This window comes from Cynocephalus volans, chromosome 13 (genome assembly GCF_027409185.1).
Source record: "Cynocephalus volans isolate mCynVol1 chromosome 13, mCynVol1.pri, whole genome shotgun sequence".
Taxonomy (NCBI): Eukaryota; Metazoa; Chordata; class Mammalia; order Dermoptera; family Cynocephalidae; genus Cynocephalus; species Cynocephalus volans.
In genome coordinates, this window is record NC_084472.1 from 81,599,535 (window position 1) to 81,726,740 (window position 127,206).

Genomic DNA, 127,206 nt, shown 5'->3' on the forward strand with positions numbered 1-127,206 from the left:
TTTTAGTATGACATAATCACAATTTCTTATTTTTCCTTGGGTTGCCTATACTTTTGGAGTTATATTCATAAAGTCTGTACCCAATCCTACTTCCTGAAGTGTTTCTCCTATTTTTTAGGAGGTTTTTTTTTTTTTTGTTTCAGGACATATATTTAATTCTTTAATCTATTTTGATTTGATTTTGGTGTATGGTGAGAGGTACGGGTCTAGTTTCATTCTCCTATGTATGAATGTCCAATTTGCACAGCACCATATACTGAAGAAGCAGTCTCTTACCCAGTGTGTACTCTTTGTTGAAGGTCAGATAAATGTAGGTGTATGGGTTGATTTCTGGATTCTCTATTCTGTTCCATTGGTCTGTGTGTCTGTTTTTATGCCAGTACCATGTTATTTTGGTTAATATAGCTTTGTAGTATAGGTTAAAGTCAGATAGTGTTATGCCTCCAGCTTAATTTTTTTCTTTTTTTTTTTTTTTTTTGGCTCAGGATTGCTTTGGTTATTCATGGTCTTTTGTTATTCCATATGAATGTTAGAATTTTTTTTTTCCATTTCTGAGAAGAATTCGATTGGAATTTTGATGAGGATTGCATTGAATCTATAGATCACTTTGGGTAGTATGGACATTTTCACAATGTTAATTATTCCAATCCAAGAGCATGGGATATCTTTCTGTCTTCTTGTCTTCTCTTTAATTTCTTTCAACTGTCATTTATAGTCCTTGTCATAGAGATTTTTCACATCCTTGATTAACTTTATTCCTAGGTATTTTATTTTTTTGGTGACTATTGTAAATGGGCTAGCTTTCTTGATTTTTTTTTTTCCTGCTAGTTCATTGTTGGAGTATGGAGATGCTACTGATTTTTGTGTGTTGATTATGTATCCTATAACTTTTGAGAAATCATTTATAAACTTTAAGAATATTTTTTGTAGAGTCTTTAGGCTGTTCTGTGTATAGGATCATATCATCTACAAACAGGGACAGTTTGACTTCATCTTTTCCAGTCTGAATGGCCTTTATTTCCTTCTCTTCTCTGATTGTTCTGGCTAGTACTTCCAACACTATGTTGAATAGGAGTGGTGAGAGTGGGCATCCTTGTCTAGTTCCTGTTCTTAAAGGAAAAACTTACAGTTTTTCTCCATTCAGAATGATATTGGCAGTGGGTTTGTCATATATGGCTTTAATTGCGTCTTTATCATGAATGAGTGTTGAATTTTGTCAAATGGTTTTTCAGTGTCTAGAGAGATGATTATATAGCTTTTGTGTTTGATTTTGTTGATCACATTTATTGATTTGAGTATGTTGAACCAAACTTGCATCCCTGGGATGAATCCCACTTGATCATGGTGTATAATTTTAAATAAGTGTTGCTGTATTCTATTACTAGAATTTTATTGAGAATTTTTGCATCTATATCTATATCAAAGATATTGGCCTATAGTTTTATTTTTTTGTTGTAGCTTTGACTGGTTTTGGTATCAGGGTGATGTTTGCCTCATAGAATGAGTTTGGGAACCTCTGTTTCAATGTTTTGGAGTAGTTTGTAGATAATTGGTATTAATTCTTCTTTAAGGTTTGGTAGAATTCTGCAGTGAAGCCATCCAGTCCTGGGCTTTTCTTTGTTGGAAGACTGCTGATTATAGCTTCAATTGCTTTGACTGTTATTGGTCTCTTCAGATTTTCTATGTCTTCTTGGCTCAGTCTTGGTGGTTTTTGTGTGCCCAGAAATTTATCCATTTCCTCCAGATTTTCAAATTTGTTGGCATATAGTTGTTTATAGTAGTCTCTAATGATTCCTCGTATTTCTGAGGTATCAGTTGTAATACTACCTTTTTCATTTCTAGTTTATGTTTTTTGTGCCTTCTCTCTTCTTTTTTTATTTAGCCTTGCTAATGGCATGTCAATTTATTTATCTTCTCAAAAAAACAACTTTTTTTTGTTGCATTGATCTTCTGTATCATTTTTGGGGTTTCTATTTCATTTAGTTCTGCTCTGATCTTAATTATTTATTGCCATCTATTAACTTTGGGTTTGTATTGTTCTTGTTTTTCTAGTTCTTTAAGTGTTAGGTTGTTTACTTGTCATCTTTCCATTCTTCTGAAGTAAGCATTTAATGAGATAAATTTCTCCCTTAGTACTACTTTTGCAGTATTCAAACAACATTCTACTTAATGACATATGTGTCTAAGAAGACATTAAACAGGAAATCAAAAAATTTATTGAAAGTAATGAGAATAGAGACAAGGGCCTTTTGAAGAGACCTTTTAAAAGGTAGTTTGGTCAGACTTGGTGACCAAATGTCGTAGTAGGGAGAGACAATGTTGATGAAAGAAAGAATCAAAGATGACTTGATGTTTTTATCTCAGGTTACTGTCTAGAGTATGATTGTCATCGAAATGGAGAATGCAAGAGAAAGAATGTTTGAGGAAGGTAGAAAGGGTAACCTCACTTGAAAGAGAAGAGTAGGTTTTAAACATACTGATATTGAGCTTACCAGATAAAAGACTGAGGGATCTAAGCTTAGTGGGTAGCTTGAAATGGATTTTAAGAGTATAGCATGGATAGAGGTACTTTAAGGGTACTAGGAGGAAAACTGGAACCACTGAAGTAGTGACAAGATAGAGTGGTTGGACTAGTACTCGATAAAGGTCCAAGGTAGGATAAAAAAAGCTATGGCAGGACTTAGATAAAGAATTGCAACTTAAATAGGATAAGCAATAGACAGGAGTGACAACAGTGAGGAGGGGACTAATCCAGAGGGTAGGATAAGGCAGGAAATTCAAATTCAGAGCAGAGAGGAACAAAGGGCTCTGTAAGAACTAAAAGGGAAGGGCAGAATATCATGTCCAGATTCAATGAAGTCATCAAAATGTAAACAAATTAAACAAGAGATCTTGCCAGTCCTGGAGCTTCCTGTAGAAACAAGAGTCTATTTCCAAGCATTTTCACCTGACGCTTCAAGCAGATATTGAAACTATTTCCAGAGAATAAGTAATCACGAGACAATGCTGTTCTCAAGTAGATACAGTGATATTTCTATTTCATACAAGTGTATCTTTCTGTGCCAGAACAAAAGCTGTACTTTTTGGATACCAAAGATGAAACACTCAAATGACTCAAATTGTGCTTGCTTGCTTCCTTCCTTCCTTTTTTTCTCTATCTCTCTTTCTCCTTCCTTCCTTCTTTACTTCTTTCCTTCATCCCTCCCTCCCTCCTTTTCTCCCTCCCACCAACCCTATTTTTTTTCTTCTCTCCTTTCTTTTGTCTCGAAGCATAAAGGTTTTTGAATTTGGTCAGGAAAAGATCACTTGGAAGCTGTTTTATGTTTGGTTAAGTATCTAAACTTTATAGAAGATATTTTCAAGTCCACATATTCTCCAGCGTAGTAAGAAATCTCTCATTTACCATGGCTAGTAAATAATTTCTTCCAGAAGTGAGTAAAATCAAAATGAAATCAAATTAATGTGATTTTGACTCTCTGTTGAACATATTAGCACTGTCTTAAGCAATATAGTGTTTCAAGTTTTTTGAGGCAGTTAGGTGATCAGCCATCAGCTAACTGTAAACTGATTTAACTCTCAAGTATGGAGCTGGAAGCAAACACATATGGGATTGGCTTTGTCATTGTACACCTTTTAACCTAGAAGCTTTCTATATCCAGCTTTATGTCCAACTCCTGAGGTTGTGAAAATAGAACTCTACTTCCTGTTTTGTGATTTTCTTGCATTCCTTATCTTTAATTTGGTAAACTTTAGAAATCATTTGCCTATTTCTTACAAGTTAAATCTAACATGATTTTTAGAATGTAAATTGAAAGCCTGATAAAATATTTGATATAGCATTCTGTGGTACTATACAACAACATAATTATAATCTGATTTATTTTTTATTTGAATGTAGGCTTTTAGTTCTGACTTAGCATTCTTTTAACAGATACTGTTGTTTGTTAAAACTATTTCAACTGAAATGTTTGTTCATTTCTAGCTTCTTGTACTGAACATTATTTCAAAATGGAGATTTTGGTAAAGCTTGTTTGGTTGAAACACATTGTTGTTACCTTAGGTGCTGAGTATTCTGATGCCGAGTTTCCAATTGCCTTGATTAAAGTAGAAATATTCTATGGCTTGGATGACTTACATTTCACATTGGTTTGAGCAAGATGATTGGTATGAAGGACTTCAAAGAGTAAGATATATTTATGTTGTACTTATAATTCTCTGTGATTATTTTCTGCTTTGCTGCTATCTGTATTGCTGTGTCATTTATATTGCGGACATTTTTGTATTGCAAAATTCTGAGGGTAAATAAAACACTTTGATAGGTTTTAAAGCAGAGGTAAGAATATAATATGTAAAGATAGTTATAATAATATGTTAATGAAGAGACTTTTTTTCCTATCCTAATTTCAGATGAATTCTTAATGTTTTTAGATTGTCTTTAGTCTTTAAATGTAAAATAGCATATTATATAATGAGATTAATCTTGAAAATAGCAATAATTTCAAAAAAGTCAATTCACACATAGAAAAATATTTAATGTAATAGAAGATAAACGTATGATAATACCATGATTATAAGAATATTAAAAGAAGATACAAAAAATTCTGAAGAAGAGTGCCATATTGTATCTGATAGATTTTTAGGCAATTAATTATGTTTCAAAAGGAATTGCATTGTTCCTGTGACAACTTTTGCTCATATTCTGATCTATTATTGCAATAGTAGAAAAAAATGCTCTTTAAAAATTCACCTTGCTAAAATGGATTAGTTTAGAATAATATATTATTTCTCTTTGATTATCTCCTTTTTAATGGAGGATTTCTTAATTCTGTAAATAAAGACATTTTGTAGATTTTTCTTTTTATTAATTAGAGGAACAAAAAAGCGAAAATATCTTTATGCAATAAGACCAGATTTTTTCCCGTTGTTATTCAAGAGCCTATGCTGATAAAAATATATAGTACTTTATTTTTCTTCCTTCTTTCTTCTCTGCATTCCCATTCTAATTCAGTCACAGATATTTCTAGTATTTTACTTCTTTTTAATTATAAATCCTCAGTAGTATAAAACCTCTTGGGCTTTTTTCAGATTTTTTTTTTTTTTTTTTTTTAGCTGTGAAACAATGTTGGTAAACATCTCTAGACCCAGTAAATATTTAACTCTGGAGAATAACAGTCTTACTGTGAATCCTAAAGCATTCTTCAGAAAAGACGTTGAAAATTAGTGAGTAGCTTTTCATCCTGGATTCCAACCTTATCCATAAATGATGGAAATATTTCAACTTATGAGTTTAATATAGTAGCACTTCAAGTCCCACTGAACACACACACGCATGCACGCACACATGCACACACCACTACAATACCAGTATCTTTTGTTTATATGTGTGAGTACATTTTAAATAACAAGTGCATTTCTGATGTTTTGAATAAGATTTTTTTCAAGTGCAGTCCATATGTTTCTCCATAAGAGGGGATAGGGATGATAGTCTAATTTGACAGGCATGGGGACTGATTTTGAGAAAAATGCTTTTTACTAAAATAGGTGTTTTTACAGGTGGCTTTGGAGCAGCTCATGGAGATTAAGAGGATTCAAAATCTTTCCTCCTTGCCCTGTAATACTACTATGGGCCTTTGTAAATGGATTCCTCGTTCTGAGACACATTGAAAGAGTAGCTGTTCTTAAACATGGAAATTGATTGAACCTAAAATTACCATGTCATCTTCATGAGTTTGAGTGCTTTCTGGCTCAAGTTTTGACCAATGCTTACGCAGATGTAGATGAGAATGAAAGGTCCTATTCTAAATGGAGAAAATTGAAACGTGAATATTGACTTTAATTTCTTCCAAAACCCCAGCTTACTATTTTTCAGGTTATGTATGTATGCATACATATCCTATATAATCAGTATTCAGCATAGCAGATTTTTCAATATAGTTATTTTTTTTAATGTTCACAAGAAAAGATAAGCTGTATTTTTGAGTTAAAAATTGTGAATTAGATATGTAGTGTTTCCTGTCTACTCAGTGCAGCCTGAAAATAATCATTTTCTGTGGACCACTGATCTTTGAAAAATCTTTCCAGATAGTTTAGAAAAAGACAGTGCAAATTAACAAACATATGAATATCAAACATGTGCTCTCATTGAAAATTAAAGAACAACAAATTAAAGCAAAATTAAGATTTTTCATGTGTGTGACATAGAGGTAGACATTCTGTAAAGTAATTTAGCAGTACTGTGTATATCAAGATACCTAAAAGTGTCCAAACACTTTGATATAGTAATTCCACTTCTAGGAACACAGCACATGGAAAGTGTACCTAAATGCACATAAAGCTTTACATGCAAAGAGGTTCACTGTAACACTCATAACAAAAGAGAGAGAGAAACAAAGAGAGAGAGGGAGGGACAGAGGAAGGGAGAGAAGGAAGGAAGGAAAAAAGGAAGAAATGAAATGTAGAATTTAATCTTTAGAGCACTAAATTGACATTTATGTTTTGACATAATTAGTATTTATGGCAAATGTATGTATTTATACAAATACATCTAAGTGAATTTGATTTTAATTTAGTTTTATAATTTTGTTTTTGGCAGTATTATAACTATATAATCTGTGTTTTAAATTTTATTACGATTCTTTCATATCATAATAATCTTGCATAATCAAAAATGAGCTTCATTACCTATGAAAAACTTATAAAAAAGGTATACTCTTATCTTTCTTTTATATTTCACTCACTCTCTGTGTAAAGCATCCTCACCATATATTCTCTATTGAACTTAATAGCACACTTAGTGTAATTATTGAGTGTCTGTGTATTTCATATGGTATGAAATTGAAACTAAAAACAGAATTTAATTTTAAAAAATGGAAATAATATCCCCAGAAGGGCTGTAGTTGCCAGGCTACTGACACTTCAGTTGCATGTGGGGTGACAAAATGCTCAAGCTTTCTTTCTGAATCCATGATAAAGCTGCAGTATTCAGTGAACTGCAAAGTTTAGTACTTCATTGGTAAAGTGTGTGTTGTTTCCAGGCCAAAAGATTACATTTTCTGCAGCAAAAAGTCTTTGGACTAGACATGACAATTCTTAAGTGGCTTACAGAAAAATGAAACGTATTCTAAAGCAAGGATAATAAAGTGTTTATAATATTTATCTGAAATATTTTACCTGTCACAAGGAAATATGTTTATTTACTTTTTAATATGTGAAATAGTTTGTCTCATTTAGAATATAAATTTTGAAATGGACCTTCAGTTGAATATTTTCTATTTGCAGTAATGCAGAATCATTAATTTTGTAACTATTCATGCTGACTACCAAAATAACAAAAGCTTCTGGACATTTTGTTCCATCTCCTGGCAACTGTTGATATCATTTAATAAAGGTTACATAAGTATTATATAACTTTTATAATCCTTTTGAAAAATAATCTAGAAATTTTAAATATTAGTGTTGTCTGAGTACATAATTTAGATTTTTAAATGAAGTGGTATTTATATATTTGATGGTAATTTTTTTTTACATTTTAATCAAATCATAGATTTTTAAAAATAAAATGCCATTTTTTGTCTTGTCCTATTTTTTAATGACTTGCTTGGAAAAGTTGTTTAACTTTGAATTTTAAAAGTATTTAAGTTGTTGGACTGTACCCATAAAAGCTACTTAAGAACAAAGGCATACCAAATTTTGTGTCAACATAGAAATACTATGTTACCTAATTTTGGAAACTAAAAAATAATAAATCAAGATATACTGGTAGTTACAGTAAAGATGTATTGGCATAGATTTAGAAGTACTTTATTTGTTTTTAATAAATAAGTAGTTAGCAGACGGACTCTGGTTTCCAGTTCGATATGTAAGGAGCCTAGAAATTACCACTCCATTCTAACGACGAGTTAAAAGCCAAACAAATTGAAAAATAAACACCTCTTTTTATATCCATCAGAGAATTGATATTCCATGGCAAAGTACTGCCCCCCAAATTAGAGAGACAGGCAGATTGCCATAGTAAGAAAACCTAAACTGCTTTTTAACATCGGACTGGAAGTCCTAGCTAATACAGTAAGACAAAAAAAAGGAAACAAAATGTATACAGATTTGAAAGGAAGAAATAACCCTGTCTTTGCAGATGACATGCTCATCTATGCAGAAAATCTGAAAGAACTGACCAAAAATATGGGACTAAAGTGATTGTAACAAGGTTGAGGATACAAGTTAATATACAAAAGTCAATTGCTTTCCTATATACCAATAATGAATAAGCGGAATCTGAGATTAAAAATGCATTACCATTTATAATAGCACTCGAAAAAATGAAATAATTAGGTATAAGTATAACAAAATATGTATAAAATTTACATGAGGAAAACACAAAATTCTGATGAATGAAATTAGGGGAGAACAAATAAATAGAAAGGAATTCCTTTTTAATGGATAGGAAGACTCAATATTTTCAAGATGCCAGTTCTTCCCAACTTGGTTTACAGATTCAATGCAATCTCAATCCAAATTCCAGCTAGTTATTTTGTGGATATCAGTAAACTGATTCTAAAGGTTATATGGAGAGGCAAAAGACCTAGAATTGCTAACTCAATATTGAAGGAGAACGGAGTTGGAGGACTAACACTCACCACCTTTAAGACTTACCATAAAGCTACAGTAATACAGTGTGGTATTTGCAAAAGGTTAGAGAAATAGACCAATGGAAAAAAATAGAGAGCCCAGAAATAGACCCACATAAATATACTCAACTGATCTTTGACATAGGAGCAAAGTCAATACAGTAGAGCAGGATGGCCTTTATAACAAATGATGCTGGAACAACTGGCTATACAGGCACAAAACAATGAATCTAGAAACAGGCCTTAACACCTTTCACAAAAATTAACTCAAAACAGATCCCAGAACTACTTATGAAATGCAAAACTATAACACTCCTAGAAGTTAACATAGAATATCTAGGTGAACATGGGTTTAGCTATGACTTTTTAGGTACTACTCAAAAGTTGACTTCTGTGAAAGAAATAATTGATAAGCTGTACTTCATTAAAATGAAAAACTTATGCTCTGTGAAAGGCAGTATCAAGAGAATAAGGAGACAAGCCACAGACTGGGAGAAAATATTTCTAAAAGACACATCTGATGAAGGGCTGTTATCTGAAATATACAAATAACTCATAAAACTCAACAAGAAAATGAATAATCTGATTAAAAAAATGGGCAAAAGAGCTGAACAGACACCTCACCAAAGAAGATATATAGATGGCAAGTGAGCATATGCAAAGATGTTCAATATCATATGTCATTAGGGAATTGAAAATTAAAATAACAGTGAGGTACCACTACACACCTGTCATAATAGCCAGAATCCAAACAACAAATGCTGGCAAGAGTGTGGAACAATATGAACTCTCATTCATCACTGGTATAAATACAAGATGGTATAGACACTATGGAAGATAGTTTGGCAGTTTCTTACAAAACTAAACCTATTCTTACCATACAATCCAGTAGTCACACTCCTTTTTATTTACCTAGATAAACTGAAAACTTATGTTCACACAGAAATCTGCACTCAGATGTTTTTAGCAGCTTTAAGCATAATTGCCCAAACTGGAAGCAACCAGTAGATTGGTAGATAAATAAACTGTGCTATATCCAGACAAAGGAATATTATTCTGTGCTAAAAAACAATGAGCCATTAAGCCATGAAGAGCACTAGGAATCTCTCTCCTCACCTAAACAGCAAGTGTACAGGCAGAATCTGACTGATGTAATTATTTTGGAATACTGGTGTCTATAAAGGCTGGCAACTTTCAGCGGAAGGTGTGGATGATAAATCATGATTAATTTCAGTCAGTTTCAGCTCTTGCTAGTACAGTAGTAGCTACCTGTGCCCTACCCCAAACCTCCTGGCAGGCCGCTATGCATATGTTCCAGAGGCAGCTTGCATGCAGCTTGCATAAGTCAGGGTTAACAAAAAGGATGCTGTCCTTAAATGTCAGGTATCTGTGTTCCAATTGCCGCTTCTGAACATAGAGGTTCAGGTAAACAGGCAGGCAGAGACATTGATACACTTGCCCATTGTTACAAGCTCCTTTCCCTCCAGCTGAAGCGATTCAAAGGTATTTAAAGACATGATGTCTTTTAAAACTCCCTTTATTTTTTTATTTTTACCTTTTCAGGAGCCAGTCATTAAAGACTAGAGAATTCAAAAGCAACTGCATATACGGAGAATATTAGAAAGTGATTGTGCATGCCCAGGGAAAGGCACAAGCTCAGACTAAGGATGAGAATTCCTTAAGTTTATACCTGAGGCAAAGAGACAGCCTACAGCAATAAAAAACAAAAACAAAAATAATAAATTAACACACTGTAATAAAAACAGCAAACCCTGGGGTAGGGAGAGAATCTGATTTCCAGAGTTAACACATTACTAGATTCAAATGTTCAGCTTTCAACAAAAAGTCACAAGGCCTATAAGGAAACAGGAACATTTAGACTTTTGAATGGAAAAAAATAAATAAATCAACAGAAGCTTTTCCTGAAAAAAACCTGATGGCAGATCAACTAGATGAAGGCTTTAAAACAGCTGCTTAAAGATGTTTAAAGACCTGAAGGAAAATATGGCGAAAGTCAAGAAAACAATGTATGAACAAAATGTAAATATTAACAAAGAAATAGAAAATCTTAAATGAAACCAAAAGGAAATTGTAGGGTTGATAAGTACAATAACTGAAATGAAAAATTTATTAGAGAGATTCAAAGACAAATTTGAGCAGGCAGAGGAAAATATCAGCAAATTTGAAGATGGGACAATGGAAATTATTGAATCTGAGGAACGGAAAGAAATAAGATCGAAGAAAAGTGAACAGAGGCTAAAGGACATAAGGGACATTATCAGGTAGACCAGCCTATGTTCATGTGGGAGTTCAAGGAGAAGAGAAACAGAGAAAGAACATACTTGAAAAAATAATGGCTGAAAACTTCAAAAATTTGATGAAAGACATAAATGTAAGTTTCCAAGAATTTGAGCAAACACCATATACGTTGAACTCAACTAGACCCACACAAAACACATTATATAAGCAAAGTATTGAAAGACAGAGACAGAGAATTTTGAAATTAGTAAGAGAGAAGCAACTCATCACATACAAGGAATTCTCAGTAAAATAATTAGTAGATTTCTCATCGGAAACTTTGGAGGCCAGAAGACAGAGGGCTAATATATACAAAGTGGTAAATGAAAAAAACTGTCAACCAAGAATCCTATATTTTGCTAAACTGTCCTTAAAAATGAGGGAGAAATTAAGACATTTCCTGATAAACAAAAGCTGAGGGAGTTCATTACTACTAGACCTGCCCTGGAAGAAATGCCCAAAGGAGTACTGCAAGATGAAATGAAAGGACACAAGAGAGTAATTCAAAGCCATGTGAAAAAATAGAGATCTTTATAAAGGTAAACACCGAGACAGTTATAAAAGCTAGTATTTAGATTGGTTTGCAACTCTTTGTTTTCTTTGTGACTTAACAGAACAAAATATTTCAGAATTTGTCCGCAAGTAGGATTATTGTAGCTTTATTTTGTGATTCCATATTGTGTTTTCTATAATTGAAATGACTAAGGTATTAAAAAGAATTACTAGCTTATATTTTGGGGCACACAATTTATAAAGATATAATTTTGTGGCATCAACAACCAAAAGGTATGGGGATGGAGTTGTAAAGGAGCAATGATTTTGTATGTTATTGAAGTTAAGCTGGTAAAATCAGGGTCTTATAACTTTAGAATGTTAAATGTAATCCCTATGGTAGACACAAGCAAAATAGCTACATAATATACACAAAAGGAAATGAGAAAGGAATTTAAAGTTTCACTGCAAAAAGTAACTAAACACAGAAGACAATAATGCAGGAAATGAGGGACAAAAAAGCTATAAAACATTGAAAACAAATAGCAAAATTACAGAAGTCCCTCCTTATCAGTAATTACTTTAAATGTAAATGGGTTAAACTCTCTAAGCAAAAGACTGAGATTGGCAGGTTGGGTAAAGGAAAAACAGCAACAGCAACAACAACAACAACATGATCTCACTATGTGCTGTCTACATTTGATCTGTTTTGGATCCAAAGATAAAGATAGATTAAAAGTAAAAGGACAAAAAAGATTTTCCATTCAAATAGTAACCAAAAAAAAAAAAAAAAGAAGAAGCAAGAATGACTATACAAATACCAAACAAAATTGACTTTAAATCAAAAGAGGTTAGAAGAAACAAAGAACATTATATATTAATAAGAGTTTCAATACAGTAAGAAGATATAATAATTATAAACGTTTATTTACCTAATAAAAACACATCAAAATATATAGCACAAAAACTGAATTGAAGGGATAAGCAGACACTTCTATAATAATAGATAGAGACTTTAATAACCCACTCTCAGTGATGGTACAACAACCAGACAGATGATAGGTAAAATAATAGATGGACTCAAACAACACATTAATCCAACTAGATACAATGGACATATACAGAATACCATTCTTAACAACAACTGCCTACATGTTCTTCCCAAGTGCACAAGAGAAATTTTCCAGCATAGACAATATGTTAGGCCATAAATGAAGTCTCAATAGACTTAAAAAGTATATTTTATACATTGTATCTTCTCTGACCTTAGTGGAATGAAATTAGAAACCAATATGCAGCAACCATAGGAGACAGGTGATGTTAAGAGATGTAACTTGGAACAACAAAATATTGAAAAGTGAGGGGAATAATGCCAAAACATAAAGTTGGCTTTGTTTTGTTTTTTTTCTTAGATATCAAAGTTAAATTATTAGCTTAAAGTAATTTATTAAAACTATAACACATTTTTTTTTGTAAGCCTCATGGTAACCTATAACACAAATATTTTTGAGAAATACTAAAAATAAACTGTGAGAAACCAAAATGTAAAGCCACTCCACCACAAAGGAAGACAGTAAGACCAGCAAAACAACCAGAGAAAAATAACAAAAGACCATGAATAGCCAAAGCAATCCTGAACAAAAAAATAAAATCAGAGGCATAACACTACCTACCTTAAACTATACTACAAAGCTATAGTAACCAAAGCAGCATGGTACTGGCATAAAAACAGACACATGGACCAATGGAACAGAATAGGGAATCTGGAAATCAACCCATACATATACAGCCATCTGATCTTTGACAAAGATACCAGGAATACACACTGGGGAAGAGAGTACCTCTTCAGTAAATGGTGCTGAGAAAATTGGACATCCATATGCAGAAGAATGAAACTAGACTCATACTTCTTGCCATATACCAAAATCAAATCAAAATGGATTAAAGAATTAAATATATGTCCTGAAACAATAAAACTCCTTAAAAAATTAAGAGAAGCACGAGGAAGTAGGATTGGGCACAGACTTTATGAATATGACTCCAAAAGTACGAGCAACCAAAGGAAAAATAAATGATTGTGATTATATCAAACTAAAAAGCTTCTGCACTGCAAAAGAAATAATTAACAGAGCAAAAAGACAACCAACAGGGTAGGAGAAAATATTTTCAAAATATACATCTGACAAAGGATTAATATCTCAGAAGATACAAGGAACTCAAACAACTTAACAGCAAAAAAAAAAAAAAAAAAAAGAATAACCCAATTAAAACATGAGCAAAAGAGCTGAATAGGCATTTCTCAAAGGAAAATATATGAATGGCTAACAGGCATATGAAAACATCCTCAACATTACTGAGCATTTGGGAAACGCAAATCAAAACCGCTTTAAGGTACCATCTCACTCCAGTTAGGATGGCTAATATCCAAAAAACTGAGAATGATAAATGCTGACAAGGATACAGAGAAAAGCCCTCCTACACTGTTGGTCGGACTGGAAATTGGTGCAGCCTTTATGGAAAAAGGGTATGGAGGTTCCTCTAGCAATTACAGATATATCTACCATACGACCCAGCTATTCCACTGCTGGATATATACCCAGAGGAATGGAAATCATCATGTTGAAAGGATAACTGTACTCCCATGTTTATTGCAGCTCTATTTACAGTAGCCAAGCATTGGAACCAGCCTAAATGCCCATCATCAGATGAGTGGATATGGAAAATGTGATATGTTTGTACAATGGAATGTAAAAAAGAATCAGATGTAAAAAAGAATGAAATACTACCATTCGCAGCAACATGGATGGACTTAGAGAAAATTATATTAAGTGAAATAAGCCTGGCACAGAAAGAGAGAGAGAAATACTGCATGTTCTCACTTTTATGTGTGAGCTCATAAAAATAAGTTAATAAATAAACATAGAAACAAACAAACTGGCGGTGGGGGGGAAGAAGGCACAACAATCATGATAATTCCTTGAACTTGTTAAGATAAGTGAACAGATACGATGTTGATAGGGGGTGAGGGGAAAAGAGGACTTGGTAAAGGGATACAAATCAACTGCATTGTATATTGATAAATTAAAATAAAAAATATATAATAACTCTAAATGTAAACAGATGATTAAATGCCCAAATTAAAAGATATGGAGTGTCTCAATGTATTATAGAACAAGAACCAACAATGTTCTGTCTACAAGAAACTCTCTTCACCTATAAAGACACACACTATCTGAAAGAAAGTGTTGTGGGGTTAGGGGATGATACTAGGGGTATATGTGAACTTTCTGTACTTTCTGCTGTTTTTCCGTGAACCTAAAACTGTTCTAAAAAATAGTTTATTAATTTTTAAAATGTGAAAGAAACAGCAGAAAGTGAAAATTTAAGAATTACTCAGTTTTACATGTGTTTAAAAATTTTTCTATAATTATGTTTCTTTCCCAAATGGGTTATACAGAAATTCGAAAACATTTTGTTTATACACAAATGTTATAAATAGTAATCATATCACCAGCATAACTTACAGAAGCCTATTTAAGTCTTGTTTAGGTTGAAATAATATATATTTTCAATGAAGAAGGACTCTGTACTATATTGATACTAATTGTGGGGGTGGGGGGAGAGCTTTTATTTATCCTGAATGCTAGTGCCTGAGGAAATATAGGTGAAATTAGAGGAGGAATAAAGAAGATTTCTGTATAAGTTTGTGCATATTTGTAAGCACTCAAAGATTGATAGCACTATTTCTTTATCATGCCAATTTGCGCTTGAAATTATTTATCTATTTTTGTAAATCTATCACCAGTTTTGGTCAGTAATGGAATTTATTGAGGTGAAGACACAAAGAATTGGGAAAAAAAGAGGAGGGAAAAAAGGAGAGAAAGCAAATCCTTTCTAGAAGTGGAAATATGAAATATAAAAAATAAAAAGAAGAAATTTTATAAATATGTGTCAGTTGTCCATTGGAGAAAACATAACTGATTAGAATTTACTAATTGTTAATGATTAAAAGAAAGAAGAAAAATGTAGTTATGGTCAGTTCACGATTCCACCTACTACTGAAAAAGGAGCAGATAATAATAAGAGACACTGGTTTATTTTTCCATGACAACACCAGATATCAATGGTTCAGGATAGGTTGCTTTAAACTACTAGGTCGCAGGGTAGAAAGAGAAGAGGGTAGCTAAGTTGAGTTTGGAGGGATTCAGAGGATACACAGAGCAAGCAACTATGAGACTTGTGCCATAGATGAGATCTATATATATTTATCTGTGTATGTTTTGTATGTGTGATACTTTACGTATTATGGTTTTGACATTTACTTTACACTCTCAAAGTGATGTAAAGCTTTTGAACAGTATAAACTAAATATTGACTATTGAATATGTTAGTTGTGTAAAACCAAATTTATGTCTCCCAGTTGTCTACTGAATTTTCCAAAACAAAATATTTTAATATTATAATTGCTATTTACATTTTTTCCTTAATTGAAAATCAGATATAAAAATTGACTAATAAAAAATGGGTATATTCATGGTATAACTTTGTAGTGCAAGTGGAAGATTGTATCTAATATGAGGAGCTCCTGTCTTTATTTTTAGACTGGTATTTTAGACCATATTGTAAAAGATAGACAGTGATGGTGTAGATTCTACCTTTAAAAAGTTTTTTTTTGTCAATAACATTCTTGAATGTCATTCATAGTTTAATACTCTGCACATTTATTGCCTTAGTATGATTTTCTTGAATGATGAGTTTTCAGTATGATTATAGACATATAAATAGCTCTACTCTTTGCTTTGTTTTCTCCAGTATCTGAGAAGAATTTAGAGTTTACACATAGATTCATAGAATTTCTTGAGCTATGAATAATCTAATAGACAATCTATTTCAGAAGTTTTATTTTAGATACAAGAAATAGGGTCCTAAGGTTAAATGCCTGATTCCGGCTCACAATGTGCTTGATGCAGAGCTGGATCTCATTTCTTATTTACTAAGACTCAACTCTGGGCTGCTTTTGTTGCTCTACATTGTCTGTGTTTCTGCACTTGTTTCCTCCAACATCCTCTGTCCTGTCACATAAACAATTTTTATTCAGATGTATAATAGTTTCCAGCTTTTTCTGTCCCCTCTTAGCAATGAACAATGTTGTTAACTCAGCCTGTCTTGTGTACCTCAAGTAGTTTTTTGTGAAGATAAAGAATCAATATAAAAACTGTGAAGTTCTGTGGCAGAGGTCACAATCCTCCCAGTATTGGCCCATACAGTTTAAATTTGAATTTGCTGCCTTGGGTGTATTGCTAATATTTAAAAATTGGTACATTTCACATAAAAATATGGATATTTCAGTTTCTGTAGCACGTTCCATAAATCTGGCCACATGGATGGCCTTGTCCACTAGTACTAAAACCCTTTAGATAGGACATGCGCTTTCTATTTTACCAGAGTTCCCATCATTCTTTATGTATTTCCCAGCCCTTGGCCAAATGTCAGTTGTCATTCATCATTTTATGACCTTTTGCTTCCCTAATTTAAATTACCAACCTTGATGTCCATAGACATTTGGATATTTCAACTCCTGTTCTCTGAAAATATAAGTTGAAATTAATAGTAGTAAATTTTTTTTCAGGGCATAAAGGGAGGTTTTGGGAATATAGATATAAAACAATGAAGAGGAAGTTTGTCAGACAATGACTAATATTTTTTCTAATTTGCTTTTCAAGGCAAACATGTCCCAAGTAAGGCAAGTGGGACTGCTGGCTGCTGGATGTCAACCATGGAACAAGGATGTATGTGCCGCCTATGGAGACAGGTTTGCATATTGTGCGACCCTTGCTATCTATATTTATCAGGTAAAAAATACTAAATCTTTTCAATTTTTAATTTTATCGGGTAAAATTCATACTTAATACTTATTTTTAAATGCCTGTCACGTGAAAAGCATAATGCTATCATTTCATTATATTTTTATGGTTTTTTGCAATTTATAGTGTATTGGATTTACAAATTAAACTTAGAAAATGCTCATATCATATTATTAAATTTTAGTAAATTTGATGTGAGAAAATTCTCTTAGTTGAAGAATGTGCATAATCCATTAGAGATCATTTTAAAATTAGTTCACATATATTTTGAATATTCTTGGCAGAAAAACCTTTAGAACTACTTTTTTATGTGTTCTAACTCCATTCTGACTTCTTTTATCAGTTCCCAATTTATAGAGCCAATGGCCTCTTGAATTTTTTCATATAGAGATGCCATAAGTCCAGTCTTTCTTCTCAGACCGAGAGTAAATAACTCTACATCACCAGCCAACCATTCATCTAAACCAGAAATGTGAGAGTTATCTTTATTTCCCTCTTGTACTCATATCATACACCCTTGGCAACCAAGAGTAGTTCTAGTTTTCATATCTTTTAGTATCTTCTTTATGTCCTTCTCACCAAAACAATTATAGTAGCCTCTTAATAGTCTCTCTACCTCTTGTTTGACTCCCTTTAATTTGTCCTTCAGTGTAATCAATCATCTGTAATGCAAATCTAAATTTTAAAATCTTCAACTGCTCCTTATTCACTAATACTAACATCCAGACTTCACAGTATGACATTCAAGGTCTCTCATGATCTTCGTGACTCTGTTTCTCACTCTGTGTTCCAGACATACCAAACTAATTGCATTTTTAAAAACATCTCAGACTCTTTTGTATCTTGCCTTTGGTTACACTAATTTTTCAGTGTGCCTGCATTGCCTGTCTGAAGAACACTTTCTCATCTTTCATATCTCAGCGCAAGTGTATAAACTTTTTTTCCATCTTTTTTCTCTTTATTATTAGTGAAGGGCATCATAAAATGGACTGCCTTTCTACATGTTTACATTTACTAGAAGTTAGTCTTCCTCATCTTTGAATTCTCAAATTTTTGCACACTCTGGCACTTAGTAGATATTCATTAAATGTCTTGAACGAGTATTTTGGGTTTTTTTAAAAGTCTTGAAAGACCTAAAAGTAAAAATATTATTTTATTATGGAGTAAAAATCTTTTTTATTACTACATATTATTTCATTCCTAATAGCTCTGTAGTTTATTGAAAATTTAAGAAATAATAGCATGAATTTATAAAACAATTCATTTTCCACAAGTTAGAGTAAGATTTTATATAATTCCTTCCTCAAGCCTTTAGAAATATCTAGCAATCACAATGTAATTTCAGTATAAGTCATGTTCTTTCACTTCTCATCCTTCCTATGTGTGACAGCAGCAAGCCTTCTAAATGCTTCCTTTTTTTCTCCTATCTGTCTCCTTTACACTCTGCATGTACTCCCAAGCTTCTCACTCCCAAATTCCTCCTACAAAATTCCTCTTAAATAAGAAGAATTTATCAGGAATTTATTCCTCTCAGAGGTAAAGATGGTAGCCAACTGCATGGATGAAGGCAGAATTTAAGTTTTTTCAAATTTGTATGTGTCTTACATTTTGTGACATTTAGGAATATTAAGCTAAAATTATTAATATAAAAACATGTGAAGAAAGTTTGCCTGTCATTAAACACTGAAACAAAATTAAAATTACCCTAATTTAGAAGTTAATGTAAATAAACTCAGGTAACAGTTCACTACAGTGTCTGCTGTAAAACCTTTTTACAAAGTATGCCAATAGAAAAGTACATTATTAAATGGTGACATTAATATTAAGTAAGCATATTAACAAGTATTGCTTTAAATGTGATCATCTAAATTAAAGCGCTTTGAAAATTATGCTACATAAAATATAAAATGTTATAGTTATTTTTAGAGGAAATATTTATTAAATAACACCTAATGCCAATGTACAGTCTAAGTCCGATAATCCTGTCATACACTGGATGATGACACTGATGTATTATCAGATTTTTCTGAACTTTTAAATGCTATTTATAAATGGCGTTAGAATTTTTCTGTAACCATTGAATTGTAATTCACTGATATATTGTATTCAAATACTCTAAAATTAGAGCAATATGTGGTTCATCTCAATGTAACAGTAGTCTGATAATACTGAATTGTGAATATAAATAGGAATGCATCAATTAATCACTACAAATAGTTTAGTATTCTATAGGTGCTTACAGATACTATATGGATAATTTGTATGATAAAGTCAGTGAAGATCACTGATTTGCAACGTAGCTTCTTCATACGTTTATTATATTTATAGATTCTTTTACTGAATTTCTAACTTATATAGCGAGGTTTTAAAATAGATACATTCAGAACATCTACCATAAGTAACTTAAGTTGCTGAATAATTTAAAACTTAAAACACTATTTATTCCTAAATGTACGGGTAGCACAATTGTGTATTTAAATAGGCCAACCTAAAATTATTATTGCGGTAGTGGTAATTGGATGACAACTCCATTGGTACTAGGTTATCTTTAATAATGTTTTCATCCAAAGTTGTCTGAGAATAACTAAAGTTAGAGAAAGAAATTATAGAAGAGAAAAAAACCTTAGGAAATAATTAGATTATTAAGCAGAAATTTATATACAAACATGTTCACTGCAGCATTATTTGTGATAGTGAAAATTATATTACTTAAATGCTAAACAATAGCATAATGGTTTAAATGCTAAACAATAGCATTTTTTCTTTCAATAATATTAACTGAATCTTTTCTATTGACTAAGCATTACTCTGCACTAGGAATGCAACTATGAACAAACTAGGCAAATTCTTCTTGTGGAGCTTATATTCTTAGTAAAGGCAGGGAGAGTTCATAATGCACATAAGTAAACAAATGAGTAAATGTTTCAGGAAGAAGTGTGTTTTACAAAGGCTATAAAAACAGGTAATAAGATAGTCATGGTATAGATTCTGGGGAGAGTTATAAATTTAGGTAGATAGCATGGTTAGAAAATATCTTTCTGAAGAGATGCTTTTGAACTGAGACCTGAACAGAAGAATGAATAACCATAAGCAAATCAGTGGGGAGAGCATTAGAGGCCAAGGGAATAAAAAAGCAGAAGGGTGTAAATCGGAAATGATTTTGCCGTATTAAAGAAACAAGAAGTTCAGTGTGAACAAGGAAGAAACTGATATCAATTTGGCAAGGTAGAGGTTTGATGATGTAGGTCATTGAAGGCCATATTAGCAGTGAGGATTTTACTGCAAGTGTATGGTTAATGAAAGATTGGCATAATAAATCTTTAATATAATAATGATTTTTTTAGTAAATGAAAGAGGTTTACTTGGCTCATGATTCTGTGGCAGCTGCAACCAGCCGCAGGCCTAAGGCTGTTTCCACTCATGGCAGAAAGTTTTGCCAACATGTTCAAGGAGACCAGACAGTGAGAGAGGAAGGAAGAGCTATAATAATGATTTTTAAAACTTCCAGTAACACTGTAAAATGTTCATTATATGTTAAAGGAAAAAGATTAACTACAACAAAATGACATACACTCATACAATGTAATCCAAAATATGCTGAAAATAATAGAGATTAATGAATCCTCTAATAGCAGAGTCATACTTACAAATAAAATAGGAAGAATTAGGCTATTTATTTTGTCCACTTACATTATAAAAACCCAGCATAATGCCTCATCTGAAAAAGAGTAACATAAAAAGAGTCCATGATACCATTGCTCTGCAAGCTTTGGACATCTTAATAATGTAGTAATGAATATTTGGTTTATTTAACCTAACTGTTTTAATACAAATAATGAAAAATTGCAGAAAAATAATTTATAAACAAGGGATTTCCCCCCCTTGTAAATAGATATAGTTATGGAAAATATAATAAAGCTCTGAATTATTATGCATATTTGAATGTAAAACATTTTTACTTATTTTTAAAATTGATATGTTTTATTTCAGTTCCCTAATTTTTTTGTTTCAAATGGTTTCTTTTAATTGATTGACTACACTCAAATACACTTGAACATAGACCAAGGCTTGAAATGTGTTCATATCTATATTATTGGGTGAACTGATTTTCATGTATGTAGCTTTTATTTTGTATAATGGATAAAATGTTTTCTCTATATATTTTGTTTTAGTTGGATCACCGTTATAATGAATTCAAACTTCATGCAATTATGTCTGAACATAAAAAAACAATCACAGCAATCTCTTGGTGTCCGCATAACCCTGATCTGTTTGCAAGTGGCAGTACCGATAACTTAGTGATTATTTGGAATGTTGCAGAACAAAAAGCCATTGCTAAACTCAACAACACAAAAGGTATATTTATAACTCGGATTTATTTTATTGATTAAAATATTTTCATTTCAACAAGCACTATTAGTATTATTAGTTCAGGTTTTAAAGTAGTGTTTTCTAGTGGTGACCTATGTAAGAAACATTTTGTGTCATAACTCGTGTGTGCTTGTATACAAACCTGAAACAAAATTTCATGAAATAATTATAGAGATGGTCAAATAAAAACATAATCAAAACATTTCAGATCATGACTTGTGTGTGTGCTTGTATACAAAACTGAAACAAAATTTCATGAAATAAATATACAGATGGTCAACTAAAAACATAATCAATACCAAGTAATTTCATTAGTGTTAAAATATAACAAAAAATTTCCAAAATATACATAGAAATAAATAATTAGAAAAGATTTTATCAATAACAAGAGTAACAGGCCTTGCCTGTTCATGACTCTATTCCAATCTTTAACATACAAGCACAATATTATGCATATATTCAATGCCCTGTTGAGCTGGTTTTGTGCCTTTATTATTAATTTGATCAAGGTAGAATGTTTTAATTTACACAAATAGGTCTTTGTGAAATTGATTATCATTATACTTTTTCTGCTTGGCATTAGGAGCTCTTATTTAATCTTACCCTAAAATAATGATAAACAATCATTTTCTGTGTCACAATAATTCACTTTCTTTTTGAGCACCAAGTGTACCTCAATTATTGGTTATGATTTTGAGAACTAATGGTGGATATATTTTCCATATTCAGCTTCTCTAAAAAATGATTATAACTTTGAGATAGAAAACTTGGACTTCTTGGTCTCACTAACTTATTTTTGTTCAAAATTTCTTTGTAATATTCTTATAAGTATGTAGTAACAATATTGGGAATTCATAGGCAATTATCTTTAAATTTTGTTTCCATAATAATAATGTCTTTGGAACCTTTAGATATATTCATCATATTTAGTACATTGCTTTTTTCTAGGTCTTTAAACTTGCTGAAAATATCAGTAAAATACCTCAATTTTGTTATTCAACTATCATCTTAAGGATGTTTGCCAAAGGAGGTTAATTTTCAACTAAAAAATGTAAATCTCATTCTGAAGTTCATATACCCTGTTTTTTATTTTCGCTTGCAACAATGATGTATTAGATAGTGAGTAAAGTTTGCTCCAGTCTCTCAGCAAAATATTATTAAAAGTCAGCTCTTCACTGAGTTTCCATTAATCCAATTCACAGTTTTCCTTAAGGTTTTCAGTACATCAATGAAGAAAAGCCCAATTACTTTTAGTACAAAGCTTTGTGATATATAACAGTGATTGGTAGCCTCAGTCAAGATTTTCATATCTCCTCATGTTTTCTGTCATATCTGTTCCTCGACCAATCATTGATTCTATAGGTTATCATAGTACTGTTTATATTGATCAGCAATGCATTTTCCCAATACTTTAAATCCAGATTTGTGTAAGATTGATTTTTAATAATACAACAAATTCTCCTTAAAATTCTTTCCTCATTTAATGTGACATAAACCAAAATTTGTGCATGATATCATTGTCCTCATAAAGTTGTAACACAAAATCTATACCAGGCTATAACTGCATAATAAACATATTTTCTAAATGTTATGCAAAAGTACAGATTAGACAACATATTATTGTATTATCACCTACTTTATCCATGGATTTATCATCAAACACCATATATGTTACATCTGTTCATGGTGAAAGACTTTTATTCATCAGCTGTGTACACCATAGTTTTCTCTGCTCCTGGATGTACAATTAAATAAGACTTTCTCATTAACAGTTGTAGAATGATTAAATAATTGTAGTAAAAATTTTTGGTCAATTTTATATCTTTTTTTTTTCCTCGAAAATTTTCAAAGTCACCAATATCTTCCTTGTGCTGTTTCCAAACATCTTCTTAATTTGAAAATTGAAACCTTTGATATTTTATTTGAAAAAAATTATGAATATTTTTGGGAATTTTCATTTTAAATAACCTCTTTTGAAATGTCTTAGAGTCCATTTTTCTTTTCAGAATTCAGTGTAAGCAAAGTAGAAATGTGCATTAAGTGAACTTATTTTTAACTTCCACATACAGTCGTTGAACTTGAACTTGCCATTGTATTTTTAACTTCATTCTTTTTTTTCTAATAATCAAACAATCCATTTAAAGGAAAATGAGTATCAGTTTGTTTAAATGTAAAATGTTAAAATTGTCACCAACTTGAAAAATGTCACAGTTTGTGTAACAGTGGATAATAATGCTACTTACCTGTCTCAGAATATTGTTGGGAGAATTAAATGAGTTGATATTTACAGAGCTCTTAAAGTACTTATACATAATTTGCCACTATAGAAATGTTTTCTAATATTATTATATGGCATTGTTTCTGGTCTTTTCAGTTTCTTTGCTGTCTTTCTCTAAATATGCTTTCAGACAGCCAGCATTCTGTTGTCCTTCAATTGTGTGATGGTGGTTTGGTCTATACTGAGTATCTTATCCCTTTTTGGGGAAATTCTACTTCTGTTAATATATCCTAAAACCACATCCGATTTTTTTATTCGCCTTATTCATGATTCATTTATTCTTTCATTCAGCAAACATTTATGGAGTTCCCATTATGTGTCAAGCCCTGGACTAGGCATTAGGCTTCCAGTTTCTGCTTGAAGCACATAGACTGTTGACACAAACTGAACCAATGCCTTTCAACTTTGAGTCTTTGTTCATATCATTTTCTTTTCCTGGGAAATACTGCTCAATCCATGGATTTAAACTCTACCCTTCCTTCAAGGTATAATTCAAATCCAATTTCTTTCCCAGTGGTTCCCAAACCTTTCTGTACATCAAAATCATTTGGAGAAGCTTGTTAAAAATAGATTCCTGGGCCCTAACTGCACATGATCTGATGTGTTATATTCAGTCTGATGATTCTGATGCAGACAATTAACATGTTTGTGTTGGGATATTCTTAATCTCTCTCTTGAATCATAAATTTCCCGTAACACTTATTTTATGTATGCTTTATTTGATCACAACAATAGCAAGTACATTAACAATTAACTTTTATTTTCTGTCTTTTAGTTTAAAAGGTGCTTTCACATATATTGTTATATTTCCTTTTCTTAACATTCATGTGGTCAGCTGTTTTTATTATCTCCATTTTATAGATGAAGAAAAAGGAGGTTTAGAGAGAGAAAATCACTTGTTTAGTTTATGTGAGGTAAATGTAAGATTTGCATCTAAACTCCTAATAAGACATAGATTGTAACATTAAATTTATTGTTATTAAATCCTTACAGTAGCATTTATCTTTTCATGTACTTGAATCTTAGCTCCCCAATTTATATTTAAGGTGCTTTAAAGCAAGAACTGTATCCCATATTACCTTGTATACCTAGAATCCCTACAGAAGGTCTCACAGACAAGTACACAATAAGTATTTATTGCTATAATATATAGTCTACCAAAATAAAGAACTCTATAAATTTCTTTGACTGTACGAAGCATTTAATCATATTAGTAGTGTTTGAATCTACCTAAATATTTTTCTTTTCATCACGGAAGTTCCCTATGTTCTCTATATGTTCCCTATATGTTCTCTATATGTTCTCTATAGCTTTTGGGATTACTTTTAAATCCAATTCCCAAGTAAGAAAGTTATGGTTTTTTTTTTAAAGATGAACATATTCTTGTGTTTAAATTTGTTTTAGAAATGAACAATGCAAACAATATTTAATGGTACAAACTTATGCCGCATCTCTTTGTGATTTATCAATGTTTAATTTATTCCAGGGATTCCTGCCTCTCTTAGCTGGTGCTGGAATGCAGATGATGCTGTGGCATTTGTTTCCCACAGAGGCCCACTGTTCATTTGGACTATCTCAGGACCAGATAGTGGAGTGACTGTACACAAAGAAGCTCATAGCTTCTTGTCTGACATCTGTATATTCAGATGGCATACCCAGAAAAAGGGGAAAGTTGTGTTTGGTCACATGGATGGAAGTCTATCAATTTTCCAGCCAGGTAAGAATTTAATTAGTCTGGTCTCTTATGTTATGATTTTCTTAGCATATGTAATTTCTTATTTACATAGCATAAAGCCAAATGTAACAAAATTTCAGTATAATAATTGTGAAAATAATACCCAGCAATGGTCATTTCAAATATTTATTTGAAGTAGATTTTGTTTATAGGCATTGTAGTATATTCAACTTAGCTGTGCAGATTTTACTTTGAATTAACCCAAATCAGTAATTTGTCCCATATTTGTACTTTTTAAGTAAATTCTGTATTTCTGCACATTTATTAAGAAAGTAACCTGAGTGAACAAGGACATACAGCTGGAAGATATGATGACTTATTTATACCACTCCAAATTATTTTTCCACTGGCTTATAAAAATACCATTCTGATGCCATAGCTCCTTAGAAAAAGCTTTGGACATGGCATAAAAAGGAACGATACAACCCTTTGAACTCTTATTAGTCAATTAATTTGGCTGAATGAAAGGGTCTGAAAAATTAGTTTAAATTTTAAAAATTTAAGCAATAACAAAAGGTGTAATTAAAAAAATACCTGAATTGCTCTCCCCTCATAAATAAGTATCGTTAACATTTGAGAAACATGCTTTTAGCCATTTGGCATCTCTGTTGATGTATGTGATTATTGTTGAAAAGATGGATGGATGAAAGTGCATTTTTAGGAACAGGATAACTACTTTTACAAAACATTACATTCAATTTATTTGAAAATAATAGAAGGAAAGGAAATTGAACAGAGGAAGTTATGAAAATTTAAATCTTTCTTCAGGGAATGACCTTTCTAGAGTTAAATAAAAAGATTATGTAAAGCACTGATGCATTGAAGCCATTATATCTTAAATACATATTAAGCAGGATCTATGACTTATCTTTTAAAGGAAGATAAAAGTAAATATACATATACATCTTTACCACCTCCCCTTTATGCTCTTTGTACATGTCCTCTGTTGTTCCTTCTCATGTTGCTAATTTAACATGGGGGCAGTTTCATCTATTTGCTGAAAATTAGTATGATGAGGGATCAATGACTGTTGTTTTGTTTGGATTTGTTGTCTCAAACACCTGCACTGTTACTTTCTCTGTTACATCCTCTGCAGTGGAAGCAGATTCTGTTTTATAGTTGGTCATTAGTCTCATAGTTAAGCAACATAATTCACAGGCTTTCTCTTTTTTGATCTGATGAATACCATTTCTGTATCCTGTATTCTTCATCTCCCGCAATCATCCTTAGTTTCAGGGAGGTAATTTATAGACAATTACAGTTATAATTATAGCTGCATGCTCTGAGGTTCATCCTTTTGCCTCTATTCTCTGGGTTATATAACCAGATGTCATTAGGGGTAGTCGCCTAGTTCTCCCCTGGCTGGCCTACAACCAGAGATGTAATCAGGATTGTGACACCTGCTTTTCAAGGAATCTGTGTGCTGCTTAAAATCTGAAGAGGATTATGAGAATCATGCTTTTATTTTTATTTAACTTGCATTCTAGATATTTTTCATAGTTTGTGATTTATCATTGTGGCCATCTCCTTTTTCATTAACTAGGGCTTCCTTTTTTCTTGGCTTATTATTGTTATTAGGCATCATTGACGGTTTTAAGCCATAAGACCTTGAGACATCATACTATGTACGTAAGATGTAAATCACTGAGACTGTGTGCTTTTTTTTTTTTTTTTTTGGCATATTAAAGATAAGAAGGAATAAAGACCGTATCCTAGGTTTTGCTTTTCTCTATCCTAGGTTTACATCAGGATAAGAAAGTATAGTAATTGAACAATCTGAGCTGTGTGGCTTCCAGAAGAGGCCGTTGTTTTCCAGTAACTCAATCTTCCAGTTGTTAACCAAAGTAATTTGTACATGTGTACCCAAGTCATCAAGTGTTGTTTTTCTGCATACACCCGTGTGTTAGTTTACTAGGGCTGGTATTAAAAAGCACCACAAACTGGATGGCTTAGAACAACAGAAATTTACTATCTCACAATTCCAGAGTATGAAATAAAGTGTGGAAGGGCCATGCTCCCTATAAAGGCAATAGGAAAAGATCTGTTCCAGTCCTTTCTCCTAGCTTCTGGTAGTTCCTCGGCTTGTTGCACCATAATTCCAATCTTCACGTGGCATTCCCTCAGCGTGCATGCATGTCTGTGTGTCCAAATTTACCCTTTTTATAAGGACACGGTCATATTAAATTAGGGTTCGCCCTAAGGATTTCATCTTAACTTGATTATCCACAAAGACCCTACCTCAAAATAAGATCTCCTTCACAGGTACTGGTGGTTAGGACTTCAGCACTTTTTGAGGAGGCATACCATTCAACCTATAAGAACCTGATACAGACTTCTTAACCTCATTTATATCATAGGATTTACTTAGCAATTAATATGCACAAAGCATTATGAAAGATCCAGTCCTGCTGGGTATTTTCCTTTTGCACATACACAAGCAAATGGATCAGGAAGGAAACACTGCCTTTTAATTCTCGCACTAGACTCTGGATTGTGAGTTTGAAACTTTGAGACTGTTAGCATTAGTATTAGTATTCTTAGTCTTCTTAACTTTCATGAGGAGTTGTCAACCTTACGTTCTATCCCTATGTTACAACATAGATATATATCCTTCAGGTTCTTGGAGGAAATTCTGACCTCAAGCTCTCTGTTGTCTAGCCTTTCTCTCTCTTAGAAGAAAAAATAAATAGTCATGGAGGACTACTCACAGTAGTGCAGTACGTTCATCATTTAAATCAGTCATATTTAAATGGTGCTTTGTATATTTGTATATTTATGTGTGTGAATTGAGGGTAGGATTTGATAGGTGATCCAGCTGGACTTTAAACCATTTGTTCTCTTTCAGCCTGAACAGCACCATTTTATTCTGCATTATGTATTGGATGTTCACGTAAAAATTATCATATGAACAGAGGATTTTAGGGTATAAAAATTGGAAAACTCTTAGCTATTTCAAGTTATGTTCCTAGACCAAGTTTATCATAGAACTTTTAAAAAATATTCATTAGAGAAATGTTTAAACTGAATTACGTGATTTGATATTATCCCATGAATGTGTGTTAATCAAATTTGCATTGTTTTATTTAAGAAATGTTGTTGACGACATAGTCCCTATGTAACACTGCGTCTCCCTTTTATTTTTTTAATTTTTATTTATTTTATTTCATTTTTTATTGAAACATAATTGATTGTATGTATCTGTGGGGTACAGAGTTGAATATCAGTACCTGTGTGCAACATGTGATCTCAAATCAGGATAATTAGTATACTCACATTATACGATGTAATCGCTTTTCATGGCCCTTTACCAAATAATTCCTCCCTTACCTCCCCCTCCTCTCTCCATCCCCCTTTCCCACCTCTTGTACCTCAGTTTTGTTCTCTCCTTTTGAAAGTTCAACATATTATTGTAATTGTTGTATCTTTATTTCTTACTTTCTTTTTTTAGCTCCCACATATGAGTGAGGACGTGGTATTTCTCTTTCTGTGTCTGGCTTGTTTCACTTAATTTTCTCTAAGTTCATCCACGTTGCTGCAAATAGCATGATTTCATTCTTTTTTTATGGCAGAGTAGTGTCCCAGAATGTAAATATACTATATTTCCTTATCTAGTCATCCGTGGACGGATATTTAAGTTGGTTCCAACTCTCGACTATTGTAAATAGATCTGTGATAAAAATGGGAATGCAGGTATCACTTTGACATGATGATTTCCATTCCCTTGGGTATATATACCCAGCAGTAGAATTGCTGAATTGTGTGGAAGTTCTAAATGTAGTTGTTTGAGGAACCTCCGTTTTATTTTTCATAATGGCTGCACCAACCTACAGTCCCACAAACAGTGTAGGAGGATTCCCCTCCCTCTGCATCCTTGCCAGCATTTGTTATTCTCTTTTTGATAATGGCCGGTCTAACTGGGGTGAGATGGTATCTCAGTGTGATTTTGATTTGTATTTCCCTGATGTTGAGTAATGTTGAGCGTTTTTTTCATGTGTCTGTTGGCTATTTTCATGTCTGTTGGCCATTTGAGATGCCTATTCAGTTCCTTTGCCAATTTTTTAATTGGCTTGTGTTTTTTTACTGATAAGTTGTTGGAGTTCCTTGTATATTCTGGATATTAATCCTTTGTTGGATGCATAGTTTGTAGATATTTTCTTCCACTCTGTAGATTGTCTTTTAGCTCTCTTAATTGTTTCTTTTGCTGTGCAGAAGTTTTTTAGTTTGATATAATCCCATATGTTTGTTTTTCCTTTTGTTTCCTGTGCTTTTGGGGTCATATTCATAAAGTCTTCACCCAGTCCAACTTCCTGAAGTGTTTCCCTTATGTTTTCTTTTAGGAGTGTTAAGTTTCAGGTCTTATATTTAAGTCTTTAATCTATTTTGAGTTGATTTTGATATATGGTGAGAGGTATGGCTCTAGTTACATTTTTCTACATATGGATGTCCAGTTTTCCCAGCACCATTTATTGAAGAGACAATCCTTTTCTCAGTGTATGTTCTTGGTGCCTTTGTTGAAGATCAGTTGGCTGTAAGTATGTGGGTTGATTTCTCGGTCCTCTATTCTGTTCTCTTGGTCCAACTGTCTGTTTTTATGCCAGTGCCATGCTGTTTTGGTTACTATAGGTTTGTAGTATAATTTGAACTCAGGTAGTGTTATGCCTCCAGCTTTATTTATTTATTTTTTTTGCCCAGGATTGCTTTGGATATTCAGGGTTTTTTGTTGTTCCATATGAATGTTTGGATTGCTTTATCTATTTCTGTGAAAGTGTCATTGGTATTTTGATGGGGATTGTTGCATATGTAGATCACTTTGGGTAGTATGGACATTTTCATATTGTTAATTCTTCCATTCCAAAAGTATGGAATTATTTTCCATCTTTTTGTGTCCTTTAATTTCTTTCAACAGTGATTTGTAGTTCTTGTTATAGGGATCTTTCACCTCCTTGGTTCAATTGATTCCGAGATATTTTATTTTTTTGGTGACTATCATAAATGAGCTAGTTTTCTTGATTTCTTTTTCTGCTAGTTTGTTCTGGGAGTATAAAAACGCTGACTTTTGCATGTTGATTTTATATCCTGAAACTATACTGAAATCGTTTATCAGCTGTAAGTTTTTCTGTAGAGTCTTTAAGCTTTTCTGTATGTAGGATTATGTCATCTGCAAACAGAGACAATTTGATCTCATCTTTTCTGATCTGGATGCCTTAATTTCTTTCTCTTGACTGATTGCTCTGGCTAGTACTTCCAGTACTATGCTAAATAGGAGTGGTGAGAGTGGGCATCCTTGTATTGTTCCAATTCTTAAGAGAAAAGCTGCTTTCAGGGTAATATTGGCAGTGGGTTTGTCATATATGGCTTTTATTGTGTTGAGATACTTTCCTTTTTTTAAAAGCATGCAGGAGAGAGATTTATTTCCAGTCTCAGTTGTAGGAAATGTTCTGCTTCTCCTGAGCACATTTTTTGTTTGTTTTGTTTTTAACCTATGGACAATGTGAATTGTGTAACCTTTCATGATTTCTTTTTTCTTTGTTTTAGCCACCTAATCTCAAAATTAAAATTTTGACGACTATGTGATTATATGTTCCCCCTTTCTTAACCCCGATTTTTTTCTGTTTTTTTTTATATGTAGAAGTTGTCGACCTTATCTTATGATTTCTTTATTCATGTCATATGCTTTTTTCTTATTTGACAACACGTTGTCTGATATTTGTATAATAAAATAGAACATAAATAATGTTAGTAACACGTATAAAAAGAATCAGCTATTCTAATGACTGGCTGTAAAATTTTATAGACTCATTTTTATATCTTTGTAATAAAATTATCAGATACAAAAGAAAATGGTGAATATAATTTGTTATCATTTTGACTATAAGCTTGGGGCTTTGAAATAATGTGATTTAGATATTATAGCATTGCAAACCTCCCCATTTCATGTTACTATTATTTTGATTTTTTCCACATCCTGGAATATTTTTAATAAGCCAAAGATACTAACTGAAATATGCAAATGTCTAAAAACCACTTACAGAATAGCTAGTAAAGCTTTAAGAAGTCATTTTTCTACTTCTTTCAACCTTATAATGATTAGCTATGTTAATATACCTCACTGTTTATTATATAAAACAGCGGTTTAGTAAATGCTTATTTAGGGAAAGAAAAAGAAAACAAACTTTTCTTGATGATTATATGCAAGAATTTGGTACAGCCAAATAAAGGCAATCTCACATCCATCTTCTATGACTATATATACAAAAATTTAAAATAAAATGCTACCTGCTTGAGATCAACATTACATTTAAAGGATGACATATCCTGATGCATTTAATCCCAAACCAGAAATTACCAAGATTTTCAGTTTGCTTTAGAAATATCTTATATATCCAAATAAACCCTTTTTTCCCCCTGCTTTTATGATCTTATATGTTGAAAAACAATATGTAATTGTAGGATTGCAGTAAGAACTGTGGTATCTTTCAATTGTGTGTGCGTGTGTGTGTGTGTGTGTGTGTGTGTGTGTGTGTATGTTTTTAAATAAAGACTTTCCTTAAAGTTTATAATACTTAGGACTAATTGGTACTTTCTGTTAAGGTTGTAGTCGCTAATTTAGTTTTCTCACTGCCTTTCTTTTGAGAATGAGAGAACTGACTTATTGGAGTTCCCATGTGGTCCATCACCAGAAGCATTTTTTTCTGTATTGCCTGTTGTGTATACATCTTTCAAGGAACAAGAGGATTGTTTGATGATTCTTTGCTTCACTTAATTACTCTTATTTCATCTCCCTATTTTTCTGACTTCCCTTTTTGTTCTGGTGGTCAGGTGCGAATTATGATTATGATGTGATATGATTAATGAGAAAAAGAAATAATAGTAAATATCGATATGCCATTTATATTGTGCTCCACAGTTCTAAACCCTTTAATCAACTAATTTATTTAATCTTTTTAGGAACTCTGTGAGGTAAGTATTATTATATTCTCCATTATAAAAATAAACAAACATACACACAGAGGTTAAGTATCTTGTCCAAGACCACAAAGCCAGTAAATGATGGAACTAGGATTTGGATCCAGTCAGCCAGCCAGTTCCAAAGTCAATGCTTTTTAATCACTACATGATGTTCATCATTTCAATAAGCATTTTCCCTACTCTTATGGTGCTGTAACTCAGTGAAATTTGTAGTTGTTGACATGATCCTGGGTATTATTTATCTGTGTCTTTTCCATACAGCTTCTAGTACAAATAGGAAAAACATTCAAGGCACTAGAGATTGCCACAGCCGAGCAGTTGAGTCTGACTTTCATCATTAGAACAAACAACTTCCTCTGCATTCATATGTCAGTTATGCCTTTTGTATAGAAATGCCAGATTTGTATTCTTAGTACTCTGAGATCGGTGGTATACAGGAGAAAATTAATAGGATCTAAATTATTGATTTCATTGTGAAATTTTCTGAAATAATTTTCTTTATATTTTAATAGGTAATAAAAATCAGAAACATGTTCTGAGGCCTGAATCTCTTGAAGGGACAGATGAAGAGGATCCAGTTACAGCTCTGGAATGGGACCCACTGTCTATTGATTATCTTCTTGTGGCTAATTTGCATTATGGAATTCGCCTACTAGATTCTGAATCACTTTATTGCATAACAACATTTAATTTTCCCAGTGCAGCAGCTTCTGTACAGTGCTTAGCCTGGGTTCCCAGTGCTCCTGGGATGTTTATAACTGGAGGTAAGCATACTCCAATTCCCTGAAGTTTTCATTATATGTACATTCTTTAATCAAATCAGGTAAATTGTAATCTTCCATTGGTTAATTTTGTGTAAAACACACTACTATCTCAAATGTAATCATTTATTATGTTAAATACTTAGTTTCTTTTTATTTATGTTATATGTCATTAACATAATGACAAATAAAAATGAAATCAATGCCCCGTCTTCCAGGTTTCTGGAAATACATTGGAATATATTCTCCTCATATACATGTCTGTTTGTGTGTGTGCAGAAGATATAGTTAAATTTCAGGCATGGCAGGCTGACAGTGAAGGTACTGACCAGAAAAACTATTTACCTGGATAGGAACTTTATTAGCCTCACTGATAATTTTGACAACCCATTACCCGATATGCCTAGGGAGACCCAGATAGAGGAATTTATCTCCATCGTTTGAAATGATGTTTCTTTATGGTTTCCTAATCATGAGAGAAGTAGCAAAGCTAAGTAGTGATAGGGGATGGGAAGATGGGGGAATTAGGAATAGTGGTAGAAATTGAATGACTCTTTACTTTTACCATTTACTTAGGTCCAGAGAGAGAGAGGTCTGTGAAGAGATAGAATACTTTCAGCTACTGTGTAAATAATTCCCTTATTCACTTATTGTAAAATAATAGACAATGATTCTTTATCCTCTCAGCATTTTTAAAGAAATTCTTATTTCTTTAGTACTTACATTACACATGCAAGGAGATGGATTCTTAATTACCTTTAATTTCACAGGATAGAACAGGATAGAACTAAAAATAGGCATAGAGATTTTTTAATATATCTATTATTACTATTAGTAAAATATACTTCACAACCATAAAATTCACCATTTTAGAAGAGTACAGTTTAGTACTTTCTAGTATATTCACAAAGTTATACAACTATCACCATTATTTAATTCTAGATTATTTCATCATTTCCCCCAAATACCCCGTACCTATTAGCAGTCACTTTCCATTACTCCCTCCCGAGTGGCGCACACATGTGCATACATAAACCACTAATCTACTTTCTATCTCTCTGGGTTTGCCTGTTCTGAAAATTTTGTGTAAGTGGAATCATCCAATATGTGGCCTTTTATGTCTGGCTTCTTTCACTTACCATGAAGTTTTCAAGGTTCATCCATGTTGTAGCATGTATCAATATTTTATTACTTTCTATGGTTGAATGATGTTCCATTATATGCATGTGCCAGATTTTGTTTATCCATTCATCAGTGAATAGACATTTATACTTTCCACTATTTTGCTACTATGAATAATGCTACTATGAACATTTATGAACAAGCGAACAAGTTTTTGTGTGGACATGCTTATAATTCTGTTGTGTATTCCACTCATAGGAATTGGGATTCCACTCATAGGTTTATACAAAACAGAATTAATAATTTTGTGTGTCATAATTTCAGAGCTTCCAGACTGTCCTCAAAGCAGCTACTAAGGTGGGATTTTTGGTAGGAAAGGGACTTTCTAATTGGCCTTCAGCTTTATTTGATAGTCCTGATATGGCTGAAAGTGGACAGGTGGAGTAAGTTACAAACATTTCAAAAGAGGAAGTATTATTTAATATTAGAGATGGAAATTTTTCCATGGTTGGTCATTTCCTAGAAAAAGTGTGTTTCAGTGGGGTATTTTTTTTGTGGTCAAATCATTATAATGGTCTTTTTGGTGTGAGGCTGCCAAGGCAGGCAGTTTCTAACCATATAACGGGGTTGAGAAGAGGAAAAAAAAAAAAAAACATAATAAAATAAAAAATCATAAAATAATGTGAAAAATTTAAAGGTTGAATAACATGTCAGCTTTTTCTTTGATTGCATTACTACATCATACTATTCAAAGGATATCAACAGTTAGTGCTAAAAGTCTTGCAAAGTGAAGTGTTTGTTCCTTTTATTTCTAGGCATTTTTGTTTCAAAAAGAAAGTTGTTATCATGTGCCTTTTTCCTGATCTGACTAGATTCTCAAGTGGGTGTTTTACGCTTTTGGAATGTTTCAAGAACAACACCTATTGATAATTTTAAATTAAAGAAAACAGGATTTCACTGCTTACATGTACTGAATTCTCCTCCAAGGAAAAGATGTAAGTAAAAATATCATCAGAATCTTAATATTTTAAAATACTGTGTTTTCTGTAAAATAAAATGATTGATATAGTGATATAAGCATATCAAATACCATATACTACTGAAAAGCAGTTTTTAAAAAATACCCTTTGACAATATATTTGCTAAAGGAACCTTGAAAACCATATAATATCTAATGTTACTAAATTAAAAATATCCAGAGCCAAGTTATATTTGTAAAATACTGTTAAATGAGAACATTCACATCATCTCAAATTATCTATATGGGGAAGATGAAACAATGGTATTGGTGAAAATAAACTAGAAATATCAAGAATAATGGGATTAAATAAGATTGGTCTGAACTGGGAGAATTTATGTTTTAAACACGGCTCATTTACAATCTGTACAGTTTATACGAAAGTTAAAATAACAAATATTCAAATTATAGGATTTTAGAACATATATTTCATGTTTAATATCAGTTCTTACTGGATTATTAATATTATAGATGTTCTGTATCTTCTTTATTTATTCTTATGGGTTTTTTTCAGATTATTGTTCATTGCTTCTGTAATTAAGACAAAATAGTAAAATATAATTCGTCCATAAAAGAAGAAATCTGGAAGTTTGGGGAAGGTTTAGAGTTAGAATTTTTCCTAAATATAGGAGATAAGAAATCAACTTGCTGTTAAGTCTGTAATGATTGCTAGTGTTCCCATTTTGTGTGATTCACAAAAAAAGTGGGGTAGGAAATTTAGTGATTGAAAAATCTACAGTAATTGATTTCTTCTTACTGCTGTCTACCTTTATAATAAGCAATTAGCAGTGGCTATTTAAAATAATGTTATTTTGGTATCTAATCTAGTGGGTAATGGCAAGTAGTAGATAATCTCTGTATTTGAACCTCCAATGTTTCCACAAATTTAAGCTTCTCTGTGTAGTCCGAGTACTTCTAGAGCCTGGAAACTAGAGGGTCTAGAAATATTAGGATTGGAGAGATAATATGCTGGCATATTACTTATGTATCCTGCAGATTTTTTAGTCATTGTTAGTTTCTTTGTTTAGAGGCTTTGAACTTCCATATCATGGAATGACTGAGATGTCTCAGGTTCTTTTCTTTTTGTATATATTTTTTTCTTCCAAAAGTAGTCCATGTCCATTTGACAAAAATCAGAAAATATAAAAAAGCTCATACCAATTTCATTTGTGAGTAATTCCTTTTAGGTTACCTATTGTTAGACTTCCAGGGCGCCCACCCCTCCAATTTTTTAATATAACAGAAAGTATGGAATAAGAAGAATTGTGAAAATGGAATTTTTAAAATGTAGACATACTCACTGAGTTCTAAAAAACATGAATAACAAATAAATTGGTGCATAAAGGTTGTCAAAACAACCCATGATGTCAACTAATTAAAATATTAGAAAAAACAGTCATGGATTATATTAATTTTTAAACTGTTGACAACATTTCGTTAAACCAAATTGATTGCTACCAAATGTCTCTTTTGTTATTTGTAGTTTTGTTATTCTAGTTTGGACTTTCCTTCATTCTCAGATTCTAAGAAATGAATATTATCCACAAGGAATACAAGAAGAAAAGCTTTATTATATTGTAACCAAAAATGAAAATGCTGGGAAATGTTTATTTATATTCTAGTAGGTAATTAATAATCGATTGGACTAATAATTTCCAATGTTATATTTTGGATTATCTTTGCAAGAAAATATTCACATTGTAAGGAAAAGCTTCTTGAATGAAGAAAAAATGTGGGATAAAGATATACAAAAAATAACTAAACAAGGGGACATTTATGTAATTGAAAGTAGGAGAAATGGAAGTCTGAACAGTAAAAAAAAAAAAAAAAAAAAACTGAGGAAGGAGGAAGAAAAATTGAGATTTAGATTTATGTCCATGTTGTTATTCTTAATTTGGGTGCTCAATTAAAGTGAATTAAAAATAATCTCAAAAATAATTATTTTCATTGGTTTGGAAATTAGTGGCAGATTGTTATTTGTCTTACAAGAAAAATATTACTTGCATATATACTTTCATATGTGGAATAAGCTATTATTAGTATTTTGGAGGAGATAAGAAAACCGAGTATTTACAACAGATTGTGATTTCTCACATACTAATTTTCATCCATTTTGCTTCATCTGCACTTTTATACACTTCCTCAGAATAACATCCAATTTTGTGTTTATATTTTCACATTTTTTGGCAGTGACACAAAAGTGCTCATGAGGCAGAAAATGTGATTATTGCCTAAAAGTTTACTGATACAGATTCTGGATTTAAAAAACAAAACAAAACAGTGAAGTATCTTTATAAATTAAGCCCTGTGGTTTCATTCCAATGGGAAGCTGTTGGCATAAATGTTTACTTTTTTTTTTTCTTGTTTTTTAGTTTCAGTCCAATCTCCAATCAAAAATCATTATACGTCATCAACAAGTGAAGCAGTTCCACCCCCAACTTTGACACAGAATCAAGCATTTTCTCTTCCTCCTGGTCATGCGGTGTGTTGTTTCTTGGATGGTGGAGTTGGACTTTATGATATGGGAGCCAGAAAGTGGGATTTTCTTAGGGACTTGGTATGTCTGTGTTCATTCTTTTTATTACCCACAACATTTATTTTCTGTAAACCCATGATATTTACTTTTACCTGTGTATTAATATTATTAAAAATTAGTTTTGTAGGTAATGATATATTAGAACTTTATCTTAGTTGGTTGAGACATTTTAGAAAAATATATAGAATAAAACTATTAAACTCTTAAAGATATTAAAATTCTTTCAACATTATACTTTTAAAAATATTAACATCTACTTAGCTTATGTTTTGTGTAATGGAAACTTACATAGCTGCACTATATTTTGGAAGCAAAATGACAAATTCTTGTAGGAGGAAAGCTAAGTCAGTCTCTGCCAATTATTCCAAGACTTATTGTTCTCATTTGTGAATTGAGTAAGGTTGCTTAGGTGTTTTCTAAAATTTATTTCTATTATTAAATCATTATAATAATTCTATGATTCTATGAATTCTGTTCTTACGATCATTAAGCCTCCATGTAAGGTAAAATACAGCCAGCTATATCCCCACTACCTAATGTAGTGCTTGGCACATAGCAGGACTTTATTAAGTTTTGTTGAATATATAATAATGTATATGTGTTATACTTAGTATTTGCCAAGAGTCATCCTCCTTGATTCTCCCTAGTTCAGAGCTAATAGATATGTCTCTGATTTTTTCCACAAGTTTGCATTATACTAATCTAAGAGATTTCTAAGAAACTTTTAAATATTAATTGTTTTCCTGTGATCTCAGAAAAAGAATCTAGAGCTATAATTGTCCTTGTAAAAGAAGGGAGTGTAAGAATCAGTATTATTGTATCATTTCAAGACTGCTCATTGAATTTTGTCCTTAAATAAAAAAAATGATTTAAAGCAAGAATATTTTTGAAAGAGTATGTAGCCTAATTATTTTTCTGTGTTCCTTTTGTAGATATTCGTTAAAAGATGATTTTATTTTCTTTCCATTTAAACTTTTATTTCCATGTAAACTATCCCAAGGTGGTAAACTTTTTCAGTACTTCAAATTATCATTTATCTTCAAACAGATTTATGAAAGAAAAAAGAGAAAAATATAAGAATATATTTAAATATGTAGAAAGTTATATTAGTAAAAGAGAAGTCATGCAATCTGAATTCAATAAACTTTATATTGTGTATCACTTAATATTAAAATGTTTTATTTAAAATCTATATTAAATTTATAATTTTAATAAATACTAAATGTACTTGATTATAAATTATTTCAGTGGCTTTTCTCATTTTAAAAATGTCTGCCAGGGCCGGCCCCGTGGCACACTCGGGAGAGTGCAGCGCTTGGGAACGCAGCAGCGCTCCTGCCACAGATTCGGATCCTATATAGGGATGGCCGGTGCGCTCACTGGCTGAGCGCGGTGCGCGCGGTTGCGATCCCCTTACCAGTCACAAAAAAAAAAAAAAAAAAAAATGTCTGCCAGTTAAAAGGAGGCAGTCATTTATTTTCCTATATGTCTCTGGTCTTTTTTTTTTTTTTTTTTGTCTTTTTCGTGACCGGCACTCACGGCCATTCCTATATAGGATCCGAACCCGCGGTGGGAGCATCGCCACGCTGCCAGCGCCGCACTCTCCCGAGTGCGCCACAGGCTCGGCCCATATATGTCTCTGGTCTTAACACAGCCCCAAACTTGAAATTGCTAGAAGTATTACTAGAAGAAACATCCATCCGTGATCTGCTTTATATATAAAACACCTCCAAAGATTACAAATTATGTAGGCTAAGAAAAATCTTATTAATGTGCATTCTAAAACGTGTACTTCCATATGAATGTTTGCTTGCTTAAAATTAAGAAAAATGCTGCAGGATTTTGTTCTTCATCCTCACCTTTCCTTTGTAAGAAAACAGAGAAGAAACATTTAAAATTTTGTTCTTGCTATGTGAATTTCCAAATTTCCAAAAGTAAAATTTGAAGGCATAACAGTGAAATGACATTTAAAAATGTGCATACAGATAGTCCTTGCCACCTGGAACAACTCCAGCTGGGTGAACCAGTGATTATAACAACCTCTCTTCCTTCCTTCTTGCTAACCCTTGAGATTTTGACTCCTCTGCTTTGTACTTAAAGGAGAGACCTTTACAGCACTTCTGCAGGTTTCTAAGGGTTGTGATTTCTGTTATTAATGAAAGTACATAGAGTTTAAAGGGCTTCCTTCTCTACGTTTATTATATTTGTTAAGGAATAGAAGGCCTTGTTCCTGTGCTTTAATTCCCTCTCTAGATCACAGCATGTTAGAGTTTTTGCTGCTTAATGGGAGGTTCAATTCCCGTTCCTCAATATTTGGAAGAAGACAAATTGTAATTCTGGCTGTTTAAGTTGGACTCCTAACAGGCACATAGTGATTAAACACCATTTGACAAGTGTATGTTTACATGTATCTTTATATACCACTTAAGTAATGGAAACATCATATCTAAGGGATACCTGCACTCCCATGTTCATCACAGCTCTATTTACAATAGCCAAGATATGGAACCAACCTAAATGTCCATCAACAGATGACTGGATAAGGAAAATGTGGTATACATATACAATGGAATACTACAAATCCATAGAAAAGAATGAAATTCTGCCATTCACAGCAACATGAATGAGCTTGGAGAAAATTGTGTTAAGTGAAATAAGCCAGGCACAGAAAGAGAAATATCTCATGTCCTCACTCATAAGTGGGAGCAAAAAAAGGAAGGAAGGAAGGAAAGAAGGAAGGAATGACAACCACAGTAATACACTGAACTTTCAGAAAGAGGGAGCAGAACTATGATTACTAAAGGTGGGAAAGGGGGAGGCGCAGAGGGAGTAGGGAGAAATTGGTTAATGGACACAAAGAATAATTGTGTTTTGTAATGATAAATATGCTAATAATACTGATTTTATCATCACATATTGTACACAAATACTGTTTGTCAACTCCATACACAATAAATATGTATAATCAATTATGTTCAATAAAAATAAATAGATAAATTTTTAGCATAGTATCCTGTACGTGAAACAAGTCTGAAAACTATGTTTTGCATTGAATTGAAATTGAAAATGAGATTTTGAACATATGAATTTGCTGATTTAAGGACCTGTGGTTGAGTAAAATCCAGGTCTGTACAAAAATATAATAATATGACAAAGAACTTTCAATCACAGCGATGATTCCAATTTTCTGTGTTTTTTGATTGCCAATGTATTTTGTATTAATATTTGAAAAACCATAATACATATGTCAATTTGATTATACATTATGGTTTGTTTGTTAATGTGAATTTTCCTCAGTTGTTGTGACTTTTTGTGCTACATATGTTTCTAGGGACATGTGGAAACTATTTTTGACTGCAAATTCAAACCTGATGATCCGAATCTTTTAGCAACAGCTTCATTTGATGGCACTATAAAAGTTTGGGATATAAACACATTAACAGCAGTGTACACTTCCCCGGGTAATGAAGGGGTTATTTATTCACTTTCATGGGCTCCAGGTAAGAAGTATTTTGTTAAAATCGGAATGCAGTTAAATGGCTTTTTTAAATTTTATTTTCATTTGAATTATCTTCTTCCTATTGATGTCTTCTTGTTCCAAATGATTATAGAGGCAAATCATTGCCAGTATATTGGTTGATATATTTTTTGTTAGGTTTTAGAATAGACTACCTGAGGAGGTACTTTGAGTTCTGGACCCTTCTATCTGACCACAGTAAATCAGGATGATTTTCACCCATCTAATTTTAGTGTATTTGTACTCATATAGCTATGCCTTTAAAGGTATAACACATCTCACATGACAGATGTTTTCCTGAAATTTTTCATGTGAATCAAATTTATGAAAATAAGCTTAATTTTCTAAAATTATAATAAATGACTTTCTCTGATACACCTGTTTTGCAAATATGATTATATATCAAATAAGAGTTCAATAATAACCATGTAATTCTATGTAAATTCCACCTATGTAATACTGAAGAACTTTTATGCTATTATAGGGTCTTTTCTTTGATCTCAGAAAGATGCTACCTCATACCTTACTACACATAAAGAAGAGAAGAGACATCCTATGACACCTCTGACATTTTCTCCCAAAACATTATTTCCCTATAACAAATAATTTTACACACTTAAATGGATATTTTTAACTTAATGAAGTATATGTAATGCTTTACGTATTTGTCCTAAATGTAAATACTAGTTTAATAACCACATATAACCAGGTATAGCTTATCATTATTTTTTAACTTATTTCTTCATACACTGGGATTCTTAACTTTGAATGTATGGGCCTTTGGGGATTTTAGATTTCTTCAGAGAGTCTGGGAATCTCTTGGAATTTTATGAATAAGGTTTAATATATATGTGTATATGCCTATGTCTGTCAAAGACTATCATTAAAATTAGATTTTCAGAGAGGTCGATGACACAAAAAAATTAAAAGACCACTCCTTCGTATATCTCTCATCTCCTACAATGAGAAGTCCAAAAAAATGATCTTATTTACAGCTCGTAAGCATAGTATTTGTTCCTTTAAGCAGAGCATACCTAAACCTGCTCTTAGTTATGGAAATATGCATCATCATAGCTGTTTCCCTTGGCTAGTTATGTAAGAGTTGGGTCAGCCAATGCTGTAACATAGCACTATAGCTGTTACTAGTTGAACACTCTTTCTCCTACAAAAATATATGTCTCAAACCTAAAACTTAAATAAAAATTGTGACTATAAAAACCATTGTTTCAAATCATAGCACAGAAAGTTTAATCTTACTTAAAGCATATTTTTACTCTACATTGAGAATTTACATTAAGAAAGTAAAAATGTTGGAAAATAGAGATTCTATCATTTTTTGCTATGTGATTACTGATAAATCAAGATTTTTAGGTAAGTGGGGATGAAATATAAGAAATTTATGAAGGTTGACAAGAATGGAAATAGAATAGGATATAGATGATTGTATAATTTCTATATTTTAGAGTAAATACCACAGGGAATAAAGGTGCAAATAAATTTGGAAACATGTCCCCATATTTGAAAAACTTCAAAAAGGGAGCAGGATGAAAATACTAGAAATATGGTGAGAACTTTTCTTTTTTAGTGTTTATAATCATTTGTCACAAAACAATTCCTCATATTCTTACTCCTAAATAGCAAATGACAGCTGTTCTTTATTTCTAAAGGAGAAAATCTTTTTTCTCTGTCTTGCAGAAAGTTCTTGTTTAAGTTCTTGGCCATCTACTAACTTAGCAGTTGTTTCATTTTCACAGATATCTTTTATTTTTAAAAAATAGAAAGCATTATTTCTGTTTTTGAGAGAGAAACTGAATATGTATGTGATCTTCTTATAAAAATACTTTAACTTAAAATATTACTAGATAGTCATGGAAATATGAATACTGTGTATGTGATAATATTGGAATTATTGATAGTTTGGTCTTGATAATAAAAGAATCCCTGTCTTTGAGATATCTGTACTAAATTATATATTGATGAAATAATATGATGTCAGAGATTTGCTCAAATGAAATCCAGTGGGGATTATAGACAAAACAAAATTGGTCATATTTTGATAATTATTGAATCTATATGATAGATACATTCGTTGCATTATTCTCTCTATATTTGTGTATACTTGATACTTTCCATTACAAAAAAAATTTTAAAATAACTACTGTGCAAGTCTCAAGTTTTAAATTTTCAAAAATTACATTTGTGGCAAATATTTAATATAATATCTAACAAATTGTTTCCTAAGGTGATTTAAGTTGTATTGCTGGAGCAACTTCACAAAATGGTGCTTTTATTTGGGATGTTCTGAAAGGCAAAATGGTACAACGATTTAATGAGGTAAGATGTATTTATTGCTACTGATGGTATAATGTCTATGCTACTTCATATTTTGCAAATGTTTTTCTCTCTGAATTTAACAGTTAATAACCATGTGGTATATATGCTCTTAATTAGAAGAAAATCCAAGGTGATATTCACATGTCAAAATGAATTCTGAAAATTGTAGCTAAGTCTAAGATATTAAAGTTCACCTAAAGTTGTATTAGAGATTTAAAGGAATTTTTAGTCATCCTCCACAAATGACTAAGTAAATATTAAATAATGGGAAGACTAAACTCAGAAAAGGTTCCAAATATAGTCCTGATTTTGATATTAATTATCTCTGGACCTAGGGAAAATTATATTATTGACTTGAACATGTTTCTTTACCTATAAAATGATTAATTTAGACTATAGGAGTATAATGTCTTAGCTTTCCCTCCGGTTCTCAAACTCTGTTGTTTTATGACATACCCTAAAATCTGCCCTCTTCCCATGTATAGTGTCACAGATTGTATTTATCATTTAGCCTGGAGATAAATTATCATCCCATATTTTACTGACTTCCATTAATGTTTGAAAAATACATATGATCTAATTACAGTATGTTAGGTATGAATTGGGAGAAATGTGAATAGGATCTTGGCTTGTCTCTCACTTGAAATTTTATTTATTTTAAACAATTACTGTTGAAGCTTTTTAAATATATAATTTCTTTGAAAATTATTTCTATATTTGTGGCTTTAAAACCATTTACACAAAAGACTGTTAACCCTTGACGATTCCCTATCTCCCAGAGAGTACTTCAGTATTGTAGCAAACGCAGAGTATTAGGGAAACTTTATCAATCACGAGTAAGCAATTTTGCACTCAAAAGAGAAACACTGACAAAGAATTATAAAAGTTACATCCTTCCCTTTCTCTGCATACAATACAAAAATACTCTTTCAGTTCAGCAGTGTCCGAAGCTGCTCTCTGCCCTCCCATCCACAGAACTTATCCCATAATAAACAGTAGGATGTAAGAGAAAATGAGCCTGAAATGAAACTTTTGGCCTAGATTCAAAAATTTTATTCTTATTTATCAGATATGTTAATTTTTTGCTAGAGCATCTTGGCATCTTATGATATAAAATATCTGCCCATTAACACTTAAAGAGTTCCATCCTAAGTCTAGCAAAACAAGAACATCCCTTATATCCATTCATGTTTTTTTCTGTCATTCAATAGCACAGTTAAGATAATATCAAAATTTCTAAAATTCTATATAATATGGGAAAAATTAACATTGCCAGCTTTAATTAACTAAGCTACATGTGCCCCACAAAAGGAAATACAGGATATTAGAGAGCCAAAATTCACTTCCATGGGATAATTGAAGCCGAAAGAAAGGCTCTACTACTTAAACTAAATGAATATAGGGATTAATCCCGTGTTATTTTTTAATTGAAACATAATTTATTGTACATATTTGTAGGGTACAGAGTTGACTATCAGTACTTGTGTACAATATGTGATGATCAAATTAGGATAATTAGCATCATTACAAAATGTAATCATTCTTTGTGTCCATTAACCAATTTCTTGCTAACCCCTTCCCCTGCCCGCTTTTCCACCTTTAGTAAGCACAGTTCTGTTCTGAAAATACAACATATTATTGTGATTGCTGTTTATCCTTCCTTCCTTCCTTCCTTCCTTCCTTCCTTCCTTCCTTCCTTCCTTCCTTCCTTCCTTCCTTCCTTCCTTCCTTCCTTCCTTCCTTCCTTCCTTCCTTCCTTCCTTCCTTCCTTCCTTCCTTCCTTCCTTCCTTCCTTCCTTCCTTCCTTCCTTCCTTCCTTCCCTCCCTCCCTCCCTACCTCCCTCCCTCCCTCCCTCTCTCCCTCTCTCCCTCCCACTGATAAGTGAGGACATGTATTATTTCTCTTTCTGTGCCGGGCTTATTTCACTTGATGATTTTCTCCAAGCTCATCCATGCTGCTATGAATGGCAGAATTTCATTCTTTTTTAAGGCAGAGTAGTATTTCATTGTGTATGTGTGTGTATATATATATATATATATATACACACACACACACACACACACACATACATACATACATATACCATATTTTCCTTATCTAGTCATCTGTTGATAGACATTTAGGTTGGTTCCATATCTTGGCTATTGTAAATAGAACTGCGATGAACATGGGAGTGCAGATATCCATTAGACATGATGATTTGCATTCCTTTGGGTATATACTTAGTAGTGGGATTGATGAATCATATGGTAGTTCTATCTGTACCTGTTTGAGGAATCTGCATACTATTTTCCGTAATGGCTGTTCCTAATCTACAGCCCCACCAACAGTATAGAAGGGTTCTTCTTCCTCCACAGCCTTGTCAGCATTTGTTATTCTTTGTCTTTTGGATAATGGCCACTTTAACTGGGGTGAGATGATATCTCAGTGTGGTTTTGATTTGCATTTTTTGATGATGTGTGATGTTGAGCTTTTTTTGTCATTAACTGTTGGCCGTTTGTATATATTCCTTTGAGAAATGTATATTTGGCTCCTTTGCCTAGTTTTTAATTGGATTAGTTAGTATTTTACTGTTAAATTGTTTGAGTTCCTTTTATATTCTGAATATTAATCCCTTGTCAGATATATAGTTTGCAAATATTTTCTCCCATTCTGTAGATTGTCTTTTCACTCTATTGCTTATTTCCTTTGCTGTGCAAAAACTTTTTAGTTTGATACAATTCCTTTTATCTTTTCTTTTGTTGCTAGTGCTTTTGAGGTCTTATTCATAAAGTCTTTGCCCAGTCTGACAGCCTGAAGAGTTTCCCCTACGTTTTCTTCTATGACTTTTATAGGTTCGTGTCTTATACTTAAGTCTTTAATCCATTTTGAGTTGATTTTATATATAGTGAGAGGTACGGGTCTAGTTTCATTTTTCTACAAAAGGCTATTCAGTTTTCCCACCACCATTTATTGAAGTCTGTCCTTTCTCCCATTTATGTTCTTGTGCCCTTGTCAAAAATCAGTTGGCTATATGTACATGGATTGATAACTAGGTTCTCTATTCTGTTCCACTGGTCCATGTGTCTGTTTTTATGCCAGTACCATGCTGTTTTGGTTACTGTAGTTTTGTAGTAAAACTTAAGTCAGGTATTGTAATGCCTCTGGTTTTATATTTTTTCCTCAGAATTGCTTTGGCTTTTGGGGATCTTTTGTTGTTCCATATGAATGTTAGGATTGTTTTTCTTATTTCTGTGAAGAATGTCATTGGTATTTTGATGGGGATTGCATTGAATTTATAGATTGTTTTGGGAAGTATGGACATTTTCACAACAGTAATTCTTCCAATCCATGAACGTGGGATGCCTTCTCATCTTTTTGTGTCCTTTTTAATTTCTTTCAGCAGTGATTTATAGTTCTCATTGTAGAGATCCTTCACCTTCTTGGTTAAGTTTATTCCTAGGTATTTTAATTTTTGGTAGTTCTTGTAAATGGCTTGCTTTCTTGATCTTTTTCTGTTAGTTCATTGTTGGAGTATTAAAACCATACTAACTTTTGTATATTGATATCGTATCCTGCAACTTTACCAAATTCTTTAACCACTCTAAGAGTTTTATGGTAAAGTCATTAGGTTTTCCTAGATATAGGATCATGTTATCTGCCAACAGGGACAATTTGACTTTGTCTTTTACAATTTTGGTTTTTTAGTATTGTTTCTGGGTAGACACAGTAGTATAGTCTCCATCTGGTTAATTCAACAGGATTCAATGTTGGAGTTGTCTGAGTGCCTCCATGGCCTAGGCACTGGTGCACTTAGTAGTTCCTTGCTGAAGTGAGTGACACTGTGTTGGGTCATCAGGATGCAGGTGATATCTCAGGTACTTGTGAGAAGTACCTGGGTGCCCTGTTACCCCTTGGCTGAGGTAGGTGACCCTGGTGGACTTGTTGGCACCCCAGCTAGTGACTCATGTCCCTGATAGCTGCACTGGGGTGTACTGAAGCTCTTTGGTTTGAATGAGTGACCATGGGCAGGGTTTTTCTTTCCTTTTTTCTGAAAGCAGAGGCTTTTCCTGGGTCCTTGCTTTCCCCTCTTTCCTCTTTCCTCCTGCCTTGTAAAATGAAAGAACACCTGAATATGGGTGAGATGGAGGTGGTGGTGTCCAGAGTGGATGTCAGCAGGGAGCAGGCTGGACTGCTGTGCATGGAGAAGGGTGGTATTGGCATCAGTGCTCTGGTGCCAGGGGAGTGGCGATGGCCAGAAGGTTGTACTTTGTTCATTTAAGAGCCAGTCTGCCAAGGGCAGCACTGCTGAGCTGGTTTTCAGGAAGTGGGTGAGGCCACTACTTGGGGCCGCAGTGAGGGGGCCCATCTAGCTGCTTCTTGGGTAGTGGGTGGGGCCACTAGGCAGCTCTTTGGTGCAGTGACCCATCCAACCACTTCTGTGCAGTGGGTGGGGCTGCTAGAAAGGCCTGCAGTAAAATTGCTCCTCTGGCTTCTTCTGAGTGGTGGGCAGGAGCGCTCAGCAGGCCTGCAGTGATGTGGCCTGTCCAGCTGCCTCTTGAGTGGTGGGTGGGACCTCTACACAGTTCTGCAGTGAGGTGACCTATTCAGCCACTTCTGGGTGGTGCATGTGACCACTAGGCAAGCCCACAGTGAAGCTGCCTGTTCAGCTGCCTCTGGGCACTGGGCAGGCCGCTCTGCAGTCCTGCTGGGAAGAAGCCAGTTCAGCCACTTCTGAGACTGTTGGCAAGGCTGCTAGGTGACACTGTTCAGGATGGAACCACCTGGCCACTTCTCTGGGAGGGGAAGATCCACTTTGTTTCCACCAGCCCAAGGGTGTATTCGTTAAGGTAGTGACCCGTGAATTGTTTTTCCAGTTTGGAGGCTGAGGTGCACCCAACTCAGCTGGTGGGGCCAGGGGTAGAAGGAGGAATGGGGTGTGGTCTGTATGAGGAGGATCTGCATGTCTGATTTCTGGATGAGCAAGTGACGCTGTGTCAGTTCAGCAGGACTAGAGTTGGCTTGCCACACTGCAGAACAGAGTCACAGACACTGTGAGCCCAGGCTTCACACCACTGGGATCATGGTGTTATAGCTTCTGTGACTGTGCTGGGTGGAGAGCAGAGCCTTAAGGCCTGAAAAGCTATTGGCCCCAGGGCAGAGTGCACTCCTGTTATAGCTCTAGTTTCAAGATGGCACCATCCTGCATTGGCTTAGGCCCAGAGGGTAGGGGGTGGGGAGTGCACCATTTGTGTTCTGGAGCAATACAGGGTGTGTTTTCTAGGGTGCTCCCTATACTTGGCTCCCAGCTTGTCTTGCCAAAGGATCTGTGGGCCTTTGTGGGGAGGATGGGGGTTGGTATAGGTCCTCTTCCTGTCTTTTTGCTGCGAGGGAAAATTCTTCCTCCACCCATCCTGGTTTCAGAGATGTGGTAGCTGAGGCCATGTGCCTCTCTCTCCTCTCCATGCTATCATCCTGCATTTTCGTGTTCCATGACTGATCTCAGCAGTCTCCTGCTTCACTCCCGTACTCTCCAACTGGTGCTCCTATCTATATTTAGCTGTCTATTACTTGTTCCAGTCCTTTTCTGTGGGAGGAAAATGCCCTGAACTCCTCTAGTCTGCCGTCTTGCACTGCCCCCTCCATATTTGTATCTATCTTCATAAAACTACCTTCCTTGACCCTCAAAAGGTAAAAACAGCCAATTAGAGATTGCCTTAAGAAGTTTAAATTGTATATTTATAAAGCAACCTTAAAATTCAGGATAAAAAGTCACTTTAGTTTCCCATTAATGGCAGCCACAATTGAAGTGTTATATAAAATAGAAATGTTTTTAATTAAAATTTAGAAATGGGTTGTTTACAACCTTTATTCACCCATCACACAATTGATGAATGACATTCCCATGTATGATATATTCTTTCTGTTTTTAAAAATTCTCATCATACCAACTCTAACTATACCTCTTGACCCTTCCCAAGTTCTAGAATGCAGAGGAACACGTAATGATTTACTATAGGAATAACCTTAAATCTGTTCTAATTTTTTTTTATAAAAATAAAACTTTGAAAGTTAGAGGAACAACCAATAACAATTGCTTGTAACATTTCTTGTATTATAGTTGTAGTAGCATTGCGTTTGAAACAGATGGATAACTATCTTCATCTCCAGACTGGTGTTCACAGGAAAAGACATTTAATAGAGCTTAATTCTACAGATGGCTGAAGAAGCAGATTTTGATTCTTTTCCTGGTGTCAAACAAAAAGAAATAGAGCCACCCAACTTATGTCTTAAAACAATGCATCTATTTCTTAAGTTTGACAACTTTACATATTCTTAAAGTGTATATTCAAGTTTCTGCTGTTGACAGTAAAATCAATGTCTCTGTTAGTTATAATCTAGAGCAAGTTCCTAATAAAAGAAAGTAATACTTAGAATAAGTAAATAAATAAGAGGAAAAAGGGGTGAATTATTTCTTATTGATAGGTATTTTGCATTTTTTGAAGCATGGAAAAAGTGGAATATTCTGCATTGCCTGGAGTCATAAAGATTCCAAAAGAATAGCAACCTGCAGTGGTGATGGTTTCTGGTAAGTACTATATATGATATTATGAAATTACACTATTTATAAAAGGCACATTTGATTATTCTAATTGTGTGTCAGTGAAATTTCATTTCTATAGCTCCACCAACTGTCATAAATATTATTTATAAGCCCATATAGGCACATGCTATCTGGCTATGATATATCATTAATAATTAGCAATGAAATAATATTTTAAAAATAAAAAATAAACCAGTTATTTTCTGAATGAAAACACTGCCTGAATTGTAACTAAATGTTAGTAAATTGCTTCAAGGAAACTTTAAGGACTTTTCACAAGAATCTAAATAGTTCCTGACATGTTTTTGAAGGTGTAGTATTTTAGTTTTATAGGTGATTCCAGAGAGATCAGATGCTCTAGAAACTTGTTCACAGTTATGTAGATGCTGTTATTTACATAAAGATAAAAAGCTCTTGCAAGAAGGAATAAGGTAACGTGGGAAATGACTTTTTTTATGAGCTAATTTAACTGACCCTGTATTTCAGAAATATGTGCTTTCTTAATTATGTTGTTCCAGGTAAAAGTAAGTTTCCAAGTAAAAATATGTAAGGGAAGAATTGTCTTGGTTTAAAAAACTTTTTTTTAGATCAGATGATGCTACCCAGTAGCTATGACTATAGTTAATCTTTGACAAGTGTTGTAGACACTCATGGTTTTTGAGAATATAGAAGTTTGCTTCCTGTCAGGTTTTGTTAAACCCAGTTCAATAGAATTTAATTTCAATAGAAAAGACCATAGTTAGGAAAACCAAAGATCCTCATCAGGAAGTTAATATTTTTTGGAAATAACAGCATTAGTGAGCCTTTCTGAAGGGAACTATTTGCTAATTGGTAGATACCAAAATACAAAAAAATGTGCCTAAGAGTTTTTTGATTAAGTGATGCATAATTAGCTTTTCCATATATTTTCAGGGCATTATTTATTTGATAAATCCACATTAAGTGACTAAACATTTATAGGTCACCATCACTCCCCAGTAACCTCAGAAGTCTTGGTGGGTCTAATGATGTTTAAGAGGGCCTTTTCCAAAGACTTTTTAAACCTTGTAATATGTTAATATATACACAGCTTTTTTCCCCCTAATGGAATCAATAGCCCTTGCATTGTGGAATAAAAGAGTAGAGTACTAGAGCTTTTATTTAATTTATTTATTTATTTATTTATTTATTTATTTATTTATTTATTTTGGTTTTTTTTTTTAAATAATTAAATTATATTGGATCCTTTTTTGGCAGTGGGGGGTAAAATATGTTCTCTCTAGTTACATTACTAAGCTAAACCATGAAAATGTTATAACATATATGTCTTGGTCTCGGTGTAATGGCACATGCAGCCAGCTTTATAAATGAGTTGTTTTAAATATTATAAATTTTGAACTACTAAATTTTGAAGCTGCAAATCTGACGCATATGTTAGTTACATCATTATGTTTTAAGATGCATCGAACTATATTTTTCTTTAACTAAAAACAATATTCTATAAGAAAATAATTTCTCCAGTGTTTGATCCCTGTACCATCCAGCTGCCACCCACAAAAAGGAAAAACAAATGGTTTCTAAATCAAAATTTATCACCTTTAATTTGATTTAAATATATTATTAATGTTATGTGATGTTAATATACTCATAATTGCTAATATCATTTGTACAGTACTTTCAAATGTTCCTTTTGCTTTATAGACAAGGTCGCTATCCTGGAAAACATAAATGAAATTTACAATTTTCACTTTCTTTCCTTAAATAGTGTATTTAGAATTTTGTTTTTCTATTAACATATTATAATTTCAGTATTATTCGAACAATTGATGGTAAAGTGCTACACAAATACAAACATCCAGCTGCGGTGTTTGGTTGTGATTGGAGCCAAAACAACAAGTAAGTATTTTTTTTCCCCAAAGTATGTAATAATTACATTTTGGTGATTTCAAATAATCATAAAGGTTAATGCTATTCCCAAAGTTAATACTCATCACATTAGGTTATATTCCCCTTGCCTAGCAAATAAGAAAAAGCCTTGTAGTTGCTCTTTTATTTTAGCTATTTTTATTCCATGAAGTTTTTACATAATTTAGAAATATTGATATCCTGTTCTCAAAACAAGTTTCTGATATTTTGGAAAAAAACATACTGCTAATTAATGAAAATTGGAAATAAGTCCATCCTGTGTGTGGCTTCTACTAAGAAATGTGTCCATTTTTCTAATTCCTTTTAGGAATCTGTGCAATGGTATTGTTCCACCATGACTTACCATTGCCCCCCACCTAATGCTAATACCTTGGCATTAGATAATCTTTAAAGATGTGCAATTTTTTTTTTTTTTTTTTTTTGTCTTTTTGTGACCGGTAAGGGGATCGCAACCCTTGGCTTGGTGTCGCCTGCACCGTGCTCAGCCAGTGAGCGCACCGGCCATTCCTATATAGGATCCGAACCCGCGGCGGGAGCGCCGCTGTGCTCCCAAGCGCTACACTCTCGTGAGTGCACCACGGGGCCGGCCCTAAAGATGTGCAATTTAAGTGGATGGCTTGAAAGGTCAACTTTGCTCAAGAACTGAGTATTTACCATCAGAAAATCAGCTTAGGTTTAAAACTAAATCCAGTTCAAACCTCCACTGAAATTGCATCTCTCACTCACTGCATTTTCAAGAATTTTGTGATTCAAACCTCTCTTTGATGGGTTTTAAATTATATTTAAAAATTCAAACTTCTTTAGATATTGTCAAAAACAATGTAAATTTTTTATGGTTCTTTATACTACATGTGGGAAATATATTGATTCAAATATTAAAATCTTATTATACTTATATTCTATTATGTTCATATTATACAGAATGATGGACCTATGTATTTTTTCCAGTAAATATAGAAGAATTTATAACACACTGTTAGGTTATATGCCAAATGAGCTCATGACCAGCTCATCCTCCAGTATTTCCTATCTCAATGACTGATATTGCTAACAACAAACACTGCTAAAGCCAGAATTCTTGGCCTTTTCTTTTATACCTTCTCTCACTTTTCATTTCCAGTTAGCCACCAGTTCCCATCATATTCTTCTTTTTCCAACCATCCCCATACCACTAAACCAATAACATTTTTTTAACTTCTGCGGAAGTCTTCTAAATCAATTCCAGAATTTATTCCCTTTATTACTACTTCCTCTCTCTCCACCCCACCTTCTTTATATTGCAGTCAGAGTGAACATTTAAAATGCAGATCTGAACACACTGTTCTACTGCTTAAATGTTTTAATTGTTTCCTATTGATTGTAGTATAAAATACAAACTCTTAGCAAGCCCTACAAGGAAGCCCCTGTGTAATCTGATTCCTGTCTACCTTATTAATCTCTTTCCATGCCTTGCTCCCCTTTGCTCCTTTGCGTGCAGCCACACTAGCTTTCAGTTTCTTGAATTAGCCAGCTGCTTTTCAACTCAAGGCTTTCACTCTTGTCCCTCTTTATCTAGGATTCTATTTTCTACCTGTTACCACATACCTTACCTGGGTTGGGCATAGATAACTGCTACCTATCTTTCAGCTCTCAGCCTAAGAACTACTTCCACAGAAAAGTTTAGATACCTTTACATATATTCTTTGAATGATTATATCATTTCTAAGATTTTTATATTTATGTATCAGCATAAACATTATACAAATATTTATTCATGTATACATGTAACTATATGTATTTATGCAAAATATGTTTTCCCAGATGTAGCAACTGGCCCATTTATCAGTGAGCCTTGGGAAGATGTAATTTGTGCATTATAAATTGGCATGCCAGTTTGGTATATTTCTGCATGTGGGCTTCAGTAAATATAAGCATTGTAACCCATGTGACAAAATCAACAATTTAAAGTTTTGGAAGGGTTTTGATGGCAGGTGGGTTCCAAAGTTTGTAATTTCCTGTCTTTATCTTTAAAATGTAGGGACTGTTTATGTAATGGTTAGAGTATATGTTCCTCATGCAGACTGTGTTCTGGCAGTTACATGATTTCCACAGGTCTGCCTAGTACTTATAATTCCTTAACTAAGAGTATTTTAAGTAGGGTACACTTACTTATTCACTCTTGTGAGAATAAAGAACAAAGAACATTAAAAGATCATGTTACATTCCCAGCGAATCCTTAGTTACATCATATAGTTAAGCATCTCAAGGAAGGGAAGCCACCAAAGAGGAATGGAAAGTGGACTGTGACTTATTGTACAATGAGACAACCCTGGTCTGCAGGGAGCTTTTTCAGAAAACTTCTGGGGAGGGGTATGTGGGGAGACACTGCTATTTGTACCCATGCCACAAAAAAATCTAACAAATGTCGAGGTCATGTAATAATAATTTGCTTACCAGCAAGTAATCAAATCTCATCATTCATCACCTTCTTAAGACCCAACAGTTGCAAAATATAAAATTTGAGAAACCTTAAAGAAGTTATGAGTCTGGACATTTTGAAAAATAACATTGAAATATAAACACCATTACCTTTGATCTAGGATACATGAAATAAAAATTCAACCAATTAAAAGGGAACACTGAGAGAGAAACTCGTTTCCTTCTGGGGCATTTTCTGCAAATGACCAATAGCATGATAATACATGATGTTTTTACATATGTAAGTTTTTAGTCCAACTTCATTCAGGAAGCAAAAGTTCTAGTTTAGAAATTAGAACTGTTGTATATTTAAAAATTATTAGTACCAAATAATATCAAATTTTTAATATTTTAACATCCCATTGATGATATTTCAGAGACATGATAGCCACCGGCTGTGAAGACAAAAATGTTCGTGTCTATTATGTAGCCACCAGCTCTGATCTACCATTGAAAGTGTTCAGTGGACATACAGCAAAAGTATTTCATGTTAAATGGTCTCCTCTGAGGGAGGGAATTCTTTGCAGTGGTTCTGATGATGGGTATGTATTTTTGGATTCTAATTTTCTGGTCCTCAGAATTATAAGCTTGTATTTTCCTCAAAATATACATATTTATATGATCAAATTATATGTGAAAATATTATAAATATGTACTTAACAAGTAGGCAGTTAAGAAATACCTAATTACATTCAACCAAACTAAATTTTAGCATGCTTATATTATCAGTATATTTATTATCTTTATTTCCTTATTTATTTAGCTTACTATGGATGTTTATTTCTAGCTTATTAGGAAGAAAGTTAACAAATAAGTATCTGTGGAAAAAGGGAAGAAGATCTGAAACGAATAGGTCTCTATAAGATATAGAAAAGTTTGTTTTTAATAATGTTTTTATGTTTAATACGGAAGACAACTGTATGCTGTTTTCATCAAGAATAGAATAAAAGATGATCATAAATTTTACCATGAAGAGAAGATATTTTTAAATGAGGGTGATTTAATGTTTTTCTGGATTCGTGAGTGTTTCTGAAAACTTGTCTATATTTTGTATCCCAACAAGATAGATTTATATAGCATAGTTTAATCACTATTTGAAGATGGAATAAATTTAGATAAAAAATATTACCTTATGTAAGTAAAAGTCATAGTGTATAGTAACCACAAGTTTAATACTGAATGCTTAGATATTTTCATACTGAATTTTTGGCATAAATCCAAATTTGATGAGAGAAGCTATTATGAGATTTTTGTGGGTTATCACTCGGAATCTTACACTTGAAATCTCATTTCTAATATAGTTATTATGTGAATGTGAATTTGTTTATGAGATTATTTCAGTCTTTTAACATAGACTTTAGTGTCTAAATCTATTCTGCACGAAAAACATATAATCTTCAATCATTGAGAAATATTTTCAGAAAGTTAGTAGTAAGCACTTTACAGACTTTTGGTAATGAAAATTGAAAGGCTTTACTAAATTCTGGTTATTTGTCTCTTTAGTAGTCATTGTTAATATAAATGAAGATTATACTTCACTAATGTTATATAGCATCTTTAGATAAAAGTCAGAATTGTAGGGAAATCGTTAATTACCAATATGCTCATGGCAGAACTCACATACACCATGCTTCAGCCGGGAAGTCTTAGACACTCCTTATGCACGGTGAAGCACATTAAAGCCTTTCCTATGTTTGGCCAAAAAACAAACATTGTGATTTCAAAGCCTAACTAACTAACATATAGCATGAAAGGATGGACACCTGTTCTAGTGGCTCATACAATAACATTATTATTTTTTAATTAAATTTTTAAATTTTAATTGACATAATTATACATACTTATGGGATACATTCTGATGTTTTGATACATATCTATGTTATATAATAATCATGTTAGGGTAGTTATATCAATATGCAAAAATCAACTCAAAATGTATTAAAGATTTAAATGTAAAACCCGACTGTGAAACTACTGGAAGAAAACAGGCGAAATGATCCCCAGCATGGGGCTGGGCATGGAGTTTTAAAACAAGAATTCAAAAGCACAAGAAATAAAAGCAAAATACATAAATGGGATTACATTGAACTAAATTATCTTGATACAAATCACTTTATTATTATTTATGAAAGTATATCAGACTTAAAATATTTACATACTAACATGTATAAGAAATTAGCACCAAAGTATTTAGGTTATATATATTTGGATATATTGTCCTGTACTGGGACAGGGGAAAGAGAAGAAGTTTTTTTATACAAAGCAGAGAGAGATATGCCTTAAAGAAATAAAAATATGTAATATGTAATATTTATATTACATATAAATCATTTACATGTATATTCTTTATAGTGCAATACAACCTTTGAAGTATTAAGTATTAATATTTTGGTATTGTCACATTGGTATAAATCTGTGACTAAAAAATTATTGTGAATTGTCTAAGCACAATTGGCATTTGGAGGGTTTAAATTGATTTTAAGTTCAAATTTTAATTTCAATAACATTTGTAGATTTTACAATTAGTAAGTCCAAGTAATATTATGAAACCAGTTATATTTAAATTTTTTAATTGATCTGAGTTTGATTCTATACTGACCAGCAACTTATTTTACTGACAAAAACATGAAGGAATGCTTTACTGTATTGATAAATGCATAAATATGAAGTCATTTTTAAATAATACCCATCATCATACATGTATACTTTTATGATTTACAAATAATTTGAGTGCTCCTAAATTATTGTATCTATGTTTTTAGTCTTATTTTATCTTTCACTATATCTGTTCTGGATATTTAATTTTATGAAAGCAAATTTTTCATGTATAAACTCTGAAATGATATATTTACCATCAGTAATTAACGACCATTAAAAATCAGGAAAGATGATATTTGGAATAGTATAAGTCTAACCTAGTTAAAAATTCATTTCTGTCTGCTATAAAGAAGAGTATATGAGGTGATGGATTTATTAATTAGCCTGATTTAATCATTCCACATTTTAAACATATCAAAATATATGGATACCATACATATATATAATTATTATTTGTCAATTAAAAATAAATTTTAAAAGGGCATCTTAATATTTCTTGAAACATAAAAGACTTTTTGAATATACTAAGAATATTCATTGTGTTCCGTTATAAATATATTTATACTTTAGATAAATGGTAACTTGAATGTTATTATATACATAATATTCTGTTTTCAGTTCTGTTCGAATCTGGGATTATACTCAAGATGCTTGCATAAATATTCTTAGTGGACACACTGCACCTGTGAGGGGATTATTGTGGAATACTGAGATTCCATATCTACTAATATCTGGCAGCTGGGACTATACTATAAAAGTATGGGACACTAGAGAAGGAACCTGTTTAGATACCGTGTATGATCATGGAGCTGACGTATATGGTAAAGTATTTTTTATGTATTTGCTTTTTGGATGTATTAATGCTTATAATTTCTGAGCAATACAGTATATTTTAAGAAGTCTTGCAGTGTTTTATTTTAAAAACATTTCTCTCATTAGAAAATATACATGTTTATTACTAAAATATCAGAATACACAGAAGATAATAGAAAAAGTAATCAGAAATTATAAGAAGATGACCATTGTTAGCACTGTGGTGTCTCTCTCTTTCTCTCCCTCTCTCTCTCTGCAGGTGTATCTGTGTTTCTGTACACACATACACATGCGCACACACACACACACACTGCACACATATACCCTTGGACATATTTATATGTATGGCTTGGATTTTTCTCCTTATTCATATCACCACTCCAGAGGTAAGTTGTAGAGCAGTAAATCAATAATTGAGTAGATATAACTTAGTTAGCCTTTTCCCCATTCTTGGATATTTAGGGCAATTTTTTTAATATAATACTAAGTTTTTTTAATAGAATTGAACTGGATACAGAAAATCAGATGACTTACTTATCCTTTGCATATCCCTGTACTCTCATTTGTATTTGCATTTACTCTCATTCCCAAACCGTGATGGAAGTAAGTGGGTGGATTAAGGCAAAAATGTTTTCTAATAGAAAGTAACCCCAATCCATCATTCAGATTTATATGCTTTACCTTAGTGGCCTTCTAGCTGAGACAATGTGAGATTGAGTGTAGGAGAGAATCCTATTTGTTGATATTCTAAATTGAAAGGTCCCCAACTCTTTCTTCATCTTGTAACTAGTACTTACATCTATCCATCCATTAATTCATAGATACCGTGTACTCCGTTGTTATTACTGCTTAACCACATGAAATATAATTTCACATGAAATGTAATTTCAACATTTTCTTCCAGGACCATTTTCTTTCTGATAATTATTCAATTTTATATTCACATTTATAGAACATACTAAATAATTTATTATATCCTCATATTTACTTTTCAATCAAGGTATTAATTAGATGAAAGTAGAATGTTGACTCTGAGAACTTTTTAGTTATGCACATTTTTTCACAACTTTAATATGGTAAAAGTTTTATGAGGTACATATAAATAAAAAATATTTTTCATTGTTTAGTTAAAATTGGTTTATTTTTTCCATCAGGTTTAACATGCCATCCCAGTCGCCCCTTCACTGTGGCCTCTTGCTCTCGTGACTCTACAGTGAGACTTTGGTCATTAACACCTTTAATCACTCATTTACAAATAAATATACTGGCAGACAGATCTTGGGAAGAAATTATCGGGAACACTGGTATTGAGCATATGCCTGTCTCACATTTTATTTTTAAGTGATATTTTATATGAGATCCTTTCTCACAGAATTATATCTATTACTCAGATTATGCAATAGAACAAGGCGCCCCTCCTCTCTTGTGTGGTAAAGTGTCGAGAGATATTAAACAAGAAATAGAAAAACTATCAAGTAATCCTCGGGTCAAAAAACTAAGATGGTTTTCAGAATGTTTATCAGTAAGTATTAGAGGAATTCAGTGTGAACATTTTCCCTTTTGCCAGAATGAAACATTACAACTGCTGTCATTACTTTGTCTCATGTTTACATGCACCATCCCAATTCAGTGGGTCCCTCTTAATACAATCTATACAACATAAAAACGTGAATGTAAAACCAGAAATAATAAATGAGATAATGTACAGTTATTTTATTTATAATTTAGATATGCCTGCATTATATTTTTGAAGATGCAAAAGGCTGTGCAGTTTTTAATTCACTATTATATCTTTGATTATTCTGTATCAACTTTTTAGCCTCCAGGTGGCAGTGACAATTTATGGAACTTAGTTGCTGTGATAAAAGGGCAAGATGATAGCTTACTTCCTCAGAACTACTGCAAAGGAATAATGCATTTGAAACATCTGATTAAATTTAGAACGGTGAGTAAAATGTGCAAATATGATGTGCTCAAGCAAATTTTTTTTGCCTTTTTGCTGTTAAGGTATAAAACTGATTTTGAAAATTAAAATGTATATGATGACATTGGTGGAGTGAAATAAGTGAACTTTGAGGAGACAACTCTTCAGCATAACCTATCAGGAGAGTATGAATTATTTGAGAACAGATAAAGGTAGTCATGGTTTTCATAGGTTGAATCTCCTGAAATTCTTCAAAGGTTACTTGGAACTTGGGAACATGGGCCTCAGGCTGCTTGTACTCATGGCAGAAAGTGGCAGGGAGCCAGCGGGTACAAGTAGATCACATGGCGAGAGGAAGCAAGACAGAGAGGGGGGAGAAAGCAAGAGAGAGGAAGCAAGAGTGAGAGAGAAGGTGCCAGGGCCTTTTTAAGCCACGAGCTTTCGCGGGAGCTAATAGAGCGAGAACTCACTCGTTAATCCACCGTCCCCCAGGGAGAGCATTAATCCATTCAGGAGGGATCCGCCCCCATGACCCAATCTGTTTCCAACACTTCCACATTGGAGATCAAATTTCCACATGAGTTTTGGAGGGGACAACACATCCAAACTCCATCATTCTGCCCCTGGCCCCCCAAAACTCATGTCACTCTCACATGCAAAATACAATCATTCTATCCCAACAGACCCAAAAGTCTTAGCTTGCTCCAGTGCCAACTTAAAAGTCCAAAGTCCAAAGTCTCATCTGAGACCAAAAGCAAAAGTCCTTCCAGCTTTGAACCTGTAAAAGTCAAAACCAGATTTATCGACTGCCAAGAAACAATGGTGGAATAGGCATTGGGTATGCATTCCCATTCCAAAAGGGAGGAATAGGCCAAAAGAAAGGAAAAACAGGTCCCAAACAAGTCCAAAACCCAGCAGTGCAGGCATTAAATCTCAAGGCTGGTGAATCAGTTACCTTGATTCCATGTTCAACTGCCTCTTCACACTGGTGTGAGGGTTGGGTCCCCAAATCCTTGGGCAGCTCCACTCCTACGGCTTTTCTGGTCTCATGCCACACTTCACCTCTCCCAGGATGGTGTTCCATTCTGGTAGCTCCACAGGTCTGGGGTCTCCTTGGTGGTCCCGCTCTCATGGCTCCACTAGGCATGGCACTATTGGGGTTTCTCTGCTGCAACTCTGACCCCACATTTCTGCTCTGCGTTGCTCTAGTAGATGGCCACTGCAGTGGCTCCGCCGCTGTGGCAGGTCTCTGCTTGGGCTTCCAGGCTTTTCAATACATCCTCTGGAATCTGGGTGGAGGCTGCCACGCCTCCACTGCTCGCATGTCTTGCTGGCCTGCAGACTTAACACAACGTGGATGCCACCGAGCTTTTGGGCTTCTACTCTCCAGGGCTACTGCAAGAACCACACTTGGGGCTGCTCCAACTGGAGCAGCTGGGATGCAGGGAGCAGGATCCCGAGGGCAGCTGTGCCCCAGGTCTGTCCTTCAGAATAACTTAGTCCTTCTAGGCCTCAGGGCCTGTGATGGGTTGGGCACCCTTCCAAACTTCTCAAATGCCTTTAGGGCATTTTTTCCATTGTCCTGGTTCTTAGCATCTGGCTGCCTCACTGCCAAGATAATGTCTTTATCAACCAGTTTATCTGCTTCACCCTTGCATTGTTCTCTGGCTCTCTGCTTCTTTACCGCATAGCCAGGCTGCAAAGTTTCCAAATCTTTACACTCTGCTTCCCTTTTAAATTCTGGCTTTACGTTATGCCTTTGCTGCCATAACTCAGAGTAGACTGTTAGAAGTAGCCATGCAGCATCCTTAATGCTTTGCTGCTTAGAAATTTCTTTGGCCACATGCTCTGGTTCACAACTCTTAAGTTCCAACTTCCGCAAAGTCCAAGGGCATGGACACAGTGTAGCCAGGTTCCTTGCTATGGTGTAGCAAGGGTTATTTTTTGTCCAATTCCCAATAAGTTCCTCATTTCTATCTGAGAACTCATCATCCACATGGCCTTTACTGTCCACATTGCTATCAGCATTCTGCTTGCCACCACATAAGTCTAAGACATTCCAAACTTTCCCTCATCTTTTTCTCTTCTTCTGAGTCCTCCAAACTCCTCCAACCTTTGCCCATTACCCGGTTCCAAAGCTAGATCCACATTTTCAGGTATCTGTTTTGCAACACCCCACTCCTGGTACCAATTTTCTGTCTTAGCCCATTTTGTGTTGCTATAACAGAAATACCTGAGACTGGGTAATTTTGTAAAGGAAAGAAGTTTATTTGGCTTATGATTCTGGGACAGCTGCATCTGGCGTGGGCCTCAAGCTGCTTCTACTCATGGTGAAAGGTGGCAGGGAGCCAGCAGGTACAAGCAGATCACATGGCTAGAGGAAGCAAGGGAAAGGAAGCAGGAGAAAGAGAGAAGGTACCAGGGTCTTTTTAAGCAACGAGCTCTCACGAGAACTAATAGAGCGAGAACTCATTAATCCCCCTTCCCCCAGGGAGTGCATTAATCCATTCATGAGTGATCCACCCCCATGACTCAATCAGTTTCCAGCACTGCCACATTGGTGGTCAAATTTCCACATGAGTTTTGGAGGGGACAACACATCCAAACTCCATCAGAACTCCTTGAAATGCTTTATCTTTATCCTAATACCAGATTACTGTGACATATGGACTATTCTGATTTCAGAGAGCCTAATAGGCTGTATTCTGGGATATGTTTTATTAAAACCAATCACAGTACAGCTCTTAATGAATTTCAGTAGAGAAATATTAGTTACCTTAAACCTGGAACAATATCTGGTACCACCACCACCAACAACAAAAAACTATCCTGGGACCAGAAAGAAAAAAATAGCTTATATATTTTCTGAAATATCAATAGTTAACTGTTAGAGCACAGAGAGAATTGGGTCAGATATGTGGATCTGATGGTCATAAAGAACAGATTTTTTCATAAAGAGGAAGTACTTTTTTAATCACAGACTGAACACCTATTGACTATAACTGCAAAATCTATTCACAGTACAGTGGCCAGTTAAAGTGAGCCAGTATTTTTTTTATTTTTATTTTTATTAGGGGGTCTTTATATATTTTCGACCAGTTGTATGTTACTTTATCACTGCCTTTTCGCCTCTGGACTCCTATATAACCACAACACCTGAAGAGTTTTAAGGACAGTGGCATTCACTCTCTTTCATTCAGTCTTCATCCTCCATCCACACCAAAATATTATGTTTAAAGAGGTATCATTTTATAGAGAAAACTTATTGTTTTTAAATTTTTAATGTCAAGTGCTGTATGCTTTTAAAATATGTATCCATATATTTTTATTATCGTGTTATCACCAGCTCTTGTATAACAATATTTTTTAAATTGTATTTTCTTTTTAACCAGTCTGAAGCCCAAGAGCTAACAACAGTCAAGATGTCTAAATTTGGTGGTGGTATTGGTGTACCTACTAAAGAGGAAAGACTGAAGGAAGCTGCTGAAATACACTTGAGATTAGGACACATTCAAAGATATTGTGAACTTATGGTTGAACTGGGAGAGGTAATATACTATTAAAGTAAAATTAATGAATTTAACATAGTGTTTTAAATATTAAGAATATTCTTAGTTCTAAATATTAAAAATATGAAGTTTTTTTTTTTTCCAGATATAATTGATTCTCTGCCAGTCTGATTAATATCAGGAATATATCTTAGGACAGTAGTTATCAAGGTGAGGTCTCTAGGCTAGCAGCGTCAGCATCACTTGAGAATATGTTAGACATGCATGCCCACCCCCAGACCTACAGAATCAGAAAATCTGGGGATGAAGCCTAACAATTTGTGTTTTTATAAACCTTCTTAGTTATTCTCATGTATGCTTAAGTTTGTGAACCACTGCCCTACTCTAGAATCTTTACTTTAAAAAAAAAATAACTATGTTGTCTAATTTGCTTACAATTGAATCCCCATGCTAATACTACTTGTCATAACTAAATCACACACTGGCCAGAAGAGAGGTTTCCACTGAAGATCATTCTTGTAAAGGATGCACCTAAGGCACATCCTGATTTTTTTATAGAGTTCTGAATCAACAAAACAAATTTTTCTAAAAAGGTTAGAATGAATCTGTACTATTTAAAATTAAGAATAGTGGCTACCTTTGGTAGGTGGGTAGTGACTAGAATGGAGCACAGGGGAGGAAGGGGCTTCTGTTTCTTGATCGTAGGTGCTGGTTACATGGATATATTCAGTTTGTGAAAATTCATTGGGTTTTTCCATTTTCTGCATATGTATTTTGTTCAACAAAAATTCTCCCTCTCCCCACCCTGCCAAAACAAAGGTTGGAATGGCATGGACTCATTTCATAGTTTGTCATTTTTGAAAAGCTCTAGGTTAGTCAAATTTGTAATTACAAAATGTAATATTAAGTGTCGGGCCTTAAAAACTAACGCCACCTTAAGTGACATTACAAGCGGCGCCATTATGGCCCACAAGGGCGTATTAATGTGGCAGCCTAAGACAGCGCTGGGAGAAAGTAGGGTGGGGGTGTCTGCGGGAACCTTGCCTTAGCCCTTATTGGCCAAATACACGCTTCCGCGCTCGAGGTTGCAGTAGCTAGGCATTGAGACAGGATGCATGCTCTCCTGACCTTTAAGCTGATAAGATTATGTAAAAAACCTCCCTTCCCCATTTGCCTTTAAAAGCAAGTACTTGTGCAGTAAGAAACAGAAGTGCTGGACAGAACCCCCGCCGCATCTGAGTGTCCTTCAACTGGGCTGTTTTTGGGGCCGGCGGTGTGCTCACCTCTCTGGGGCCGGCGGTGTGCTCACCTCTCTTCACGGCTCTCTTCCCCTGTCTCCTTCCAAAGGGGACAGGAGGGAAAGAGGAATCCTGGGCCGTTTGCTCGCCCACCGAAAGCAACGAGGCCAGGGCTGTTCGGGTCGGCCGGCGGCGGACCCGACAATTAAGAATACTTGTAAATGATGTAAAATAAAACTAAACACTATGGTTACATTAAAATATATAAATATTAAATTTAACTCACCATTTTACTTTCCCATATACTTATAGACAAACAATGAATTACTGCTTGGCCTAAAATAATAAAATGTGTCATTTAAAAGTTTTATCGAAAAGGCATTGTAAATTTAAAAGTATTTAATTTAGGAGCAATGTAAAAATTTTATTAATGAAGTAGTAAAGAGTTGAGTTTAAAGTTACTTTTTTAACAGTGCATTACTAGAAAGAACATCTATCAAAAGTCAAGAGAAAAGGGATGAATAAATTTTGGTGGAACAATGTAATTCTTCTGCAGTAGCAGTCCGATTTTTAAGATCTCACTCATATGAGATGTAGAAATAAACAAAAAAAGTGGTTCTTATAGAAGTAAAGAGTAGAATAATGGTTTCCAGAAGGCCCAAGTGGGGAGGAGGAAAAGTGGTGGACTAATGGGTGCAAAACTATGCTATCTACCCTAAATGAATCACTGTGTAGTATATGCATGTATGGAAACAACATACTGTACCCCACAAACATGTACAAGTAAGTGTTAAAATATTTGTAATTAAAAAATAAATAAATAAAATGTTAAATTCAGATAAAAAAATAAAATATGAAGAGCAGTATTATCAACTATAAAAGAAAAAATGACAGTAAATAAAACATAAAAATGAGTAGGGAAAGAATAAAAATAGAAATAAATGGCATATTGGTCAAATATAAATAGCAGTGAGATAAAAATGTTAGTATTAATTATTTTGAAAATAGAATGCCATCAAACAAATTACTCTAGTGCTGTGTTAGAAGATGAGTTAACATGTTTTTCAAAATACTTCAGTTGCAATTCGTTTTCTACCCTTCTTTTCTCTCCCTCCTTCAGTCCCTTCATCTCACCTTCCCTCTTTTTATCGCTTTCTCTCTCTTTAGGATTGAGATTGGATTTTTTTTGTGCAAAATAATAGAATCTTACATATCTTATTTTATGTTAAAATATGTTAATATTTATCCTGTGTGGAATGCATGAGATAGAATACAAAAACATTCCTGGAAATCCAAGAACTCTAAAAATTCTGTATTATAAATATGAATTCATAAAGAGTCTTATTAAGAATTACTCAGTGCAATCAAAATAGATATGCTTCTGCTCTTCTTGCCTTCTATTCTAGTGGGACAAAGCCCTGTCAGTTGCACCAGGGGTCTCCATGAAATACTGGAAGAAGTTAATGCAGAGGTAAGGCAGAGAGTCTGTTCAAATAGATATCTTAAAATCATATGTTAAAATAGAAGTAATATATAAACATGGTAGTAACTCTTGAGATTTTTTTATTCTTATGTTGTCTTGAATAATAACTGAATTTTGTATCTGCTAGTACAATAAATTAAATAAGTTGGTTACAAGTCATCTTGGTGTTCTTTTATTTGGCCTGACCTCTGATGAAGTCATTGGAAAGCAAATTTCCCTATGTCAAATCAATGGAGGAAAAAATAGATCAGCAAACATGCTCACTGATTAGTGTATTGTGATTGAAATAATAAATGATAAGATTTTCTGAAGGTTACTAAAAGCTTATAGAATAGTATTCTATACATAATCTCAAAAATTATCTCTGTAGCCACTAATTTCTGCCATTTCCTCTGTGGAAATAAAGGAGGTACTGATGATAAACAAGGGTCTGGCTACTGAGGAAACTTAGCTAAATATCTTTGTTTCAAAATGCAGTAAACCAGCGAGAGTTTTTCTCAGGTACATTAGTTTTCTAGGGTTGCTGTAACAAATTACTACAAACTGGGCGGTTTAAAACAACAGAAATTTATTCCCTCACAGTTGTGGAGTCTAGAAGTCCCAAATCAAGTTGTTGGCAGAGTTGGTTCCTAGTAGAGGCTCTGAGAAAGAATCATTTCCATGCTTCTCTCCTAGCTTCTGGTATTTCCCAGGAATGCTTGGCAGCTGGGGACTTATAGACTTACCATTCGAATCTCTGCCACATCTTCATATGCATTATCTCCTGTGTATCTCTGTGCCCAAATTTCCTCTTCTTACAAGGACAGTAGTCATATTGAATTTAAGGCCTGCTATGATCCAGTATAATCCAATATTAATTTAAATAATTACATAAGCAAAAACCCCATTTCCATATAAATTTACACTCACAGGTATCATGGGTTAGTACTTCATATCTTTTTGGTGGACACATTTAAACTCACAACATATAACTTTTGTCTATTCTATTCATTCATTCAACAATTATTTGTTTAGTGCCCACTATGTGCCAATCACCATGTAGGCCTGTACCTTGCTTCTGGCATTGAAAAGAGAAATTTTTCTTTTATGGGATATGGTTTTGGGGGAAAAATCATCTGCTACTCACACACATAAATAAGAATCAATTAAAGGAGAAGCATGAAATCCAAAAGGATTAACACATTTGCCATGGGAAAGAAGACTGCTTTCTAGCATCTGTTCTCCTAACAATAAATTAAGCAACAGACTGGCTCTAGCCCTTAGACTCTAGGCTGCCTATCCTAACTTTAAGAATCCAAATATTTCTAAGTTTCTGTACCCTCATAGCAATTATAAATGTTACTGCTCCCACTGAATTCTTAATAAAGTCAAGTTAGCAGAGGATATTTATTTCACAAAACATTGTTTCAACATCAGCAAAAACTTAATTGAATGCTGTGTATGACCAAAGTATAGTCACTCAGTGTTAATAACTTGTAGAATGAAAGTAAAAATTATTTTGTATTCTATATAATTATTGGCATTACTTTTCTAGCATCTAGTAATATTAATATGCCATTACATTGCTTTATGGTAAGTATCTATGGGTTTAAAATTGGCATGTCCTAAGATATATTGTAACAGAGGAAACCTGACCTAGACTGGATCATTTAAACTTAGGTATAAAGGATAAATAGGATAGAACCAAATGAAGAGGCTAGAGAAAGCATTCCAGGCCAAGGAAGCTTAGTAAAGGAACGAAAAGGAAGCTACTGTAGCTGAAGTACAGGAGGCAGGAGGAAGTGGCAGTGCCAAGCTAGAGTGGAGAGGTAGGCAGGAGCCAGATGTTTTAGGGCTCTGTAAACATGTTAAGCTTTTTTATCTTTTCTTTATCCTAAGAGCAATGTAAAATATTAAAGGGTTTTAAATAGGTTAGAAAGTGACCTGAGCAGATTTTCATTTTGAAAGTTCACATAAGCTGAAATATCAAGAACAGATTAGAGAAGGTATTAACAGATATGAGGAGACCAGTTACAAGGCAATTAGAATCAGCTGAGTCCAGAGTCAGCAGTAGCAGCATGGAGGCCTTACATGGCAGTGGGGTAGATGGAGAAAAGTTGACAAATTTGATATATTTAGGATATAAAATTAACTAGAATTGGTAATAGAGATGAGGACAATGTCACAGATAATTTTTCGTATATTTGAAAACCTAGATTGAAGCTGTTGCTATTCACTGGGATTGAAAAACAAAACAAGCAAACAAGCAAAACCTTAGAAGAGGACTTGAATTAAATGGGACATCAGATTATTAGCTCTTTGGATATATTAAGCTTGAAGTTTCTTTGTGATTTTAGTGACAATGTCAAATAGGCAATCTTAACTCTGTAGTAAAGAAGAAATCTGGACAGTATGAATGGAATTGTTGACCTTAGTAAGAGCTGTTTTGGCAGAAGGAAGGAGACTGAAGCAAGATTAGAAGGGTTAAGTGGCACAGGGGAGGGAGGGAAGGAAGGAATATAGACAACTCTTCCAACTCAATTTAGTTTATCTTTGAAAGCCAGCACTTGATTTTCTCTGCTCCTTAGTCCATGTGGTGGCGAAGGAATAGTCTCCCACAGCTGCTGAATTTATATATCATAGATCCGGCCATTCAGAGAGATTGATAGGCAGTTTCTCAATCCTACTTCCAGATACCCAGAAAGGTAGAATATTGTTTCTAAACAGCTTGTTTCTAAGCAGCTCTAACAAAGAAATCAGGGTCACATAGTAAAAACATAGCTGTTGGGGAGTACCTTAATGACTCACTATTCATAATGAGCTGGGCAAGCAACATAAAAATTATCTACTCTGCCTACCCAAAGATTACAAATTGAACTCTAAATGCAAATACAGCGTAAATTAAATAGACCAGAATATTTCTAAGCAAAACTGAGGTTAAACATTAAGGGTGGAATTAACTAGGTTGGTCATTGAAAAAACACCTGGGACTTTTATAGGAAAAGAGAAACACACACAGACAGTGACAGGTACAGAGATATACAGAAACAGACACATGTATGTCTTTCACAGTGTTCCAAATCACAATGCCCTTTCCCTCCTTACATATCTGGAACATTATTTTTCTTAAACTTTCTTTCTTGGGCCACTTAAGATATTCTTCATTTTAATGTCAATATTTATGTTCTTGTATTGTCGTTTGTAATGATTTTTAAGCTACTTGAATTTAGGTGTTCTCTATTTATTGCTATGCTCACTAAAATGTTTAAAATTATTCTGTCTTTAACAATGTGGACACCACATATTTGATTATCCTAAGTGAGAGTAGATATCCCATCACACATATCTATTTAACAACTTATATTCAGATAAATACATTGCCCATTTTAATAGATAAGCTATATTCGTATTAAAACCTAAAATGTTTGGGGCATCGAAAATATAAAAATATTTTAAATATGAAATATGTAGTGTTCTAAGGGCAAACAAGTACCTATAGTATTTATTATTTTATGAAACTTTTATTTGTCTTCCATACGTGATTTGATTATAAAATTTGTGGTTTCTTTTAAGTGATATGCCAAAGGGCTTTATGAAATTCACTAGAAATTTTAGATACGCTTTCAGAAAGTCTCAGTCCAACTGAAAAGCTTGAAATTTGTATATTGTAAAATAAAAATTGTCCTTATTTTATTAGGAGAGCTGACCAATTAATCCAGGAAGATAAAGATGATGTCATTCCATACTGCATAGCCGTTGGTGATGTGAAAAAACTGGTCCATTTTTTTATGTCAAGAGGTCAGCTTAAGGAAGCTCTGCTTGTTGCACAGGTACGACCATGTAACTGTACAAGCCACATATATTGGTGGGTGGGCAGGTAGAAGGGAGAAGATTGTGTTGACCAGCTTGCCTTCACATGATTGACAAAGTCATAGATGGCTTGGCTTTTGCCCCCTTCCCTAGCCTTCCTTTTTTCTTTTTTTTTTGTTAGTTATGAATATTCATGAGATACAAAGCTGACTGTCACCCCTCATGCCCAAGATGTGAAGGCCAGATCCATACTGGCAACATGCCCATTACCACAAATTGCGATTGTACCCGGTGTCTCCCACCCAATTATCCCCAACCTCCCTCCCCCTCCCCCTTTCCCTCCACGCCACTTTGTATCCCTAGGTATGTTCTTTCCCTCTGCAAGTCCAATAAACCACTGTGGTCTTTCCTTCCTTCTTTCTCTCTTAGCTCCCACTTATGAGTGACTATATGTGGTATTTATCCCTCTGTGCTTTGCTAATTTCATTCAACATAAGTTTCTCTAGACTCATCCATGTTTTTGCAAATGGGAGAATTTCATTCATTTTTACAACAGAGTAGTATTCCATAGTGTATATATACCAGTTTCCTTATGCAGTCATCCACCAGCAGACATTCAGGTTGGTTCTATGTCTTGGCTATTGTAAACAGAGCTGCGATGAACATGGGAGTGCAGGTATCCCTTCGACATGATGATTTCCATTCCTCTGGGTATATACCCAGAAATGGGATTGCTGGATTGTCTCTAGTTGTTTGAGAAACCTCCATACTGTTTTCCATAGTAGCTGTACTAATTTACAGTCCCACCAACAGTGTAGGAGTGTTCCCTTCTCTCCACACTCTTGCCAGCATTTGTTATATTCACTGTCTTTTTGATTATAGCCAGTCTAACTGTAGTGAGGTGGTATCTCAATATAGTTTTAATTTATATTTCCCTGATGACTAGTGATGTTGAGCATTTTTTCATGTACCTGTTGGCCATTTGTATGTCTTCCTTTGAAAAATGTCTGTTCAGCTCCTTTGCCCCTTTTTTAATTGGGTTGTTTTTTTACTGTGTAATTGCTTGAGTTCCTTGTATATTATAGATATCAATCCCTTGTCGGATGCATAGTTAGCAAAAATTTTCTCCCACTCTGTAGGTTGTCGTTTCACTCTGTTGATTGTTTCCTTTGCTGTGCAGAAACTTTTTAGTTTGATATATCCCCATTTGTTTATTTTTTCTTTTGCTGCTTGTGCTTTCAGGCTCATGTTCATAAAGTCTGTGCCCAGACCTAGTTTCTGAAGTGTTTCACCTATATTTTCCCTTAGTAATTTTACAATTTCAGGTCTTATACTTAAGTCTTTTATCCATTTTGAGTTAATTTTAGTATATGGTGAGAGGTGCATATCTAGTTTCATTCTTCTGCATTTGGATATCCAATTTTCCCTGCACCACTTGTTGAAGAGGCAGTCTTTTCCCCAATGTAGAGCCTTTGTCTGGTATCAGATGGCTGTAAGCATGAGGGGTGATTCTCAACATTTCAGTCATACTATTTTTGTTCCGGTCACAATTAATTTAGATAGTTGAACATAAAAGCATCTCTGAACTCTGAATTTTTCACATGCTGCTGAATGTTATATACCGTGCATTTGAACAATGTTTTTAGTAATCATTTACTGGAAATTTCATTTTGGTACTTTCAATGGAGTTAACACTTTATTTCTTTTCAAATTCTAAGGTTATTTCCAAATTGTAGTGTAAATTGCAAACATGATTTAGGTGTAATTTCCTCAAAATAATATTATGAAATTGGTCAGTTTTCAATAATTAGCTAAAGCTTATCAACAATTAATTAAAGATTTAATTAAATTCTAGGCTGCATGTGAGGAAAATATGCAAACCTTACATGTTTCTACCCCTAAAGGAGCTTCAGATTCTGATGAAATCTACAAGGAAGACTTTAATGAGTGAGTGATTTATTTTTTGTTTGGGGTCAATATTTTTGTGGTTGGTTTTCCTTTATGAGTTTTTGAGGGCCATGTAGTTCATCCTTCCTTGATTGCCTCATGTCTTCAACCACATTTCTTACTGTGATATAGTTCCACTAGAGCATCCATCCCTAGATGAATAGGAAAATGTCAGGCATGTAGACATAGCCTACACACATTTTTATATAGCTTCCAGAAAAGCAAAATGCATTTCAGTACAGAGATTGCAAATAAAACAGCTAAATACTTGAAAAGTGATCAAACCTGTTGTGGAAAATGGGCAGGGAAAATAAGGTTGGCTGCTTATTAATGTTTCACTATAAAATCAGTATATAAAAAAATCTAATAATCTACCTTTTTCCACCCCTTCTAAGACTCCTGTTACTACCCTGTAAAGTAGGATATTTAAGCTTTTAGAACACTTATCAAGTAGAAAAGGGTCATGAAATGCTAAGCAAAAAATATGTTCGGACAAATGTATTTTTTCCTGGATCTTTGCTGCTATTCTCTGTCATTGCTAAACTTGGCATTTTAAAGATCTAATATGCACTAGCCATATTTTGGATACAACCTAAATTTTGAAAAATTTCATTTCAACTAGTAATTCTTCTAAGGTTAATTGTCCCTACAGCTTCATCATTAATTATCCAATGCAGGATGGTAAGTTTTGAAAATCAGGCTTTTCTTCTGACAATTGTGGAGACAGTGGGGAAGGGTGGACTTATCAGATCACATACTTAGAAAGACTGCTTTTCCAATTTTTTTTCTAAAAATAAAGCTCCATACTTAAGTGAACGATGCGAAATTAAGTCCTGCTTTGTCCTTTAATCACCCTTACAAAAGGTCATTAGTTCACTTTTATTATGGAATTCTTGTGTTAATTTAGAATATATGCTTTTTTTCTTTCTAGGCTCCTGCACAAAGTCAGTAAAGAACTGGCAGAATGGTATTTTCAGGATGGTCGAGCAGTACTAGCTGCATGCTGCCTTCTAGCTACAGATAATATTGAGGTACAGCATTTCAAATTGGTTTATGAGAGTGAGAAGCTCTTTAGATGTGTTGTGTGTATGAGAGGAAAAAATATGGTGACTTACTTCCTGTGGAGGATCTAGTTTTGGATGTTTCCAAGCCTGAATGATTGAGTAATTACATGCCTAATAAAGCACACATAAACTGTACAGACCATGAGCTCATTTGTCTTATTTTTATCACAAGATACATACATATAACAACCTTTCTTTAAACATTTCATCATATAAGAAGAGAGAGTTTGGTAAAGGGAAAAAAATCACTGGACTTGGACTCAAAATATCTGAGTTTCAGTTCTGTTTCTGTCACATACTGACTTTGGACATGTCAATTAACTTCTTGGAGTGTTAAAAGTCCTCAACTCTAAAATGAAACTATGAATACCTATCTGACCTATTTCATATATAGTTGTTAGGATTACAAGAACTAATAGAAATGAAAGCACTTATTTTTAAGTATACTATAATATATTCTTCACAAGTTATATTTTAAGGGACTTTTCACTTGACCCATTAATGTAATAAGGAAAGTATTAAGTAAATGTATAAATTCTATTTGTATTTATCCTTAGATATACTGGCTTTAGGGAATAATTGACAATTGTTGTATAATCTTGAATAAGCTTTTAAGAATTTATATTCTTTCTGATAAGGAGACTGAAGGACATCTTGAGGATGTCGTACTGTCGAGTATTATTAATTAATTACAAAAATAAGAGCAAGAGTTCTAAACTTAAATTCTGACCTGATAAAATTTCCTGTATGTCGCATTGTCAGCTTTACCATTTGAAAATTGCAATTACTATTACATAGGTACTTTATAGGAATATTACAATCAATATTTTATAAGAATAATTGGTTTATAGGTTAATACTACTTTATCTGCTTTATGAGCTTGGAAGGGACTGATGATCCTACCCAGCATCTATGCAACTGAGGAAATTATTTTCTTATTGAGCAAGCTTGCTATGGCATACCTGATTCGTGGAAATGAACTGGAATTGGCAGTCTGTGTGGGCACAGTACTAGGAGAGTCTGCAGCACCAGCAACCCACTATGCCCTAGAATTACTGGCAAGAAAATGCATGATGATTCCAGTATGGTAAGAGTTTCTAAATTTAAAGAATAATTTAATAGTGATGGAATTCAGTCTTTTAAGTACTGTAAATTACATCTGATAAGTTGTATGTTGGGAGAATATAGGATCTCCTTTTGTTTTTTTTTATAAATGATAAGATTATGGGAGGAAATGGTGATATGGGAATGAAGTAATATTGAAAACTACATGGTTATATAATGAAATATAACATGACCCATTCTGAAGTATTCCAGTTGTCATTCCATAATGTTTCAAGCACCTAAAGTATCATGAGACAACAAATGTTCACTTCTTAAAATGATCAGTACCACATATTCCCATATCTTAAAATTCTACATATCTCACTTACTCTTGTCAGATCTTTTGTCCTAGTTTAATATTTGGAAAATAAAGACACTTTTCTAATGGAAGGGAATAACAAAAAATGGTTTTGCTGGAGACTTGGAATAGGCCATCTTCCCAGACTCTGGCAATACCTTAATACCCAAAGAAATAGACCCTGGGAATTCTCAAGGGTAACCTGGAAACCCAGGTCAAAGCAATTCCAGCTCACATCTGCGAAGTCCTGTTCTTAGGTCACACAATTTGTTATTATGGGGGCACCTTTAGGAAAGATATCATTCTGTCATTTGTTAAATAAAGGTGTTTGCTGAGTAAAGATGATTTTAGAATTTTATCTTCTCTTTCCCCCAAATACTTAGGACCTCAAAAAATTTTTGAATAAATTTATTTATCAGGATGTTGGCCTCTCCCCATTACACACCCCATGCACACACACCACCCTTAAGATGGAACTATACAGATGACCTCAGTACTGAACGCTGTAGGTGGTAATGGTAATAATAATGGTAATAATAACAGTGACAGCTAACTAATACTTACGTACTGCTTACTCTGTACCATGCACTGTTTTAAGCACTTTACATGTAACAACTTACTAGATCCTTTGAGGAAGGTATTGATTTGCCTGAGGTCTCAATAAGTGTTGCAGAGCCAAGATTCAAAGCTATAAAAACTGGCTCCAAAGTTTGTACCCAGCTACCACTCTGAACCACCTCCTTATCTAAGGCTAACTCAGAAGAAGGAGTAACACTTTCCATTTTCCTTTTTTGGCTGGCTATGGTGGTTTCATATCATAAATCTCAGTGCTGTTCTAATTTTTACACATATCTTACAATGATGTAAGAGCTTCGCCTCCCCAAAATGTAATGGTACCCCACCATAAGTCTTCGACTTAAATGTATTTAATGCTGACCATCCTCTGAGAGTACCCAGTTATCCCTCTGTCAAGAACTATAATAGTCAATTGGATAATTACTTGGCTTAGACCCATCCCAAAGCATGAAGTCTAACTCTAATTATTTATTCACAAAGGTGGCTGACTCCATGCTAAAAGTCATCATCTATCTAAATGAAATGGGATTCATTTTAAAGAAAGTGAAAGTAAAAGGTAGCAAAAACAGAAATATGCATTAAATTTAAAAGATGTTTAAAAATCTTTTAACTATATGTCTTAGTTACTTTTAATAAAAAATAAACATCTATTTTTTGGTAACCCCCTCCCCCACCCCAAGAGTTCTTCCTTTGTATATCCATAGATATGTGTACCAGAAACCAGGATAAAGTCCAAAGTCTGAAATACATGGTGCTGATGATCAGGTTTATTTGCAGGAGAAATCTGTAATTCTCATGGCTGTTAGTAGAGCTGCACAGGTTTTCTTTAAAAATAGCTACATATTTAAAGAGAATGTTCATAATTTTATAAACCAAAACACTTCATGTTTTTTACATTTACTGGTAATAGTTTACTTCTTCTTGGTAATCATCTTATACATGATATTCATATTCAGTATTTTCTTTTTAGCTTTCCATCTGTTGGATACAGGTATTATCTAGTTTTATTTTCAGAAAAATGTTTATTAAAAAGTTCACATATCATTTTATTTTATTATTTGAATACCATCTCTATATTAAGAAATATTCTGTTTTCACTTTGTTTTATGGTCTGACAGTTCATATACATGAGTGTAATTTATAAAACATAAAACTTAACTATGAAGTAATGAAAAGAGTTCCTATAACAGGTACAAAACCACTCATGATTTTATACTTAAAACTTTATAATAAGCAAACTGTGGCTTTCTATAATACCAAATAATAGCTAACTCAGCTCAGCAAAATAAAATGTCTGTTCTGATAATAAAATTTAAGAGTTGAAATTATTTGGTTTATGTCATTTTACATACATAGACACATGCACACACATATATATACACACTCACACACACATCCATTTTTCCCCATTAGTACTGAATTTTCAAAAAAAAAAAAAAAAAGTGAATTGGATTAAAGACTGAATAAAATTAGCTGGCCTTGCTGTAAATTTTGCTATAACAGAATATAATTCTACAGTAAGTCAGATTCTCTCTATAGTTCATACAAATTTGAATAGAATTTTAGCACAGCTATTTTATACACAGTAAAAGCAAATAATTTTTGTATTCTCATGGATACTAGTTAAAACTTTTATTAAATTTTGATATCAGAAAGCACATAAAATCATTCATAATTTTTAGCAAGAATAGGTAAGCTACTTTAATTTGGAACTCAGATTTAAACCACTCAAAGATTTACCTACCCATGAATAATAGAAAATATGGTGGTTTGGGAAGACATTATATTTAATTATTAAATGGCTAGGGAGAAATAATGTGAAAAATCATTGTAATCTTTTAGCTATTCTCTATTGACATCACCTAGAAAATTACTTATTAGTAAAATGTTGAATTATTAAAATATTTTATGTAAAATTTTATACCTCACTAAAGTTTGTTTTATTTTAAAAGCCTTGATGTAAACCTAATTTAGAGTGCTACTGTCATAATAGTTTAATGATGTTTGTGTGTGTTTATGTGTGTATATTTTTAAGAAAAATTTTGGATTTGACACCAGAGTTTGCAAATTATCTCTGTTTCTATTTTATACGCAGTATATTCTTGATTAAGCACCTCTTATGTTTTAAAAAATAGATTGATTCGGATAAATGAACGATGTACATTTTACTGAAGCTTTCACATAAAAGATGAAGGAAGATTTTACTCTCAGAGTGCCTTCTCAAATGAGAAGAAATTCTCATTTGAAATATCACCTGTTCTAAAGTCGTACTGAAAGTCTATATCTCAGTTTCTTAAAAACGGAGTAATATCTTAGCTCATTGAAAATTAGGTGTTTTCTCAGTTATGATACATGCATCCAAAAATTCCTCATTACTGATGTGAAAAAAATGATTTTACAGAAAATGTTTTTAATGTAAAGAAGCTAATTTCTTAATATTTTATATCTTTAAAAGCTTGGAATGATTTATTCCATTCATTGGATCTTTAAAGAGTAAATAAGAAAAGTACATTACTGTCTTTGATTTCCACCGAAAGTTTAAGAAATATGCAGAATATCACAACAATTCTAAACTTAAAATAGCTAAGTATCCTACTGATTTCAATGAGCTGGCTCACACAGTTTTCCATTTTTGACAAGCATAACAAGAGTTGATGAAAGTTAGCTTTCACAAAGTTTGCTTCATAATTTGGTCCAAAGAACATATCCAAAACTACTTAGTTTGGTTAGAGAATTATTCTGTAATAATAAAATTGATTATAAATATGAAAGACTCATGTATGGAGAGTTAAGACTTTTAAAAATACTTAGGCATTTCATAATACCTATACATTTGTCCTTCATCCCTTTGGTTTCTGGGATCTACATTTAGAGGACTTTTATAATTAAATAGGAAATTAGTACTGTTTGTATGAATAGAAAAGCAAGGGAGGTGTATTATATGAGTCTCCTTCATTTAAAATAGTTATAAATGTTACTTTTAGATACTTTCTTCAATGAAATTTCCCCTTTTGTTATGTGAACAGGAACTTGGCAGCTGATCTTCTCCTGATGATTCCTGATAACGAACTACATTTAGTAAAACTCTGTGCTTTCTACCCGGGGTGTATTGAAGAGATTAATGATCTTCATGAGAAGGTATACTGATGATATTAAGTGTTCCAGTTTGAAATGCAGTACTGTGATTTAATTAATATTCCGTTCAAACACATAGAAGTACATACAGAGAAATATATGGTCCCTTGGGATATTTATAAATACAACAAAAATTGTGACAATAATAGGTAACATTTATTGAGTTTCTACTGTGTGCTTGGCACTGTTCTAAACTTTTACATGTATTGGTATTAATTCTTATGAAACCCTGAAGAACAGGGATATTGTTCTGTTTTACAAAGAAAGTAAACTCAGAGAAGGTAAGGAACGTTTCCAAATTCAGTAAGAGTGGAGTGAGAATTTCAGCTTCAACAAACTAACAACAAATACCAAGCCCTTTCCACTGTCCCACTTTGCATGTTGAGGTATGTGTATGATAACTTTTTAAATAGACAACTTAGGACATTTAAAAGAATAAAATGTAATGAAATTCACATGCATTATTTTAAAGAGCTTTTAAAAAATACTCCTTTGCAAAAATACAGGAATCTATGTACCAATATTATATATAAAAACAAACAAATGTTCAACAATAGGAAGATTACGTAAATTACAGTACATTTCTATATTTCAGTGCTATTAATTCATTAAAGAAATCATGAGGCTCTATTTTTATTGACATGATAGATGGATAAAACATTAAATAAAATGCAGATCACAAAACATGCACATGATTGGATTTTGAAAATAACTGTGAATGTACATATTTATTTGTCTATAGAATATTTAAGAAGATGTCTACAGTTTCTTTAAAGAAAAAGATAAAAATAGAACATTTTCTCATCTTTAACTTTCAAAATAACAAAGTTTTATTTCACTTATTTGAACCTTGATTTCTCCCCAGTGGGTGAGTGGCCCTATTCATTCAAAAACAGATATTTATTGAATATGGCATCAATACAGATAGACCAAAAGTGTGTGTGAGTGAGCACGCATTTGCGTGTGTGTGCGCATGTGTGTGATACTAAGGAAATATTTCTGAAAGGATAAACGTCCAAAGTTACCAGTGGGTTGTGAGGTTTGGGGAGAATTAAACTTTATATACTTAATGTTCTGTGAATTATTTTTTAAATAAGCTGTGCTTTGCTTTTATAAACAAAACTACAAGTTATTTTTATGTTAAATAAAATGCATATGGAAGGAAGCAAGGAGTTCTTTTTATACTTTACATTTACTGTGTAGCGTTTGTTCGCTAACAGGTATCCTTTGAGGCAAAAAGGTGCAGATGTTAATATCAAGTCTTGAAAAGGCTACATGACTTGTCTAAGTTTACACAGCTTTTAATGATATGGGCAAGAATGGTATTCACCTAGTCTTTTCATCACACATTCAAAAAGGATATAATTAGACTCTGTCATCAGACTTCATTATTAACTCTTCAGAAAGACTAGTGAATATGTGTGAAGGTGTTAATAACTCTAAACAATTTCACAAGTACGGGTGCTCCTTCACTTACAGTGGGGTTACATCCCTCCTGATAAATTCATCATAAGTTGAAAATATCATAAGTTGAAAATGCATTTAATACACCTAACCTACCAAACATCACCTGGCCTACCTTAAATGTGCTCAGAACTTTTGTATTAGCCTGCAGTTGGACAAAATCATCTAATACAAAGCCTATTTTATGACAAAATGTTGAATATCTCATGTGATTCATTGAATACTGTACTGAAACTGAAAAACAGAATGGTTTTATGGATACTAAAAGTATGCTTTCTACTGAATATGTATCACTTTTGTACCATCATAAAGTCGAAAAATTGTAAATTGAACTATTGTAAATCAGAGATGTCTGTAATACTAAAAACTGTATTCAAATATGATGTTAACTAATAACTTTTGGAATTTTAAGATAGGACAGGAATTACAAGGGTGATCATCTTATTCTTCTTAATATAGTCTGTTTGAAAATGAAATTTCAGTGGTACCATTATCTAATTCCCTCTAGACTTTGGTCATATATCTAGGTGAAGAAGTTTTTTTGTTTTTTGTTTTTTGGGTTTTTTTTTTCTATTTAACCAGGCCAATACCTAACACATTTGGAATTCTGTGAATAAAGATGGGTAAACAATATGAAATGTCATATACATGAGAACCCCCTTAATTCAGTTTGTTGTAATGCTTTTGAGGGAAATATTGAGAGATCTAAAATGTTCATTATACCTAACTTTTAAGCAAGAAATATTAAACTATTGAATAAATGCATTAAGAAATAAATAAGTTGAAAGAAAGCATTGAACCATCAGTGTTCCTTAGAAACAAACTTTAACATTTAAGCTTCAAAAATCATAAACACATGGAAATTTAATATAAAAGAGAACTTGATCCTTACCATTATTATGGAAGCAGAATAACTTACTTCAGAGAGGATCAAACTCTCAGTTTTAATAGAAAAAAGTTATTTAAAAAATGAGAGTATGGCTTTTCATTTTATAGTAATGAAATATCATGGACTAAAAATCTTCACTTTGTAACATTTCAGAATGTCAGAGCTTAAAACTTTAAGAGCTTATACATTTTTCACATCTCTGAAATAAGGTTGCTTTGTCTCAAAGGCCAAGTGAAATAAAATTACAGTGTAGAGGACGTGTAATAATGCACCTTTTTCGTTTGCTACATTTAATGTAGTTTTGACAGTATAGTTTTTTTTTTTTTTTTAATTTTATTCTGTCGATATACATTGTGGCTGATTATTGTTCCCCATCACCAAAACCTCCCTCCCTCCCCCTCTCCCCCCCAACAATGTCCTTTCTGTTTGCTTGTCATATCAACTTCAAGTAATTGTGGCTGTTATATCTTCTCCCCCCCCCAGTTTTGTGAGTGTGTGTGTGTGTGTGTGTGTGTGTGTGTATGAATTTATATATTAATTTTTAGCTCCCACCAATAAGTGAGAACATGTGGTATTTCTCTTTCTGTGCCTGACTTGTTTCACTTAATATATTCTCTCAAGGTCCATCCATGTTGTTGCAAATGGCAGTATTTCATACATTTTTATAGCTGAGTAGTATTCCATTGTGTAGATGTACCACATTTTCCATATCCACTCATCTGATGATGGACATTTGGGCTGGTTCCAAGTCTTGGCTATTGTAAAGAGTGCTGCGATGAACATTGGGGAACAGGTATACCTTCGACTTGATGATTTCCATTCCTCTGGGTATATTCCCAGCAGTGGGATAGCTGGGTCGTATGGTAGATCTATCTGCAATTGTTTGAGGAACCTCCATACCATTTTCCATGAGGCTGCACCATTTTGCAGTCCCACCAACAATGTATGAGAGTTCCTTTTTCTCCGCAACCTCGCCAGCATTTGTCGTTCACAGTCTTTTGGATTTTAGCCATCCTAACTGGGGTGAGATGGTATCTCAGTGTGGTTTTGATTTGCATTTCCCGGATGCTGAGTGATGTTGAGCATTTTTTCATATGTCTGTTGGCCATTTGTATATCTTCCTTAGAGAAATGCCTACTTAGCTCTTTTGCCCATTTTTTAATTGGGTTGCTTGTTTTCTTCTTGTACAGTTGTTTGAGTTCCTTGTATATTCTGGATATTAATCCTTTGTCAGATGTATGTTTTGCAAATATTTTCTCCCACTCTGTTGGTTGTCTTTTAACTCTGTTAATTGTTTCTTTTGCTGTGCAGAAGCTTTTTAGTTTGATATAATCCCATTTGTTTATTTTTCCTTTGGTTGCCCATGCTTTGGAGTCATATTCATGAAGTCTGTGTCCAGTCCTATTTCCTGAAGTGTTTCTCCTATGTTTTCTTTAAGAAGTTTTATTGTTTCAAGGTGTATATTTAAATCCTTAATCCATTTTGAGTTGATTTTAGTATATGGTGAGAGGTATGGGTCTAGTTTCATTCTCCTGCATACGGATATCCAGTTATCCCAGCACCATTTGCTGAAGAGGCAGTCCCTTCCCCAGTGAATAGGCTTGGTGCCTTTGTCAAAGATCAGATGGCAGTAAGTGTGTGGGTTGATTTCTGGATTCTCTATCCTATTCTATTGATCAGTGTGTCTGTTTTTATACCAGTACCATACTGTTTTGGTTATAATAGCTTTGTAGTATAGCTTAAAGTCAGGTAGTGTTATGCCTCCAGCTTTGTTTTTTTTGCTCAGCATTACTTTGGCTACGCGTGGTCTTTTATTATTCCATATAAATGTCTGGATTGTTCTTTCCATTTCTGAGAAATATGTCTTTGGAATTTTGATGGGGATTGCATTGAATTTGTATATCACTTTGGGTAGTATGGACATTTTCACTATGTTGATTCTTCCAATCCCAGATCATGGGATATCTTTCCATCTTCTTGTATCCTCTCTAATTTCTCTCAGCAGTGGTTTGTAGTTCTCATTATAGAGATTTTTCACCTCCTTGGTTAACTCATTTCCTAAGTATTTTATTTTTTTGGTGGCTATTGTAAATGGGCAGGCTTTCTTGATTTCTCATTCGGCATGTTCACTATTGGAGAAAAGAAATGCTACTGATTTTTGTGTGTTGATTTTGTATCCTGCTACTGTGCTGAAATCATTTATCAATTCCAGCAGTTTTTTTGTAGAAGTTTTAGGCTGTTCGATATATAGGATCATGTCATCTGCAAACAGGGACAGTTTGACTTCATCTTTTCCAATTTGGATGCCTTTCATTTTCTTCTCTTCTCTGATTGCTCTGGCTAGTAATTCCAACACTATGTTGAATAGGAGTGGTGAGAGTGGGCATCCTTGTCTAGTTCCTGTTCTTAAATGAAAAGCTTTCAGCTTTTGCCCATTCAGGATGATATTGGCAGTGGGTTTGCCATATATGGCTTTAATTATGTTGAGATACTTTCCCTCTATACCTAACTTATAGAGGGTCTTTGTCATGAATGAGTGCTGAACTTTATCAAATGCTTTTTCAGCATCTATAGAGATGATCATATGGTCCTTGTGTTTGAGTTTATTAATATGGTGTATCACATTTATTGATTTGTGTATGTTGAACCAACCTTGCATCCCTGGGATGAATCCCACTTGATCGTGATGAATAATTTTACATATGTGTTGCTGTATTCTGTTTGCTACTATTTTAGTGAGGATTTTTGCATCTATATTCATCAAGGATTTCGGCCTGTAGTTTTCTTTTTTGGTTATATCTTTACCTGGTTTTGGTATCAGGATGATGTTTGCTTCGTAGAATGAGTTTGGGAGATTTGTGTCCGTTTTGATCTTTTGGAATAGTTTGTAAAGAATTGGTGTCAATTCCTCTTTGAATGTTTGGTAAAATTCTGCTGTGAATCCATCTGGTCCTGGGCTTTTCTTTGTTGGGAGCCTTCTGATAACAGCTTCAATCTCCTTTATTGTTATTGGTCTGTTCAAATTTTCTACGTCTTCATGGTTCAGTTTTGGGAGCTTGTGTGTGTCCAGAAATTTATCCATTTCCTCCAGATTTTCAAATTTGTTGGCGTATAGTTGTTTATAGTAGTCTTGAATGATTCCTTGTATTTCAGATGAATCAGTTGTAATATCGCCTTTTTCATTTCTAATTTTCGTTATTTGAGTCTTCTCTCTTCTTTTTTTTGTTAGCCATGCTAATGGTTTGTCAATTTTATTTATCTTTTCAAAAACCAACTTTTTGATTCGTTGATCTTTTGAATTGTTTTTTGGTTTTCAATTTCATTCAGTTCTGCTCTGTTCTTAATGATTTCTTTGTCTGCTAACTTTAGGTTTGGATTGTTCTTGTTTTTCTAGTTCTTTAAGGCGAAGTGTTAGGTTGTTCAGTTGCCATGTTTCCATTCTTCTGAGGTGAGCATTTAATGCAATAAATTTCCCCCTTAATACTGCTTTTTCAGTATCCCACAGGTTTTGGTATGATGTATCATTATTTTCATTAGTTTCAATAAATTTTTTGATTTCCTGCTTGATTTCTTCTTGGACCCATATGTCATTAAGTAGAATGCTGTTTAATTTCCATGTGTTTGTATAGTTTCCAGAGTTTCGTTTGTTATTAATTTCTAGTTTTAATCCATTGTGGTCTGAGAAAATACATGGGATAATTCCAATTTTTTTGAATTTATTGAGACTTGATTTGTGACCTAATATGTGATCTATCCTGGAGAATGATCCATGTGCTGATGAGAAGAATGAATATTCTGAGGTTGTTGGATGGAATGTTCTGTAGATATCTGCCAATTCCAATTGGTCTAGAGTATTGTTTAGATCTTGTGTTTCTCTACTGATTCTTTGCCTAGATGATCTATCTAATATTGACAGTGGGGTGTTCAGGTCCCCTGCTATTATGGTATTAGTGTCTATTTCCTTCTTTAGATCTAATAGAGTTTGTTTTATAAATCTGGCTGCTCCAACATTGGGTGCATACATATTTATGATTGTTATGTCTTCTTGATGGATCAGTCCTTTTATCATTAAGTAATGTCCCTCATTGTCTCTTTTTATGGTTTTTAGTTTAAAGTCTATTTTGTCAGATATAAGAATAGCTACTCCAGCTCGTTTTTCTTTTCTGTTTGCATAGTAAATCTTTTTCCATCCTTTCACTCTTAGTCTGTTTGAATCTTTATGGGTGAGGTGGGTCTCTTGTAGGCAGCATATAGTTGGGTCCTCCTTTTTGATCCAGTCAGCCAGTCTGTGTCTTTTGATTGGGGAATTTAAGCCTTTTACATTAAGAGTTGTTATTGAAAGGTGTTGTTTTATTCCTAGCATTTTATTGGTTGTTTGGTTGTCTTAGGTGTCTTTTGTTCCTTGCTTTCTGATTTACTGTTTGTTTTCTGTGTTTGTTGATTCCTTAGGTTGTAGATAGCATTTTTGTTTGTTTGTTTTCTCTTCATGAATGCCATTTTTATTATACTAGTGGGTTTTGATTTTTCTTGGGTTTTTATGGCAGTGGTAGTTATTTTTCAGGAACCAAACCCAGTACTCCCTTGAGGATTTCTTGTAAGGGTGGTCGTGTGGTAGTGAACTCCCGCAGTTTTTGTTTGTCTGAGAAATATACTATTTGCCCTTCATTTCGGAAGGATAGCCTTGCAGGGTAGAGTATTCTTGACTGGCAATCTTGGTCTTTTAGTATTTTGAATATATCATCCCATTCCTTTCTAGCTTTTAGGGTTTCTGATGAAAAGTCTGATGTTAGCCTGATTGGGGCTCCCTTATAGGTGGTTTGACACTTCTCTCTTGCAGCTTTTAAGATTCTCTCTTTGTCTCTGAGTTTTGCGAATTTGACTATAACATGTCTTGGAGAAGGCCTTTTTGGGTTGAATACGTTTGGAGATCATTAAGCTTCCTGGATCTGAAGATCTGTGATTTTTCCTATACCTGGGAACTTTTCTGTCACTATTTTGTTGAATATGTTTTCAATGCAATCTCCATTTTCCTCCCCTTCTGGAACACCCATGACTCGGATATTTGAGTGCCTAAGGTTGTCTGATATCTCTCTCAGATTTTCTTCAATGTCTTTGATTCTTTTTTCTTTCTTTTTGTCTGCTTGTGTTATTTCAAACAGCCCATCTTCAAGTTCAGAGGTTCTCTCTTCAACTTCGACAAGCCTGCTGGTTAAACTCTCCGTTGTGTTTTTTATTTCGCTGAATAACTTCTTCAGTTCAGCAAGTTCTGCTACATTTTTTTTTCAGGACATTGATTTCCTTGTACATTTCCGCTTTCAGGTCCTGTATACTTTTCCACATTTCATCATGATGTCTAGCTGAGTTTTCTTGTATCTCATTCAGTTTCCTTAGAATTATCACTCGAAATTCCTTGTCAGTCATTTCAAGGGCTTCTTGTTCTATAGGATTTAGTGTTTGAGATTTATTACCCTTTGGTGGTGTACTTTCTTGATTTTTCCTGTTTCTGCTATCTTTCCTTTGATGTTTAGTCATTGTGGCAGGGGGTTTCACAGTCCACCTGTTTGAGACTATTGACTAACTAAGATGTTGATGTGGTTGCCAATTTGGTATGGCTACCTCTGTGACTGCTCAGTTGGCCTCTAGTGCCTTGTGTGTATGATTGCCTCGGGTCTTGGCCCTCTCCAGGGAGCCACCTTTCTGGTCAGCTTGGACTCTGCTGGGCTGCTGGATCACGTACCACAGGGTGTGTGATCTCTGCTGAGTTTTCACTTCCCGTGCAGGACTTCTCCCTGTTCCGTGTGCTCTGGCCCGGGCTGTTGGATCGTGCACTGGCCACCCCACAGGGTGTGTGGTTTCTGTCGAGTCTCCGCCTCCCTGGCCAGACGTCTCCCCGCTCTGTGCGCACTGTGCTGGGCTGGGATGTGTCTTTTGCAACCCCTGTCTTTCAGCTGGGCCTTCAGGACCCTGCTCGGCACCGCCTCGCCCAGGAAGTCTACCAGGTTTCTGCTAGTCACAGACGACCAGTCGCTCTGGGTGCCTTTGTAGCACTGTGTAGATCTTTCTCAGGACTTATCACCTTCCTCCTGGTATCGCGGTTATTTGTGTACTTGACTTATCTACCTCACCAGAGCGTGAGCTCCTCGGGGGAGGAGCCCGCAGCACACAGTTCACCTTTGTATCCCCCCGGCACGGACCGAGTCCAGTGCCCGCCTGCAGTCAGCTCCCCGGTAGGTTCAAGCAGACTTGGGAACTCTCCTACCGCACTATTCCTAACCAGAAATTGGTTAGGTGTTTTTCCGAACTGGTGGCCACAGAGATGGTATCTGCCTCCCAGTAACAGGAAGTTTACTGGGGGCCGGAGTCCAGGGTGTGGTGGAGTGACAGTCGGTCCCGCCCATACTTCCTTGCCCTCCCGATGCTGGCCGAGGACACCCCACGCCACCAGCCCCACCAGAGAACCGCAGAGGGAGTGGGAGTGGAGGCCAGCCCGCAGGCCCCGGGAAGCCCCGCGCCGGGGCATGCAAGTGGGAAGGCTCAGTGAGGAGCCGAGCTGGGCAAGGAGGACAGGCTTGGCTGAGCCGGGCCAGAGCTGCCACCACCTGAGAAAATGGAGGCAGCCCCGGGGCGGTGAGTGGCCTGGTGATGCAGGCGGAAGCCGGGTGGGCATCAACCCCCCGAGCAGGGCCGGGTCGCGGGTCACTTACAGGGCTGTGCCAGGTCGGGCACTCACTCTCTGCCTTTGGTTTGTCGCCTTCCCCGTTCTCGGTTCCCGCCGCCTTGGGCTGCTCGCTCGGTCCTGCGGTGCGGCTCGGGTGCTCCCAGGAATCTTCTTTTATGCCAGCCTGAAACCTCGAATCATGAATAGGGCAGCTGGCCATCTTCAGCGCGGCCCCGGCCTCCAGGATCCTGTCTGCATCCACAGCAGCCCTGGCACCATGTTCCCTGTTTAGAGACTCGCTTTTGCAGCTAAGAAACAGTTCTTTTACTGCTCCATACTTCAAAGCTGTTGCCTGTAAATGAGGCAGCCTCTCCTGCCGAGGGCAAAGTGGCGGTCAGCCCCCACGACTGGCCACCAGCAGTGGTCCTCCCTTAAGAGATGGCAAGAGGAAGGTCCACAAGTTTCCCGGCTGCCTAAGGCCCAGTGGCTGCCTTTTCCACCTCAGCTACTCCGTGCCAACCGCCGCAGCCACCGCCATCTTGAAAACCCCTCAACAGTATAGTTTTTGACAGTATGGTCAGTGTATTCATTCTAAAAGAACTAATCTTAGCATTTTTTGCTAACTTCTGTTTGTGGGTACTACTTATGATATTACAGTCAGGACAATTTACTTCCACCTCATTTATTAGGTTTTTGTTTGCTGAAAAGCTACTGACTCATTAGCTAATGACCCCACATTGTTTTTTCCATAAATGTATATGCTCTTAAGGCAAGTAATTTTGTTTACATCTATTTTGGACAACTGTAATAAGAAAATATACTAGGTATACTCAAAATATTTAGTACTTTTACTATTGCTTTTATCCCTGTAAATTTTAGTAACATTATCATCAAATAAATTATTTTCTAGTGCAAGTTACCCACTGTAGAAGAATGTATGCAGTTAGCTGAGACTGCCCAAGCAGATGGCAATATATTTAAAACTATAAAGTATTATTTGTTAAGTCAAGAACCTGAAAAAGCCCTTCCTATTGGTATTGACTTCATCAAAGGTAAGTTTCTAGTTGGTAATATAATTTAAAATCTACTCACTTATTTAAGCTTTTCATTTATATTAATAATCAGCCTTAAAATCAAGAACTAGCCATCCTTAATTTTAAAAGGAGAGAAATTACTGATGTGAAATACGGCATCCCTTCTGATTTTATGGTATGAGGACCTGAGAGAGTGTGAATAGGAAAATACTTGTAATCCAGAAAATAAAGAGGTAGATAAGACTGACTGACAGAGAATTAATCGTATAAATTAAAAATTGGACGCACAAGTTTTGATACTATTATTTAGAGAATCTTTTATTGGTTTTATTTTGCCAGAATACATCAGTAGTTCAAATTGGACTTTGGATACCATTTTCCCCGTTCTTGACCTATTGAGTTATATTCGGACTGAAAAATTAGTCTTGCATACATGTACTATGTAAGTACTTTTTCTCCAAAATACGTTAGTGAATCTATGAGATGTTTTAAAATGGTTTGATTGGTTTTGGTGTTTAGATCAATAAGTAGGATCGTCTTGGACAGGTAGCTGCACTTGTAGAAAAATTACATTTTTATTTGTTATATTCGTATTAAAAAATACAGAGGTGAACTTGAAAAAGAAATATTAAATGTTAGTGGCTCCATTTAGTAATATCTAGTGCATGTGTGTTTATATATGTGCATATAAACACATGTTTCAAAGAGGACTAATTCAAACCTTTCAGATGGTTTTCAACCTTAAGTCCTCAAGAAACTAATGGTCATATTTATTAAATATCCATTGTGTGCAAAGCATTATACTAGACTTGGGAGAAAGAAGTGCTGGGAAGTAGAAAATAGACACCATTCCTGAATTCAAGTACCATTTAAGGACATTGTCATCCATATGATTTAAGCCTTCAAAGACTCATGTATAATTTGCAAGATAGTCTTTGGGCTCTTTTTGTTTTAATGCCTGTGTGGAAAAGGTGATGCAGAAGCCTGGGAAACTGGCAAATTCCCTCAGCAGGAAGTGCAGTAGATATTCTTCGACCTTTCCTTGAGTCTGCATAATATGCTAAGAATTCCTAAATCTGACCAAAGGAGTTACTTAGAGATAAATCACATGAAGAAACAGCCAGAAAGAAGCAGGCAATAGTTATATACTATTAAGAGGCTTTTATTTTAAATTATAATTTATGATATAGCATAAATGTCTGAATATGAATTATTAACTAATGAATAAATCATCTTCCTCAAATTTAGAAAAATTTCTAAACATATTTTGCTCTGTCACCCATCAGAATATAGGATACATGTACATGAACTATATATGAGAGTAATGTTCTATATCTCAAATTGTGGAATTAAAAAATATGTGTATATATATTCTTTTTTTAGAGCTCGAAATGAGTTGCTGATATTATATGGTTATGTTGGTGCATTATTGGCTATCAGAAGACAGTACCAAAACATTGTTCCAGCACTTTATGAGTACACAAGGTACAAAAAAAAAAAAAAAAAATTCCTTTCTATCATTAAATTCCTTTTACTAATATCAGTAGTCTCTAAGTAGATCATAAAAGGCACCAAATGTATTATTACATGCTTTCATTTATTTATTCAGTATGAGCTTTACAATAAAGCAGCAATTAACTATATGAAGTAAGAATGCATTAGGCTGTAAATATAATAGAAATCCTAATGCTAACTTAAACATAGCATTTATTGGTCTTGCATGTAAAAACACTTGAGATAGGCATTCCCAGCCTATTGCAGCTGTTCAATGATTCCATCAAGGACCTAGATTCTTCTCTTCTTTTGACTATAACATTCTTGATTTCTTTCCTGTTGCTTGAGTTTTCCATGGTTACAAGACAGCTGCTAGCCCTCCATATATTATTTCTACTTTCTAAGCAGGAAAGAGGTAAGGGTAAAGAAAGATAGACACCACAAAGAGATTTCTCCTGGCAAGACCATTTTGTTCAGCAAGGAAGGTTCTCCTTAGGGTTTTATGCCTGCAACTCATTGGCCAAAATCGTGTAACCCCACTTTTAAAAGAAGATGGGGGCGGAAAAGATGGGAAACTGGGTATTTTAGCTTTCCATTCTGTAGAGTAGAGAAACGCAAAGTAAAGAGAGTTTGTGAGTAGCACTGTTTTATATTCATATATAATCTACCAATTAAATTCCTACGTTTTCTCATAGCTTGCTAACTTTAGCCATTATACTTAAAACTTGTTATACTCAAAAATAAAATTCACAGTGCCTCCCATAAAAACCCTTTTTCAAATCTACCAGTTTGTGAAATGGCATAGTAGATGACCTTTTTAACTCTTAACAATGCTTTAGAGACTGTGGGTAAGTAATGTTTCTGAGTACCCTTCATATGGGGCAGAAGATTTTGAGAGAAACAGAGCCTTTCTCATCCCTAACTACTTCTCCCTCTTGTGTAAGTGAAGCAGTAAACTGCCACTTAGTGCAAAGTAAGGAATAATACGGAATTAATATGATCGGGGTACTCAAGGAAAAATCTGCTTCTGTGCATGCAGCATAACCAAAATTCAAAAGCAACTTTAACAGTATTAAAATATAGGATCAATAGGACATATCACATTAGAATTAAAATAATGTTGAATGAAGCAAGTTCAGTTATATATAACTTCAGTAATGATGAAAGTGAAGAGAGAAAATGGTCACTTAAATTAATATCAAGAATAAAAAGAAGAGTTTTTATTTGTAAACCTGGAGAGACTTCAGAGAATACGTCTAAGTTAAGGAAAACATGGTAGTTTAGAAAAAGACATTTAAGAACTCCCTAATTTTTAAGAATGTCTCTGACAATTCCATCTTTGTTGTTGTGTCTTGATGCCTGCGTTTATTTCCCTAACCCACTAAATATCTTTTTCCCCGGAGTTTTGTTCTCTTTCTCTCCTCCTCTCCTTACTTTTTTTTTTTCCTCACCCACCTCCCATGTCTCCACTCCTCTTCTCTACCCTCTTTTCTATACTCTGTTCTTCAGAAACTTCAGCATTTCTTAGCTGCACTTGTCACCTCTATGGAGATAACTCATTATTATATATTCAGGCATAGCCTACTCTCCAAGCTTCTATGTGTATATCCAGCAGCTTGCTAAACTTCAGCCTTAAACTCCAGTATGTTCAGAATTAAAATCATCTTCCTTCTCAAATTTACTCCTTCTCTTGTGTTCTCTCTTTCTTTTGATGGTGTCGTTATATTTCTGTCATCCAGGATTAAATAATCAGGGTCATGGTTAAGTGTTGCTCCTCACTGTGGCTATTACGCAACATTGCTTCACTGATCTAACCATTCTCCATACATTATGCAGCTAATTTATTCATTCATTCACTCACTCAATCACTCACCCAACTGTTGATTGAATATCTTTCACTTGCCAGGGATTTAAATGCTAACTATACATGTTAGCATATATGCTGATACAGTATTCCCCCCATGTCCACAGTTTTGCTTTCTGTGATTTCAGTTACCCACGGTCAACAGTGGTTCTAAAAAATTAAATGGAACATTCCAGAAATAAACAATTAATAAGTTTTATACTGTACATTATTCTGAGTAGCATGATGAAATCTTGTAGCGTCCTGCTACATCCTGCCTGGGATGTGACTCATCCCTTTGTCCAGCATATTCACGCTGTGTATGCTAGCTGCCTGTTAGTCACTTAGTAGCAGTCTCAGTTATCAGTTCAACAAATCCACAGGAAGAAAGGTGAGTGCAGTACAATAAGATACTTTGAGAGGGAGAAAGAGACCACATTCACATAAATTTTATTACAGTATATTGTTATAATTTTTCTATTTTACTATTTGTTATTGTTGTTAATTTCTTACTGTGCCTAATCTATAAATTCAACTTTATCATAGGTATGTATGTATAGGAAAAAAACATAGTATATATAGGGTTAGGTACTATCCATGGTTTTAGGTATCCACTGGGGGTCTTGGAATGTATCCCCTGTAGATAAAGGGGAATTACTATGTGTGTGCATATAATGTATAATGTATAATTTTATTATAATATATGTATAATATGTGTACACGCATATTTTTGAACAATTGTTAAGTTTAAAATTTCAGTTAAACTTCATTTTCTTTTTCTAATATCTAAGTTTTTGATGTCAGATGTTAATTTCTTTTTTATATGTTTTAGTCAGCTATTAAAACGTCGGGAGGTGTCAGTCCCTTTAAAAATTGAACATCTTTCTGAGGAACTGGATGCATGGAGAGCTTGCACACAGTTCACCAACCAGTGAGTGAATATAAAAATTGGAATGCAGAAGGTATTTAATGTTATAAACAAACTTGTTGTAAATGTGCATGGTCATGGTCTCATTATTAATTTTAGCAGAATAATGAATCTTGATTTGTTTAGCATATATCAATAATAATTTATAATGCTCTCTTTTCTTGCCTTTTTAAAGTTCTTTATTCTACTGTAAATAGTCTGAAGTAGATTTCCCTCCACTATAAAGGGGAATTGAATAATCATGAGGGACTATTACTGATTTAAACCTATGATTCTATAAAAATGAAAATATCTGTTGAAAATATAGATCATCAGAAGAATCTCCGTATACACCCCCTTCTGATTCACAAAGAATGGTTTATGCAACTTTATTAAAGAGACTAAAAGAAGAACCACTCAAAGGAATTATTGGGTCAGATTATGTGACTGGATCAAACCTTCCAAGTCATTCCGACATTCATATCTCTTGTCTTACAGGACTAAAAATCAAGGTACAGCCTAATGTCAAGAATAAATTGTGCATTTCCATCATTTTTATATTTTTATTTTTTGAAATGTTATCTTAAAATAAGCATAAGCTGAATAAAAGTAGGTAACTCTAAAGTGGCCTGGGGCCCAGTAAATAAATATTGCCCTTAGTGCTTTCATAGTATAAATGGTCTGTTTGTCTTTAAAATAAATTTGGAAAGGCAGTCATTGTACTGACTGTTATTACAGAAGCAATTAATGTAGTAGGTATACTTAGGACTAAATGATATGTATACTTATTCATGTAGTATTACTTAGGACTAAATGATGTGTATACTTATTAACAAATATATTTTAAAGTACATATAGATCATATCCTAAGGGAAATTAAATAAGGGAGACAAACCAACAATCAACACATTAACAAATGGTTGTATCACAATATATTAACTTTCTAGTCTCCATTTGTGTTATATAAACACAAACAAAGCAATTAAAAATAGATAAATGTTTGAGGGTACTTCAAAAAGTTCATGGAAGAATACAATTAAAAGATAATATGAATCTTTCCGTGAACTTTTTGATGTACCCTCATATAATACATTATTGATATATATGCATGTTCTTAAATCTAGTTACCAAACTTTTCAGCAATTAAAAATTATTGGGATCAATTGTAAGGAATGGCTAATTCCCAAGGAATGATCCCTAATGTACAATCAAATGAATGATGCCAGAGCCGCCGAGTGTGACCCAGGGGTGTATTATCTCAAAGAAATAGAGAAGTCTATCATTGTAGAGCCAGGACTAATTGTATGAGTTCCCGTGAAGTAAACAAAGCTGAATCCTCATGAAATGCTAATTGAGAGTATAGATTGGACTAAAAGAGTGGGACCTCCCAGTAATATACACATTTTATCGATTAGATTTTATATTTCAACTGTGTTGTGGAAAATTACATTTCTAATGCTGACATGCCAAGCCAATGAAGAAGGTATTTTTTGGCACCACCACTCAAAATAAATGAAATAGCTGGATTCTAATGTAAACCCTAACTATAGCCTGGCTTGCCACTGCAAGCTAGTTAACACACCAGTATATTCCAAAAAACAGACAGGGCGCACATAGTTGTATACACCTTTATTATCCACTTGTGTTCAGAAATAAAGAACCAAAGGGGTAAATTCAAAAACTTATAGTTAAAAGCAAAAAACATGAAATTTTTGGAGTGTATATTCAGTACCACCCACTGCCCTTTGTACCATTTCTAGTACTTGGTATCTTCGTGTTCCTTTTCTCCTTCTCTTAAGAATCTTTTTCTCCATCTGGGATAGTCAAACGACCTAATAAATACCATCTAACCTCTCTGTACACAAACCCACATTCAGGAAAGGATCTACTAATTATCTCATACACACTGAGGTACACATAAATAATATAGATGTAGTGCCACCCTCCCAGAATATTTCTATTTCAACAGAAAATTAATGTGTTTGGGTTATAATTGTGAAATTTCTAGTACCTACTAATAGGAAAATGTCTACTTTACCTACTTCTATAATGGGCTTTCTACTATCTAGAAATAATTTGCTAAAAACAAGATGTATCATTTGAAATCATGACCAAATCCTGATAGCTTTAGAACCTAATTAAGAAAAAAAAAATTTATATTGCATTTAGTGTTTTATAAATCATGCTCTTCCTTCTAAGAGCTGGGTCGAAAGCTTGTTTGCGTTTGATTCTTCATAACTACCCTTGGCATATGTAATCACTGATGCAACAAAATTATAAATATGCTAGTAAATCACATGACTGAACATAATTTTAAATTAAGTTTATATGCAAATAGAGCAATATGTTTTTGATCTTTTGGAGAGCAGGTTCAATGTTTCTGGCTGAAATAATTTCCCCAGCTGTATTAACATATGCTACATGATTAAACTAGTATATTTAAGTCCATTACTAGGCATACATGTTTTTATAAAATAAGTCAACTTTGTGACAATTAATAAATTAATAATACCTATTGTCATTGCTAGCACTACTGTATTTAAAGAGTTCAAATTATAAAACTGAATTTTATTTTAACAGGCATCAGGGAATAATAACGTAATGTTAAGACATTTGGAAATGTTTCTGTATTTTGTGGCAGTTCAAAGAACTAATTTTCTCATATTATCAAATTTTCTCTTAGGATTGCCTAAATATTGCCAGTGTTTTTTTTGTTATGGTGATTCTTATTTCTGAAAGTTTAAAAATACATTGTGAATTTATAATCTCATCTTCTCTTTTCTCAATTCTGTGTGCAGGGCCCTGTATTTTTCCTTGAAGATGGGAAATCTGCTATCTCATTGAATGATGCTTTGATGTGGGCAAAGGTGAATCCATTCTCACCTTTAGGAACTGGAATACGACTCAATCCATTTTGAGAGATTTTTTTCCATGCTTAGTTGTTTTATTTAAAGAAGAGCTTTTGTGGGTTAGTATTACCTTAATCTTGGTTGTCCAAGGACCAAAAGTTGGGAAGAGGATTAGGGATTGGGAAAATAACAGTTAATTTTATTCATTAACTTCAAGAAATAAAATATTTATATAATTTAAAAGAAAAATAGGTGACTCCTTTATAGAATGTAATAGCCACATTTGGGAGGAAAGTAATATTTAAATTATAAAGGACCAAATAATCTAAAAAGCATATAAAGTGTACAAAGTATAAAAGGTACAAAAATATTATATTGTTGAAACATTGAAACATATAAAAAAGTACAACTCCTAGAATAGTGCTTGACATACAGTAAATACTTAATGACTATTTGAATGACCAAGTATCTTGAAATAAGGAAATGTTATGTATGCATAGTTGATATTCAAGTTAACAAACACCTTTGTTGTCCTTTATAAAGTGTATAGTAAACGACTAGTTTTAGTTCATATTTAATAAAAGTTTTCAGTTATAAGTTTAGTAAATGTCAATAAATGGATACACAGTTAAAGTACTTTTGAGTTTTATTAAAAAAAATTACCAAGTTTTTTATCTGAAGTTCAACTGTCCAATTATAAAAGTATAAGTTATACAAACATGAAAAAAATTGGGCGGTGAAAAACACAAAATGCAGTCAAATATATATGAGAATTTTCATTAGGTAATTGACTTTCAAAAAATATTCAATATACATGGATAATAGTTTTGATTAATTCATTTAATATTTATATAATAAAGTCTAGTTTATATTAACTTTCTTAAAAAACACAATTTATGTGATGAAAATTAGTTTCAAATAAATTTCTATAAATAAATAGGATACTAGTTGAAGTTTTGGATACATTATGAAAATGTAATTTTAATTACATTTAACTAGAATGTCGCTTTTATCATCTTCAATTTTGTTGTATTTTAAATATTTTTAAAACCTTAAACAAGCTTCTTCAAATTGAAAACAATGTATATTATGTATGTGTATCATATCACACTGAGCACTTCTAACTCCTCAAAAAGACATTACAGGCTTAAATTTCATTTTATAAAAAAATATATTACAGAAGAGAATATATGCAAATCAGAGATGAAATGGGTAATACAAAGTGTATCTGAGAGGCATTTTTTTTTATCTCTTAGTGATATCTGTAACTCAAATTTTTCTTAGGTGAGCAAGAGTATTAATTGGCACATATATACTAAAATCCCCTGACATAAAAATGAGTCTAAATTACACTGCCATTCTTTTAATTTTGTTTTAAAATAGGTTAATAAGCCTATCTTTGTTGTGCTTTAAGTACTTCAAAGGACATCATTAAGTTTTAGTTATACATATATAAAAAAATCATTACCCTCTGCATTTTTAATGAATGCAGGAAAATAATATGATAAAATATTCATAAGTTTAGCATAAAGAAAAATTCATATAACTCTTAACACATGAGTATAACAAAAGAGTAACCTAATTTCTGACTAAAATCTAAATTGGATTGATTCAACTACCATTCTATTATTCTTTGACTTCTACAATGTTCTATAATATTAATTATAACTATTCTTCATAGAATTATAAATATATATCATTTAACTATGTCAATCTGTATACATTGTGCCTTAATATGAAAAAGAAATTTTTTTTAATTTATAAAAGTATTTTTCATTGTTAGATTTCATATGCATAAAAACCCAAAGAAACAATATGAATTTATTTTATTATTTGAAGATGTCTATATTACCAGTAAGTGGACAAATTATTTTACAGGTTTAAATATGCCTCTATGTAGGAAGAGAGTCTCATTAGACAATGATTTTTTAAGAATTGTAAAAATATTTTACCTATAAAAGTTACCACATGGTTAACAAAATTACAAATCAAAATGAATTTTACATTTTGTGAAAATATGTGATTTTTATGTTAATCAAATAAATAGGATATATACATATAATTCTATGAAATCATCCAAATGTTTTCAGAAACGTGGTTGCAATAGAGCAGATTTTATTGTCCTTCTAACAAGAAAATTTACACTTTTCTGCTTTTAAGTCAAAAGGCATTATAAATATAGTGAAAGCCTCACAAATTATTTGTAAGATTTAGTGTTTTATATTTAGTGTACCAGTAATACAGAAGATATCTTTATAATCTACTCTTAATAAATGCTTATTGTACCAAATCTTTAGACAATTGTACCTAAATAATTGAAATATGTACTTTTATGCTCAATTTAAATACCATATAACTGTACTATATTATGGCATATCATTATTTAGATCTATATGTATGTATGTATTTTAGGTCCCTTAAATTTTAATGAATACTTCTATTAATGCCTGATGAGACATAATTAACTGCTAAGATGAGCGGAAGTCTTGTCCCTAAAACCACCCTTGAGAGATCACTGTTTCTTCATAAGTGCTGGATCAGAGTCATCAGAGGTATAAAGGACTAAGCTGTCCATCTGAGTTGTTACCTCTGTCAGAAACCTAGGAAAATCACTTCATAGGATTATTCCAGAGGCCAGTTCTCCACCTGTAAGAAACACTGACTACAATGTACCCCAAAATTTGTATAAAAAGGGAAAAGCACTTACTAATTAATACCAGTACAGACAGCATTTCACAGTAGCTTCTATTCCCATGATAAGCATTCTGCAAATTGATTGATCTGTTCCTATGGGGGCTGTTATAGCTCCTTGAAAAGTTCACTGCTTCCTTCCATCAAAGATACTTTATGAAGTAAATGGTCTTCCTAAAATATGCCTGTAGAGTTGTCTTCTGGTGACAAAACTCATCCTCAAGAAGCTCTTGAGGTTACCCACTTTGAACCCTGCTTGCTATCTTAATTTACTTATTTACTATATGAATGAAGCCTACAGACCATAGATTCCACAGAAGTCTTGGGAACTTACCATGGTCAAGCCATGAGTGGATTGATTAGCTATTGCAGGAAATTGAACACCAAACCAAGAGAAACTTACTATTTGGCTGTTCACCCAAAGCTAACCCTTTTCTCTGGATCTCTTCCACAGCTGAGCTTCAGAGACTTGTTTCTAAAACCCTTTCCTAAGGAACTATATTTTATGGGTTAAAAAATTATTCTCATAATTTTATACTTTAGATTGTTCTACTCAAATGCAAGACAACAGGTAAATTACCTGCAGCTCGTTAAAATATGCATTTGAACTAGATCTCTTACCTCAGGTAAAATTGGATTCTGAACACATTCCCAAGAAGTTATCTATATCATCAGCGCTCTGCTTAAGTTCTTTTATTAGATATTATCTATCCAAAAATATAAAACTTAATTAGAAAGTCTCTGGAGGCATTAATGCTAATAATTTATTTGAACCTTCAAAAATGCAGAAAAACTGATAAATAAGACTGTTAAGTTTAGCTGGAAATTGACGTGCATGTTGTGGGATTCAGCACCCGTAATATTCATCTTGGAAGTTGAATAAAATAGTATTAAAACATGAATAATTCCAGTTGAAAAAAGTTTTCCACAAATGAATATAAAATTACTAAGAATATATGCAAGATAGTCTTTCTAGATATTAATCTGTTTCTGTAAAAAATACGGACATGGCAACAATCAGTAGGAATTTTTAAATTGGACTAAATGGATTGCTAAACACCAGAACCAAATTCCAAGAAAAGCAATGTTTTTTTTCCCTCCACACTCTTTATCAACAGAAAGGGTACCTATTTTTTCTTAAATGGTTTAAATTAAGGCTGTTCATGGAGATGAGCAAGATTTTCTGTGGACCAATGTATAATAAGTATTCAGAATAAATTTTTATTAATGAATGAGTTGTGTAAATATATAATATCAGGCAATTAATTTCTAATGAGGAAAACCTATTACAAAGTAGATTCACTATTTTTTCAAATATGTATATTTTCAGATATGGTGTATATCGTTATGTATGACTGTACCTTTAAAATCATTTTTGCTCATTATGTACTATTTATTTCATTTTGTATTTTCAACAGAACCTGGTTTTAATAAATAGTGTTTACTAAATGGTTGTTGAATTGAAAAGAGACGTTCTTTAGCCCAATTATGTATAAGACACCACGTTAATTTATTTGTTATTGAAATACATCCAAGACTAGGTGATTACATCCTGTTAGTATAGAGAGAGATGACGGCATCACTCCTTCAAAGCCATTTGACAGGTGCTTTTCAAAGTTTCTTTTCCATGTTTCTAATAGATTTTATAACAGAATCAGAGGATTGTTTTGCAGCTTGCTTCACATGAATTTCTCTATGTGAATTGCCGCTGTTACCTCTATTACCTAAGATATTTAAATAAATAAAATTAATTAATGGTTTTTAAATATTTATACAACCATCAACGTTTCTAAAGTATCAAACATATTCAGAATGATTGGCAACAGGCTGAGCACAGGTTAATCTAAATACCTGATAAACAGAATATTTAAATCATGCATTATAGTAGTCATAGATTTAAAAAAAAAAAAAAAAGATCTGAGAGTCGGTCACCTTAAAAAGTCATCAGCAGGGGCTAAAAATATCTAGAGCTTATTTTGGTGCATCTGATACTGAATATGACAACTATTTTTAGATATTGCTTCAGAAAGCAGCTGAGGCAGCAGTGGCACAATTTTGTACTTAGATTTGGCAAGTATACATGATTCATAATTCAGTTATGGAACTCTGATTACACTGAGGCTTCCAGACTGGCCACCCAGATTCTTTAGGTCACTCAGTTCTAATGTGAAGGGCCAATGACAGCTAAGAAATCTGTATTCCATTGTCCCATAATTTTTCTAGACACTAGATTTGGTAAACAGGTAGAGGACCTTTAGTGTTAAAAAAAAAGAAAAAAGGAAAAACAAAAGGTAACAGCCTACCTTACAATTAATTTTGGCTACCGTGTTTGATAATTAGAATATTCTCAGATGAACAGCCTGTGATTTCAGTGCCATTATGTGCAATCTTAGATGGTAAATAGAGCTAAGTTCCTACAGTCTACTGTTCTTGCCTCTCCTTCCATTAACTTTCAAATTATGGTAGCTGAGCTGAACTTCTCACTGTACCCTTTTATCAGAAACAAATGAAATGGAATCCCTTTAACAAATTTAGAAACAATTTAATGCTTAACAAAACAGTTCCCATCCATATAATTACCAAAGTTAAATCCTCACCATTCATTAATTCTTTGTATGGCTAGACTAAAAGAATTCAAGTATCTGGAACAGGGTTGAGAGAAGTCAAAAAAATTAATGTATGTTCACCTTCCTATCCTGATCTGCCTTGTCCATTGAAGGCTTTCATAAACCCATCAGCCATTTTGAAAAGGAAAAGACTATTGGAGTGAAAGAGAATCATAAAAGAGAACATGGAGAGAATAAAACGGGTGAGGAGTTTGTAGCAGTTTATACATTATTAAAATTGTAAAAGCAAAAATCCATTCTACTCAGAGTCCTGATATGAAGCAATGATAGCATACAGTTTTTCTAAAAACTCATATGTGAGACTTGAAAGTTTTCCAAAAAGATAAGAGAAATGAGAAATACTCAACAATTCAAATATCAGTGGGCATCATTTTTTTTATATATGGCCCATTTGCATCTGTTTCCTGCACAGGAAGGAAGCCATGCTGTGACTCATTACTCCTCTTTCGTAGCTTTTCACTGCAGTCCCAGAGCAGATGGTCATACCCTTTCCCACACCCAGGAAGTTCTAATTAGTCACAAGGAAAAAGGGGCAAGAAGGGGCTGGGGAGACTGAGCAGAAAGTACCTGCCTGCTGTCTCCTTCCCATGTGTCTGTGCCCATCACAATTCCCTCCTCCCACGCTCGCCCTACTGCCCTGGCTTTGACTCCCACCCTGCTAGAACTTTTATCACAAAGATCACTAACAAGAAAGTTGAGGCTGATTTAAGGAGAGGATGCATTTCTAGAATCTGAAGGTGAAACTATACATTTTTTTTTTCACAGAAACATTGTTATTCACTTCTGTTGAATTCTGTCATAGTAACTGCTAGTCCTCAGATATATGAATTAAAGGGGTTTTGATGGGCTGCCTTGATGTGTGGATATTAAAAAGGGTGTTCTGAGGTACACTAGTTCTACAAGGACATTAAAACAAAACTAAATAATAGTGATGTGTGATCAAATAGTTTGGAAAACACTTTATTTAGTACCTATTTTCTCTTTAATATTTACGATGCATGTTAGCATGTTAAAGGCTTTGAGAAATCATAAGTTTTTAAAAAAAGAATCTGTTGACATTGCTCTCCCAGACTTTATGTAAACAAGGAACGTTTTTCCCAATGAAATATTTCTTAACACTCTAGGAAACATGCTCTGTAGCAGACAGAGGTCTACAAACACTTTCTGTAAAGGGCCTGATAGTAAATAATTCAGGCTTTGTGATAGGGTTGCCAGAAAAAATAAGGGACACCTAGTTAAATTTGAATTTCAGATAAACAACACATAATTTTTAGTAAAAGCATGTCCTAAATATGTGCTCAAAGTTATTTGTTGTATTCCCCTGTGTTTTTGTTTGCTAAATCTGGCAACTCTACTTTTAATTTAAGCCATACAGTCTCTTTCATGACTACCCAACTATTGCAGTGTAAGAAACAGCCAAGGACAAGAGTAAAAGCAGCCAAGAACCAGGCATAAAACAAACAGGCATGGCTACGTTTTGTGTTATTTATTAACATGGAAATTTTAGTTTCATATCATTTTCATGTGTCAGGAAATATTCTTTCGATATAATTTTTCAGTGATTAAAAATGTAAAAATCATTCTTAACTTGTGGGCTATACAAAAGCAGGCAACGGGCTGAATTTGCTCTATGGGCTGTAGTTTGCTGTAGTGTAAAATGTTTTCTGAATTAACAGGGTTTAAACAAACGACTTCTTGTAATACAACTGATTGGGAAGTCGAGGCATGCAAGTATCTATAAATGCCTTAGGACTGACTCATCCTCCAGCTACTGAAGAACTTTGTTTTGAGCACTACCAAGAAGCTTCCCGGGTTTCAGATTCACTTATTTAAGGATAAATCAAAACTCAAATGAATACAATAGTAGCAGGTTGGGGGAGGAGGGTGACTTAGCAGACCACATGCTTCTCCAGCTATCAGAAAACACAGTAGCATATCAATTTAATACATGGTTGAAGATTGAATGTTGCCTTAGACCAAAATTTTAACAATTTTTAAAACTTTAATTGAACAAATAAAACAAACAAAAGTCCATTTTAACAGGCAAAAAGTTAAAACAAGAACTTACATAAAATGGGAGCAACTCTTTCCCTTGAAACCCTTGATTTATATCTGCGCCCATAAGCTTGGGCAGGAAGACGATCAAGAGTGATTTCTCCCACTGTTGGTTTGACGTCAAACCATTCTATAAAATATAAATACAAAAGTTATTTCTTAAAAAGTCACCATGACAATTGTCAGAGTAAAACACCATAATTTATAAATTAGCAAATTATTTAAACATCTTTTTTTATTATATTTCTAAGAGTGGTATGGATACATAGGTTAATAACCCCCTTCCCACATTGCTCACAATATCTTACTCAAAGTTACTTTAAAGGTAGTCTTTGTGTTCTTACTAATTTTTGAAAAGTTTTTGTTTGATTAACATATATACAACAAGCTGAGCAAATCATAAGTTTAATTAATTCCAGTGAATTTTTGGAGTGAATACCCCTGGGTTACCATCACCCAGATCAAGAAATGATATATTACCAGTACCCAAAAACCCTCTCCTTTTTCTCCCAGATAGTATACTGAAAGGAAAAGACTATCCTGACTTCTGTTATCATAGGTTAGTTGTACCTATTTTTATATCCATATAAACAAAATCACACAACATTTCATTTTACAAACATTTTTGTACTATAAAAATAGTGACTTAAAATTATTTCCATGTTTCCCATATTTCTTTTTAGTGAATCCTGTAAACAGAAGTACTTGGGCCTGTCTTTGTGCTTCTGAAGATCACTTTGTCCTCAGCAGCTTATCCTTCACTGAGCCTTGAAGAAGTATCTAAGATAATTTCTACTCATCCATCATGCCCTGTTAACACTAAACACAACTCTGGTGGGTAACATTCCCAGAACTATAATTATTACAATTAATTATTTTGGCAACAAATGAGAAACTTTTAAAATTAGCAGTTTCCAGAATCAAGACTGGAGGTAGAGATAGAGTACTATTCAAGAATTGGAAAGTGTTCAGAAGAAGGCAACAGGGATTCAGGTTAGCTTTGCACAAAGATGGACTTTTAAATAGAAGAATATAAAATAATGATGTCTAATTTGTGGTGTTAAAAAGTAATTTGACAGAACCAAAATGCTGGACAACAAAAGAACTTTAGCTAAGTATGGGGTGGCAGGAAGTGATCAGAGTCAAGTGATAAGAGTCATGTAGTTAAAGAGTGTAAAGATGTTAGTTTCAGACTAGATAAATATGTATGTTAACATTTCTAAGGTAGCACTAAAAAGATTAGCAATTTAAAATTTTCAAAATTAATAGGGAGAAAAAAGTCTTTGGGAGGGAAAAAAAATATTTCAAAAGAAGAAAAGATAGGTAAGACAAAAACAAGAAACAAAAAGAGAACAAATAAAGACCTCAAAATAACTGATAGATATGAATGCAGATATAACAATAGACAATATTAGAAAAGTCATAACAATAAAAGTTGCAGTAAATGAAATAGCAAAGGTCTATGAAACCAGATATTTTGTAGAAGAACAAATTTTGGGACTTTACAAAGTATCAATACTTAATTATAAAGCAATAGTAATTAAGACAATATGGGTGTTGAAGTAGCACTCGTGTAGACAAACTTGAACAGAGAGCTCAGAAACACACATATACACACAGACTTGAAACATGAGAGGGAAAAAATAAACTATTCAAAAAACAGTACGAGGACATTGGTTCTTTACGTGAATTGCAGAAGAATTAAGAGCTTATAAGTGAAAGGTGATATACAAAATGGGAAATGAAAATGGAAACATTACAACTTATTCCACAGAAGTAAAGGGAATCATTGGAGACTATTATGAACAACTATATGCCAACAAATTTGAAAATCTAAAGAAATGGATAAATTTCTGGGCACATACACCCTACCAAGACTGAACCAAGAAGAAATAGAAAACCTCAACAGATCAATAATGAGTAACAAGATTGAATCAGTAATCAACAATTGCCCAACAAAAAAATGTCCAGGACCAGATGGCTTCACTGCTGAATTCTATCAAACTTTTAAAGAAGATTTAATACCAGTTTCTCTCAAACTCTTCCAGAAAATCAATGCAGAGGGTATTCTCTCAAACTCATTCTATAATGCCAGCATTACCCTGATACCAAAACCAGACAATGACACAAGAAAAACAGCAACAAAAAATTATGAGCCATAATCCTTTATGAACTTGGATGCAAAAATTCTCAACAAAGTACTAGCAAACAGAATCCAACAGTACATCGAAAAGATTACATTCCATGATCAAGTGGGATTCATCCAAGGGGTGCATAGATGATTCAACATACACAACTCAATAAATGTGATGCACCACATCAACAAAATCAAAGACAAAAACCATATGATCATCTCAATAGATGCTGAAAAAACATTTGATCAGATTCAACATTCTGTATGATAAAAACTCTCAACAAATTAGGTATAGAAGGAAAGCATCTTAACATAATTAAAGCCTTATATAACAAACCCACAGTAACATCATCCTGAATGGGGAAAAGTTGAAAGCTTTTCCTCTGAGAACAGGAATAAGACAAGGACACCCACTCTCATCACTCCTATTTAACATAGTATAGAAGTTCTAGCCAGACAAATTATGTAAGAGAAAGGAAGAAAGGGCATCCAAATTGGAAAAGAGGAAGTCAAATTGTCCATTTGCTGATGACATTATCTTATACATAGAAAAACCTAAGGACTCCACCAAAACTCTTAGACCTGATAAATTCAGGAAAGTTGCAGGATATAAAATCAATATACAAAAGCCAGTAGAGTTACTATACAGCAACAACCACCAAGCAGAAAAAGAAGAAAGCAAACTGATTTACAGTAGCTACCCCCAAATATAAAATACCTGTGAGTAAATCTAGCCAAGGAGGTGAAAGATCTCTACAATGAAAACTATAAAACACTGATGAAAGAAATTAAAGAGGACACACAAAAATATGGAAAGATATTCCATGCTCACGGATTGGTAGAATTAATGTTGTGAAAATGTCCATGCTACCCAAAGTAATCTACAGAATCAACACAATCCCTATCAAATTACCAATGACTGTCTTCACAGAAACAGAAAAAGAAATCCTAACATTCATATGGGACAACAAAAGATCTCAAATAGCCAAAGAAATCCAGAGCAAAAGGATATAATGGGAGGCATTAAACTGTCTGACCTCAAAATATACTACAAAGTTATAGTAACCAAAACTGGATGGTACTGGCATAAAAACACATACTTGGACAACAGAATAGAATTGAAAGCCCAGAAATAAATCCACATACTTACAGCCAATTGATCTTTGATAAAGGTGCTAAAAACACACATTGGTGAAGGGACAGCCTCTTCAATAAATGGTGCTGGGAAAACTGGATATTCATGTGTAGAAGGATGAAACTAGACCCCCTGTCTCTTACCATATACAAAAATCAGCTAAAAATGTATTAAAGACTTCAACATAATACCTGAAACTATAAAACTTCTAGAAGAAAACACAGGGGAAATGCATCAGGACATAGGGCTAGGCAAAGATTTTATGAATAAGGGCCGAGCCCGTGGCGCACTCGGGAGAGTGCGGCGCTGGGAGCGCGGTGACGCTCCCGCCGCGGGTTCGGATCCTATATAGGAATGGCTGGTGCACTCACTGGCTGAGTGCCTGTCCCGAAAAAGACAAAAAAAGAAAAAAAAAAAAGATTTTATGAATAAGAGCTCAAAAGTGCAGGAAACAAAAGCAAAAATAAACAAACAGCATTATACTAAAAAGCTTCTGCACAGCAAAGGAAACAATCAACAGAGCAAAGAGACAACCTACAAAATGGAAGAAAATATTTGCAAACTATGCATCCTACTAGGGGCTAATTTCCAGAATATGCAAGGAACTCAAACAACTCAATAGTGAAAAAACAACCCAATTTAAAAATGGGCAAGAGAGCTCAATTAACATTTCTTAAATAAAGATATACAAATGACTAACAGGTATATGAAAAAATGCTCAACATCACTAATCACCAGGGAAATGCAAATTGAAACCACAATGAGATAGATACCATCTCACCCACCTATACCAGCTCTAATTGAATAGACAAAATAGCAAATGCTGGTGGAGATGTGGAGAGAGGGGAACACTGACACGTTGTTGGTGGGACTGTAAATTAATACACCTATTTGGAAAACAATATTGAGTTTTCTCAAACAACTACAGATAGTACTACCATATGACCCTGCAATTCCACTACTGGGTATATACCCAAAGGAATGCAAATCGTCATGTCAAAGAGATACCTGCAACCCCATGTTTATTGCATTTCTATTTACAATAGCCAAGATATGGAACCAACCTAAATGTCCATCAACAGATGATTGAATAAAGAAAATGTGGTACATATACACTACTCAGTCATAAAAAAGAATGAAATTCTGCTATTCACAGCAACATGGATGAGATTGGAGAAAATTACGTTAAGTGAAATAAGCCAGGCACAGAAAGAGAAATACTGCTTGTTCTCACTCATATGTGGGAGCTAAAAAAAAAAGAGAACAAAACAAAACAAATAAACAAAACCAAATAACTATAATAAGTTGAACTGTTAAAATGAAAGAGAACTATGGTTACTAGAGGCAGGAAAGGGGAGGGGGAGGAGAGATAGTGAAAGGCTGATTAATGGACACAAAAGGACAGTGAGATAGGAAAAATAAGTCCTGCTGGTGCACAGTCGATCCAGAAATCTATAATCAATAATGTATTACTGCATGTAATCAAACCACTACGAGAGAGGATATCAAATGTGCACATCACAAAGCAATGATTAAGTTTTGCAATGATGAAAGGCTAATTACCCTGAGTAGATCAGCACACATTGTTTACATGTATTGAAATATAACTCTGTATCCCATAAATACATACAATCAATATGTTTCCATAAAATATTTTTTAAAAACTGAAAGGCTGCACTTTAATCGATTTAAATATAGGAGAATATATCTAAAACCTCATAATGGAAACAGTATTAACTATGAAGTTCGTATTCATTTTTCATTTCTGCCATAATTAACCATAAATTTTGTCACTTAAGACAACAGCCATTTTTATCTCACAGTACAAAAGTTTGAGTCCTCTATTTAGATTCTCACAAGGCTGATATCAAGGTGTTGGCAGGGCTGCATTTCTTTCCAGAAGCTCTGGGGATGAATCCTCTTCCGAACTCATTCAAATTGTTGGCAGACTATAGTTGTTTTTTTTTTTTTTTTTAACTTCGTAGGACTGAGGTCCCTACTTCTTTGCTGATTATTAGCCAAAGGTTGTTCTTTGCTTCTAGAAGTTGTGTTACATACATTCTCATGCTTTCCATGTGACAACCTTCAGCGATGGCAGGTCGAGACCCTGTTTATGACACTTTAAATCTCTCTTACTTCCCCTTCGGCTCTATCTCTCTGATTCCAGTTGGAGAAAGATTTCTGCTTTTAAAGACTCATGTGATTAGATTGGGTCTACCTGAACAATACAGCATACACTACCTATTTTAAGATCAATAACTTTAAATTCATCTTCAAAGTCTCTTTTGCCATGTAATGTAACATACAAGTTTCAGGGATTAGGACATGGATAACGTGGGGGCCCATAATTAAATTAAAAATAACATATAAATAGTATGCATAGACATAACTATTTTTTTAATCAAGGAAATTATCAACAAAGGCAGCAGAACAGTAATTATCCTTGAAAGGAAGTGTGGAGAATGCAATCAGAGAATACACGAGAGGATAAAGGTATTTGTAATAGTCCATTTCTTAAACTGCATGAGGAGCCATGAATGTTTATTTAGTGATTAGTCTTCTTTAAACTTTAGATATACGTTATATACACAACATGTGTCATAAGTTCCCAGCAAACTTTTAATGTTTAAAAACACAAAAATTTGAATATGAAATTCTTCAAAAAAAATAATAACCTGAATTCTTTCTTTATTCATGAATTCATGAGTAGAGCCATAGATGAGAACAAATCAAGGAAGAGAAACAAGAAATGTAGGAGATGGAAGAATTGACAGAGTAAGGAAGGCCAAAACCCCAAATGTCTATCTCACAATTTGGGGACATTGGGGCAGTTAAAATTGATGCTTTCCTCTCCTTCCAGAGAGCAATCAGAAAATGGAGTTCAAAGGGGAGGGAAATCCAAATGACCTACAGACATCTGCCTCATTTCCTGAATTGAGGGCCACAGAAATGAGGTCTCTAGGTGTCTGGAGTCAAGTGAGATAAGATTAATACATGAGTAGTGTCCTGAATAGGTGCTAAAAAAACAAACAAAAAAAAAACGAGAGAAAGAGAAATTTCACTTACTTTCCACCTGCCTGGGACTCTGATGGGAAATGCTTTTGCTTTGGATACTTCGAGAATTACTTTGGTGATACCTCTGGAAAACTGCCATAGGTTTCCCCAATCTGCCCTACCATCTTCATACCAACTTAGTAGCATTGTATCCTCGTATGGAAAAGACAGCACTGACCATGCTCTAGACAGCAAATAGTGAATTACGGTAATCCAGGCTTTTCCCAAGGGATTTATATCATGGTTAACTCTTAGGCATTACTGTCCTCTTCTGTTATTTGGGTTGATATGTTATAGCAAATAAGTTGAGTTTCTTATTTCCCACAAAAGTTTACATGAACTGATTTGCAGACATTTTTCTAAAAAGAAGTGTTGCAATACTATGTTAACCTATGCTTTCATCAAAAAGAATAAATTGTAACATAAACCACTCCAACGACAATAAATCATTCCACTCCTAGGGGAAGTATTTTCCCTTCAAACCAGTGACAGGAGAAAGCAGAAATGGGACAGTGGCAGGATTTTCTTTCATCTGTGCTCAAAACTAAGCTATTTACAAGGAAAACTTACTTGGATTCAATTTTCTGGTTAATTTTCTTTGCAACATGTGTAAAAGGAAGAGGAACTCTACTTTAAGTTCATTGTTGAGCAAGTTGGGATTGCTTAATAATTCTGATAACTTAATATTATCTTTAATAGACTTTGAAGCTGTAGACCTGGGAACCAGGGGTAAACGCATCTGGTAACTATAGTCTGTGAAATTCACGAAGTCATCCTGGATGCTTTTAACTCTGGAAATAAGAAATAAAATAAAATACTGTTGACGATTCACATTTTAGTAATGAAATTTACATTATCAAAGTTTTCACATTAAAACGTATTACTAGAAAATTCCAAATAACTCACTCTCGATGTGTTAATAAAGTGTAAACCTCTTCTATCAGTATTTCAGGCACTCCGGCTTTACAATGAATTGTTCCATGAATTAGTTCTTTAGGTAATTTAAGTTTTTTTCTTGCCAGGAACTTGAATAATAGAAAGAAAATATTTTTATCATAAGAAGTTCTTCAAAATCTCCATCTACTATGAATTCACTTTAATCCCCCTTTATCTCTCAGCTAATTTTCTGAAGTTTAACACATTATTAAAAGAAAATATTATTCAGTAAGAAAACCAACTGTTACATCCCATGCTAATTGAAATGACTAGCTTCAGTTTCATAGGTGACTCATGACATAAACAATTGGAATTTGATAAACTTTATAATCCATGGGAACAACCTGCCAAATCAGTAGCGTTGTATGCATACAGTCACACACACATACATGTAGATATCCAAGACAATGGGAGTGCACCTTTTAAAACAAACCTCTCAACAATTAAAAGTGTAAATGATTGCTAATTTACCTTCTCCAACTGTGCCCAGTTATCCAATTTGACTTTTATAGAAGTTCCATTTTCAAAGGATGATAATTTAAGGTCCCAGGGGTAATATATACAAAATATTTCTGCGATCAAGAAACCATTTGAAAAATCCCTAATACATAATAATAAGGAAATGAAATAAAATGTGGTTAATTATACAGTTTGTCATTTTATAATTAACATCTATCTAATATTCCATACTGACGAAGTATCTCGTAAAATTCGTTTTATTGAATCATTGCTCCAAGAACCTACTATGGAATAGTATTTTGCTAAGATTATGTACACATCAAAGGCTTTAGTGTTCTTTTATGAACCCAAACTATTAATTTGAATTGAATCTGCATTTTAACAAGATCCTCAGATAATTCATATGCACATTAAAAATTTCAGATGCATCTTTGTAAGGAATACCAAAAAACGAAATTAATAAACTAGAGTCCTTCCTGCAAAAGATTCATAGTTTTACTTTTTATGATACTTAGTTTGCATTCCCAGAGCAAATAGTAACTGCCAGTTACGTTCAGGGTGGCTATAGTTAAACGGCAAGTTTTCAACTGTCAAACTAGATGCTATCTCTAAGGGAGGATAAACTGATCTTCAGAAGTATGAACGCTTAACGTTCCTGAAGAAAAAGCCTTGACTATTTTAATATTTTTGTAGTTCCCAAAGCATTCTATATTAGCTTACGTCTACATTTTAATGATTGATTGAATAAATAAATGAATAAAATGCTTCATCGTCTTTTTTTTAAGCCTCGCTTAAATGTGTTTTCGTGTGTCTGCGTGTGTGGTGAGTGGGTAGGAGCCACGTCAGGTAGGCAACCCGAGGCCTGGCAGGCGGCAGAACTGAGGTGGGCGCGGATCCCCAGGCCGCTCGCTCGGACTCGGTGCGCCCACCTAGGGGGCCTGGGCCGGGCTTGCTCCAGCACCTGCTGACGTTCCTGGGGAAGAAGCTGAGATCCAGGCCCTGGAGCCAGCGCAGAACGGAACGAGACAGGCGGGAGCTCTTCGGCAGATGCGGATAGATTACACACTTCTTAGGCTTCCCTCGGATGGGAGCTGCTGGCGGCTGTGGCGAAAGTGACGGTGCCTTGGCGAGGGCTGCCGCCGGCAGTGTCAAACACCCTCTTCCCAGGCCGGCGGCAGCCATGTCGCTTTCTGGGTTTCTATGGCAACAGCAGCGGTGGGGCGGGGCCTTAGTGAGAGTGGGGCGGGCCTCGTGGGTTGGGGCGGGGCCGAGCAGGCGCCTCTGAGGCCGCTGCCCGGGGCCTCCCCACTGCTGTGGTCTTGGCGCCCAGGCTCTGAGCTGGGGGGGACATGAATCCCTGGTCCCATTGGGCCTTCACGCGGTGCGGGGAGCTTGTCGGGCGGGGCTTTCAATTTCAGTCGGCCTCACTCTTAACCGGTTCAGAAGTATTATTTCCTGGCTCACAAGTTTTGTGTTTTAAATATTGTGGTTTCAGCCCCAGCAAAGGCCTATTTTCAATCAAGCATTTTGGAGAACTCTATGAGAACGCTGGTGAGGTCAGGGACAGTTTGTGTCTGAGGGTTGGAAGAGATGGGTTTTTCGCTTCAAACCGTCAAGGAAAAAAATCTTCAAAATCGAAGTGAATGTTTGTCTACAAAATCTAACATACGTATTTCCTTAATTATTACATTATTCCTTCATTAAAATTACATAATATTTAAAAACACTGTAGGTTAGATTTTCACACTTCACCAAGATGCCCTAGTATGCATGATTCATTCATTAATTCAACAAATATTTACTGCGTTCCTTTTACGTGCCATGCATTGATCTAGTCACTTGGGACTCATGAGTGAACAGTGCAGAAAAAAAAAAGATTACAGACTGGGCACAGGTAATTATAAATTAAATATTTGCACAAGCAAAATTATTAACAGCAAAAAGAAAAATCACTTCATGTGGAATGTGGCTACACCTTATGCAAGATAAAATATGGGATGGATCTTGACAGTAGTGCTATATAATATTTTGTTGATTGTTTATTCATATATATGTGTATTAATAAAGTAAACCAATGTGATCTGTATATGGTTAAAAAAGAAAAACATGAGGCTATACAAGTGTTCTCTCTTTGCCCAGTTTTTTCATGATTCATTCATTCTATGAACATTTGTTAAGGAACTATCCTGTGCTATGCACTAGATCTTCATCATCCAATATGGTTGCCACTAGCTGCATGTGATTTAAAGTTAAATTTAAATACATTTAAAAAAAAATAAATTCAGTAACACTGGCTTCATTTCAAACCGCTCAATAGCCACATGTAGCTATGGCTGCCATACTGGGTAGCACAGGTACAGCACTTTTCCATCACTGCAAAAACTTACGTTGCACAGCTGTGCACTATATTATTTATAAGAGATACAACGATATAAATATCAGTGAAAATATCACATATACTGAAAAGCTCTGCCATCTCAAGTGTTAGCACCAGGAAGGAAGCAAATATTTGGCCTGGGAAAGTCTAGGAAGTCCTCTCAGAGGAGGTGACCTTTGATTTGGATCTTACAAATTAGTATTTTAAACTGGTTAAGACACAGGCTTTGGAAGACTGTTCTGTCTTTTATTAGCTATGTGACTTTGTGCAAGTTATTTAACCATTTTTATTTGTAAGATAGGGAAATAAGTATGATAAACATCACAGGGTAGTCATGAGGATTAAATAAACAATTTAAATGTGTAAAAAGCCTAGAATAATGTGCAACACAGTGTGTTCAGTTAAATATAAGTTATTCTTTCTAAGGTAATCATGGAAATCTGTTGGATGAAAAAGGAGGTGGCAGTTCCACCAGAATGACTAATGTGAGCAAAGGCAAAGAGTGGGAGGGTTTTTTTTTTTAATGAGTTTTAGGAAATAACTAATAACCCATTAGGGTTAAAGAAAGTGTTTAGGCATTAGCATGAGAACTAACCCAGGATTTGGCTGATAATGGCTAGAGAGGTAGGTTAGAGCTATAAATTGGGACTTAATTGTGAACAGTCTTGCTAAGGAGTTAAAACTTTTTCCTGTAATAAATTGTGAAGTAAATATGTCTTTGTTGCAAACACACTCTTCTATGCTCTGTGATGCTGGAGTTGGAATTCTGCAATGTGATTTCTCCTTAGCGAAGCATATGGTAAATTCTGCCAACAGGGAGAACTAAAGAGAGACCAGGAGGCAAAAGGTAGGGAGAAGGGATTTGCTGTTTTCTCCTTGGCTTGCTGTTCCTATCTGTATCACCACAGCAACAAAGCTTCACCTGGAGGTGGCAGTTGGTTCCAGTCTCCAAATTTTTTTTTGCACTCCTGGAGCAAGTTTCATCATACACCCTCAGAGGTTTTAGCAACCTCTGAGAAGTGCTGAGACCCAGATTCTGCTCTGGGACCACTCCCCTGAGCTCTTGACGTATCAGTACCAGTTCGTGCACACCCTCTCCTAGTAAGTCTGTCTTAGGGCTTTTCCTCCAAGTCCTCTGTTCTTAAAAACCTAACTTCTTCCCTAGGGGAGGTAATTGCTTCCTGAAGTGTCTATTTCTGTGTTAATTTGATGGTCCCATTTTAGTTTTCTGTTCTTCAGCCTCTGTTTAACCAGTTCTTATATAAAATTCTTGTTGTTGAATATACGGAGTTACTTCTGTTTTCCTGACTGAATGCTGAATGATGCATTGCTTGGTACCTGGAGTGAGGTTTTTCACCTACATCTTCCTAAGGCATCTAAAGAACTTGATTCTTCCCATTCATCAGGTCCGTTTGCATGATATCATCGATATAGTGGACTAGTGTGATGTTCTGTTAGATGTTAAGACAATGAAAAATCTCTGCCACTCTTGTGGAAGAAAGTAAGAAAATTGATTTGACCTGAGGCCAGATCATGAATGTGTACTATTGATCCTGCTAGATAAAAGCAAACTGCTTTTGGGCCGACCCAGTGGCTCACTCGGGAGAGTGCGGCGCTGAGAGTGCAGCAGCGCTTCCGCCGCGGGTTCGGGTCCTATATAGGGATGGCCGCGTGAGCGCCGTGCGGGCAACACCAAGCCAAGGGTTGCGAACCCCTTACCGGTCACAAAAAAAAAGGACAAAAAAAAAAGCAAACTGCTTTTGTTGGTTCTTGCATATCATTATAGAAGGGGGAAAGTAATTTCCAGATCAATGGAAGAATAAGTTGCTAGGGACTGTGGTGATTTATTCCAGTAAAGATACTTCATATAGAAAACAGCTATAATTGAAGTTACCATCTGATTAAGTTTGCAATAATCCATAGTCATTCCTATAGTCATTTTCTAAGACGCATCCAACTTCTGAATAAGCCATCAAAGGCATTATTGGTCTATTGCCTTAGCTCCTCTTTTCTCCTGCTTTGGAGTGTGCTGGATGCAGAGAGCAGGCATCGACTGTGTTCTGTTCCAGGAGACACCCTTGTGCTGCTCTGGAGGAGGCTGGCCCCAGTCTAGTTTTACTCACGGGTATGTGCATACATCTTCCTTTTTCTGGAATCTAGTTAGGTTTACTTTGCCTTTAAACTGAATGATATCTTCCAGTATAGACTGTACCCATATTGAGATGATATTTAGACTTCCATTTACATGCCTTTATTTTGTTTTTCAGTTTGATCAGAATTTGGGCAGGAAGGTGTACTACTATTCTTGGGTTGCTCCAAAATCCCAATATTTTTAAAGATGGAAAAGAATATTTAAAACAAGAAAGAGATTAAGAAAATGCAGAATAAAGTTCACACATTTCTTTTAGCATGTAAGTCTGATGCTTGTCATAAATACTGATAATTTCTTTCTAGATACCAAAATATAGTATTTATACTGTAAATATTTATTTATTGAATTCTAACATAAATGTTTATCTCTGTTTGTGATCTGTACATCAATAGTACATGAACCATAAATTTCTTAAAAATTTGAGAGTTCTACATGATTGTTCATAAAAAAGTTTTTTATACTAAGACATAAACACAATTTAAAATTCATTAAGGTCTGCTAGTTTCATCACCTTGCCAAAAGTAGACTTCTACTAACAAGAAAGCTAGTTTTGATGTATAATCATGAAAAATATGTGATACAATATTAGTCTGAAGGTACATGTATTAGTCCATTTCCATTTCTTATAACCAAGTACCTGAAACTGGGTGATTTATAAAGAAAAATGACATTTATTTCTTACAGTTTCTGAGGCTGAGAAGTCCAAAGTCCATCCAGTTCTGGTGACAATGACCCAGTGGTCTCACATTGCAAGATGGTGGAAGCAGAGGGAACGGAGAGAAAGACAGAATCTCCTCTTCTTTTAAGGCCCTTAGAATGAAACCCTTGACCACCATTTTAATCCATTCACTACTGCACAGTCCTACAATCCAATCACCTCTTCAAGGCCACACTTTCAATTACCATAATAGGATTTCCCACCCTCTTAACAGTCACAGTGGGGGCTATGTTTCCAAAACATAAAACTTGGGGGATACAATTCAAGCTTCAGGGAGTTTTGGGGGGACATAATTCAATGCACTACAGTACATGAAGTTTAATACTTAATAGACTACTATAGAGAAGTGGAGGACTTTGGAGGTGTCTTAGCCTCATTGGTCCTATTCTAGAGTCACTCATCCTTAAAGACACTTGAAGGGAGTAATGGTTGGTTGGCGCTGTTTGTCCTTCACCTATTTTCACTATTTCAAAATGTGAAGGTGTGTGGTTATCACAAGGGTTACAAGTGCTGTTGCTGAGTAAGATGCAAGAACTTAACTGTACAATGAAAGCTACACAGAGTAATCAAAGGTACATAGCATTAATCCCAGAAGGAGACAAAACCTTCCCCATCCTTCAGGTTCCTGGGAGACGTATCCAACAAACAACTCAGTAATTACCTGATTACAATGAGGAGTCCATCACATGTTAAAGAATCTCTCTTTGGCAGCTCACAAAAGTTTTTTTTAAACCATCCTGTCCTCTTTTGATGTTCTGGAGACTCTGGAAATGTGTGTCCACTAGGTGCAAGTGATTGATACCAGCACCTGCACTTTCCCTAATGTTTATTGAGAATGGGAGAATCAAAGGCCTGTTTCCCAGGTGTATCATCCTCCTAGCAGGTCCAGTCTCATGCCTAGCTGAGTATACTGAACTCCTACACGAGGCTCCTTCAAAATGTTTGTGGAAAAATGGAATTAAAAGGTAATTTGGGGGCCGGCCTGTGGCTCACTCGGGAGAGTGCGGTGCTGATAACACCAAGGCCCCGGGTTCGGATCCCATATACGGATGGCCGGTTCGCTCACTGGCTGGGCGTGGTGCTGACAACACCAAGTCAAAGGTTAAGATCCCCTTACCGGTCATCTTTAAAAAAAAAACAACATAATTTGAATCTTTCCATGAACTTTTTGGAGAACTCTCAAGTACTAAAGATCATAAAGAATTTTACTTAATGAGTAATATTTGGCTGATAGTCTCTCAAAATATGAAATCTACAGGGGGAACAATAAAAGAGGTAGATAATATAAGATATGAGAATCGCTGACCAAAAGGAAGAAAATGAGCCCTAGAAAGGTAAAGTAGCTTATAAATGCCAAAATCACAGCTGGAACCAAGCTATACTAAATTTTACTCTGATTCACTCCCATTATTATGGTTACATACATTTCTCTCCATATAATGATACTTGGGATAATAGCTTGCAAATTGCTTTTTTTTTTTTTTTTTAAAGACGACCGGTAAGGGGATCTTAACCCTTGACTTGGTGTTACCAGCCATCCTTATATGGGATCCGAACCCATGGCCTTGTTGTTATCAGCCCCACACTCTCCCAAGTGAGCCATGGGCTGGCCCTACAAATTGCTTTTAATACATTAATAGCTTTACTGCTTGTACAGTGCCTGCTTGTGTGCAATAGGTATTCAATAAGTCTTTGTTGAAAAGTGATTAATTTCGGTTACATTCATTGGTCACAGATGTACATAATAAGCTGTAGTAACAGAGACAGTAACAGAGACAGAGAAGTCTATGCATTTGTCACCATTATGTGGTGGGGAAGGTTAGGATTTAGATAACTATCACCCAGAGCAGTTTACTTGCCTATCACGCAGAAGGTTGAGGTAAGGGATAGCACTGTCAAGAAATCTGAAGAGCATGAATTTTTTTCCCTAGATGCAAATTTTTAAAAGTTAGCCCGCCAAAGTTTGATGGATGCTGACAGATGACACGGGACTCCTGGATTTATAACTCACAGCATAGGAAGCAACAAGAGCTCTGTCTTCATGACAATTTTTGTCCCCCAAGTGTCTCAGGATAATGTGAAGTGGCCCAGGTGGAAGCTTTGCATACAGTGGGTTACATCACAGCTGAGGAATCCTAAGCTTAGGAAACCCCAGTCTTTTATAATGGGCTGAAATAAAACTTGATCAATCTTTGTCCTGGAGAGAGACATTGTCATTATTATACTGGTCAGCAAGCAAATCTGCACCCTGCTCTGAGGGAAGATATTATATCTCCTAACGCTGTTCACTATATAAACATATTTGAAAAGATTACCTGGAAAAAAAGCCGTCAGTGCTTCTGTTCAAAAGATGTGCAGAAATACAAAAGACCCATAGTATGAGGGTATTTCAAAAATTCTGGAAAGATTTATATTATCCTTCAATTCTATTTTTCCGTGAACTTTTTGAAGTACCCATGTACATGGGTCTACCAACAAGCACCACCAAGTAAATTTCCATTTTCTGATCTCTGCAATACATTTTGGTTGCAGCATTGAACAACCTTTGCCTTCACCTATATTTAGCTTAACTTCTTGAGTCTCATCCTAGAGCTATGTAATATTTTGTAATTGTCACTGAACTGTGGATTTTCAGAAGTATATGTACTGAGATGCTCTGGTCCAGTTTCTAAAGCACTCATGAAGAGGAAAACACTTTTAACACATATACTACCTCTGAACAATTTTTCTAAGTTGAAAGGCATAGCCATAGCCATAAGCATGCAATAAACTAAACATATGAAATGGAATTATTGTTTATATTTAAGTAAACACAGCTATAAAATTAAGAATACATGCACTACCTAAATTGCTATTTAAATATTTTATATTACAATATTGGTATCAACTACTTAAAAAATGAATATAATATTTCATCATTTAGTTAAATATTTTCATATCTCAGATGTGAAACTTCATTTTGGCTAATTTTGAAGCTAAGTAAGGAGTGGAGAGAGTCTTGGTTGTTTATTTCCCCTCAATGTGATTTACTGTCATATTCAGGCCAGATGCATATTAGAAGTATTTTCCTCAACAGTGTATTAAAAATGTATTTGGCAACTTCATGTCTCCATCTGCATAGATGAAACTGTGGAGAATGTTCACTAATGTAATTGTAATTACAGATAATGTTCAAGTCAGTTACAATTGATAATAACTATAATGAGCTATAGGCATCACTTTACAAATGAAAACTCCAGGAACAGATTCTCTTTCTCCCTCCGTAAAGACACAGAGACTTAAAATCAAAACTTTCTGATTACACTGTGAGTTTGTATAGGATGAATCAAAGACTTACAAAGTGACAGACAATGTGTAAGGCCATCGGATCTCGTACTATGATTGTTGAAGGCTAAAACATAAGGAAATTAATGTATTAGTCAAGGCAAGTAATCATAACTACAACACTCAAAGTCAAATATCTTGGTGGCTGAGCATATCAAAGGTTTATTTCTTGCTGACATTGTCTACAGAGGGTCAGTGGGGTGAGGGGTGGTTTCCTTATGCAGGGATCTAGGCTGGTGCAGATGGTGCTGCCTAGAACGCAGGGCTTCTAAGGCTGCTGTGGCAAAGCAAGAGAGAGATGGAGGGTACACACTGCTGCTTAGGTCTCTTGGGCTGCAAGAGACATGTCACTTCTGCCCATGCCCATCATGTAGTTTCATTCTACCTGCACAGGAGTCTTAGAAAAGCAGAGAAGCACATAGAATATTTACTGAACATAAGCATTAGTCATCTCTGCAGTGATAAGAAATGAAGCCATATGAGTGACTTTTTGAAAAGGGCCTGATCCTCTGTGATGTGCGTAATTTGTGGAGATTAGAGAAGAAAGACTTCATATAGCTTTTCCTTGCAAATTCAGCCATAGACTCAATTTAGGGGATTCTAGATAGGAAATGGTCTCAAAGATTTTATCAGTTAGTAACTGCATTTCTTTATACTTTCCCCCCTTTTTTTCTTGGTTTGTTAACTGGAAGTTTGACCTTATATAACTGGAAGAATAAAGGTGTTAAATTGAAAGCATGTCTTGCTAGTGGTAAGATAGCTCTCCTATCTTCAGTCAATGTCACCAATAGCAGACTTTAAATATCCCAGACAGAATTGTAGGAGGTCCCTCCCAATTCCTTACAAGATAAGAAAAAGCAGGAACTGAGAAGTGAAGAGTAGAAATGAGATGGAAATACTCATAATGCTTGAGTATGAAGTATCTATTTCTTATTGGTTATCCATTGTTGTGCAACAGAAACATTCCCAAACTAAGTGGCTGAATTACTTAACAACGAATTTATGTTCTTACGTTGATGTGGAGCAGCACTGGGGCTGGGCTCAAGCAGTTCTGCTGGTATTGCTTGTTGCTGCTCAGGTGGCTTCGGTTCTCTGGCTGCTGGACCTGGGCTGTCAGGTGGCCTCACTCGTACACTTGGCAATGGTGCTGACTGTTGGTGGGCTTCTGTCTCCACATTGTTTCATCCTTAAGGAGACTAGTCCAGTCTTTTTCATCGGTGGTTAAAGCTTCCAAGAGAACAAAAGCAGAAGCTGCAAGGTCTCTTGAGGCCTAGGCTCAAAATTAACCCAACATCACTTCTACCATGTTTGTTAGTCACAGAAAGAAACAGAACAAGTCCAAATTTAAGAGATGGAGAAATAGACTCCTCCTCTTGATGGGAAGAGAGGAAAAGTCACGTTGCAAAGGTCTGTGCGTAAGGATGGGAAAAATTACTGTGGACTTTTTGCAAACAATCTACTCCAGTTTACTCATGCTCTGGAGTCTTAATCAAGTATAATTTGGTTTGGTGCAGATAATTTTCCCACAAAGGATTCAAGAGAATAGAAAAGTTACATTCACAAGGAGAAAAATAAATGCAGCTTTCTGCCTGTGAGTACGGTTGCCTCCCTCTAGATTTTCCAGTACCAGAATTATCTGAAAAATTTCCATCTGACTTAACCAAAGAGATTATCTATCCCGTCTAGATGAACAGTTGCACAACAAAATAGAACTGGCTACATAATTTGCAAGGTACAGTGCAAAATGAAATGTGGGGTGGGGCTCATGGTTCAAAAATTAAGGCTTTCAAGATCATAGCAGATCACTCAAGCAAGTGTGGGGCCCCTCTAAGTGGAGGGCCTTACAGCAGAGGGCAGCTAAGTGTTATGAAAGAGGCTCTTTTGATCACATAATTCTTCCTATATTCATGCACAACTCAAGAAGAAACTTCGTGAGATTCTTTTCAATACCTTCATTTTTTTTTCAAGGACAGTGTAACTGAAAAGATAAAATTGCTGCCTGCCACTCCCCCAGACTGAGACCATTTGGCTGAGAATTAAATTGAGTTCTTCCTTAGAAGGAGTCATGTCTTATCTAAGGCAACATGTTATGATGCACATAATGGATATGATTCTGCATAATAATGTGAAATGCTGACTTCACTTTGAAAGGGATGCCTCAAAAATTATGAGGTAGTTAGGAAAATATTTTCGCTCCTTTTTATATTTTTGAATTGTACTGTCCCTGGGAATTAATGTTTGTCCTTCAACAGTGTAGAAGTGTGTGTGCATGTGTGTGTGTGTTTAACAGTTACCTCTTGGGCAATAGAGAAAATGTACAAGAATATGTGCGCTTCACACTGGCGGGGAGATCACAAGCCACATTAGCTTTTGAAAGCCTAGGTCCACCCCAGTCTCTGTTGCCGGACTGGCTTCATGAGCCTGCAAATGCAAACTGAGCCGTCCTGTGAGGCCCCACACCTAGAGGGCTCCGTGCTCGGGACAGTTGTGTTGTTCCTGTTCCACTGTAACACTGTGAATCCAACCTTCCCTTAACACCCATCTGTGGACCCTGAATATGTCTTCAGGTGTTTGCATGTCAGAGAAATTATGTCTGTTATAATGAGGTCACTGAGGGATTATTCTCCACTAGTGGTTCTCAGTGGGGCAATTTTGCCCCCAGAGGACATTTGGCAATGTCTGGAGACATCTTGCTTGTTACAGCTTGGTGGGCAGGAGGGAGGCAGGGTGCTGACATCTAGTGGGTAAAGGCTAGAGATGTTCCTGGACATCCTACAAATGTGCAAAACAGCCTCTCACAACAAGAATCATCTGGTTCCAAATGTCCATAATGTTGAGATTGAGAAACTCTGTTCTAGATTAACTCAATTTACAGAAATGTATTCCTGAGTGGGAGGCATAGATTCTGAGGTAAGTATGGTGCTGTGGGTAGATAGTATGGTTTCCTGAAAAGTGTATGAGGTAACAATGAATGAAGGCGGGTGCCTTCACAGAGCTGCTGAGGACAGAAGGTTGGAGGATGGGGTGGGCGGGCAGCATTAGAACTCTGCTCTACATGCATTTATCTGGCTCTGGGGGGGTGGAGAAAGGAGGACAAGCAGCATAGGTATTTATGAACAGTGAGAACTATGATAAGAAGCAAAGTTATAATTGTGCACCTGGCTTTGCAAACCTCATGACTATTTTACTAGAAAGTAAATGCTGTTGCAACAAGATAAAGTAGTTTTAATGAGTGGGCTTTAAAAGTAGGTTACTCTGTTCAACTATAAAGGACACTGAAAACACTCTTCCTTCCCCTTGAGTTCTGAAACAATTCTGACATAAGGCAAAAAGATGAGGCAGTTGGAAAGAATTCAAGTCTATTCCTAATGAAGTTGTTATTTGAGAATGTGACTTATGTCTATGGGCACAGGTAATCCTAAAACTGAACTCCAGGATTAGAATGAAGTGTCTTCAATCACAGGCTTGCTGGACCTGACCAGGGGTAGAATCCACTGCTGTAAAATGTATGGTATAGAGAAGCAAACCAAGTGTTTGCTCCCTGTGGGTAGCTGTGGGGAAAATAGGATAATTTAGTCAGGCTCCCTCGGCTCAGGTCTGGCTGGGAGGTGGAGCAGCACATTTCCTATAAACAAGTTGTGTGTGGGTGAAGTAGGTGCGCATGTGCACGCATGTATTTTTTTAGTTTGTTGCTATTGTGTGTTCTGCAGTTTGTGAAGCAGAAGCTGGCCAGTGGAACTCAGGTCTAACAATAGAGCATGTTTACTCTGCTGGCAGCTGCTCAGTTTCAGTTTGTCTTTGGATTTTGCTGGTAGCAGTGGAGTTTCTGAGTTTCTCTGTGGACTGCCTAGCTCATAGTGTGGTGTGTGCTGAATAAAGACTATTCCTTCTTCAACCAAGGCTCCAAGGACCTTTTTGCTGGTTACTCAGCTCATAGACCTGCATGTGGAGGGTTTGTGAATGGGCTCGAGGGGTGTGCGAGCTCCAGAACCAGCCCTAGCTCTACAGTAGCTTAGTTTAGATCAGGAGAGGAAAGGGCTATGCATGCTCAGCTCTCCTTCTGGCTTAACCAGTCCCATTTCATCATCCCTCATCGTGAGGGGTGGGGGTAGGGGGTGTCACTGCAGGTGGCAGGTGGAGAATGGCAACTGGGGGAGTAAGGACAGAGCCTGGGAATTCTTTGCTAATGGGGTGCCCTCCATATGGAGAACACAAAACATGGAGAAATGGGAGACAACATCCAGCCCACCTTGAAAACATGATCAGTGCCCATGGGGAAAGGGGAACGACAGTGATCAAGCCCCTTCTTCTTATAATGACAATGGAGGAGAGTGGGGTCAGGGACAGGAAACTACAAGATGATTAAATCCTTGCCAGATGGAACTGCTAAGGTGCACAGGCTTCACTTTCAATTCCCTCTTGAATAAGAAATGAAATTAGGCGCCCAAACGTGACAATTTATGTCCAAAATGCTAGCTTCATCCATTTTGAGGAAAGAATAAACTCTTAAGAATTCTGAGCACAAGAATGACAAATGGAAAGGTGGAGTCACTGCTTCCTTCTTTTTCCACAGTATCCCCCCCACCCCCCAGAAAACCCAAACATTACTTTTTAAAAGCCCCATGTAGAGAGAGCATCAATTCCATCTTGTTTATGGGTGATGGAGTTTGGATGTGTTGTTCCCTACAAAACTCATGTGGAATATTGATCTCCAATGTGGCAGTGTTGGAAACTTATTGAGTCATGGGGGCAGATCCCTCATGAATGGATTAATGCTCTCCCTGGGGTAGGGAGGATTAATGAGTGAGTTCTCGCTCTATTAGTTCCTGTGAGAGCTTGTTGTTTAAAGGACACTGGCACTTCCCCCCTCTCTGTCTTGCTTCCTCTCGCCATGTGATCTGCTTGTACCCGCCAGCTCCCTGCCACTTTTCCACCATGAGTAGAAGCAGCCTGAGGCCCATGCCAGATGCAGCTGTCCCAGAATTGTAAGCCAAATAAACCTCTGTTCTTTATAAATTACCCAGTCTCAGGCATTCTGTTATAGCAACACAAAACGGACTAATACAGAAAATTGGTGCTGAGGAGTGGGGTGTTGCTATACAGATACCTGGAAATGTGGATGCAGCTTTGGAACTGAGTAATGGGCAAAGGTTGGAGGAGTTGGGAGGACTTAGAAGAAGAGAAAAAGATGAGGGAAAGTTTGGAAGATTTAGAGATTGGTTAAATGGCTGTGACCAGAATGTTGATAGAGACATGGACAGTGAAGACCATGGGGATGATGAGATCTCAGATAGAAAAGAGGAACTTATCGAGAATTGGAAAAAAGATCACCCTTGCTACACCATAGCAAGGAATTTGGCTGCATTGTTTCCATGCCCTTGGACTTTGTGGAAGGTGGGACTTAAGAGTTGTGAACCAGAGTATCTGGCAGAAGAAATTTCCAAGCAGCAAGGCATTAAGGACGCTACATGGTTATTTCTAACAGCCTACACTGAGTTATGGCTGAAAAGGCATGATGTAAAGCCAGAATTTAAAAGGGGAGCAGAGCATAAAGATTTTGAAAATTTGCAGCATGGCCATGTGGTGGAAAAGCAGAGAGCATGCAATGGTCCAGCCCAGTGACCATTAGCTAAGAAGATTAGTAAAAAGGAAAGGGATTATCAAGAGAAGGAGAAAAAGGCCCTGAAGGCATTGCAGAAGCCTCTGGGGCCAACTCTTCCATTTCAGGCCCAAGGCCTAGGGAAACAGAAGGGTTTTGGGGAACAGGGCCGAGTCACCCTCAACGGGCTCTCTGCCCAGAGCCACCTCGAGAAGCTGCTTCCAGCACCAGCACCCCAACTGCTTTGGCTGCTTCAGCTGTGGCTAAATTGGCCCCAGGTGTGGCTAGACTTGCAGCTTTGGAAAATACAAGCCGGAAGTCTTGGCAGCATCCATGTGGTGTTAGGTCTGCAGACTCACAGAATGCCAGAGCTGGGAAGCCTTGGGAGCCTCCACCCATATTTCAAAGTATGTATGGAAAAGTCTGGGGGCCCAGGAAGAGATCTGTTGTAGGGGTGGGTGGAGTCATTGCAGACAGCCTTTGCTAGAGCAATGCCGAGCAGAAATGTGGGGTCAGAGTTGCAGCAGAGAAACCCCAACAGCACCGTGCCTAGTGGAGCTGTGAGAGCGGGACCGCCATGTAGACCCCAGACCTGTAGAGCTACCAGAGTGGAACACCAGCCTGGGAGAGGTGAAGTGTGGCCTGAGACCAGGAAAGCCATAGGAGTGGAGCTGCCCAAGGACTTGGGGACCCAACCCCCACACCAGTGTGCAGAGGCAGTTGAACATGGAATCAAGGTACCTGTTTCGCCAGCCTTGAGATTTAATGCCTGCCCTGCTGGGTTTTGGATTTGTTTGGGACCTGTTTTTCCTTTCTTTTGGCCTATTCCTCCCTTTTGGAATGGCAATGTATATCCAATGTCTGTTCCACCATTGTATCCTTGGCATTAGATAAATTTGGTTTTGTTTTTCAGGTTCACAGCTGGGAAGACTTTTGCTTTTGGTCTCAGATGAGACTTTGGACTTTGGACTTTTAAGTTGGTGCTGGAGCAAGTGAAGACTTTTGGGACTGTTGGGATGGAATGATTGTATTTTGTATGTGAGAGGGACATGAGTTTTAGGGGGCCAGGGGTGGAATGATGGAGTTTGGATGTGTTGTTCCCTCCAAAACTCATATGGAATTTTGATCTCCAATGTGGCAGTGTTGGAAACTGATTGAGTCATGGGGGCGGATCCCTCATGAATGGATTAATGCTCTCCCTGGAGGGAGGGGGGATAAATGAGTGAGTTCTCGCTCTATTAGTTCCTGCAAGAGCTCGTTGCTTAAAAAGACCCTGGCACCTCCTCTCCCTCTCTCTTGCTTCCTCTCACCATGAGATCTGCTTGTACCCACCGACTGCCTCTCCCTTTTCCGCCATGAGTAGAAGCAGCCTGAGGCCTGTGACAGATGCAGCTGTCCCAGAATCGTAAGCCAAATAAAACTCTCTTCTTTATAAATTACCCAGTCTCAGGTAATTCTGTTATAGCAACACAAAACGGACTAATACAATGGGTAAGGGAAGATTGGGAAACAATGTTTTCTCCACGTTTTTTCCTTTTGTCTAATTCGGAGATGCTCACATCAAGATAAAGGGAGTGTAAGGGAGTGAAAGAAAATGAAAGCCTGTCCGGCCATGCAGTCCACCTCAGCTACTCCTGCAGGGAAGGAACACTGTTCCTTATTCCTCACATGTCATATAGTCTCTTCCTACATTTATGCTGGATAATTTTGCAGGACCCTGCAGAGAGGAAACATTCTCACCATGGGACCTGTCCTGGTATTGAATATGTTGACCAGTTACTTCCCCTACCCTTCATCAAAAAGTGACCTCTTTTCTAATCCTCCTCTGGTTGATGTCAAGTCATATACCCACCAAGAATGTATCCTCTTCTTCCTTGAGTCATTGAGAATCTTCATTATTTAGTGATTTCACTGACATATTGTTAGTGTTCTGACAGAGAAACACTAAAATCTTGTATTTCTAGGAACTGGACCTAATTAATTTCTGCTTGGATGATGCAGCGTGAACGAATCCACTTAGAATAGCAATTCCAGTCGATGCTTTATTTATTTAGGTCATTTATGTTCCCTGGAGTGCACCCCTTCCATCGTGAAATATCCTCTCTTGGGCCATTATTTTGGGAGGATGTCAAAAGCAAAGATCCTAATATATAGACTTGAAATAATTCTAATGTTATTGACCTGCAAGATACAGAGATTTTAGAGCTCTACCCTTACTGATTCAAGATTTTAATTGCCTTATCTCTAGAGCTATTAAAGATAATGATTGTTGACAGTAAGTGTTGCTGGGTCACCATTATGTGTGTCAGCTGCAGAGGCATTACTGCTGAGCTCTTGTGCAAGGGGATGCAATTCACATTGCTTTAAATATTTAAATACTTAAATTACTTAATATAAATTATTCTATATAACCCGTGACAAGAACCTCAGTGCTAGAGCTACTGAAGCAGGCTAATAGAACATT

The 127,206-nt window shown here is 34.8% G+C and overlaps 2 protein-coding genes across 5 annotated transcripts; one reads left to right on the plus strand and one right to left on the minus strand.

Annotated features, from left to right (window-relative positions):
• Positions 1 to 4,117: 4,117 nt before the first annotated feature.
• WDR17 (WD repeat domain 17) lies at positions 4,118 to 95,656 on the plus strand. Of its 4 annotated transcripts, XM_063076816.1 has the most exons (30): positions 4,118 to 4,183; positions 17,138 to 17,266; positions 21,451 to 21,634; positions 25,414 to 25,644; positions 33,144 to 33,395; positions 35,387 to 35,509; positions 37,905 to 38,089; positions 41,400 to 41,568; positions 43,828 to 43,919; positions 50,406 to 50,488; positions 52,292 to 52,378; positions 55,243 to 55,407; positions 58,082 to 58,284; positions 59,431 to 59,580; positions 59,668 to 59,798; positions 60,096 to 60,221; positions 63,593 to 63,748; positions 66,354 to 66,418; positions 70,107 to 70,239; positions 72,075 to 72,166; positions 73,098 to 73,197; positions 74,178 to 74,317; positions 76,179 to 76,199; positions 78,235 to 78,346; positions 88,265 to 88,406; positions 88,728 to 88,830; positions 89,772 to 89,873; positions 92,558 to 92,656; positions 92,961 to 93,144; positions 95,431 to 95,656. In XM_063076816.1, the coding sequence occupies exons 1-30, from the start codon at positions 4,118 to 4,120 to the stop codon at positions 95,548 to 95,550; spliced, it is 3,945 nt and encodes a 1,314-aa protein (XP_062932886.1). In that variant the 3' UTR covers positions 95,551 to 95,656. The 4 variants fall into 4 exon arrangements, with proteins under 4 accessions (XP_062932886.1, XP_062932885.1, XP_062932888.1 ...); XM_063076815.1 differs by lacking the exon at positions 76,179 to 76,199; XM_063076818.1 differs by lacking the exons at positions 4,118 to 4,183; positions 55,243 to 55,407 and having other exon boundaries at positions 17,144 to 17,266.
• A 4,059-nt stretch (positions 95,657 to 99,715) lies between these two features.
• Positions 99,716 to 111,754, minus strand: SPATA4 (spermatogenesis associated 4). The gene is made up of 6 exons (XM_063077505.1): positions 111,534 to 111,754; positions 110,585 to 110,714; positions 110,084 to 110,202; positions 109,748 to 109,968; positions 102,868 to 102,984; positions 99,716 to 99,896 (listed from the first exon to the last, which is right to left on the minus strand). The coding sequence occupies exons 1-6, from the start codon at positions 111,752 to 111,754 to the stop codon at positions 99,784 to 99,786; spliced, it is 921 nt and encodes a 306-aa protein (XP_062933575.1). The 3' UTR covers positions 99,716 to 99,783.
• Positions 111,755 to 127,206: the final 15,452 nt, after the last annotated feature.

Coding starts and splice junctions, on each gene's coding strand:
- SPATA4 (XM_063077505.1), bottom strand. CDS start 111,754: ATGGCTGCCGCCGGCCTGGGAAGAGGGTGTTTGACACTGCCGGCGGCA. Junction 109,969..110,083: donor ACTTTATTAACACATCGAGA/GTGAGTTATTTG, acceptor TCTTATTTCCAG/AGTTAAAAGCATCCAGGATG. Junction 102,985..109,747: donor AACCAGAAAATTGAATCCAA/GTAAGTTTTCCT, acceptor TATATTTTATAG/AATGGTTTGACGTCAAACCA.
- WDR17 (XM_063076816.1), top strand. CDS start 4,118: ATGGCTTGGATGACTTACATTTCACATTGGTTTGAGCAAGATGATTGG. Junction 70,240..72,074: donor AAGCTCTGCTTGTTGCACAG/GTACGACCATGT, acceptor ATTAAATTCTAG/GCTGCATGTGAGGAAAATAT. Junction 76,200..78,234: donor TTTCCATCTGTTGGATACAG/GTATTATCTAGT, acceptor TTATGTGAACAG/GAACTTGGCAGCTGATCTTC.